This window comes from Lytechinus pictus, chromosome 3 (genome assembly GCF_037042905.1).
Source record: "Lytechinus pictus isolate F3 Inbred chromosome 3, Lp3.0, whole genome shotgun sequence".
In the NCBI taxonomy this organism is placed as follows: Eukaryota; Metazoa; Echinodermata; class Echinoidea; order Temnopleuroida; family Toxopneustidae; genus Lytechinus; species Lytechinus pictus.
In genome coordinates this window covers 8,353,838-8,492,543 of record NC_087247.1, presented here as the reverse complement: position 1 = coordinate 8,492,543, position 138,706 = coordinate 8,353,838, and the positions used below count along the sequence as shown (strand labels likewise).

The 138,706-nt window shown below is 37.1% G+C and overlaps 6 protein-coding genes across 9 annotated transcripts; 3 read left to right on the top strand and 3 right to left on the bottom strand.

Annotated features, from left to right (window-relative positions):
* Positions 1-12,644: 12,644 nt before the first annotated feature.
* Positions 12,645-25,044, top strand: LOC129255944 (transmembrane protein 115-like). Of its 2 annotated transcripts, XR_010292893.1 has the most exons (6): positions 12,645-13,299; positions 15,804-15,944; positions 20,464-20,587; positions 21,018-22,926; positions 23,055-23,394; positions 23,881-25,044. XR_010292893.1 is itself a non-coding variant. In XM_054894261.2 (4 exons), exons 1-4 carry the CDS (start codon positions 12,687-12,689, stop codon positions 21,214-21,216), a joined length of 1,077 nt encoding a protein of 358 aa, XP_054750236.2. In that variant the 5' UTR covers positions 12,645-12,686; the 3' UTR covers positions 21,217-25,044. The 2 variants fall into 2 exon arrangements, 1 of the variants encoding a protein (XP_054750236.2); XM_054894261.2 differs by having other exon boundaries at positions 21,018-25,044.
* On the bottom strand, positions 25,028-42,502 carry LOC129255943 (uncharacterized). Its single transcript, XM_064096292.1, has 8 exons — positions 42,385-42,502; positions 40,951-41,002; positions 40,482-40,534; positions 38,100-38,228; positions 30,813-31,009; positions 29,864-29,941; positions 29,072-29,276; positions 25,028-27,139 (listed from the first exon to the last, which is right to left on the bottom strand). The coding sequence occupies exons 2-8, from the start codon at positions 40,959-40,961 to the stop codon at positions 27,090-27,092; spliced, it is 723 nt and encodes a 240-aa protein (XP_063952362.1). The 5' UTR covers positions 40,962-41,002; positions 42,385-42,502; the 3' UTR covers positions 25,028-27,089.
* Positions 42,503-59,517: 17,015 nt separating this feature from the next.
* Positions 59,518-76,783, bottom strand: LOC129257884 (uncharacterized). Its single transcript, XM_064096291.1, has 14 exons — positions 76,644-76,783; positions 73,696-73,848; positions 72,765-72,833; positions 72,317-72,462; positions 71,069-71,237; positions 69,776-69,918; positions 68,959-69,202; positions 68,293-68,328; positions 67,371-67,461; positions 66,483-66,711; positions 64,977-65,173; positions 64,488-64,585; positions 63,438-63,515; positions 59,518-61,235 (listed from the first exon to the last, which is right to left on the bottom strand). The coding sequence occupies exons 1-14, from the start codon at positions 76,674-76,676 to the stop codon at positions 60,249-60,251; spliced, it is 2,673 nt and encodes an 890-aa protein (XP_063952361.1). The 5' UTR covers positions 76,677-76,783; the 3' UTR covers positions 59,518-60,248.
* Positions 76,784-80,946: 4,163 nt separating this feature from the next.
* LOC129257886 (E3 ubiquitin-protein ligase Hakai-like) lies at positions 80,947-92,313 on the top strand. Of its 3 annotated transcripts, none has more exons than XM_064096288.1 (5): positions 80,947-80,993; positions 85,236-85,447; positions 86,877-86,963; positions 88,210-88,271; positions 88,602-92,313. In XM_064096288.1, the coding sequence occupies exons 2-5, from the start codon at positions 85,373-85,375 to the stop codon at positions 89,707-89,709; spliced, it is 1,332 nt and encodes a 443-aa protein (XP_063952358.1). In that variant the 5' UTR covers positions 80,947-80,993; positions 85,236-85,372; the 3' UTR covers positions 89,710-92,313. The 3 variants fall into 3 exon arrangements, with proteins under 3 accessions (XP_063952358.1, XP_063952360.1, XP_063952359.1); XM_064096290.1 differs by having other exon boundaries at positions 80,957-80,993; positions 85,273-85,447; XM_064096289.1 differs by having other exon boundaries at positions 80,967-82,013.
* Positions 92,314-95,725: 3,412 nt separating this feature from the next.
* On the bottom strand, positions 95,726-100,183 carry LOC129256555 (testis-expressed protein 264 homolog). Its single transcript, XM_054894729.2, has 3 exons — positions 99,731-100,183; positions 98,715-98,936; positions 95,726-98,359 (listed from the first exon to the last, which is right to left on the bottom strand). The coding sequence occupies exons 1-3, from the start codon at positions 99,980-99,982 to the stop codon at positions 98,048-98,050; spliced, it is 786 nt and encodes a 261-aa protein (XP_054750704.2). The 5' UTR covers positions 99,983-100,183; the 3' UTR covers positions 95,726-98,047.
* Positions 100,184-108,671: 8,488 nt separating this feature from the next.
* Positions 108,672-128,913, top strand: LOC129257887 (nicotinamide phosphoribosyltransferase-like). Its single transcript, XM_064097933.1, has 9 exons — positions 108,672-108,731; positions 119,422-119,652; positions 121,134-121,262; positions 121,716-121,874; positions 122,584-122,714; positions 123,338-123,566; positions 124,495-124,755; positions 125,825-125,947; positions 127,522-128,913. The coding sequence occupies exons 1-9, from the start codon at positions 108,672-108,674 to the stop codon at positions 127,639-127,641; spliced, it is 1,443 nt and encodes a 480-aa protein (XP_063954003.1). The 3' UTR covers positions 127,642-128,913.
* Positions 128,914-138,706: the final 9,793 nt, after the last annotated feature.

The window sequence follows — 138,706 nt, the reverse complement described above, 5'->3', positions numbered from 1 at the left end:
GTACGCTTGGTTAATCCTTCTTCGATGCCTTTAGAGTTACAGTCAGATACACACTTAGGCCAATTTCATTCTTTGATAGGCGACCAGGAAGAGGAGTACAATGTTGTTAGTGCAATACAACCAGGGACTTGTAAAACTCCTCCAGCTTCTTCCTCTCTTCATAACGTCAGTGATACAGTTAAAAGTCACACCAACTTTATTGATGCTGAATCTGATTTGACAGAGAGTGAACGACGCCAAGCTTTAGAGTTGCTTGAGTCTTACAGTGATATTTTCAGCTCTGGTCCAGAAGATGTTGGAGAAACAGACTTCCTCCATCACAGAATCCATACAACTACAGAGACGCCTACCAGACAAAGAGCCTATCGAACATCGCCATCTATGAGAGTAGAGATACAACGACAAGTTGATGATCTTCTCGAGCGCAATATCATTGAGGAAAGCCATAGCCCATGGGCTAGTCCAATTGTCATGGTACGCAAGAAGGATAATACTTATAGATTTTGCGTGGATTATCGTGCTTTGAATGCCATTACCATTAGGGATTCACATCCTATCCCTCGACAGGATGACTCCATAGATGCGTTATCTGCGTCTTCCTTCTTCAGTGTAATTGATTTGTCCAGTGGATACTGGCAAGTCAAAATGCACCCTGCTGACAAAGAGAAGACCGCATTTACCACGGGCAGTGGACTCTACCATTTTAACGTGATGCCATTTGGGTTAGTGAACGCTCCCATGACATTTCAACGTTTAATGGAGATTGTTCTTCACCGCTTACATTGGTCTACATGTCTTGTATATCTTGATGACTGCATTGTTGTGGGAAGAGATTTTAATCATCACCTACACAATCTACAAGAAGTGTTTAATCGCTTTCGTGATGCTGGACTAACACTCAAACCGTCAAAATGTCACTTCTTCAAGAGGAAAGTTACATATCTTGGATATGTAATCAGCTCAGAAGGTGTACTCCCTGATCCTAGTAATACAGAGAAAGTGACTAGATGGCCACAACCAAAGACTGCCACTGATGTTAGATCATTCTTGGGTTTAGCCTCTTTCTACAGACGCTTTATACCTGGATTTTCACAGATTGCAGCTCCAATGACTAGGCTTACTCACAAGGGCACACCCTTCATCTGGACCGCAGAGTGTGACGCTGCTTTCTGTCACTTAAAAACTGCTTTGACTAGTCCCCCTCTTCTAGCATATCCTGATTTTAGTCATGGTTTCACCCTATCTACAGATGCTTCACTTGATGCAGTTGGGGCTGTCCTCTCACAAGTACAGCAAGGAAAGGAGAGAGTCATAGCCTACTTCAGTCAGATGCTGACAAGAGCCCAGCAGAAGTGGTCTACGTATGACCGTGAATTGTGGGCGATGGTATGTGCTATTAGACATTTTAGGCACTATCTTCGAGGTCAACACTTCGATATTGTGACAGACCACCAACCTCTTTTGGGTTATAGGAAAGCCCCCATTCAGGATGATGCAACGGGAAGAAGAGCGCGTTGGATTGTTGAGATGAATGCCTACTTATTTGACATACAACATAGACGTGGTCGTTCTCATCAGAATGCAGATGCTATGTCAAGACGCTTGGATGGTCAAAGAAACGGTACGAAACAGGAATCTGTTGAGTGCGATGCGGTGAGGAAAACATCCAAGGAGAAGGTTGATCTAAATATTCATCCTCCCTCTACATCCAAGACTACTGGTACTCAGACGGTTCACCAGCCTCTTTCATTACCGTCATCTACTACTGGTACTCGAACTACATACATTCAACCTACATCAGTTAAATGTGATGAAACTCGGGCAAACAATCTTCCTGACATCGAGAAGAGACCACATGGTGATTTGATTTCTGACCTCGACCTACTTCAACACCAACGGTTAGATGAAGACATCTCTAAGGTTATGGAGTATGTCAAAGATGGGTATCACCCTACTTGGAAAGAACGTCGCCAACAATCTGCTTGTATGCGACGACTACTTTGGCAGCTCCCTCGTCTTGTGATTAAGCAAGGCATCTTATGTAGGAAGACCTATGACAAGCCTAGAGAGATATACACTTACCAAACTGTAATCCCAAAATCATTATTACAGAGAGTTCTACATAATTTGCATGGTCATCCTTCGTCTGGACATTTTGCTGCACAACGTACATTGCAGAGAGCTCATGCATCATTTTACTGGCCTTATATGCATAAGGATATAGTGGATTATGTTAACACCTGTAAGGCATGTGAATCTTTTCGCCTTCCAAATCCACAATACAGAGCAAAGCTGATGACCATTACCACTACACGTCCTCTAGAGAAGGTGTTTGCTGATATAGCACAACTCCCAAGATCTAGGAACGGATATCAATATCTGCTGGTGGTAGTGGATCACTTCAGCAAATACTTGAACGTGTACGCTATGAAAGACCAGACAGCACAGACAGTGGCAAGGCACATTTTTGAAGATTACATCCAAGAACATGGAGTGCCTGAAAGCCTGCACACAGACCAAGGAAGGCAGTTTGAATCCAAACTTGTGCAAGAATTATGTAAAAATCTGGGAATAGAGAAAACAAGGTCCCTCCCCATACCACCCTCAGGGTGCAGGTCTTGTGGAGAGAGCCAATAGAGTCCTGAAAGATCAACTAGCCAAGTACATTGCAGACCAAGGTGGAGACTGGGATAGCCATTTACACCAACTTCAATTGGCATATAACTCTAGTGTGCATTCTACCACTGGGTTATCACCCTACTTCATAATGCATGGACGAGAGGCTAGGACTCCAGCCAACGTCAACTTCCCAACGCCAGCAGCTACCTCACATCCTACTTCTACTCCAGAAGGTTATACAGATTCACTGAATAAACGTCTGTCTAAAGCCTTTAGATTTGTGAAGGAGCATACTAGGAGAGCACAGGTAGCCCAACAGGAATATTATGACAAGAGAAATAGGACTATCAATTATTCCGCAGGTGACCTGGTTTGGTTACACGATCCGGTGAACGTGCGGAACAAGCTAGAGCCGAATTGGAAGGGACCATATAAAGTTCTATCATCATGTACTGAGGGACTGAACTACAAGATTTCTAGGAACGGAGATGTAAAGATTGTACACCACAATCGTTTGAAGCCGTTCAGGTCGAGGATGGGAACTCCTACTTCCTCCTTCGGTAAAGCTACTTCCTCCTTCGGTAAAGCTACTTCCTCCTTCGGTACACTTTCTCCCCCCTTTAATATACCATTTTCCTCCCTTAACAGGTCTACATCCTCCAATAGGCCTGCAGACTCTTTTGATATTTGGTGGCAACCACAAATACCACCAATTCCACCCCGCCGGGTAGACGAGGGTCAACTACCAATTCCACCCCGCCGGGCAGACGAGGGTCAACTACCAATTCCACCCCGCCAGCCGGACGAGGGTCGACTACCAATTCCACCCCGCCGGGCATATGAGGGTCAACTACCAATTCCACCCAACCAGGCGGACCAGGGGCACTTACCAATGCCAGCCCCCCAGGTAAACCAGGGGCAATTACCAATGCCAGCCCCCCAAGCAGACGAAAGGTACCTGATACCCATCCCCTTCCCCCAAGAGGATGGAGAACAACTACCAATGCCAGCCCCCCAAGCGGACGAGAGGTACCTAATACCCATCCCCTTCCCCCAAGAGGATGGAGAGCAATTACCAATGCCTGCCCCCCAGGCAGACCAGAGAAACCTGATACCCATCCCCTTCCCCCAAGAGGATGGAGAACAACTACCAATGCCTGCCCCCCAGGCAGACGAGGGAAACCGGATACCCATCCCCTTCCCCCAAGAGGATGGAGAACAACTACCGATACCGCCATGTCAGGCAAATGTTGAGCAACCGCCACGACGATCACGAAGTGGACGCTTATTAAAACCGCCTAAGAGATTCAAGGACTATGATACTTCGTGATGTCACCAAACCAAAAAGGAAAAGCGAATAACTTTGATTGGCTGAGAAGTCGTCGTTTTACTTTAGTAACTGTTTTTCTATTGCAATTTACAGAAACGGGTATACTTTTTCTTTTTTTGTAATCCCTGACATTGCCAACTTATAGTATTTGGATAAAAGCTTCTTTTTAATTTTGGTTAATCCCCCTAAAAGTGGTGGCCACTCTTCAAATTATTAACATTATAATTATGAACGTCCTCAACATATGATGTGATATAAAAACTTGATTGGATGTACCTGTTATTTTATACGAAAATGTCTTCGTGAATTTTTTCTCATCAAAATAAGGATGATGATTGTCAATCAAAGAATATGGATAGAAAGCGTGAAAACGGCTGTTGGATATGGAAAAATATCACTTCAGGATGAAGATTATTGAACATTACTTTAGAATACAATATAGCACAAACATTTTTTTTTAGATAAATACAAATGTTATCCCAAAATGATTACTTTTAGGATGGAGGGTAGAAGGAAGTAAACTTGCAACATAATAGTATGCTACCCAGCTTTAATTAGGCTTGATTCCGGTGGTACCTTTGTGTATCATGGCATGATGTCTATTGTCTACCATCACTACTGTAGTGCGTATACGATGACGTGAAGCAAGACAAAGTCTCAGTAGAGACTACGGTATATTTAGTGGTATATAATATACTATACATAGCAAATGTAGAGAAACTGTTTTTAGCACATTTGATCTCAAATCGAGCCATCATAGTTATAAATATAGATGGGAATTGCTCTATGTGTCTTTATGTGTACAATGCCAAAAGGAAAATTTCCATTAGACAGACCCTGTGAATTGGAATTCATAATTTTCCCCAAAGGGCAATTTTTTTTTAACGAAATATAATAACTCATACCTGTATAAAACCATTTCTAATACATGGAAAATAGAAAAAAGTTCTTGTCATGGTTTGTAGCTTTGTGAAAGGAAATCACTTCACATCTAGGACAAGTGTTCAGAAAGCCATTAAAAAAAAAAATCATTAGTAAGATACCAAAGAGACATATGGCTTGCTGAATAGGTCCTTTCACCTTTTTTTTTTTAGGCCAAATTTTATACCATTGCAATGTTGCACAAATTTAACTGTTTGTCATTTTGTTTTTGTTTTTTTGGTGAAAAATACAATAGAAGTTGGAATATTCACTATGGAAAAGTAAAGTTTTCTTTAGAAAATTATCAAGGATTTTGAAATGGGGAAACAGATATCTACACATTTTGAATTTACTTGTAATGCAGAATTTACTGTACATGACCTACCAGCGATTAGTACTTTGCCAGCTAACAGTGATTTTACAAAAGAAACATTTATCACTGGTGCAGTTAGCAAATGCAGAGTTGAATGTACAGTGCTTGTTTTAAGGTTTGTGGCCTTGCAATGGTGTAGTTTGGAGGGTAGCGTCAGAGTACAATGGTATGATGTTGCAAATTTCAATATCCATATGTTAGTATAAAGCAAGTTCTGAAGGCATTGAACAATAAGATTTTCATCATTAAGCTTGAATTGTACTAAAATATTTTTTTTCCAATTTGGAGCTGATGTTTGCAGAACTGACAATGGTCATTGACCTGTGTAGTATAGTAGAAAGCGAAAGCTACCTGGTCATAGCAAATTTGTTTGTGTTTTTGAAAACATGTTTATTAACTGCATTTTCGTGGTAAGTTCAAAATGATAAATATGGTGCCCTTGCACATAGTTTTTTTTGGAACATCAACTTTTTATCAGTACACAGTACATATGTTTGATTGCATTGAAGGGGATACTTGTTTAAGATGATTTCGTATCTCATTCCATGACAACTTTCATAGTGAATTGAGTTATTTCCCAACATTTGGAAAAAAAAAATTTCTTCTGACAATATTTGGAGAAAAAAAATTTCTTCTGACAATGAAATCTTAAATAGATTTCCCAATTTCTAAAAAAAAAAAAAAAAAATGAAAACATGAAAATGCAGTATTCTTTCAGGGATTCATTTCCATGCATTTTATTTTCATATTTTGGGAATGGCTGTTGTTTTCTATTCAGGAACTTGTTATCTTGAGGATTTGTGTATGCTAGGTCTCAAACATCTTAGTTTACTAGTATTTTTCATGATTTAAAAGAAAATACACAAATCAAATATTTTTGCAAAGTCGTTTTTTTTTTTTTTTTACAAGAACCTTTCCACAATATTTTTTTTAAATACATGAATGCTGTTAATATAAAAAAAGGTTAAAATTTGTCTGGTGTACACTGTATGATGATGTTTAATAATACATTACAAGACTGATTTTGGTTTAAAAGAAGGTTGGTTAAAAGAAAAAGAAATGGGGAAGATAGACCATTTAAAGAAAAATGAGGACATTTTTACTGTAAGAGAGAGTATTATGTAGAGCCTTATTTCCATAGTTCAGAGAACTTTATATTTTCATGTACAGGTTAGATGCAGTTCAGTATTCTATAGGTCAGAGAACTTTCTTTATAAACAAGTTGGAATGTTAGATGCATCTGCTCAGTCTTTGTGAATTTCACTTCTTTGTTAAGACATGGAGTTGACCTGGATTACCGGTACATGCTTCAATTCATTGATTCTCTGTATGTTCTGTTACACACACATTGACTATACAGTATAGGGCCTACACACTGATTGCTGATTGGTTAATTATTATGTTAATTCGATGTCTATGATTTTGGAGAGGAGACAGAAATAAAGTGAGCCACGTGCTCTTGGGCAGTTCCACCCTAGCCTTGAATAGAGAGACTTCTCTGTGTTTTATATAACATTAACACCTGTGTAGTGAACCCTAACTCTAACTCCAGTAGCCACCCTACATTTGTATAGGAGTAGGAAGTTCTCCTTGTGAAGATAAACAAATGTTCTCCTAATTAGATTCATTAGCCTATTGGCTTTATTTATCTTTGACTGAAAGTGCTGGTCAAAACTAAGCTTTGTGTCGACAATCACTCCTAAATCTTTACTAGTTTCAACTTGTGATAGATTATGTGAAGCATTATCATGTGTCATAGTATATTCATTGAATTCATCATTCTTTGTACCAATAGTAAGTACACAACATTTATCCGGGTGGAACTTTAATAGCCACTTGTCTGACCATGACACAAGACGATCTAAGTCCGCTTGTAATAACTCAGCATCTCTGTCATTATTAACATGCTTGTATAACTTGGTGTCATCTGCAAATAAATGAACAGTACTTGACGAAATCTGATCCGGTAAATCATTAATGTACATTACAAAAAGCAGGGGTCCGAGGACACTCCCTTGCGGTATTCCGCTGGTTACATCAGCCCAGTCAGAGAACACACCATTCACACAAACTCGGTGCTGTCGACCAACAAGAAAAGACCTGACCCACTTACATATGAGCTTAGATATGCCAAATCCCTCAATTTTGGCTAAAAGTCTCTGGTGTGGGACCTTATCAAAGGCTTTCATGAAATCTAGGTAGATGACATCAACTGCACCACCAACCTCCAACATATTCGTCCAATCATCTAACACATTGAGTAATTGTAACGTTGTTGATCGTCCTGATACAAATCCAAATTGTTTTGAACTGAGAAGGTTGGTGCTCCTCACATGTTCATATATTTCATCCCTCAAGATAGACTCCATGATTTTACATACAATACATGTAAGACTTATTGGTCTTTAGTTTGAAGGGAGTTTACGATCACCCTTGAATACGGCACTGACATTGGCCTTTTTCCACACATTTGGTACTACGCCTGATGTAAGAGAGTTTGAGTAAATAATACTCAGAGGTTTTGCAAGAACAGGTGCCAGTTCACGCAAGACACGGGGATGCAACCCATCTGGCCCTGGTGATTTTGATATATTCAAACTCTCTAATTTCTTTAATACACACTCTTCAGTAATAACAATTGTGTCTAGAATATGAACATCATGATGTTTAACAGATGGGAGAGGTCCATCAGGATCTTTAGTAAAGACACTAGAAAAATGCTTCAATAGTGCATTTGACTTCCCTACATCTGATTCTGTCAATGTTTTACTACTTCCAGTTCCATCCTGGTAGAGTGATGGTATTCCACTCTTTACTTTTGTCTTGTATTTTGCATACTGCCAGAATTTTTTAGGATTAGATTTTACTTCTTTGGCAATGTTTGACTCATATCGTTTTTGACAATGTCTTGTCGCAGTTTTCACTTTATTTCTGATTGTGTTATAAGTTTTCTTCTTTTCTACAGTTTTGTCTCTAATATATCTTTCCCAGGCTCTGTGCTTTTTCTTAATCAATTTCAAGGTGTCATAATCAACTGGGAAATCACTTCCTTTGCCCCATGCATGTTTACCACATGTTACTACAGAAGGAATAAATTTATCCTCAGCTTCATCAATTATACTCAAAACATGAGACCACTGCTGATTTACATCATTCAATGCCAATAGTTCTTCTTCCCAATTTATGGAGCTTAGTTTCTCTCTCATACCTCCAAAGTTACCTTTATCATACACAAACCGTTTTTTCTCATTTGAACTACAATCTGCATAACAAAGTAGGTCAAAAACCAAGACAGAATGATCACTGAGTCCTAAAGGACTACAATGTTCAAGATTGGCTAGCATGCCTTCTTCACTAGTAAAGATCAAATCGAGGACATTAGGTCTAGAATTGAATCTAAACCTTGTAGGATCAGAGACATGTTGAAACAGGAAGGCATCCCTTACACATTCAATAAATTTAAATTCTTCACTTGCTTCACTCTTTGAAGTTGTCCAAGAGTCCCAATCAATCTCTGGGTAATTAAAATCACCCAGTACAAGTAAATGGCTATAATTCAAATCTGAAACATGTGAGATCAATTGACGGAGATTCTCATTATTTCTACTAGCAGCACTATCACTTCTGTAAATACAACCGATTAACAGCTTATCAGAATGCTTCAAACACAGTTCGAGCCAAACTGCTTCCTCGAAATGAATACTCTCAAAACTCACTTGATTTACATTCAATGACTTATGAACATACAATACGATACCTCTACCAACAGCCTTGTCAATGTTTGTGTGATAAAATGTAAAACCTTCCAATATAAAGTCTTCATCGCTCAAATCTCTGAAATGTTTTGGTTTTGCCTCAGTGATCGCTATGATATGTGGTTTCTCTTTCTTCACGAGAGCTTTTAGTTCACACATTTTGTTGCGCAATGAATCTGCATTGGTGTAAACACATTTTAAGCTAGAACTAAAATTAGAAACTGGTGATGTATTTGAACTTTTCTTACTATTCACTTGTTTACGTAGTAAATTTGTTCTATCTAACCTAGGACTATTTACATTAAGACTTAAAATTAAGACTTAAAATTTCGCATGTCTGGTCGGAGCAGGTACAAATCTCCCTGCCGGGACCACTCCCTATATAGGGCCTATACTCCTCTCACGGTCCTCTCACTTTTATGTTCATTAGTAGACAACCACTTTTTTTCGCATAATTGCATATGTGCATAAGCAGGAATAAAAAGGAAGTATCCTCTTTCTTTTAAACTTAAGGCTTTTGGTACTCATAATTCGTATAGAAGGATAAAATATGTCTTCTCCCTGCACACCTGTCTCCACTGTTGCGCCCGTTGCCTTGGATGTTAATAATAAAAGTGTTTGTAAGAGTCCACCCAATGAAGCACTAATATGAGTTGAACATGACACTTTCTCTTTCCCTACATAATTATAAATCGCCGAAGTTTCACTTTCAGCGCTTTGCATGAGAAGAGAAAATCTTGTCCATATATGATTGCTCTCTTATCTATATAACTTATAAGACAAGTCCTTTGCACCCCAACAAAAAGTTGATTTGAACAAAACGAGAAAAATCCAACAAGCATATAACGCTGCAAAAATAATTCGGATGAAAAATAAGAAAGTTGTGACACTATAGTTTCGCTTAATTTCACAAAACAGTTATATGCACATCCTGGACGGTATGCCTGAGACTGATGATGATGTTATCCACTCATTTTATCATATGAAATATTCTAATTTTCTCCTCATTGTTAAAAACAACGATCCCCCTGAACATGTGGAATTAGCATTGTTTAATAATGGTTCAGTCAAATTGGTCCTTGTTGTCAAATCTGTAAAAATTATTGTATAAGGCCTAATAAAAAAAAAAGAAAGAGAGAGTGATCAGGGACATCATCGACTGTCTCATTTGCACTCGGATGTCACTGAGTTGTGCATCTCTCGTGCATATCACTGTTTTGTGAAAAATAAGCGAAACTTTAAAATGTCATTACTTTCTTATATTTTACATCCGATTTTGATGAAACTTTCAGCATTATTCTAGTTTTATATTATTTTTCTCTATTCAAATCAACATTTTTTTTTCTGGGGCGGACTTGACCTTTAACTACGTATGAGAGCAGGATATGTGAATGTACTCGATCGAGATCTCTGCATTAAAAATGATGAAACTTTAGCGTGAATTTTTATCATGTCATAGAGCTTCTATAGGCTAATTATCATTCACCCTTCTTACACCCCCCCCCCTTAGGGAGCGCCAGCACGCTCTGCGTGCACAGGGAGCCAAGGGAAAAGAGCGAGCCTGAACCGTGAGTTCTGTTGGTTCCCTGCATGGCTCAGGTTATTGAAGTTCTTTCCCTTGCACATAGACTTAAAGTCTACCCCAACAATCTGATTTCCATAAAAAGGGAAAAGTCGAACAAGCATAATACTGAAATTTCACCAAAATCGGGTGTAAAATAAGAAAATCCCTATATAGCTTCAGGAAATGTTGTTATAGACCATAATGGATTTAGCTCCTTTTTGGAATAAATCCTAATTAAAATTTGAATCAATGTTTGACAATCTTAAAAAAAAATGTTAATGTGATATGGTGCATTTGATGCCCTAGATACGCATAGGCCCCCTAGGCCTAATTATTTTAAAAGTGGATTTATTTAGCTGTTTTTGGAATTAAGCTCTCCGTATCAGTTTTCGATTTTATCCAAGCTAGGAAGACAACAAGATAGACCTGGAAACTTGACTGCAGGAACAACTGTATTTTCCCAGCGGTCTAAATGCCGGGGGGGGGGGGTACTTAGATTTGGTTTGGACGGGGTGTGCGGCTGATGGTTCGTTACAACGGGGGCAAAACCCATGCCCATTTTTACGGGTCATTTTGGCTAAAAAGGTACCCATTGTTAAGGATTTATTAAAATTTGACAAGCAAAAAAAAAAGAAAAGAAAAAAGTTATCACCCAAAATTGGAAAAGAATATGGACCCATGTTTAGGGTCAGTATCTAAAAATGTGGGCCATGGACCTATGTTTTAGGCCAGTAACTAAAAATTGGGGTCATGTTTAGAGATTTTCCAGCATAAAACCATAACCCATGTAGGCTTCCAAAAAAGCGACCCATTCCAGCGGCACATCCCCGTATGCCTATACCCCCCCCGGGCATGGGCGGAAATCCCAGGGGGGACAGGGGGTCGCGTCTCCCCTACCAAAATAGTAGGGGGGACATAATATCAAATGTCCCCCTACTATTTTTGGTCTTTTATGATGGAGCATAATACATCACTTCACAATCGAAATAATACGTGTATTTTGTATTTTGGACTAAATGACTTACATTTTGGGTTAAAGCCTTTTTTTTTTGCTTGTCAATTTTTTGTGATAAAAACCATTTTACAACTGATTTGGGTGATAATTTTGCTTGTCAAATTTTCCAGGCCCTGGTCCCCTCTACCTTTTGGGACAGATTTCCGCCCATGCCCTCGGGTATAAATGCAATAATGACATATCTCATGTGTGCATATCACTGTTTGTGAATGAAAGTAAGCGAAATTTTAAAATGTCACAACTTAATTATTTTCTATCCGATTTTTAGGAAATGTTGAGTGTCATTCATGTATGATTTTTCTTTATGAATGCTGGGGTAGATGACGGAATCCATGTAATTTCACAGATCTAAAACAAACTTCCCGAAACTGAATCCCTGATTTCCAGAAATTCATAGACATTTTCCTGGAATTTTCAAGTTTGATTTTAAACAAAAGGCTCAGACATGTTACAGCAAGCTTAAACTAATTGGTCCAAACGACTAAAATCAAGGAATTTAAACTTTTTTTTTCTTCATGTCCTTTTAAAAAATATATAGGAACAAAATGATGAAATGCGAGCGCGGAGCGAAGCGCGATCTGAGCTATCTATATGAGACAAATAATTCTTTAAAATAAAATATGAATAAAAAAAAAATTATTGAAATTTGTCAGTTTAATTGTTGTTTGATTGCAATTTTCGGATTTCCCGGAATTACCTGGAATTTTTTTATTACCCGAAAATTACCGGAAAATAATCCGGATTTCCCGGAATTTGGGTTATTTCCTTCAAAGTAGAAACACTCAAAGAATCCATATGGGTAGACTTGCCCTTTAATTTTTTTAGCCATGCTGTATAGTTTTGATTCCAGAAGTATACTCTATGACTATATTCTGATAATAATGCAAGAAGTTGTATATAGTTGAAATTATATCGTAGAAACAAAACAAACTTGGTCAAAAAATATATTTTTACCCGTCTCTTTAGGCGAATAATGCAATAAATTGATAGTATCTGAATTTGAATTGCACATCAATTTTTAAAATCCTTGTTTGATAACTGGACCAGCTTTGAAGCGAGACGACAAGCGAAAACGTCATTTTGGACGACTCTCGACTATCTGCTGTAAGATGGCTTCCACGGCCGTGATCGCTCCGACGGGAGTGCAGCATATTCAGGTTATTTTCATGAAAAGCAGCGTCGTCGTGAAATCTATTTGTGGTGTAATCATTTTCATGTATTTAATAACATTCCTGGCTAACAATGAGAAATATTTGGAAGCTCTTTCGGTGACTCCGGGCCTCATATTTCCACCAAGTTTTCGCGTCTGGACGTTGTTTACACACCCGTTCATTGAATTGCATCTGTGGCTTGTATTCCACGACGTGGCTCTCCTGTTGATATGCGGCAGACTCATTGAACCTCTTTGGAGTGCGCTTGAAATGCTGATTTTCTTCGCTATTGTATCAGTTGGTTCAGCGATCATCACTTCATTTCTTTATTTGTTCATGTACCTATCAACTGTAAATATTACATATCTTTTTGATACACACATATTTGGACTCGCTGGTTATGCAGGAGCAGTGACAATCGCCCTCAAACAGTCAATGGGAGATGCGGAATTACCGCCCAAAGCTGCAAGATTGAGAGTGCACCATCTCCCAGCTTTGCTCCTCGTATCATCATTATTGCTTCGATTTATAGGAATCGTACCACCTACACATCCATTTATGCTATTAACAGGTGCTTAACTTCATTCAACATCAAATTAATGTTTCTCATGTAAAACGGCTTAAGAAGTTAATATAATTATTGATGATCAATATTTTATATTAAGCTGTTTTACATGAGAAACTATTACTTATAGTCAGCAGTAACTCTGATAGTTTTCATGTCAAGTCTATAAGAGAGATAATGATGAGAATGAAGAAGAATGAACATTATCAGTTATTCAGTATTGTGCATTGATAAGTAATTCCCAATATTGGTTATTATAATGCATTAATCTTCTTTTGAGTTCAACTTCAAGAGACAAGACAAACTACATGTATCACTTCCTCAGCATGCTGGATGTAAGCTGTCTTTCCTCAGCTTTTGCTTCGGACAGGGAGCTACAGCCAGTTTGCCTTGTAGGAGATGAAGTTTGCCCCTTGCTTTCACCAACAGTGGTTATTTGCTTTCTAACATGTACCATGCTCTGTCCGTTGGACTGCCACTTTGCTCGGCCTGTAGGATCCACATAAAAACCCAGGGGCAGACAGAAGAGTTAAAATTGATTGTACCATTAACAGGAGAAATGCACTCATTTCGCATTTGTAATAGCATGCCATGGACTTGGATCTTAATCCATATCCTTGTGTGTTTGGGGCCAGACTGACTAACAAAATACTAAAAACTGTTCTTTGATCTTAGGGCAGATCCGGGGGGGGGGGGGGGGGGGAACTTCCATTGACGAGTGGATACCATGCGCGACCATGGGGTCTCGAAAAGCACCCTAAACACGTAATTTCCATATTCTGAAAATGCACCCCTTAACAAGTATTGGCGTGTGAAACCCTAACCTTAACTAAGTATTGGGAACAAAACGATACTCTTTGCAAATATTCCCTGAAATTAGCCCCTAAACAAGTACAGGAATATTTTATTGTTATGTCACGGGTCCTTTGGTCGTCGGTTTTCATTCCACACCTCGCGCAAATCGGACTCTAAACGTAGTGTTGGGGCAAAAAGGACATCCTTTATAAAACATTTTAATTTTGTTTTATCATCCCCGCAAATTTGACCCTAAACACGTAACTTTCCTAGCGAAATAGATACCCTTTTTTCATTATTTTTGTGTTTTTGACACCCTTATCACGTTACGTACGTAACGTGCCCTATTTTGAAAAAGACATCCTTTTTACGTGTTTTTTTGGTCGCGCATGGTATCCACTCGTCAATGTAAGTGGCCCCCCCTGGGGGGCAGATTAGGGGGGGGGCTGGTCTGACAGACAGGGGTTTTGCCTTTGACTTTTTGAATTGAATTTTTCTTCATTTGCTTCTTGTTTGGTAAGGGAATTTTATGGTGATGATCCTTGATCTCTCTTTTTTCCTATTTGCTTGTCAATTGAAGAGTAAAATTATCACCAATATCAATGCTTCATAAAATGCCTAAGAGTGTAATTTTCAAAAGATTTTTCAAATATGAGTCCAAAACTGTCTCAATTTTTTTTTCCAGACATGCAAACTTTTTTTTTCTGGAGATGTACACTAGCCTATGTACAACATCTGGGTAGGCCTATGATAGGCCTATAACATTTGTTTCTATGTTATTTTTTGACAGGTTGAAGGTTTTCAACTTAGTAGTATTACTTTTTATTTAACCACTCATTTTTTTTTAGAGATTCATGTATTTGAAATTTTTCCCCCAAAGGTGTGTGGACACCCAGGGGAAGGGGTAGGTGAAGTGGATGATCTGCAAATGTGCGCAGACTGCACCCCAATGTTTTTTTTTTTTTGGGGGGGAGGGAGGTACTCACAAATGTCATTGGCTTGTAAATAGACTTGGGTCTTGGTATTGATGAATTTCATCAATGAATAAGCTTAGTTACTTAGAAGATTGTAATTTAATGGAAGCTTGGGGTCAAATAGCTCCAGTCCTACAGACTTTGAATGTTAAAAGTGGCCATTCGTTCATTTTGAGTATACATAACAAAAGTCCGAAATATTGTAAGCTTGTCCAAAATTTCAAAGTAGATCAATAAATTTTAATATGATGAAAACATGCTAAATTTTTTTGCTTCAAAGTTAACAGATCCTACAGTGTAAAAACTAATTACCTCATCCATTATGCCTCACATAAGCAGGCCTACACAGTACACAGTATTAATACTTGTTCTTCTTGTGACCTTGTACACATATTGTACATATACTGTACATATATTTACTGTACATTTACTGTACATATACAAAATTGCTATGTCTATCCATCACCATCACCATTTCTGCACTTCATGATGCTCCTTCCAGTGGCTCACTTTATTCATCCCAGTATAGCTTCTGTATGAGCTGCCATAGGGATTACTACATCAAGTATCAAGTATGGCTGAAATCACAGTGTATGACATACACTTATCATCTTACTCTCTTGTAGTCAGATTGTTAGAAAGGACAAGTAAGTTATTATTAATGATTATATAGGCATTGGATTATTTGATATGCTGCGGTTAAATTATATATCTCAAAATGGTATTCTTTATTTTCATCAGGTATGCTGACAGGATGGGTGTATCTTCGGTTTTACCAGAAACAATCAGATGGGAGCAGAGGAGACATGACAGACACATTCTCATTTGCAAGTTTCTTCCCAGAAGTCATTCGACCACTTATTGCTATCTTAGCAAACACAGGTAATAAAAGACTTAATGAATTTTCATATCAAATTTATTTGTTAGCTGTAAACCACACCAAAAGTTAGGGTGAGGCTTCTGCACACACAAAAAAGATATCTTAAGAATCGGCCCCCCATGGACATAAATTTCATAAGATATTTACTGAACGCTGGATATTAAAGGCACAAAATAGATTTTGTAACTTGGAGATATTTTACCCAATTAACTAAAAGTGCACAATTTTCATACATGTTTCAATCGTATTTCACCCTCCAATGATTAAAGATGTAGGCCTAAACGTGATAAGAATATGTAAAATGAAGCACACTTCTTATAAAAATCCTGAAGTTTGTGATGCATGTTATACATGGGTGCTGCACTGCTGCTTCTACATACATGTAGTGATTTATGGAATGTAGTTTTATATTGCTGATGATCAAACCTCCACCTCACACCTAACATGTTTGTCCTAAGTATAAAAGAAACTAAAATAAATGTACAAAGAAGAGGAGGGTTTACACATTTTAATAGAACATAAAAGGTGGGTCTCCATTAGCCCAGGTTTACTACATAATTTTACTCTTGCTCAGGAGTCTAGTCTGATGAATCTAATGAAGGAAAGTCCGAAAATGTAAATACCCGTCAGTCCCATCTCTTTCGTCCAAGTGGGTGATCCCTCCAGCATCATGACTTGGGGCAAATATATGAAGTTTACTGCTTATGCTCTTATGGCCCGGTGTTTCAAACTGTGGGTGTTTGTTTGTTTGGTATCATGCATAGATTCACCTAAGTCAAAACCTGCATGCATCTTCATCTGCAAGTTTGCACAGGTAATTCACCAAGTACGTACAGTACATGGACCTGCCAACTGTCCCTCTTTAATTCTTGAGACAGTCCTGATTTTTGGTGAAAGAGAGCCAAGTACATTTGTGAAAATCTGTTTGTACTAATGTATTGGGAGCTCAGCAATGTCCATATTTTCAGTCTCTGTCTTTCCATTCCCCCCACTTTCTTGGGTTTGTGGTTGGCAATGGCAGGTATGCAAATAGCATTAGAGATCGCAAAGAAGCCATGCTGTTTTTGGCTTGTGATCTTTTGATAAAAACCTATGAAATACCCACTTTAATAGTGTCTTTATTTGCTATTGAACAGGTTTGAAGTTTTGATGGGGGCTAGCTTTTTCAGATCAGACTTGGTAGGCTGTTTTGAACACTCAAGCTGATGAGAACAGGCCCAAAGATCTTGATGATGCTACTGAATTACACTGGTACCCTCATAAAATATTGTATAATTTGACGGACATGGTTACATACATGTACATGTATCTGTGATGGGTCTTTTACTCAAAGATACCATGTCATCCTGATTTCAATGTCCCCATGAAGATATTTGCTCAGTCACTTCACGTTCTGTTTGCTGGTAGGAACCAATCTGAAGAACATAGTCCAAAAAACAATCAACAATGTTGACTGGCTTGAACACACTATACAGTGTGTCCCAGAAAAAAACGAAACCGAGATTAAGCGACGATTTATCATAACTTAATCACAAATACAATAGACAAATGACCTACCAATGTAAAGTTTAGAATCTCCTCTTTCATCTGATATTACTTAGATTTTTCTCCATTCACGCATGAGTGAGCAAAAACAATTTGAAGAAAGGATGCCAAAAACTCATTTGGTGGGGGGTATCTGAATTTCAAAAAGAAAATCACATGCCTAGAAAGTTCAATATCTGCTCTTTTATTTGATACCTTGATCACAAAAAAATGGTCAAGAAGTAAAAAAGTTCTGTTCCCTCGAAACAATGCTTGTATTTCCATAATTTCATTAAATAAACGTGTTTTCACCGGTTTCCCACAGAAGCAATCGCATGGTTAACAAAAGACTTAATGCATGGCTGATCGTCAACAAAACGGAGTGTCAAGTGAGTTTGAACGCTAGCCTGTAGAACCTCTTAATTTTATGAAATTATTGAAATTCAAGCCTTATTTAAAATAACCAGGGGCCTGTTGCAAAAAGAGTTGCGTTTAAACGCAAGCCAACAAATCAATCGCAAGTCCTAAATGCGCACTGTTGATTGGTTGAAAATCAAGTTGCGCATGATTTTTAGAGTTGCGATTGATTGCAACTCTTCCTGCAACAGGCCCCAGAACTTTTTTATTTCTTGACCATTTTGTGTAATTGAGGTATCAAATTAAAGAGTGGATATTGAACTATAAAAATGTGGTTTTCTTTTTGAAACCCAGATACAGCCCGCCAAATGACTTTTTGGTATCCCCTCTTCAAATTGTTTTTGCTCAGTCATGGGTGAATGAGAAATAATCTAAGTAATTTCAGATGAAAGAGGAGATTCTAAGCTTTACAATGGTAGGTCATTTGTCTATTGTATTTGTGATTAAAGGAGAATGAAACTCTTGGAGCAAGTTAGCTTTTGTGAAAGCAGAAAAATCAAAGAATAAGATCAACAAAAGTTTGAGTAAAATAGGACTAGCAATAGAAGAGTTATGAGCATTTGAACGTCGAGATCACTAATGCTATGGAGATCCTCTCATTGGCAATGTGACCAAGATCTATGATGTCACAGATGAACAACTCTCCCCTTTTGGACACTGAAAATATACCCCAAAACATCTCTTTTTGCTCATTCTAATCATATGACAAACGATTCATCATTGATATAATGTTGTGAAACCTCTGCACTTGTCCTCTCATAGAGAGAACACCTCACCTTGTGATAGACTCTATAAAAGTGAGAATATAAGTGAAATAAGTACTAAAGTAATGAGGGAGTTGTACGTGTGTGACATCACAGATCTTGGTCGCATTGCCAATGGGAGGAACTACATGGCATTAGTGATCTCAATATTCAAATGGTCATAACTTTCTTATTATTTATTCAATCTTCCTCAAACTTTCAACAATATGTTTCTTTGATTTTTCTCTTTGATATGGATTCAGCTGGTTTCAAGGGTTTCATTCTCCTTTAAGTTATGATAAATCTCGGTTTTTTGTGGGACGCACTGTATATACATGTCAGGGAATGTTTTTCCTGGTATCACATTACTAGGAGTAGGCCCTATAAATAATGCCATGTATTCTTTTAAAACTACTGTGCTGACAAAGTGTCCTTGAGGTACACGTACCTTGTTATTCATTTGTATGCACATTACAGTATATCAATGATTTTAATCATCATAATTTTCTTGTAAAAAATTATATTATATAAAGAATAATCCAAACAAGGCAATGCATGTAGATGGCTGAAAGATTTTAAGATTGTTTTTTCATCTTTGTGATTAATATTTATTTAAAGGCCTACATGCAAAATATTAGAGGATCAATTGATTTGCATCCTCTTCCTGAAGCTTAAAGTAAGTGGGGTTAAAGTCCATGTCCTCGTAGTGCATAATGTAACATAAGACACTGCAAATAATTCTCATTCGATCTCTGAAAACGATTTTCTGTTATAGTACATGTACTCATCGTGTTTTGCTGTAAATCACAAAAGTATTTTTTCTGATCCTTTTATAAATTCTAGTGTAGGGTTATTACAGTGATTTTACATTCATGAAGGCATTCCTTCTGTTTATTTCATGGGTACACCTGAGTGGGCTTAAAAGCACTCAGGAAGCCTTAGTAAACAATGTGAAAGCAGGTTTTGACCAAACATTGTTTAAGAAGTGAAAACAATTCTGGAATGGACAATAGAACCTCAACCATCTTGGTGCTTTGTATGTTATCTGTTGTACACACATGATTTGACCAAATGGGATAGTACAATGTACATGTACATGCTGTGGAATTATGAATTTCTTGAGTGCATTGAACTGTGAGTTGTTATTCACATGATAAAATCTAAACCTATGCATAGAATTTAAGGGTGCGCATTTTATGAGATTTTTTAGGACAGCAGGGAAAATTCACACCTGATCACGCGGCTAAACATTAGCCCTGAAATGCCCCCAAGAACCATGGAAAACTGAAAAACAAACAATAAATAGTCCCTGAAATCCCTGTAGGGTCCAAGGTAAACTTTACTGCAATGGAGCAAATTTTGGCTGGCTGGCTAAAAAAGTATCCTCGGAAAGTTTTTTTTTATTAATTTATTTTTTGCCCGATGGATGGTACAAGTATGTATGAATGTGTGTGATTTCAGATATAATTTCTTGTTGGAGGCTGGATATATCTAGTCTGCAGGCACAGACCCTGATTGAAACTTTGATCAGCAAGTGTGTCTCCACACAAAGACTAGCACATTTATACAAAACTTGCTGTGAGCGAGAGGGCCTTAAGTACACAAGGCATGAATAGGCTGCACATTAAGACCCTTAACTTGAGTGGAGGGTTTGCACAGCAGACTAGGATATATCTAGGGGCCAGGCATTGGAAATTCGATTTTATATGTCAAAAAGTTATTACAGAATGGTATGCAATACAGACATCTCACTTTATTTTGTATGCTATAATTTTTTTTTATTTATTAAATTCAAATTATCTCTAATAATGATATTTCCCCACTTTTCTCTTGGCAGTTCACAGTTTTCTTGTAAAGATCAAGGTGTGTAAAAAGCAAGTAAGGAAGTATGACGTCGGTGCACCTTCTCCAATCACAATTAGTCTACCTGGTACAGACCCTGCAGATGCTGAAAGGAGAAGGTAAACTAGGGGTTTAAATTACTGCTTGCTTATTAGAAAACAAATAGTTTGATTCTTAGTTTTGATTGATGGAGGTTTCAAGTATGTTCTCAATAATGGAGAAATTAAAAAATAGGATTTTATGCTATGAATCTGTAAATGTTATACTTGGATGCATATGGGTATTGTCTGTACTTAAAAAGGCTGCGGATAGAAACATTGACAACTTCATGATAAAAAGTTATTCTCTAAGTTAGAAATGGTGTTTGTATCAACTGGATAGATTGATTTGAAATGAAATTGAAAATCAACGATTTTTGTCATCATAAAAACCTTTGGGTGAAATGGGTCAAATTAAGTGATCAAATTTTTGGAAATTGTGAAAAAAAAATTTGCATTATTTTTCAAGCTTGTCATAAAATTTTCCCTCAAACTTTCCTCCATCTCACAGGCAAATAGCTTTAAAAGCCTTGAACGAACGGCTGAGTAAGGTTGAGGAACAGACGGCATGGCCTAGCATGGATGAACAGCTCTCATCTACAGATCCTGCCTCGCCAGCTCCTTCAAGTATTTCACTCATGAGTGATGCTAACCCCAAGGACAGTGTAGAGATCAATCTAGATGATCCTAGAACAAGTGTTAATGCTTAGCATTCAAGTGAGAAAAAGAATGGACTAAGGGATGTTTTTCATGAAGTTGTACCCTGCATAAAAAAGAGACTTTACAAGCGACTTCAATTATGGAAAGTCATGTTGGATCCCTCCAAAAATATTATCTTGTGGCCTTTTATTGAATATGTTGAGTTATGGGGATTATCTATCCTGTAATGCAAATTATACTATAGTTTTGGTTATATTGAAAAGCGATCCAAGTTTGGTTTTAGATTTAACACCCTTTTTAAAAACACAATTTTATATTATTTTTGTTTTAATTATTTCATTTTTTTTTTATTGGTGCAAAGAATTTTCATAGGCTTTCCATAATTCAACTCCTTTGTAATGGCAGCTGTATTAAACATATTCAGATGAGTTGCATTTTTCAAAGTGATTAATAGAACAGAATATATTATTTGCAAGCTGTCTATATCCCTACAGGAGAGCTTTATGACTTGGACAAATTTTAGTTGATAACTTCAACTACAGTCTGTGGTTCTACTGGAGAATGTCATTGAAAATATGAAAATTAAATTATGGAGTAGATTGAGAACATGGGACCGATAAAAGCAGTTTGATTCTAATCGAGATGTTGGCTCCATCAGGTAGTATTTGTATGATATTGGCTTTAAATGGATACATGTAGTGTTAGCAGAGTATTTTGCAATTTTTGTACGAAGGTAATAATTTGGGTTAAATGGTCTGTCAGCTTGAGTCCATGGTTTGAGCAAACACCTAACATGTATTATTTTGTGCTTTACATACGGCTATGCTGAATAAGTATGAATTTACATTGCGAATCTGTTATAATTTCTGCGCATTTATCTGCAAATGATTTAATGCATTTGCTTTATGTAACCAGAAACAAATGAAAAAGGATTCAGTTTCCTGTAAAGGAGCAAGAACATATTTTAAGAAATACTGGTAATGATGATTACCAATACCAATGCTGTATTATGCATTTAGGTGAAATATCCCATCTGTGTTTACAAATCAGCTTCCTAAATGAAAATTGATATAAAGCTGAGATGTGATGAGTTATCACCTTCTCATGTTACATCGGTGTTGTGATTTTGTAGTTTTTAAAAATTCACCTGTCTTTATATTTGTAAAAAAACAACACTTAATTTAGCATCACCGCTGTCTGGCACGACCATTTAATGTGGCTTTGGTGCAGTGATTGTTTTGCAAAACATTTTGGGTTATTTTTTTATTTTTCCCTCCAGAAAAATAATCCATATTGGAAATAGTATTAAGTTAAGCTTTTTTACGCTATTAAAGAACATGTTTAGATGTCATCACTAAAACTCTTATTTTCAGCAGTTTTCCTTATTTTCCTAATCAGATATACTTGAAGCTTTTAGTTTTTCTTTAATTTTATATGTTGCATACATTTTTCATAAATTGATTTCATTCTTGCTCTCATTTGCCCAGTCCATTATCCCAAAGAAATGCATTTCTATAAGTGCCATTTAACACTAGTGGTTTCTCTTGTTGTTTATACTTGATGACTTATTTATAATACATTCTTCAATTATGTATTCTCTTCTGTTTTAATGAACTGTAATCATAGACTACTAATACCTACCTTTCCGTGTGTACGTGTATGTTTATGTATTTACACAAAATGTAAATTTTATGTTATGTAAATTGTTGTTTCTGTATTTTTTAAGAAATCAACTCTACAGCTCATGCATATACATATACATGTACTTCAGTAGCGTACCGTGAACCGCAGGAGACAAAGCATTGGGGGGGCAGTGCATTGTTTGTGAACAATGCTTTGCCCCCCCAATGCTTTGTCTCCTCCGAGTCACGGTACGCTACTGATGTACTTGTAACTTGTTTTCTCCTCCCACACCTCTGGAGTAAAAATATACTTCAAGCAAGCCCCTATCTCTTCCCTTGTGGGGTGCTTTTGATTAAAAGTGCTTCCTCCACAATTTGTGGTATATAATTACCCATCCATGCAGATGTGTGATCTTTATGAAATAATACAAGTCAATATTTCTACACGTGTTAACATTGCAAACCCCCTTTTCTTGACTACTTTGTAACTGTATGTTGGTGTATGCAAACAAAATGATGAATTTGTCATTCGTGTAAGTGTGCTGTAGTCCTATAGAATGCATTATTTGGATGCTGTTGATTGGATTTACTTTGGGAAGAAATGAAGTATTTATAAGGATGAAGGAGTTTACTACTCTGTATCCCCCCAAAATAGAAAAAGCATGGAGGCATATCCATGATGGGTTCATTTGTTCATGTGATAACTTGAATGCATTTGGTGAGATAACATTTGAAAATGCCACCTGCTATACAAGAAACACATGCATAAAACAAAGTAGTATTTTGACACCAATGAATCATACTTTTAAATTAAAAGAGCATGTCACATTTGAAGTGTAAAATCTCCATACAATTTATTCATAAAATATACCTAGTTTATATATGAAGGAGATTTTGGGGTAATACTCCCAATTTTCTCATTACAGATAATTATTATCCATGAAGAGATATGCATTTCTTTGTATTTATTTTGTCATTACTCCTTTGGGACACGTTGTTCGTGAGACAATTTCTCATGAAACTGTGCCCAATTGAGTTGATATTATAAAGGGCATTAATAATTGTTTGGTTTATATGTCATTTTATAAAAAGAAAAAGTAACAGTTATTGAAAATGAAGGAATATAGTGTTACATTGGACTATCATACTATTTCATCTCCTCAAAAGAAATGAATGTATGAAGACCGCCAATGTGGCTTTATTGGTTATGCTTCACTTATCACAGAATGGTCTTTAAAAAAATTGCATGATTTACAACATATAGCAAATAAAAGGCCCTTCTCCTCTCTACAGTATGATATAAATATGTGTGATTTTTATGATAGATTATATCAAATGATATGTACTTCATATGTGAATCTTCTTTTCGGGGTGTCAAGTTGTTGGTTGCCCTGTATGATATGTAAGGCTTTGTAATATGATGTTTCTCCACACGGCTGAAATTCATGCACTTTGGTATTCTTTAATGCTTATGTGTATGTCTGCCCATCGGTACATTATGATACTATCGCTCCAACTTAAAGGACAAGTCCACCTCAACAAAAAGTTGATTTGAATAAAAAGAGAAAAATCCAACAAGCATAACACTGAAAATTTCATCAAAATCAGATGTAAAATAAGAAAGCATTAAATTAAAAGTTTTGCTTAAATTCACAAAACAGTTATATGCACATCCTGGTCGGTATGCAAATGAGGAGACTGATGATGTCATCACTCACTATTTCTTTTGTGAGAAATCTGAAATATTCTAATTTTCTCCTCATTGTCAAGTGAAACAATGATTAATTCCTCCCTGATCATGTGGAATTAGCATTGTTTAATACTATATGGTTCAGTCAAGTTGGTCCTTAATGTCACGTCTGTAACAAATGAAATATTGTATAATCCAAACAATAAAAACAAAAGAAAAAGTGAGCGAGGGACATCATTGACTGTCTCATTTGCATGTCACTGAGTTGTGCATATCACTGTTTTGTGAAAAATAAGTGAAACTTTAAAATATCATAACTTTACATCCAATTTCAATGAAATTTCAGCGTTTTTTATGCTAGTTTGATTTTTCTCTATTTATTCAAATCAACATTTTTCTGCGGTGGACTTGACCTTTAATTGGTAATGTAGAATTTCATTCTAGCAAAGTATTCTAAGAAATCGATCACTCAATTCTTCTTCATAGGTTGTAAATTTTTTCTAATGACTTGTACTCTTGATAATAATGAACATAAAGCATCAATAAATATGAAGATAAAAGCTGCATTTTATTGTACGAGATTATGTTTTACATATTTTTTCTTATGACATGATAGACTGAAAGTTACAGAATAGGCCTCTAAGACCCCGTTCTCATTACGCTTTTTAAAACTAGTTTACTGGAAACCGGTTCAGGAAACCAGTTTGGAAGATCGCTTTGCTAGCGTTCCCATTTGATCACACGGACGTGGTTTTCGAAATCACTTCACGTAAAGTGATCTTGTTGCTATGGAAATGCTCTCAGTGGGGCGACACGTTTCGGGCGAAATTTGAAACCGCAGCGTAGGAATTCTACACCTGTCATTTGGAGTAGCGCGCAAAAAGTTTGCAATGATCGCTTCCCGAAGAAAGGTGGTGTCCTCACTTATGCTAAAACCAGTTTAACGAGGCAAAGCGATCTTGAAAACTACATCGCTAGGTGGTTTTATGAACCAGCTTGGAAGATCGCTTCTACCATTCTCATGACACGTTAAACTAGTTTCCAGTAAACTACTTTTAGGAAGGTAGTGAGAACAGTGTCTAACATCATATAAGACACATACTTTTAGAAAGCAGTACAAGTTACAAAATAAGACAAGAAGACAATACCCTCCACCTTTAGTTCTCAACTATTCAGGTTAAAAAACTTACATAATACACATGTATGAGGTTTATTGTCTGTGTAGGCATGTTATTACAGGCAAGCACTTGCGACAATATGTTGCATACAACTAACTCCTTGCTCCTAAACAATTGATTGGTTAAGCGCAGTCATGTGTGGTTCAGGCTGTAAACCTTGGCAACAAAACTCAGCAAAATCACTTTTTTTATAAAATAGTCAAATACTAGTAGTAACTTATCATTCCAACATTTTCTCTGATTTTAGAAATTCAACAGCATAAAAAAAATTTCATGGAAATGTGATATTTTCCCTGGATAATTTAACTGTCTACAAAATGAATTTTCAGTGCCCTCTCTTCAAATAACTGTTATATTCACTCATGCATGCACTACTAGTATGTATCTTGTAAGTTTCATCAAATGACAAAGGAGTACGTAAACATACTTGTGGCATTTATCAATTGCAATTTCATTTTTTCAGGGACATGATGTTAATAGAAGAGAGATTTGGTTTATTAACATAGTTAAAATTTTATCCTACATTAATCAAATCCTGTATGCTGATTGGTCTAAATAGCATCATGTGACCAAACATCACTATTTTGCAATGTTGAAAATGAAACGCCCACTGAAGAAAATTTACTGTTCCGTGACGTCAATGATGGAATAGTGCACTATTCCATCATTGACGTCACAGATCATGATCTCTCTGGCGCACGGGTCAGCGAGGTGATTCTAACGGGCAAGCCCCGTGAAGGGACGGCGAAGGCACAAATCCGCGTTCCGCTGAGCGCCTGGCTTCAGGAAAAGTAGGTCAGTCAGCGCAGTGCGTTATCCATATTTTGGTTCAGATTTTAAAAAAGATGAACTACGTTTACAAGAACTAGATAATCAAGACCTATTGTTCTAATTTATTAAATGTAGGATATTAAACAAATATACCAGGCATTTATTTCAAAATATAGGGGGAATTATTCATCCTCGGTTGTACTGGCAAAATTACTATTTTCTATTTACTAAATAGTAATGCCAGTCCAACCTCGGACAAATTATTCCTCAGTGGTATACTTACTCAAAGCCTGGTATATTTGTACACTAAATGGCATTTCAGAAAACATAATTCTCAATATTTCAGATTTTCTAAAAGGTTTATTAACATATAAATCACAAAATAGCAGCCACTACACATTTCAACTTCTAAACTTATCATACACCAAACATATTTACCGTTTTTGAGAATAAATAAGTTTATGTTTATAATCGTAATAAGATTTGCCATAAAATATGACAAGCAAAAAAAATTATGGCTTGACAAAAAATTCACCTGAAAATACAGTAAGTACAAAATAATGCACATAGTAAGTTTGTAAAAGGCTCATAGAAGCACTTGACATAATTAAGGCTCTGAGTCTTGAGTACCTCATGGGAAAGATGAGTTAAGAAAAGGCACGTTATTTGTATGGCAGGCATATGTCCTTGCTGTTCAGGCCAGGAAATTTACCTGTAAAAAAGAGGGAGAAATCTAAAGAGTTAAAGGACAAGTCCACCCCAACAAAAAAATTATTTGAATAAAAAGAGAAAGTTTTAACAAGCATAACACTGAAAATTTCATCAAAATCGGATGTAAAATAAGAAAGTTATGACATTCTAAAGTTTCGCTTAATTTCACAAAACAGTTATATGCACATCCTGGTCGGTATGCAAATGAGGAGACTGATGACGTCATCCACTCACTTTTTCTTTTCTATTTTATTATATGAAATATGAAATATTTTAATTTTCTCATTGTCAAGTGAAACAGGGGGGGGGGGGCAAGGAAGAAAGTGAAAGAGAAGTCAACAGGATTTGAAGGGGTGTGATTGGGTGTTGGAGAGAGAGAGAGAAAGGGGAGGGGTGTGCTAAAAAAACAAGAGAATGAATGTGAAACAGAGGAAGACAAATAGATAAAAATAGGGACAAAGGGACAAAACAATAATAGAATATTGTTCTTGTATTGTTCAGGGCTCTGTAACACAAAGGTTTGCAATTGCTAAATACCAACGACCAATCAAGATCGACGTTGCACGCGCACTCTGTTTAAAATACTGACCGGGAACCAATCGGTGCGGTTCTTTCATACTTGCAATTCATCGCAATCCTTTGTGTTACAGAGCCCAGATTAGCAAAACCATTAATACAAAATGGGATATGTTTGATTTCACTTCAAATATACCGTAATTTAGTTGAATGTGTTGTAAATTTTTTAAAGGGTGTCTTTGTCCAAACCTTCATCCCAGATTATGAAGGGTGGTATTGCATAAAATTATTTCTTAAGATCTGTATGATGAACTGGAATATGCAGTTAAGTGCTTAGCACAGCCCCCGACCCCAAATCACTTTTCCACAGCAATGTACGGGAATAGGAGTGCGTTTTATAGATCCTCTCATTTAACAATAATACATTCAATTTAAAAAGTACCTTTTCATAAGACACAAAGCGCATTGAATAAAAAAATAGGGAAACCCAAATAGGGGGGGGGGTCTAAAAAATTAAAAACTTCAAAGTTAAAAGAGTTTTATATAGAAACATAAAAAAATAAGATAGGTAAGTCTTTAGGACACTTCTTAAATGAGGTTAATAGGATTGTGAAATATTCAGTGTAGAAGGAGGGTTCCACGTTTGGGGGCTATATGTTTAAAGAGACCCTTTCATTTATTTCTGTTTAAAAAAATCTTATCCCCCAGGCCCCGATCTCATCCTACCCCCTCCTCCCCCCCCCTTCCCCAAAGCAAAACCCCACTCACCATGCCTGAGTTCAAGTGTATTACACATTAGGTGGTAGGTGGTTCGGGGGCTATGGTTAAAGAGACCCTATCATTTATTTCTGTTAAAAAAAATCTTATTCCCCAGGCCCCGATCTCATCCTACCCCCTCCTCCCCCCCTTCCCCAAAGCAAAACCCCACTCACCATGCCTGAGTTCTAGTGTATTACACAGTAGGTGGTTTGGGGGCTATGGTTAAAGAGACCCTATCATTTATTTATGTTTAAAACAAATCTTATCCATCAGGCCCCAATCTCATCCTACCCCCTCCCACCGGCCCCCCTTCCCCAAAGCAAAAATCCCACTTACCATGCCTGAGTTCTAGTGTATTACACAGTAGGTGGTAGGTGGTTTGGGGGCTATGGTTAAAGAGACCCTATCATTTATTTCTGTTTGAAAAAATCTTATCCACCAGGCCCGATCTCATCCTACCCCCTCCTCCCCCCCCCTTCCCCAAAGCAAAACCCCACTCACCATGCCTGAGTTCTAGTGTATTACACAGTAGGTGGTTTGGGGGCTATGGTTAAAGAGACCCTATCATTTATTTCTGTTTGAAAAAATCTTATCCACCAGGCCCGATCTCATCCTACCCCCTCCCCCCCCCCCTTCCCCAAAGCAAAATCCCACTCACCATGCCTGAGTTCTAGTGTATTACACATTAGGTGGTAGGTGGTGCTACTGTAGATCTTCTCCCATGCAGGATTCCACCAATCCCTGAGGTGAGAGTCCTTCCGGGTCATGACCGAGTAACCTCCACTTGAACAATTGAAGCTCCGCCCTTCTACCATGGAAGACGATGGATAGCTGATGGTTTTGGAGCTGTATATTGCATCAATCTGTTAAACATGATTCGAGAGGTTTATAAAGCCATAAAGCACTAGATTGATTGTATCATAATAAGATATGAAAGTATTTTCATGAAACAAGTTATAGAATACAGTGGAACCAGGATGGACATGGCTAATATTGTTCTTGAATGTGAGCCCAAATTGTTGATTGATAGTGATAGTGTACAGTGTGATATGGGCATTAAAATTGCAAAGAATCAGAAAAAATAATATATTTCTGGATATTGAAACAAAAATACAAACAGAAAGATGTTATCTTACTGAGTTTGTCACATCTAGTTAGGGGTATCCTTTCCCCCAAGTTCTATAAAAAAAGTCTACCAAAGAGGGGGTGAATTAATGTGTGGGTGAGAGGGTTGATGTAGGTAAACGTTTGTACGTGAGGGGGTATGTGTCTTGTGCTATTGATATTTAGGCAGTAATCTCATGATCTAGCATGATTTCTTATTATCTCAATGTACTTAACATCAAGTTTGGAGAACATATAGAGCCATCTTTGAATATCAACATTCATGCATTGTCCATCACAAAGAGCTAATATAAATTATGAAATAACTAGTCCTTGCTTCACTTACCTCATTATTTTTCATTGCTGCCTCCGCATCACTGGCTGTCAGGTAATGGAATATCTGCTCTTTCTGCAGTGGTAGACCCTAATTGAAATCAGAAAATACAATGTACATGAAGAGAATTCTAGATAAGAATGCTTGCCAATACATTATAATAATATAATACCAAAATGCTTGTATAACTCATATCACTGCCATACACTGGCAGAAGCAGCTGGGGGGGGGGGCACATTCGGCCCGTGCCCCCCTTTTGAGAGGCATAATCGAAATTTGTAATGTAAATATGCCGTTCTAATAGAAGTGTGCCCCCCCCCCTTTGAAAGCGAGGACCTTTTTTTTTTTACTTGTAAACTTTTCCTCTGTGAAAATGTGCCCCTTCTTTTGGAAAATCCTGGATCTGCCCCTGCTGTCATATGTTTTCCTACACGCTAGGCGGTAGCAATACAAGAATACACTTCATTACATATTATGAACATGTGCCGATGCATGCCTTCCAATAAAAGGCAATGTTGATAATGAATGCATTTCAATACAATAAAATGTACTGGAGAATTAATGCATTCTAATACAAGAAAATGTATTCCATTAAACAAATGAATTTAGGAGAATGCATTCCAACACAAAAAGATGCATTACAATACAGCAAAAGGCATTAAGAGCATGGAATTCAGAGCGAAAGTAAGTTCTCGTCTCCAGCCTTATCAGGATTATATTCCTAAAAGAGGAGAACATAGTATGATATATAAGCAACTGCTTTTAAAAAAAGAGAGAAGCAAAAACCTGTGCTAGCTACCGCTTCTCTACAGCAGCCAACACTAAAACTGATCCCCAATAAGGCAGATTATTATTGTGTATAAGAAAATGTCTATAGCAGTCACCTGCATGTCTACTACAGGTTTCACCATATGTACTTGTTCCATTATTCTCACAAGTTCGTATCTATTCACTCTGTTACCTGAACACGTTGTTGTTTGTTTAGGCAATGCTCATCGTTTGAATAGCCGTCAAGAAATCCAATTTTCTTGCCTTCCAGGTTAGATGGGTCAAAGCTTCCTGATGAATCTGTTAGTCTATAGAAGACACTCTGGAATGCCTTGGTGTAAGGTTTGGTAAATGAAAAGGCCCTTTCTCTTTCTGGAGTCTGGGACCAACCTGGAAAAGATACAATATTCATATAAATCCTTTGATGAAGTATGTATCTATCATCACAATTATCAATATCATTTTTATTGTTATAATTGTTATTTATTATATTGTCATTATTATAATAGTTATTAGTATTGTTGGTATTGTTATCATTAGTAGTAGAAATATCATTATTTTTATTATCATTATCATTATTATCATCATCATTATTATTATTATTATCAGTAGTAGTAGCTAGTAGTAGTAGTAGTAGTAGTCAGGCGCGGATCCAAGATTTCGTGGGGAGGGGGGCCCAAATTTGACCTGATTTTTGGCGCCCATGTGTACTTTTCGAAAAATGGCGCCCCCTCCCTCCCGGCCAGGCTAACTTAAATGTAAATGTATTTTGAATTATCTTATTACACAATCACATTTTAAAAAAGGCAATTAAAGACCACTTTTTAATGTGTTCTTGAAAAAAAAATCCATGAATATATAATGTAATATCAATGGGAGCGCGAAGCGCGAGCGATTTTTGGGGGTCTCAATTTGGTTTAACTTCTCACCAGAGTAGGCCCTACTAGGATATTGTGTGAACGGGAGCAGTAGTTTCTTTACTAGTTGTTTAGAATAGCCTTCAATAATATCAATGATAACCTCTTGGGAATAATGCAATCTCGAAGCAATCGACTCAATCTCCTCATCAGTGGCAAAGCTGTGATTTATTCAGCAGGGTTGCACGGGGGGGGGGGGGGGGCTTGTTGAACTTTTGTAGAGGGCACCAAGAAAAAAAAATGGGGTGGGGGTAGAAGTTAAAGAAATTCCGAAATTTTATTCTTGAAAACATATTGAGGTATCTCACAAGGCCTAAATAAATAATGATAACGCGAAGCGCGATATATATATATATATTTTTTTTTTTTGGGGGGGGGGGGGCAAAACGCTCATGTCCTAACAATCATTTCCTAGCTTTACTTTATAAACAACATTAATGTGCAATAATCTCATAAGCCCTATGTGAGATAAAAAATAATTAAATTTCATGTATTTTGACCTGAAAATTGAACATTCTGGGCAATGTTTGTGAACCTGAACAAGATGCGTATGTAACTAGATAATTACTACGAGCGCGAAGCGCGAGCAGAAATTTTTAATGTGCGTTCTAGCCTGGTCGAAAAGGGACTTGTTAAGGAAATTTTGCAGTTAGCCATTAAGACGATACATATTTCAACGATTAAATAATGCGAGCGCGAAGCGCGAGCTGAACATTTTTGATATTCCAACCTTAAAAATTAGATTTCAAATCCCCAACGGGACACTCGATTCATGTTTTGTCACTCATGAAAAATGATGGGTAGTTTTTTGGTATCTTTCTACATTAATAATGCGAGCGCAAATTTATGATATTCTGATCTGAAACTGGATAATTTTAGCACGTTTTGAATAAGATCAAGATGCGTATCTCAATAATCATGCGTGCACGTGTTTTAGAGTTAGACAGAATCTGGGCATTCTGAATACATTTCATTTGTCATCATGAAAATCAATAATGCGAGCGCGGATCGCGAGCTGGAAATAATATTTGAAATTCCGATATGAAATGGGTCAAATTAAAGCACTGAGTGTATAGGGGAATTGTGAAGTGAATGTAGTAAGCACTTAATAAATGATGCGAGCGCGAAGCGCGAGCTGATATTTTATTATTGTTTAAACTAGGATCGAGACATTTTAGGCCTAAGGACATTTTGTCATTATATAACAATGATGCCTATCTTCTATTCCTCTTCCTAAAACTTGTCGATATTTTTTTCTGAAAAAGGGACAATTTAGTTATGAATTCATAAAAAAATCTATTTCATATTTATTAATCTAATAAGCCTAATGAGTGCGTGAAATTTGTTGACAGTGCATGAGGCCTGAAAAACTGGATATTTTATATTTTTTGTAATCATGAACAGGATTCATGGGTTGATACATTTATAAATAATGAGAGCGCAAATCGCGATACGAAATTTTTAAATGGGGGGAATTCAAGTAGTTTGTTATAGAATATATAGGTACAGTGGCGTACCATGGGAGTGCGCTCAGTTGCCAGGTATACTGACCTAATAGAGAAATTTTAAGGATATGCAATGCCATTAAACGGATAAGTATCTCACTGATTAAATAATGCGAGCGCGAAGCGCGAGCTGAAATTTTTTGATATTCAGACCTTAAAGGGACATTATAAGCAATTTTTTTGTAATCGTGATACGTACCTGTCTCGCTAAACAAACAATGCGAGCGCGAAGCGCGAGCTGAAATTTTTGTATATCGACCCCAAACAGGGACATTTTAAGGACTATATTTTAGGTTCCATTAAGAGTATAAATATCTCAGCATAGTCATCTAATGATAGTGCCATCCTTTGCTGATTTTGTTTGAATTACATCTAAACATATGAAGCACTTTTTGTAGTCATTGTAATCATGATTATCATACGCATCTCACTAATCAAATACTGCTAGCGCGAAGCGCGAGCTGAAAATTTATGAAATTCAGACCTGAAGAGGGGCATTCTAAGGCTTGTTTATAGGAATTTACTAAGGGGGGGGGGGGGGCAGCCGAATGGGGGGGGGGGGGGGGGCACGTGCCCCCCATGCCCCCCGTAGTTACGCCACTGTATAGGTATACAGAACTCACCAATCAAAATGCGAGCGCACAGCGCTAGCTCACAGGCCTTCATTTTTGACAATCGAGACACCTGAAAAGGAATATTTTGAGAATCTTATATGAAATACAAAAAGATATTAGGTAGGCCTACAACATTTTAAAGTTTCGCTTAATTTCACAAACCAGTTATATTCACATCCTTGTCGGTATGCAAATGAGGAGACTGATGACATCACTCACTCACTACTTCTTTTTGTATTTTAGTAATGAAATATGAAATATTCAATTTTTCTCCGTGGTCGTGTGAAACAACGATTAATTCCTCTCTGAACATGAGCAATTAGCATTGTTTAATACTAAATGGTTCAATCAAGTTGGTCCATATTGTAAAATCTGTAAAAAATGAAATAATGTATAATTTTAACAATACAAAACAAAGGAATTAGTGAGTGGGGGACATCATCGACTGTCTCATTTACATGTCACTGAGTTGTGCATATCACTGTTTTGTGAAAAATAAGCAAAGTTTTAAAATGTCATAATTTTTTTATTTTACATCCGATTTTGATGAAATTTTCAGCATAATGCTTGTTTGATTTTTCTCTATTTATTCAAATCAACATTTTTTGGGAGTGGACTTGTCCTTTAAGAAATAAATGCGAGCGCGAAGCGCTAGCTGAAAACTTTTTTAATGATGAAATGAAAAGGACATTTTGAGTTGTTAGATTAGAATATAAAATATTTTCAGCCTGTGCTTCTCGTTCGCATAAAAAAACCTGTGAGGTCGGGATGCGTATATAACTAAACAGTCTAGTGATGCGAGCGCGAAGCGCGAGCTCAATTTTTTTATACTGACTTAAGAAGGACTCTTTTAGGGTATAATTCCTATTCTTAAAGTTTTTCCTTTTTCTCTTCGTGTTTTTTTCTTTTTCTTTCCTTTTTTTTTGCGCCACCATGGGGGGGGGGGGGCAAAAATTTTGCCCCCTGGATCGGCCTATGTATATTGACTTGAAAAACACTAGTATTTTAAGGACTTATGTACGTGTGATCGATGGAGAGGATACACACCTCACTATTCAAATATTGCTAGCGCGTAGCGCCAGCTAAATTTGATATTAACCCCTTTTCTTACCCTGAACAGGATACCTATCTCGCCAAACAAACTTCAAACTCGAGCACATTAATTTTTGTCTATTATCGTAAAAACGGGATATTTTAATTCAGCCGCATTAATTTAGCCTTTTCGGGCAGGAAATAAATTTCACTATAAACAGGCAATACGAGCAATGTTGCGCCCCCGATCGAACATGAATTTGCAAGGAGCCCCCTAAGTCCAAGGTCAATTTGGCGCCCTCGGTTGAACATGAATTTGGCGCCATGTGAAACATCACTTTGCCCTCCCCCTTCTGAAATATGTATTTGTCGCCTTATGGTCAAACATCAAATTAGCGCTCCCCTAGTTCGAACATCAATTTGGCGCCCCGCTAGTTTGAACATCAATACGGCGCTCCCCTAGTTCGAACATCAATTTGGAGCCCCTCCCAGTTCGAACATCAATTTGGCGCCCCCATCTAGTTCGAAAATTAATTCACCACCTCCCCCTTGTTCAAACATCAATTCGGCGCCCCATAGTTCGAACATCATTTTGGCGCCGCCTAGTTCTAACATCAATTTGGCGCCCCCCTCGTTCGAACATCAATTCTGCGCCCCAAGTTCGAATAGCAATTCGGCGCCCCCTAGTTCGAACATCAAATTGGCGCCCCTAGTTCGAACATTCAATCGGCGCTCCCGATGTCGAACATAAATTTTGCGCCCCTACGTCGAACATCGATTCGGTGCAACCCCCCCCCCCCCTACGTCGAACATCTATTTGGCTTCCCTAGGTCGAACATCAATTTGGCGCCCCCAGTTGGAACATCAAATTGGCGCCCCTAGTTCGAACATCAATTCGTCGCCCCCCCCTAGTTCGAGTATCAATTCGGCGCCCCTACATGTAGGTCGATCATCAATTCGCCCCCCCCCCCGTTCGAACATCAATTCGACCCCCAGTTCGAACATCATTTTGGCATCCCTTCGAACTCAATTTGGCTTCCCTAGTTCGAATATCATTTCGCCCCCCTAGCTCGAGTATCAATTTGGCGCCCCCTAGTTCGAACATCAATTCTGCGCCCCCCTAGTTTGAGTATCAGTTTGGCGCCCCTAGCTCGAACATCGATTCGCCCCCCCCCCCTAGTTCGAGTATCAATTTGGCGCCTCCAGTTCGAACATCATTTTAACATCCCTTCGAACATCATTTTGGCGCCCTCCTAGATCGAACATCAATTTGGCGCCCCCAGTTGGAACATCAAATTGGCGCCCCTAGTTCGAACATCAATTCGTCGCCCCCCCCCCTAGTTCGAGTATCAATTCGGCGCCCCTACATGTAGGTCGATCATCAATTCGCCCCCCCCCCCCCATTCGAACATCAATTCGACCCCCAGTTCGAACATCATTTTGGCATCCCTTCGAACTCAATTTGGCTTCCCTAGTTCGAATATCATTTCGCCCCCCCCCCTAGCTCGAGTATCAATTTGGCGCCCCCTAGTTCGAACATCAATTCTGCGCCCCCCTAGTTTGAGTATCAGTTTGGCGCCCCTAGCTCGAACATCGATTCGCCCCCCCCCCCCTAGTTCGAGTATCAATTTGGCGCCTCCAGTTCGAACATCATTTTAACATCCCTTCGAACATCATTTTGGCGCCCTCCTAGATCGAATATCAATTCGGCGCCCCATAGTTTGAGTATCAGTTTGGCGCCCCTAGCTCGAACATCGATTCGCCCCCCCCCTAGTTCGAGTATCAATATGGCTCCCCCAATTCGAACATCATTTTAACATCCCTTCGAACATCATTTTGGCTCCCTCCTAGTTCGAATATCAATTCGGCGCCCCTACATGTAGGTCCAACATCAATTTGGCGCCCCTAGTTCAAATATCATTTCACCCCCCCCCCCTAGCTCGAGTATCAATTTGGCGCCCCCTAGTTCGAACATCAATTTGGCGCCCCTACGTCGAACATCAATTCGCCCCCCCCCCCCTGTTCGAACATCAATTTGGCCCCCAGTTCGAACATCATTTTGACATTCCTTCGAACATCATTTCGGCGCCCTTTTGGTTCGAACATAATTTTCTTTCCTCCTCTTCCTCTTTTTTTCTTTTCGTCCTTCCCCCTCTTCCTCTCCCCTTTTCTTTCCCCCCTTTCTATCTCTTTTTTCTTCTCTTCTTTCTTCCCTCTTCCTCTCTCTCCTTTTCCTTTTCCCCTTTTCCTCTCTCTTCCCCCCCTCTTCTTTCCCCGCTTCCTCTTTTTTCTTCCCCCTCCCCCTCCCTTTTTCTTCTCTTCCTTCCCCCTCTTCCTCTTTCTTTCCCCTCTTCTTCTCCTTTTTTTCTCTTTTTCTTTCCCCTCTTCTTTTTTTTCCCCTCTCTTTTTTCTTCTCTTCTTTCCTCCCTCTTCCTCTCTCTCCTTTTTCTCCTTTTCTTTTCCCCTCTTCCTCTTTTTTCTTCCCCCTCTCCCACCCCTCCCTTTTCTTCTCTTCCTCTTTTTTCTCCTTTTCTTTCCTCTTTTTCCTCTCTCTCTTTTTCTTCTCTTCCTTTCCCCTCTTCCCTCTTTTTTTCTCCTTTCCCTTTCCCTCTCTTTTTCCTTCTCTTTCTTTCCCCTCTTCCCCCCTCTCTCTTTTTTTCTCCTTCTCCTTTTCCTCTCTTTTTCCTTCTCTTTCTTTCTCCTTTTCCTCTCCATTTTTCTTCCCTTCCTTCCCCCTCTTCCCTTTTTCTTCTTTTCTTTCCCCCTTTCTCTCTCTTCTCTTTTTTCCTCCTTCTTCCTCTCTTTTTTTTCTCCTTTTCCTTCCCCCTCTCCCTCTCTCCTTTCCTCTTTTCTTTCCCCCCTTTTCTTCTCTCTTTTTTCTTCCCCTCTTCCCCCTCTTCCTTTCTTCTTTTCTTTCCCCTCTTCCCCTCTTTTCTTTTTCTTTCCCTCTCTTCTTTTTTTTTTAGCCGAAGGGGGGGGGGGGGGCCAAGGCCCCCTCGGCCCCCCCCCCCATGGATCCGCGCCTGGTAGTAGTAGTAGTAGTAGTAGTATAGTAGTAGTAGTAGTAGTAGTAGTAGTTGTTGTTGTTGTTGTTGTAGTAGTATAGAGTAGTAGTAGTAGTAGTAGTAGTAGTAGTAGTAGTAGTAGTAGTAGTAGCAGTAGTAGCAGCAGCGTAGTAGAAGTAGTAGCAGTAGTAGTATTTGTAGTAGCTAGTATCATCATTATCATCACTGTTACCATTATACCATCAATATTATAAGTATTATACTTACTACTTCAACAAAAACATCCCCCGAAATGAATATATATTCATTTGGGGGATGCATTTGTTGAAGTAGTAAAGTATCTATACATTTATATCATCTTTGGAATCACATCATAAAGCGAAATAATTACCAAATTTTCAACCTACCTGCGCACCCGTCATACCATCCCCCATACAGACCGTCCCCGCCTCTGGCAGGGGAGCCCTTCTGTGACTTCCAGCAATTAGTATAATCATCAGTCACTATCCTACATCTCTTACCCGCTGTGTTACAAACTGTGAAATGGAGGAAGGGGTTTAAAAATGTTGAGAAATAAGATTCAGATTCATCAGAGATTGGTTAGGGGAAGGGGATCACAAGAGCAATCAAATTAATAATGGCTTAAACCACTGGCGTAAATCCGTGTTGATGGGTGGGGGGATGACTGAAATATTTTGGCATTTTTTTTGCAATCATGTTTTTAGATATGCAAGGAATTGCCATTGATATGTCCACAGTGGCGTACCGTGGGTCACGGCATGGGGGGGGGGGGGGCACCAGCAAAAATTTTGTATCACTGAGTGAGTGCGCTAGTGAGCGCGCTCAGTTGCCAGTTATACTGACCTAATAGAGACATTTTAAGGACTACTACCGTGTTTACACTTAATCGGCATTTGGTTCTGAACCAAATGCCGATGCAGAATCGGCATTTGGATTGCGTTTACACGTTGTTACAGCTCGCGGTTCAGAACCGCGAGCCGATGCAAAAACCTGAAATGATACGCATACCAACAATATACGTCATAATAAAGACAACGCTGGATCAGTGCGCTTACAATTACGTCACAATGGTAAAGTAATTGAAATGCGCATAAATTGCCGGTGCAGAATCGGCTTTCTGTTTACACGTAGTAAAAAAGCCGATTCTGCATCGGCTCGCGGTTCAGAACCTACTACTTTGGTGGTGCAAATTGCCGGTTCTGAACCGCGAGCCGATTCAAGTTGCTCGCGTTTACACGCTATGAAAAAGCCGATGCTGAATCGGCTCGCGGTTCAGAACCGCGAGCCGATTCAAATGCCGATTAAGTGTAAACACGGTAAATGTCATTAAACTGATCGCGCTTAATTTTTTTTATATTCACACCTAAAAAGGGACATTATAATCAAATTTGTGTAATCATGATAGGTACCTGTCTCGCTAAACAATGCGAGCGCGAAGCGCGAGCTGAAAATTTAGATAATTCAGACCTGAAGTGGGGCATTCTAAGGTTTTTTTGTAAGAATTAACTAGGACCATACGTATTTCATTAACCAAATGATGCGAGCGCGAGGCGCGAGCTGAAAATTTTTGATATTCAGATCAGAAGGGACATTTTAAGGACTGATTTTAGGAATTTATGAAAAGCAGACATATCTCACCAATCCACTAATGCGAACGTAATCACGGACAGGAAATGTTTCATATATACGAAGACCTTAACATGGGGCAATCACTTTTTGAGTCGTGAAAAAGAAGCATATGTCACTACATCAAACAATGATAACTCAAGTGCTAGGAAATATATTTGGTTTATATTGACTTGAAAACGGGATGTTTTAGTACAACAGGAATATATATCACGTTAAACAGACAATGCGAGCACCAGGAACAATGAAGACGTAGGCCCTTGGCAAATTATGTTTCATAAAGTTATGATAAATATGTTTCTTATGTAATGTAACATAACATAATTATAATATAATATAACATTATAATGAATAATATTTTCTTCTTTCCCACTACGTTTCTCTTCCTTTCTCCCTCTTTTCTCCTTTTCCCCTTTCCCCGTTTTTTTTTTGGTCAGCCGATGGGGGGGGGGGGGGGGATGTGCCCCCCATGCCCCCCGTAGTTACGCCACTGTATGTCCATATGGCAAATACCCCTCCAATATTATTATCTTTTTTACCCCATGATGGTTTAATGGTTTTATTAGAGATTACATTAAAAAAAAATTGACATTCCATCTTAATCCCTTCCCAAAGACCCCAACATTGATGAATTGGAAGAAATGGGGGTTTCTCTTCAATGTTATAATAAGGACATAAGTATTTCGTTTGGAAATGGTGAACTGGCTCTTTATTTGCATTTTATGATTCAATAATATTGTTTTATTTGTTAAGCGGTATTTTAGGAAGAATTTCCACCAATAAAACAATTATCTCTTGTGATTTTTTTTTCATTTCTTTCGTAAAAAGTGGGGGGATGTTTGTACAGGCCACCCCCCACCCCCGGGATTTACGCCAGTGGCTTAAACTACTTTTTTAAGTATAGGTACTCATAAATCCATTGCGTCTTATTTTCATTTCTATGAAATATAAATCTTAATTTTTAAAATATTTAATCAAAATCCTTTTGTGTTCTTCATTGGAATTATTTTATTGCAAATTTGTGTGTCTCTTTTATTTCAAAGTATGGCAATAATTATGTGCGCTGTATAGAGGTTGATAATAACGTTGGGGACACTCAATCTTTTAGTCTAAATAAATCGGTATGAACAAAAATGACTTACTCGATGTTATAATCTCGACATCGAATCCGTCCATTTCTAGAGTTTGACCGTCTCTGAAAGGAAGACAAAATATAAAGGAAGAAGCACGACCTGGAATAACATAAAATGCATAGAAAGAGGGGGGGGGGGGGCGGGAAGGGTGTGATCTATTGGGCAGAATCTCTTGCCTGTCTCATTTTTAAGGAGACAATTTTTTTAAAGAATGTATTTGAAATTGAGCACAGCCAAAAATTATACAAGAGCAGATTAAAAAAAAAAAATGAGGTTAGCCATAATATGAGTCAGAGACACAGAGCGAAAGAACTATCGAGAGAGACTGATGTACATTTTCAGAATTGTGATTTATGTGTGTGTGTGGGGGGGGGGGGGAGGCTCAAAGTCCCTTTTCATTTTGTTTTAATCAGAAATCAACATCCTAGATCATATGTCACTATAAATGTAAACAAAATATACAGAGTGGATATCTTACATGTAGTGCATGTTCAGGTGCGTCTCTCCAAGCGCAAACGTCCATATTTTCTCTGCAATTTCAAAAATGAAAAAAAAAGAGAAATGTATTTCCACATATATATATATATCTTTTTTTTTACAAGATCGAATTTGTAACATCAACAGAATGGTAGCTTCATCATGGGGCCAACTTCCCAATAGAACGATACCATTAATGATGAAACAGATTTCTACAGTAATCCAATATAGTTTTAATAGTGATTAATATACAAGCAACGGAAAACTTGAACTAGGGTTCAATTACATTGTATGATATTTTATTTCCTCAGTCTTATTCAGAACCATACAGGCCTATAGGCGGATCCAGGGGGCAATATGCGGCAGCCCAATCCCCATATTGTGGTGCAAAACTGTGGAGAAGAAATTAAAAAAAATGAGAAGAAAAATGGGAAGGAGAAGAGAAAATAAAGAAGAAAATGAATAAAATAAAGGGAAGGGGAAATCTTTCACATCACTATATAAATTCTTCGGCCGCGCTTCGCGCTGTTATTGCCTGTTTGTACATCTACAGATATCCTGTTCAAGCTGGCGCTTAAAATATTACGTTTTGAAGTCGATTAAAAATAGTTCTGCTCGCATATCGACCTTTTATCATTTTATTTTAATTACAAGACCTCTAAACGCTATTCATGATCTAAAATTTATTAGGGGGCGCGGAATCGGGGGGGGGGGGGGTCCTTCACCCCTATTCGTTTTCAATAAATGTGTTAAAATCCGTAAAATTCACCATCTACAGTGATGTGTTTTTCGCATGGTCAGTCCCCTCCCCACACTTTTCACCCCGTCCGCGGTCCCTGCTTAATTCCATATTCATTAAAGTTTTCGGCTCGCACTTAACGCTTTTAATAAATGTGTGGTAAGATTGGTCTATACTCATGTTCAAGATTACAAAGAGCATTAGAATGTCCCATTTACAGGCCTATTTGATAAATGTGATAAACGTACCCCTTTTATGACTTAAAGCGGTCCTTAAATGTCCAATTTCAAGTCAGTTTATAAATAATTCCAGCAATAGAGACACACACGTGATTACAAAAAAATTCATACATAATACAATGTTCCGTTTTTTAGTGTAAGAAAAGAAAAAAAACTCATAACATTTTTCCTCCATGTCAAACAGTTCTTAAAACATTCCCTTTTTGGGTAAAAAAAATGTCAGTTCGCGCTTCACGCTTGCGCCATGGCGTTATGTTGTATGCCGCCCACTTGCGGCCTAGGTTTTACAGTTTGCTGTATTAGTTAATCGGGGTATTCGCCCCTTCCGGGCCGGCAGCTTGCGTTGCGTGAGTATGTTGAATAAATGCTTAAACATTATTCCATTGTGACTGGTTGTCCATCTTTGTAGTAGTCTCTTAATAATGGCGTGGTGGCAGCTACGGAATTTCGTACTCACCATTGATTTATTTTGCGATGGACTTTATGCGTTTTCTTGCAGCCAGTCGGTCGACAAATCCGTTGTCGTGATAGGTGGTTTAAACCGTTTGTTTGCTCGCACTGCCGTAGTCCCACTTATAGCCCATATCGATGGCTTTTCCCTGTCCCTTTCCGAGGCGGAGGTCACAACCTCGTCTCCAGCAGGCCCAAGATAGAGGGCGTTTTAATCAACAGTTACATTTTGATCATTCTTATATTGATGGTCCTTATTATAATCAAGAGTTAGAGTCAATTCAAATCAATGGAAATGAGAGAAATGAATATGTGACCGAGAGTAATTTGAGTGTCAGTCTTGATGATGATGATTTTGATGATGGTAGTTTAATGGGGGCTCCATACCAACCTCATCCCCAGAAGATAAGGGTAATGCATGCTACCATATCTAGTCATGTCAGTTCAAGTAGACCTAGAGCTTGCAGCCCTGATAAATCTGATATAGAGTTCAAGTCAATTCAAATTAATGGAAATGAGATGAATGGATATGTGACCGAGAGTGATTCAAGTATTGGTTATATTGATGATGATTTGTATGATGATTTTGATGATAATCCAATCGGGGATCCACACCAACCTCATCCCCAGACAATAAGGGCCATGCACACTACCATAACTAGCCATGTTAGTTCACACAGATCTTCTGGTAGTGCAATTACTTTTGGCTCTAGTAAACCTGATTGTAAATGTGATGATAGAATTAGCCATAGGTGTTGCCCTTTATGCCTTGCAGCTAGTCGTTCTGATTTCCAACATCATATTAGCGATTGTCCGTTTCTGCCGGAACATGAACAAAGAATGATTGCATGCGCTCGCCGGGCAATGTCGATACGCTATTGTTCAGACCAATCACGTAGCTCGAGTACTTATGATAGTCTTGATCATGATCTCAAGTATTCTGAGTTTGACACTGACAGTGACTTATCGGATGATGACATTGTTGAAGATTGTTACGATCTTGGTAGTGCTTTAGGTTCAAGTCCAAACTTGACTGCTAGGGTTTCTTTAGAACCCCTGCTTGGTACTTTTGGTTGCTTCGAGGACCTACATGAGTTAGGCAGGTCACCACAGATTCAGGGAGAAGATTTCTGCAGTGATGCGAGTGGCTCATCAGAGTTAGATGATGTCCACAACAGGGTTTGTGATCTTCCGCCACAGTCTCCTGTGGCCAGATTCTCTGAGTTACCTAGTAAGGCTACGTCTCCACACGTTGATGTTTTCCATGGCTCAAAGTGTGTCCGAGTATTCCTGGTTAGTGGTTCCTCAGTGAATCTTATCTGTTCCTCACTTGTTAGAAATCTTGGAGGTCTTATACTGGACACATCTTGTTCTGTTACACAAAAACCGTCCTTTCCTGGTAATATTGTTGGGACCACATCTCTCACTTTCACAAGAGAAGACCAGGTCTTTCTCTTTGAAGGCTTTGTTATAGACTCCTCATATGTAACAATACACGCTGGCATTCCGTTCATTGCACGTCACGATATCACTATCCGTCCTGCCAGACACTGTATCATACTCGGTGATGGACCCTCGTATACCTATGGTCCCGAGCGTACCGCATGCGCAGACAGTAAAAACTGTGTTGCACTCGTCTCCGCTAAGTTAGACAGATCGCCTCCGGTGCCGCTCAGCGTCCGCGCAAATGTCTCATCTTGCTCGTTTGACAGCGAAAGATCTGCACCAACTCAATCACTTGGTGCAGACAACTTGTCCGTGGACCAGCCCACCCGACATCTTGACCCTGATGCTACATGTCAGCCCAGGCAGCTTGGACTAGCCTCTACTTCTAGCCCACATGTATCCAGCACCATGCTTATTGACGTCAATGCCGACTGCAATAGTGCTGCTCATCTTGCTAACGAGCATTCACCAGACAGTTGCCAGCCTACCATAGACACTACTTACCAGCTCGCAGACAGCTCGCTTGAACTCTACGTCGTTAGCGTTGCCACTCCCCTCCAAATCGGTGGACCCTCCTCTCATCCCTACACCATCAAGGTTGAGGACCCTCCTGGTCGCCCTCCAGATTCTGCCAGTAGAGCGTTGTCCATCCCTCTCCAGCTGTCTGACCCACTTGTCCGTCTTCCTTCGTCTGATGTTAGCCGATGTCTTGATGAGAATTCTCCAGCTACCAGATTAATTGTTGATGAAGAGAATTTCAGAGCTGATGTTGAGGCCACAGTTTACTCCCTACTCAGTGGCCCTGATGACGTCCCGCATACAGTGCAGGTTGAGGATCCTCCTGGCCCCCCGCCAGGTGCTCCCGGTAGACGAAACAGAGTGCGTACTATCTCCCCAAGTGAGCCTCCTGGCCCCCCGCCAGGTGCTCCCGGTGGATTTGATGCTGTCTCCACTATGAACGTTTTTGACTTCTTTTCTGTCAAGTCTCCTGGTACATCTTGTCGTCATTTACATTTCTTGGCGTCACCCATCTCCGACAGGCCGCCTATCGCAACGCTTCGTCTGGGCCACTTCACTAGCTTATTCTTGGGACTCCATTCGGGCCGCCCGCCGGACATTAACTTTATGCCTCTGATGAGCTTGTGAGTCCTACCTTCACCTTTGGCCCTAACTGCTTTCCTTGACGACGTTGATACTATGAAAAACTGCATTACTGGCTTGACATTTTTATTGCAGATGTTGACGTTGGATGGACATCGATTGCATTACCTTATTTTGCCTTTTGTTAGTTGATGTTTTATTATGTAATAATTTTGTACTTTTCCATCATTAAAGTTTGTGTATGCTTATGATGCTAGTGAAGGACAATTGTACTTTTGCCATTTATTTTTTTCCCTACAGGTTGTGCGTTGATTTACTACTGGAGTGGTGAGTGTTGTGTATGTCCTGACTTTAATGTATGTGGAGATTGCGTCCCTAAATTTGTCATTTACATAACAAAGCAAGGAGAGTGATATCGGGAATCATGCTTGTTATTTTTGCTGTTTGGGTTTATATGCATTTGTGGTTGTGCATGTTGGTTTAGATGAGTGTGTATACAATCCTACATGAAACAGATCAGCCTTATTAAACACTTTATGTATTACACTTTGTTGTTATTTATATTACTTTTTGCAGGATGTGATGGTATTTAATGTATTATGTAATATATTTCTATGAACATGGGTATTGGAGTGTTAGTCATTGTTTTTTTATACATCTGTGCCCTACATTACTGGATTTGTTGAGTCCCCCTTTGTCATACTTTTTATTTACCTTTTTTTATATGCATAAATGAATTAAACTCATTTGTTTCTTTATCCATGTCCTGTTAGTGTTATATTATCAAGTTGCTAAAAGTTTATTGTTTTTATATTCATGTTGCAGGCTTGTACAGAACAGCAGATGGGTGTTATAAAAATATTTGCTTTTGTTGCTTTATATACATGTATTAAGTATTTTATTATACAGGCTTTTACGGGATAGGAGATGGATAATGTAAAAGTTACTTATTTGTTCAGATTTCGTTATATGACATGTTTATGTGTCTAATTTTACCTTTACATATAACTGGGATGTATTTTTTTTCGGAAAAAATTAGAGCCAATGATTTTAGTTCTTTATGCAGTATTTTATATTAAGATATTGTATTTTGATTGTTGATTTCCCTTTTATTGATATAAATATTTGGTCGTTGTATGTTACTTCCCATCACGTAGTGTTGGTTGCATTATTGCACACGAAGGCTAATGCCTTACACTGATTTTTGCTCAGCCAGGTTTTGGAATGTAGCATATTTTGTGCGTATTGATTTATTTTGATGGTTTTGCTATATTGCTTTCTACATTATTTTGTTTAGGATGACTATTAGTCATAGTACTTATGCAAAACATTTTAAAATGCCCACTAGTCACACAAGTATATTTGTGTAGTGTGGCACTGTCGGACGCTGTATTTATGTATGTGATGCTTATGCAGTACATGTATGTCCTTATACCCTCAAGTTTGCTTGTATAAAGTTGTTTTGGGTTTAGGGGAACAAATAAGACAGGCTGTGAGTTTGATATGGATACACAGGATTTCAGATAGATTTTGTAGTTTTAAGATTTTATGACTTTTTCCTTGTTATAGAGTGTTTTCTGTGTAATTGATTTTAGTGGTGACTTACTTCTATTAGCCTAGATCATATACTATGTATTAGGAGTTACATTTGTCACAAAGTATACTAAGGTGCCTTCCCCTTTTGAAAACTTTTATCGAGCATAGTTGTTGTTGACTAACATATTACTTACTGTCAGTTGCAACTTCCATAAACCAGTTTGCTTATATAGTTTAGGATAATGACTTAGCAGGTTGGATTGTTTTGCACCCCCTTTTTTTTTTATAAATGTGTATTGAATTAGATTCTGTTGCTTAGGGTTTTATCCTTATATGGAAAAAGAATGAAGGAAGAAAAAGTGGTTGCGCCATGGCGTTATGTTGTATGCCGCCCACTTGCGGCCTAGGTTTTACAGTTTGCTGTATTAGTTAATCGGGGTATTCGCCCCTTCCGGGCCGGCAGCTTGCGTTGCGTGAGTATGTTGAATAAATGCTTAAACATTATTCCATTGTGACTGGTTGTCCATCTTTGTAGTAGTCTCTTAATAATGGCGTTGCATTAAGCATGGATCCAACTCCATGCATATGAGATAAGCATCCAGTTTTTTTTTCTTCATAAAACGTGTTTAAAATGTCCCGTTTTCATGTATTTTAAATATCAAGAAGATTTCAGCTCTAATTAACTTCACGCTCGCATTATTTGCTAATTGCACGAAACCTTCATGTGTCCCTACAAATCAGACCTTAAAATATGGATCCTTTTCAGATCAGGATATATATAGAACGTTTTAACTCGCGCTATGCGCTTGCATTAATTGCTTTTATAATTAAATATTTATCAAAAATATATCCAACACAAAATTACAAATAAATCGAAAGAATTACGACCATACATAGTAATGGACATATTATACATTGCATAAATTAGAGTATCAAACCTCCATTTACGAAAATGAACAGAAAGTTACGTTTATAGATACGCGTTCTTTATCATGTTTTTATAGCGTTTCGTTTTTAGGCCAAAGTGCATGAAATATAACGAATCTAAGCTCATGCTTTGCTCCTTATTTATTCAGGACTCATAGATTTTATTTTGTTTGTAAAAAAAAAGTTATAGGTCAAGTCCACTGCAGAAAAATTTTGATTTAAATCAATAGAGAAAAATTAAACAAGCATACGCTGAAAATGTTGTCAAAATCGGATGTAAAATAAGAAAGTTATGCTATTTTAAAGTTTCGCTTATTTTTCACAAAACAGTTATATGCACAACTCAGTGACATGCAAATGAGAGAGTCGATGATGTCCCTCACTCACTATTTCTTTTGTTTTTTACTGTTTGAAATATATAATATTTCAATTTTTACAGATTGGACAATAAGGACCTACTTGACTGAACCATAAAATGTTAAAACAATGGTAATTCCACATGTTCAGGGAGGAATAAAACTTTGTTTTACATGGCAATGAGAAAATTTGAATATTTCGTATTTAATATAATGAAATACAAAAGAAATGGTGAATGGGTGATGCCATCAGCCCCCTCATTTGCATACAGACAAGGATGTGCATATAACTATTCTGTGAAATTCAGCCAAACTTTAAAATCCCATTATTTTCTGATTTTACATCCGATTTTGATGAAATTTTCAGTGTTATGCTTGTTAGATTTTTCTATTTTTATTCAAATAAACTCTTTGTTGGGGGTGGACTTGTCCTTCAAAATGTAATGACCCCCCCCCCTATTGGCAAAAGCTGGACCTTAATGAATTCAAATTGTGCTTAAAATGTCCCGTTTTCAGGTCACTATGTAAATAAAAAGATGGGAGAGGAGAAAAGAAAGAAAGGAAGAAAATAAAAGGAAGAAAAAATAATGAAAAGTAGAGAAAAAAGAAATACATCGGTCGTGTAACTTATACACTACTCAAAAAAAGTTAAGGACCACTTTTTAAAACGTACATAAAGATTTTATACAAGGTGTTTTATTTCTGGAAATACCTCAGTACAACTGTCCTAAATGTCCTTAAACACGCTGTAATCAATTTCACGCATGGGTGGTTTCAGTTGTTGCACAATGTCTCTCGCATCACTGCACATCCTGAAAAGTGGGCCCCGAGGGGTATCAGCTACCGACATGAAGTGGTAAAAACGAATGTCTGACTGTCTTTCAGGCAGTTCAGTAACGAGTGTGACCACCTCCTGCAGCAATAACGGCTTCACAGCGCTGTCTCATGGAGCTGATGAGGCGATTGATGTCTCTGACGTCCAGTGCATCCCATGCAGCCTCCAGAGCCACACCCAGCTGCTGCAGTCCAAGTGGATGGGCTTCGAGCTGCTCGAGACTCCTCCCCATCATGTCCCAGACGTGCTCTATCGGGTTTAAGTCCGGGGACCTCGCTGGCCACTCCATACGCTCAATCCCCTGGCCCTCAAGGAACTCGGTCACCACCCTAGCTCGGTGGGCACGGGCATTGTCATCCATGAAAATGATGTTTTGTCCCACATTTTCTGCAAATGGCACCACTATAGGTTCAAGGACCTCATCCCTGTACCTCACTCCTGTCATTGCTCCCCCTGGGACCACGTAGAGACGAGTACGGTTGGCGTAGGTGATGCCTCCCCACACCATGACGCTGCCTCCCCCATAACGGTCATGTTCTGCAATACAGGGGTCTGCAAATCTCTCTCCTGGTCGCCTCCAGACTCTCGAACGTCCATCATTGTGGTCAAGGGAAAATCTGCTCTCATCTGTGAACAGAACTCTACGCCATTGCTGTCTGGTCCATCTGACATGCTCCCGGGCCCAGTTGAGACGAATTCTTCTGTGAGCAGGGGTGAGTGGGACACACTGAGCTGGCCGTCTGGCATGCATATTGGCTCTGTGAAGTCGGTTACGGATTGTTTGAGTGGAAACAATCACTCCAGTTGCTGCAGCGAAGTCATTGTTGAGGCGGCGTGCACTGTGAAAGCGGTTGCGGAGGCTGAGATTCGTCAAGTAGCGATCATCTCTAGGGGTTGTCGAAACTGGTCGGCCACTGCGGGGTCTCTCGGAGTATAGCCCTGTCTCTCGGTGTCTTTGATTTGCTCTGCTAATGACACTGTGTGACACGCCCATCATTCCGTCTTTAGTCTGTACAATCAACAACTTGCCTACAACAGCAATGCCAAGACACCACCTAAGTGAAACAGATGTAGCCAGAGCCCTAGGGATGCTGGAAGCTGGCCTCAGTCAGCGAAGAGTAGCCAGAATGATGGGCGTGTCACACAGTGTCATTAGCAGAGCAAATCAAAGACACCGAGAGACAGGGCTATACTCCGAGAGACCCCGCAGTGGCCGACCAGTTTCGACAACCCCTAGAGATGATCGCTACTTGACGAATCTCAGCCTCCGCAACCGCTTTCACAGTGCACGCCGCCTCAACAATGACTTCGCTGCAGCAACTGGAGTGATTGTTTCCACTCAAACAATCCGTAACCGACTTCACAGAGCCAATATGCATGCCAGACGGCCAGCTCAGTGTGTCCCACTCACCCCTGCTCACAGAAGAATTCGTCTCAACTGGGCCCGGGAGCATGTCAGATGGACCAGACAGCAATGGCGTAGAGTTCTGTTCACAGATGAGAGCAGATTTTCCCTTGACCACAATGATGGACGTTCGAGAGTCTGGAGGCGACCAGGAGAGAGATTTGCAGACCCCTGTATTGCAGAACATGACCGTTATGGGGGAGGCAGCGTCATGGTGTGGGGAGGCATCACCTACGCCAACCGTACTCGTCTCTACGTGGTCCCAGGGGGAGCAATGACAGGAGTGAGGTACAGGGATGAGGTCCTTGAACCTATAGTGGTGCCATTTGCAGAAAATGTGGGACAAAACATCATTTTCATGGATGACAATGCCCGTGCCCACCGAGCTAGGGTGGTGACCGAGTTCCTTGAGGGCCAGGGGATTGAGCGTATGGAGTGGCCAGCGAGGTCCCCGGACTTAAACCCGATAGAGCACGTCTGGGACATGATGGGGAGGAGTCTCGAGCAGCTCGAAGCCCATCCACTTGGACTGCAGCAGCTGGGTGTGGCTCTGGAGGCTGCATGGGATGCACTGGACGTCAGAGACATCAATCGCCTCATCAGCTCCATGAGACAGCGCTGTGAAGCCGTTATTGCTGCAGGAGGTGGTCACACTCGTTACTGAACTGCCTGAAAGACACTCAGACATTCGTTTTTACCACTTCATGTCGGTAGCTGATACCCCTCGGGGCCCACTTTTCAGGATGTGCAGTGATGCGAGAGACATTGTGCAACAACTGAAACCACCCATGCGTGAAATTGATTACAGCGTGTTTAAGGACATTTAGGACAGTTGTACTGAGGTATTTCCAGAAATAAAACACCTTGTATAAAATCTTTATGTACGTTTTAAAAAGTGGTCCTTAACTTTTTTTGAGTAGTGTATAATAGGCCTATACCCCATATTAGGTATATATTCAAATGAGTAAAAATGTCTTTCACTCGACCAAATTTCACAACCCCTCAGTAGAAGTGAAAGAACGTGACTTCATACTTTAAGACATAAGCCTATATGACATAATAACTTGCTTCATATATTGGGCACAACACAGGCAGGGTGGCGTCATTTGGTGCGGGGGGGGGGGGTTAACCTACAAATTTGTTCTCAGTTTGCCCTTCATTAAATACTTTTCTTTCCTCCTTTTTTTGCCTTTTCTTCTTGTTTCATCTTCACATAGTTGTTTTTTCTGCTTTTAATTTGTTTTGTTCTGTTTTTCTATTGTTTTCGTTTTGTTTAATTTGTGACTATTTGTATCGTTAGAAATGTTAATTTGTCATTGTAACTTTTGTTCGATAATTTGGTTTGTAAAAAAAAATGTTTATTCTATTTTGATTGTAAACCTAAATTAATGTTTGGATTTGAAATCAATGAAATAAAACTTGAAACTCTTCTTTCGATCTCCCTGGTTTTTCCACTCCTACATGAAAATCACGATAGGGGTGATTGCTCCTTACCCCCTATTGTATTATTGGCAAACTATGTGGATCTATACCCGAATGACATTTTATTGGAACATTTTGTGTAACAAAAGCTTTTCACCTCAAGTTCATCTTTTCAACTGAACCCCAACTAAACCCGCGCGGGAATAGGGATTTATCCGACTTAAAATCGAGACGAATCCAATTAAGGGGAAGTTCGCCATGACAAAAAGTTGTTGTAAAAATTAATACCCCCAAAATTGAAAAAAAAAAAATGGTGAAGATTTGAGGAAAAGTCATCAAAGATTAAGAAAATAAAAAATGCATAAATTTCAAAATTTTAATGGTGCATGATGACTAAAAACTTGTTCCAAACTTTCAATCAGGAGAGGGAGAGAAGCGATTGTATGTTGATGAAGGCACAATGTAAACCATTTTCAATCTTTTGAGAAAATGAAATTTCATTGATTTTTTATACTACACGATATGGGAAGCTGACTCGCGTATGAAGTCACACAACACAATATTAAAAGTATAACAACTTTTTAATCTTGATGGATATTCCTCAAACCTTCGTCGTCAGCATGAACTTGTTCAAGCAAAACATAATTTACTCGGAAACGGATGACATAAATTATTAGGCCTATGGTATGTATTTATGATTTTCAGATATTTCGTTGAAAATGCACATGTATGTATATCATCCTTAAAGGTGCTCCGGGCTGAAGATATTTATATCTTAATAAAAAAAGTAAAATTCACAGAGCAAAATGCTGAAAATTTGATCAAAATCGGATAAAAATAACGAAGTTATTTAATTTTAAAGATTTGCATTATTCCGGTGAAACATGTCTTCATGAGTATTCATTAGGTGGACTGATGATGTCATATCCCCAATTGTTCTTTAGTATTTCATCATATGAAATTAGGTTTACCAAAAACTAAAACAAGTGGATTGACAAGTGATAAAGTACATTAGTTATTTCTTGCTGCAACTTATTTCATCATAATGGAGACACATCATTTACACATTTATGAAAAATGAAACATTATTATGATTTCATGTGATAACGTAAGAAAAAGTGACTGAGGATGTAACATCATCAGCCCACCTTATGAATATTCATGAAGACATGCCTAGAACTGTTTCACCGGAATAATGCAAAGCTTTAAAATTCAATAACTTTATTTGTTACAAGATTTTGATCAAATTTCATCATTTTGCTTTGTGAATTTACTCTATTTATTTAGATATAAACATCTTTACCCGTATAGCATCCCTTTAATATCCAACGACTGAGCTGATATTTATACATACCCTCACTTAACTTACTCAAATAATCATGATAATGTACAAATATATGAGTGACTCTTAATTAAAAAAAAAATTATAACCAGATATCGGGAAAAGTGTATCCATGCATGCATTCACATACCTGAAAGACATTATGTAACATATCAGACCACTCATATAGGATAATGCGCATTCAATCCTTTTGGCATGTTTGGGGCCTTCATATGTCATTGTCTTTGATCGGATAGCATTTATGAGATTTCCTTGTTGTTACTATATTTTCTATATTCATATTGATTTCAAGCAAGAAATGCCTTTGTAAAGTTAAATAAAAAGAAAAACAAAAAGGAATGAGTGGAAAAGGAAGTTCGCGAGATTCTATTAGATACTATTAGGAAGAGAGAGAGAGATAGATATATAGATAGATAAGTAGATAGATAGATATAGATCGCTAGATAGATCTGGAGATAGATAGATAAATAAATATATATAGTGTGTGTGAGAGGGAGAGCGAGAGAGAGAGAGAGAAGGGGCGGGGGATGTCGGGGATCATATATTGCATTGAAGATATATAGGGCCTGTTCTTAGCTTCCATCAGAACAGGGAATTACGAATATACCGATATGATGAAGATAAAAATACACTTACCTTCTGGCTCCAGAGACATCACACGTGACAGAGCGAGTCCAGACAAAACAACAGACAACAGACAGATGACTCCCACGAGCGCCATTAACAAGAGGGTCGTTCTCCTAACCGCTTTGGCCGATCCCATGGCACTGGACCCATTGCCCAACATCATCGTCGTCATCGCGTTCGATGAGGAATCCGCCGGTGGTACAAGTTCAGCCTCTTGACTCCCGTTTCCCTCTCCTCCCGCCCCGAGACGCGAGAATTTGAATCCAGGCTCTGTCATTCTTTCCCGCCAACACAACACGGCAAAAACTTTGCCGTCTGCTATAACTGCTTCAAAATCAATTGAATATTGTTATAACAGCTCAAATTGACATGCCACTGGAGCACGTACAGCGCCACAAGCATGTATTTTTCCCCTCTGGAATGAAATAGCCGGGGAAATAGCCCAGTTGGCGAGCATCATCACGTACCCATTCAGGCATCCAAACGAGCAGTGTTTGCTGTCACATACATACACATGCCTACAGGTCACAATAATACAACGCGCTATTCATAGTGCTTGTGATTTCATTTTTTTTCTATTATTCAGCAGGATGTATACCTATAGAAATTGTCGAACAATATTGGCAGGCAAGAGTGGATGTCGTGTAGAGTGAACTTGAATAGAGCAGAATTGCCTGTCCATTGCCGATGACTCATATCATCCCACTTTATATATAGCACTAAAAGTGCATTTTCATGTTTCTTGATACGATGCTCATTGATAATAGCATCTATTATACTATTACAATATATAATTATCATTATATTATATATTACATCATATTATATTATATGGTATTATATTGTATTAGTTAGAGGGATTTATATGCCTATATAGGCATGCATTGCACTGTCAAACTGATAACACCCCAACTAATCACAGCAGATGAAACCATGGACCTATGCTAGTCTGCTATGCAGACTCTGAATGGCTCGTGAAGTGGGATCTGCAGCTGGTTTGCGAAGCAAACCAGCCTGAAAGGGCGAGCGAAGCGAGCCATCTGCAGGCTCTAGTAGACCTAGTCTGCTATGCAGACTCCTTGAATCAGCTGTGATACACACACTGCAGATGTGGGTCTACAATTGTAGACTAGACCTATGCTGAGCGGAGATAGGTATTGATTCCATATACAAAAAGGAATATACAGAGTGAGGCGATATCACCCACAAAACTGATGAAGCTCCCCCCTCCCCAAAAAAAGAATAAAAAAGAATAGTTTCTCCCCAAGCTCCACCATCTCTCCCTCTCATTTACACTCTGCCTCTCCCTCTCCCTCCGATCTCGACCACCCCCCGGGATCACCCCCTTTTCTCAATGCTATACCACATATCCAGCTCCCTGGATCATTCATCCAACCGAGGCAAGGTCCATTGGTTGACTGAACTATATCCCAACTCATCATACGCTACATAATAGCCGCCATAGAATCTATATACCCGATTGACTGACCCAGAAGGAAATGTGTTTTCTTCTTTCATTTCCTTCTGGGGAAGTAGTTTTTATTTCCTATGAATACGGTCTCCCTGCGGTTTCCTTTTACATGGGAAAATCATTTCAACCTCCAAGGTGAGCTTCAGTGTGCATTTCTTAAAGGTATAGTGTATGATTGGTTGATCTCAGACAAGGTCAGTGAATCAATTGTAAAGATATTATTTTCATTAAATATCTATATCAATGCTCTACTTTATCACTCAAAAGAAATTGGTATAACTCTTCTTTTTTCATGATATTGAGGGGTGAAATATATATTATAATATCTCGTTTAACCGATATATTTTGTTTCCGCCCTCTCGAGTTAACAAATAAATTGATATTAGAACACCGTTCGAATCATGCATATTCATTACAACCTCATGCATATTGATGAAATACGTCATGGCGCATGCGCCGTATCAAGAAATCCCCGTATCAACAAAGTGCAGCGCTGTGTGCAGAAGTAGCTGAGTAGAAGCAAACACCGAACGTTGCGTGCAAGCTCAATGAGCCGATGCTAGCCGGCTAGCGATTAGTCCACGTCCTGGACGATTTTTATCGATTGGGCAAACCAGGGGCAAACCTTATACCTAGTGGTTGGCGTATTCTCCATAAATTATTTGATGGGAAAGAGAGTTTTGTCATATCATTTTTAATTTGAATCTATAAATGAATCTAAATATTCAGATTTTCTGTTTGATGAATAAAAAATGATTAAATAAGTGTATACGTTATTTCCCCCCCCCCCCCAGATTTGACCCAAGTACTGTTTAACACATAGGGTATTTGGGGGCAAGCCAATCTATTATTTTCTGCTGGCCAAAATAAAATCAAACAAAAACAATTAAAACAAAAGTACCAGACGTCTCATTCTTGTAGTTTTCCTTCTTCCCTTTCTTCTTGAAAGATGGCAGTTGCGAGTCTTAACCCTAAAAGGACTGGGCTATTTGAGATGTATTGAGGACTGGGGCCGCGGGGGGCATGATGGCCCCCCTTCTGATCTCGGCCGCCGTTCGCGCCGAAATTTGGCACGCACATTCTTTACCACATAAACTACAAGCAATTTTTATTTAAAATTTTTATTTAAAAAAATCTGAAAATAATTATTCTTTATCTATTATGAATAAAATATGCAAATTTATTCGTGAAAAACATTATTTGCATAGTTAATACCCAATTTCACTTCAAATTTTCTTCTTTTTTTCCAGATGTCATCTTTGTAATCTAATTTACAGGTTTCCACAAAGAAAAATTGCGAAAGTCAATTTTTCCTAATGTGTTTCTTTGTTTTTCATAGATTTTTTCAATGGAAATTATTACAGACCATTTAACAACTAAATCAAACCCTAAGTTTAAAGCAGACCAATTAGAACGAAAAATAATCACCCTTTTTCAAAGAAAAAGTCATAACATTTTGCTGCTTTGCGTTTCGGAAATATCGCGCGGAGCGTCGAGGGGGGGCATCATGGCCCGAAGAAGGAGAGGAGGAGGGGGAGAAGGAGGGGGAGGATGAAGATGAAAAGGAGAAGAAGAGAATGAGAAGAATAAAAGGAGAATACAAAGGAGATAAGATGAAGAAGTATAGAAGAAAAGGAGAATAAGAAGATGAAAAGGATAAAGTAGAAGATGAAGAAGAAGAAGAGGAAAAAGGGAAGAAAAAGACAATGAAGAAGAAAAAGATGAGGAAGACAAGATAATGAGGAAGAAGATAATGAAGAAAGTGAAGGAGAAGAAGTTGAAGAGGAGGAAGGAGAAGAGGAGGAAGAAGATGAGAAAAAGGAGATGCAGAGGAAGAGGAAAAAGTAGAAGAGAATGATGAAGAGTAGGAGGAAGAAGGAAAATTGAGAAGAGAAAGTACTTGAAGGTAAGAAGTAATGAACTACGATGGGGGTGACTGTAATGTATTTCAAATGAACATCTGGAAATTTAACTAAAATTGGATGTAAAATATGAAAGGTATTATAATAACAATTCATTTTTTATTTTGCCCTGTGTTGCAAATCAGTCATCCATAATGGTTGGTATGCAAATGAGGGAACCGATGACATCACCAATTGATGATTTCTTTTCTGAAATACAGTGAACAATTTGTTTAAAGTATAATAAAAAATAAAAGAAATATTTTTTTTTCTTTATTGAGAAACACGATTTCATTCCTCCCAGAATCTGAGGAATTGCCATTGTGGTAACCAATTGCGATCCAATCAAAGGCTACCTTATGCAATAAAATACAAAAGAAAAATAAGCATATGACTCTCCATTTTTATTTCAGTTGTGTCGTGCAGTCATTTTGTGAAACAGTGAAAGTAAGCGAAAATTTACAATGTCATAACTTTGTTATTTCAAAACCAATTGCTGTTGCTTCAGTTGATGTTGTATAGTGTAATTATATGTATTAATATATTTAAGGAAGAAAATCCTTTATTGTGTACAATATTTTATAATCATAAATGGTTGGTCTTCTCTCTCTCTAATTTAAACGTGTATTCTCTCACCTGAACAATAAAAAATTACATATGATATTTCTATTTCATATTCAATTGCATACTGCCTCTCTCTTCACATTCACCAATCCCATGTATTCTAATTTCTCTCTTCAAAATAACATATTAATGCAACTAAAAAAAAAAAAAAATCTTCAACAAAATCTAAACATTCTATTTTATCACTTAGACATTTATTTCACAAGATTATTTATTTTATCTTGTGAAATCGGCAAAAATGGCAAGAAAATTCAGGGCACATGATTAATATGGATCCATAGGTCAGACACAATCATATAGCAAAAGCCTTTCTACATGTTTCGTAAAGCTTTTAACCCCCATTCCACAGAGAACAAGACCGCTGAAAGACATTTGAAAGACCATGAATTCTGGTTGATCTTTCAGAGGTCTCTCAATGAAACTACAATGGTCTTTGAGGTCTTACACGAGTCCTGACCAATTTTTCAGTGATCTTCATGGGCTCCAATACTTTTTGAAACGGTTCAAAACAGTCTTACAACGGTCTTACAGGGAAAGTCTTTCAGTGGTCTTTCAGCAGTCTTTCGATGAACTTTCAAAGGTCTTAATAGTCTTTCAATGATCTTTCGGCAATCTCTCAAGATTTTTGCGGAGATCACTGTAAGGCCCCCATTTCACAGAACGGAGACCGTTGAAAGACCACTGAAAGACTTAAAATTGATGAGGTCTTACAGCGGTCTTCAAGATCACTGAAATTTGTCATCTCTGTGGAATGGCTCAGAAAGACCCCTCAAAGAACTCTGAAAGACTGATGGATATTTCTTGTCTTAGACTAGTCCTATAGAGATCTTTCAATGGTCTTTCAGAGATCTTTTATGCAACAAGTGATCTTTCAGAATTCTTTCCATGGACTTTGCCTCGTCTTTCAATGATCTCTCATGAGTCTTACAGTGATCTCCGCAAAAATCTTGAGAGACTGCCGAAAGATCATTGAAAGACTATGAAGACCTTTGAAAGTTCATCGAAAGACTGCTGAAAGACCGCTGAAAGACCACTGAAAGACCTTTTCTTGTAAGACCGTTGTAAGACTGTTTTGAACCGTTTCAAAAATTTTTGGAGCCCATGAAGACCACGAAGACCGCTGAAAGATTGGTCAGGACTCGTGTAAGACCTCAAAGACCATTGTAGGTTCATTGAGAGACCTCTGTAAGATCGACCAAAATTCATGGTCTTTGAAAGGTCTTTCAGCGGTCTTGCTCTCTGTGGAATGGCCCCTTAAGACTCATGAGAGATCATTGAAAGACCAGGCAAAGTCCATGGAAAGAATTCTGAAAGATTACTTGTTGCATAAAAGATCTCTGAAAGACCATTGAAAGATCTCTTTTGGACTAGTCTAAGACCAGTAAGACAAGAAATATCCATCAGTCTTTCAGAGTTCTTTGAGGGGTCTTTCTGAGCCATTCCACAGAGATGACAAATTTCAGTGATCTTGAAGACCGCTGTAAGACCCCACCAATTTTAAAGGGGAATCCAACCCAAATGAAAACTTGTTTTTATAAGGAAAAGAAAAATCGGACAAGTTGATAGGTGAAAGTTTGATCAATATTGGACAAACAACAAGAAAGTTATGAATTTTTAAAAGTTGTAAATATTGGTAATCACTATACCCATGGAGACTTCAAATTGGCCGCATTTGGGATTTCATAGTGATGTAAGGCAAGGACTACTCTTTCATGTACTCCAATACATATTATGGCTAAAATGCAATTTTTCCTGCAAGTTTTATTTCAAATTGTATTTTTCTTTCATGAGGACATAAACACAATATACTACCTGGGTTATATTTAGATTACTGCCCCAGGGGAATGGGTACTTAGGAGAAAACCACAAATCCCTGATAATAAAGTACATGGCCTATGGGAAAGTTGTCCTTGCCTCTTGTCATAATTCACTTCCCCAGTTGCCAATTTGAAATCTACATAATATTAGTGATCTCAATTTTTAAAAAGCTGTAACTTTCTTATTGTTTGTCCGATTTCTTTCAAACTTTCACCTTTCCGTTTAATTTATTTTTCTCCTTCCCAACACAACATTTTATGGCCAAGGCTGGATTCCCCTTTAAGTATGTCAGTGGTCTTTCAAAGGTCTCCGTTCTGTGGAATGGGGGCCTAATGGCTTGTTTTTTTATGTTTAATTCTTACAAAAATAGTGACCATTGTATCAATTATAGTTCATAATGTCAGGTTTAGAACACTCTCTCATTATGTCAATATTTTCTAAATAATAATTGAACATAAAACAATTGTCTAAAAATATCTAGTTAAAGGATATTTGATTTGTTTGTCCCATTTCATGACAGGAATTAAAATTTTGTCATTACAAGTAGTGAAATTCAAACAAGCGTAACACAGAAAATTTCATCAAAGTAAGATGAAGAATAATAAAGTTGTAGTATTTTCATTTTCATAATAATATTAAACAAATCCAGCAAAAATCATATCATGAAGCAGTATTCAAGTGAGGGAGCGTATGATGATATGCACTCAGTATAATATGTACATATATGTTTCATATTTTGTGATAATGTAAAACTTGGTTTAATTCCTCATCGAAAATTTTGTGATACATAAAAAGCCCATTTATCGACAAAAAAGTAAATATTTCATGTGTCGCTATCTTTGGCTCCCTCATTGAAATACTCAATAAGGTATGTATATCACTGTTATGTAAACCTAAATGCTACTCCTTATTTTATATGTTACTTTGATGAATTTTGGGTGCCCACTGCCCAGTTTATTTAATAACTCAAATATATTCATTGTTGGGGTTGAATTGACCTTTGATTGAAATATAAATATTGATGCTCATACATAATAATAATAACAAGATGGAAGTGCATTCAGTCTCCAAATGTATCTTCAGCCAATGATTGCCTTCCTCTTGATATCCTCACTGCTTCTGCTGCTAATCCCTGCATGAATGGGATAGCCATGGGCTGCGGTCTCCAAGGGCTCGCCCCTTCTCCATCCTCCATCTCCAAACCTTGTTCTTCACCCGAGTCCCGTTTCACATCCTCTTGAGGTGTACAAGCGCTTTCTTCGGCCCTTACGGGAGCCTGACCATTGTCAGAGGTAACCTGACATGCACCCGATGTAAGATGTGCTGTGTTTCCCTGAGTCAGAGGATTCAGTCTCTTGCCGATGTTTTTCCTCGGCTTTGGAACGGGTCTCCTGATCGATTTCTCTGTGCTTCTTCCAATACCAGAGGCATCGTACCCCTCTCCACCTCCAGACGTGCGGACATCCTGGACAACATTCTCTGGTATCTGGTGGCTAGGATCTGGGCTACTTATGTGGTCATAGCCATCACTGTCTCGACCGTCTCCAATGTCAGTGACTGGTAACAAGTTTGTTCCTGATATAGAGTCCCCAGAATTATGGTTAAGATTCCTACTGTCGTCCTCATTATCACCGACTTCCAGTACCTTTGCTATGGATACTGACTCCTCAGAATCACCTATCTCATTTGCTCCGAGTTTGGATTTGTCTTTACCCGTATGGATCTTACTGTCTTCCTGACGTTCATGTGATGACGTCCGCTTATTTTCCACATCCATTGAACCATCAAGTCTATTCCCACTCTCTAAATCATGTGATGGATCATCATCAGAAACTGGGTTATTCGTCCTTTCATCATCCTTCATACTATCTACCTCTCCTCCAATCACGTCTCCACGTGGTTTCCTTTCTTCGGCTGAATCATCTCCTTCCCTTATTCTTCTCTTCTCCCTCCTCATCTTCTCCTTCTCTTCCTCTCTTTTAGACAGCACCGAGTGGAGTTCCACCAACATGTGCTTGGCATCTTCGGAATCTTGTTTTCTCTTTCTCTGTCAAATATCAAGAACATCAAGATTAGATATTACACCTCTAAATCGTTGTGTCGGTGGAAGAACGCCCTTAGCAGAGCATTTTTGCACATCTCATCGGTGCAGAGAAACGGCCCTTTATAAGCAATGCGCGAAAGTGTGGTGTTAAGGGTGTTCTTCCGACGACATGATGAAATGTGGATTTGATACAATACACAATACCAAGCCTTAACCCTAAATAGACTGGGCTATTTCGATGCCTAAGAAGACTGGGGGGGGGGGGGCTGATTCAGCCCTCCCTATGATCTCGGCCGTCGACCGCGACGAAAATTGGCACGTGCATTACCCATGGCATAATCTCCAAGACTGTAGGATCAAATTTTCCGAAAAATCTCATAATTCATTAATTATGCTAATTTATGCGTAAAATCAAAGATTTGCTCTAATTAACTAAATGAGGCCTCTAAACTGCTATTTTTTTATTCACAGACTCTTTGAAGGATTCTGATCAAATGTACTTTAAAAAAAATTCAATATCAAAAATCTTTTCTTATGTATGTATTTTATTGTTTTTCAAATTTCTTATGTATTTCTTTGTTTTTTATTGTTTTTTCAATGAAAATCGTCCGCTACTTTATTTTGACCATAAACAAGATGAAATTAATTGAGTTTGATGAGTAAAAATAATGATACATTTATGAATTTTGGCTAAAAACACAATTTGCATTGGATTTGTACACAAATTCATGTTTTTGAGCAATTTCGGGTTGACATGCACTCACAAAATGTTGCGTAATTTCGCAACCACGTACCCGGGGGTCGCAAATTTGGTCTCAAAAGTTGCGCAAGACTTAAAAGAAAAAAGTCATGGAACGGCGCGGCGCCAGCTTTTCGCGTTTCAGATTTATCGCGAAAAATGTCGAGGGGGGGGGGCTGAATCAGCCCCCCCCCCAGTCTTTTTAGGGTTAAGAGAGGCATTCATTCAAGTGTACTAACTGTTGAATATTTTTATCTAAATTTCTGATGTCCCTTTAATTATTCAGGATCCAGTAACACAACACAAGGATTGACCAAAAGGCTAATTTTTCATAAAGGAATGCATTGATCACTGTGTGCAATATCAACTCTATGATCGATTGATAAGCTTTGTATTAAGATGCCCAGATCACCATACCAGCACCGGACTCCTCGGCTGCGCACAATATAAATTTATACCCCCAAAACCATTATCAGATCAAAAATATATCAAACATAATTTTTCAAGTTTTTGTGAGCTTTGACCTTTTGACCCTTAAATCTAATCAGATCTTCATCATAACAAATGACCTCTAACCTTGTGACCCCCGATCGTATCTGATCACTGTCCCTCCAGTATGCATATACTAACCAAATTTGAAGTTGATACCTCAAACTGTTCTTTAGGTGTTGCGAATGTATGACTGTGACCTTTGTTCTTTGTCCCTGATACTCCAAATACTATTAGTTACACCCTGCTTGTTCACGTAATACAGGAAATATCTACGTCCTGGTTCCATATTCCATGAGGCCAGAGGCCGAATGGAATATGGAACCAGAACTTAGAAATTTCCTTTATTTCGTAAGAACAAGCAGGGTGTAACGATTTTATCTCCTTAAGTGGATCCTTATATTATTGCAGAATAGGGGAAATCAATGACATAACTGAAAAATTGCAAAATCCTGCATTTTGAGAGTGATTTTTGAAAGGAAGTCATTCGTGACATCACAGTAAAAAAAATGCGCATTTGCCATTGAAATTGATGCGTAAATAATGTGCAGCGCAATGATTGAATACGCATGTAATACGGCCTCATTACGTGGTTGAAATCAGCACTGGGCATTCGCATAACAATGAAAACAACATTAAAACAACAACAGCTAAACATCAAACAGGTGATACGGGCTCATATTACCTGTTTGATCTTGGTGACCCAGTAAAATATTTTTGTCTCACAGATAAATCGACCAATCAGATTACAGAAATCATGAGAAATATGGCCCACTAAGAGATAATGAATAAGATCATTGTCTATTCTAAATGCATATTTGGATCCAGTTTTAAGTTGATCACAAATGGGACAGATCACCATCAGACAATCAAAACTGGCAACCATCTGTGGTGGGCAGAGGCATAACAATCAGTGGAGAATGTAGTTATTCATACATATTCATTAATTTCCCTTGAAATCAGAGACACTAGCTTACCCTTTCTTCAATCAAGCCATCCATACTGTAATCGGGTATCCCGTCATCTCTATCAGGATCAATGTAAGCCTCAAATATCTACAGGATAAAGACATGTGGGAGATGAGTAAAAGTGAATATCAAAATAACGAAAAGGCAGTATATTACAAACAGACAATTAGTGGAGAGTTGCACATAGGCCTGTGAAAGAAAAAGAGTGGAAATGTGGGAAATACATAATAGTAATAATAATAATAATAGGCATTTATATAGCGCCATCTATCTAGAAATATTCTATTCCAAGGCGCACAAGAAAAGAAAGAAAGTTTGGATGAGTGTCAAAGTGACAATAACTAATACTGTTAGAAAAGATAAGACTTCAGTTTAGATTTGAAGGTCTCCAGTGATGGTATCATTCTTAAATATAACGGCAAATTATTCCAGAGAGAAGGTGCTGAGGCAGAGAAAGCTCGCGCACCATATGCTACACGTGTCTTGGGAGTCTTAAGAAGTTGCTGGTGTGATGATCTTAGGCTACGAGTACAAAAACTTAGTACAAAAACTTTTGGAAAAAAACAAACATGGATAGCACTTGCCAGAGTCGATCAACAGATAAATGTTTCATAAAAAATGGTTTACTTTTAAGAACAAGGTCTTTGACTTTTATATTAGAGCAAGTTTGGCGCAATTGAGTTTGCTTTATAATAACAGTTGACTTTGAACAAGGTCTTTAACTATTATGTTAGGGTGAGTTTGGAGCAATTGAGTTTGCTTCATGATAACAGTTGACTTTTGACAGGTAGACTGGAATAAACTGTGGTAAATTATTATCATCATCATTATCATTGTATCATCATCCTCATCATCATCATTATCACTGTATTATCATCATCATCACCCTCATCATCATCATCATCATCATCATCATCCTCATCCTCATCCTCATTCTCATCCTCATCATTATCCTCATCATCATTATTATCATCATTGTTATTTTATTTATTTTTTATTGTTATTACTATCATTAGTTATTTCATTTTTGGAGGGAGGTGGAATGAAGGTCATGCTCACCTCTTCTTCAATGAAATCAATATCCTTGTCCTTGGGTGATATAAAGTCTAGATGTTGGGGTGTTGGTAGGTCAGCTTTGGTTTCTGTCTTGATCATCACTGCAGATATCAAATCAAGCAGAAAGACAAGGAGAAGATGGAAGATAAACGAGAGAGAAAGGAGGCGAGCGAGAAAGAGATAACGAGAGAGAGAAAGATGGCATAAAGGAAAAGAGGGTGAGGGGTAGATAGGGAAATATAAAATGAGAAGGGGAAGAGGGATAGAGATTATGAAGAGGAGAAAGAGAGAATAAGAGAAAGAAAACTTCATGTATATTTAAAAAAAGGGGGACAAAACAAAACAAAAACATATGCATCTTTTAAGCAAATCATATTTGTGAAGATACTGATAGTATATTGCAGATACACGAGCCATATCATATTTCATGACAATTCCTTTCATAATGACTGATTGTTCTATTTATTTCCAGAAGACAAGCAATAAATTCACCTGGTTCTTTCTGCTTTGCTGGCTCCATATGGCCTGCCAGTTTGGCAAGAGCAGTCTCGGCTTCATGCAGGCAAGTTTGGCAAGCCTCCAGATGACCTTTGACCTCTGACAGTAACTCGTCAAGCTCATGTATCTCAGAGTCCCTGAAGTCAGACGTTCCTTCCTCCGTACATGTTCTACTTTCAATCTGCATAGCACTGGAAAGAATAAAGAGGAAAAAAAGTTAAAAATAATCATATGGCAGGTTTCTCTAATATTTAGTGTAAAGTTTGTGCAATAACACTTCTCTTTCATCTGTGTTTGGGGTTTCAATCTAGGAAACTGTAGTCAATTATACTGAAAATAAACTACATGAATGTAGGCAGATAAACATTGTGATGCAATCAGTTAGAAAGGCCAGAAAGAGAGTTCACAAGATTACCAAAATATTATGTTTCATTTTAAAACAGCATGATGTCTAGCTTTATGTAATCATTATGAACTAAACTTTTCCATCATCACCGTCATCATCATCCTCCTCCTCCTCCTCCTCATCATCATCATTATAATCATCCTCATAACCATGAAGTCGTGATATCTAAGTACCCAAACCAACACCCAAAATCTTCACATTGAGTCTCACTAATACATTCTTCTGCAGAGGGAAAGCTTGGGAAACACAAAAATGTGCTTCAGTCTTACAAAGAGTTGCGATTGATCCGATCAATCACAACTATGGACAGCCAGCAATGTCGACATCTAAAATGCATGAATGTTCAAACTGTTTTCTAGATATGACGTAAATTACATAAATTCATTGTTTTCTTGACAGTTTGGTGTGTTCACCTTTGTTTACAAAAGACATTTTAAACATTTTATGTAGAAAAAATTATGACACTGATGGATTTCTATAGATTTACGATTGATTGGATCAATCGTAGCTCTTTGTAAAACGGGCCCTCCTCTTCTCTTAATTAGTTCAAGGGATGGGTTGGAGGTTTATGTATGTTTACCTAGGTGTTTCTGGTCCGGTGTTCAATTCAATACTTAAGCCTGAATTTACTCGGTATTTTGCTTAATCTAAGTCAGCCGCCTACCTGGCTTAAGTCTAGCTTGCGTGCAGCTTACAGACATGATCAGGGTTCCCAGCTTTTCAAGAGAACAAAATTCCCTGATTTTTCCCTGATAATTATTTAAACCCATTTCCAGTTTCGATATGCAAAAAAATATAACAGAGTCTGACTGACTACCGTGCTTTCGACTTTTGGGCTGATCAAAATTCCCTGATTTTAGGTATTTTTCATAAAATTCCCTGATTTTTCCCTGACTGGAAAAAAGTAAAATAATTTTCCCTGATTTCCCTGATGATACATGCAGTCATATATTCTGCGCACAGATGGAAACATACATCGCACAATGAATATTTGGCTCAAACGTTATGAAGTCACAAAGATTTTTAGCAAGTGTTTTGCTTATAATTGAATACCGGCCCAGGAGTACAAACAGAACTAGTATTGCAACCCCTACCTTTTCATAGTGACGTCCAGATGCAATCTGAGGGCACGGGCTGCAGAAGGGAGGATATTAGAGGGCCCCCAAATCTCTCCGGTCTCACAGGCTTTGTTCTGTGTATTGACATCTGACGGGAGTGGTGACATTGGTTGATGAAGCTTGTAAGAGTTCTTCAGGGTTGCAAGATCCCGACCTGCTAACATTGTGACATTGTCTAGTGTTGAATGTGAGCTAGATGTGACTCCTATGGGCAAATAATGATAAAAAAATGTTGTACTCATACCATACTACCTCTTCCGACAATAATTATCTCCACATGTTCCCTTGTTTCAGTCTAGCAACCCCAAATACTTCACTTTATCCCACTGGGACATATAAAAACCCAGCTTACTTCTTGACAACTTCTCTTCTGTAATATTTTCCTCAACACGATCAAGGAATTCAAACAAACAGTAAGTTGGTTGTAGATTATTGTTTCCTTCAAAGTCTCGCTGTACAGCTTTGTCTGAAAATGTTTAACTTTGGTATTAATTACTCTCTGATAGGATTCATAAAAGGGGGAAATATGGCTTACCAAAGGGCACCTGTGCTGTCATTGTCAGGTAGTCTCACAAATTTTTTCACCTCTGTCTGCTATAATACCATTTTGTAAGGGTATTTCACTTTGTACATTATTCTTGAAAACATACTTTTCAACAGAATTATTGATACAAACTGGGAGAAGTTGCTAGGCCATTTGTTATACAAAGTGTCTATCTCTGACTCGTACAATAAGTTACAAGATATGTCTAGATGACTGTTCTCATTCTACAAGGAGTTTATCGTTTCATAATTCGACAAAGGCACATGTAGCAAAAAGTCCCAGCCCCTTTCTAATGCATTTCATTAAATGTGTAAACGTACCTGAAGAATCAGCCAACAGATCAGGTTTGAGACACAGGAGATATCTTCTGATAAACTCAGACAACTGATCACTGTACAGATTAGAAATAGCCTAAAAGAACGAAATAAAAAAGAGGATTAAAAAAAAATATATATATACATTTATTCAAGCACAGAGCTCAATTCTGCTAACTTTGATAACTGGAAGTTTTAACTGGTTTCAGTCGGATCCATGGAGCCATACACACTGGTTTCACTGTACTTATCAAATGAAAATTTTTACAGCTAAAATGAATATCTCTAACGTGGAATAAAATATATCAACTTCAACAGAACTTTTGCTAAGAATAAACCAGAAAGTTTGCAATTGCTTTTGAGATGTGAAAATTGAAAGGCTTCAAGCATGTCTCTACTCTGCTGTATTTTTCAATAATGATATTGATAATAGATATGATTTATAATGTGCCAAGTCCACTCTGAGGGCTCCTTTTAGATAGGATAATGTTAAATTCGTCTTTATTACTCGGTATCAATAATTCAAAAGACAAGTCCACCCCAATCAAGTTGGTCCTCATTGTCAAATCTATAAAAAATGAAATATTGTATAATTCCAACAATAAAAAACAAAAGAAATAGTGAGTGATGGACATCATCGACTGACTCACCTAGTTGTGCATATAACTCTTTTGTGAAAAATAAGCGAAACTTTAAAATGTCATAACTTTCTTATTTTACATCCGATTTTGATGAAATTTCAGCACTATGCTAGTTTGATTTTTCTCTATTTATTCAAGTCAGCATTTTCCTGGGGTGGACTTGACCTTTAAATATCCTTCAACTATTTTGTTTCAAATAAATACTCTAAGTAAATGCATAAAAATCATATATATATATATGTACATTCACAGATATAATTAGAAGCACCCCAACAGTACATATTTACCTTTAAATATGAAGTCGGATACGGTCCTGTACCATCCTGAACAAGTAAAAAAAAGAAAGCAGATTTTAGGAAATGTTCCATATATCAATAAACATTTCTTTTCTTGTATTTCTTTAATATGAAGGTCGATTTTGACGTAGATACTAACTGAAATCCTAGAACATAACAATTTTTCGAAAAGTAAGTTTTTGAAAAATTTCATGACACAAAATGAACAAGAAAAAGTGAGTGTCTTCTGCTCTCTCATATATCATTTTTGTAAATAATCTACGACGGTCACTGTTAGCCATTGACTGCACATGCAGCCATCCCAGTTTAGCTTTCAAAACGAGCTGCAAAAGAATTCTTCAAGACTGTTTCGTGTAATTAAACTAAACTTTATCATGTCATAACTTTCTTATTTTTACAGTGGATTTTGAGGAAATTTCAGCGTTGTGCTTGTTTATTCTTCTTTTTCTCTCTTTATTAATTATTCAAATTTAACTTCATGTGAAGGCACGATTGAACTGAAAGCTTTTCATGGAGTATGATTTTTAGCAAGTTTTATTTGGTCAACTATCACAAATATATACTGCCTAATAAAGACTTTGGAACTCATTTTAGCCAGTCTGTCTTCAAATTGAGCTGCATTTTTTTTTAATTATGAGAAATATTTCCTTCACTTACATCAGTTAAAATTGACAAGTCTCCAGCTAGACGTTGCAAATCGGTGGTTGCCAGATAAAGATCTTCTAAATCTCTATGCTCTTCCTCTCTTAATCGAGCATCATCTATGGTTGACAGCATGGCTTGCCTCAAAGACATAAACTGGTTTCTTGCAGCTTGGAAGATGGCCTGTCTTAGAGCAGGACACTGGAGTTGTGTTTGGCTACCCCTCTCCAGATGAGATATGGGGGTGAATGGTGTCATCCTAAATGAAAAGACAAAGAAGATCCATTGTATCTCTTCTCACACTGCAGACGATAACATTCATGCCAGTTCTTTTAAACTGTAACATACATTCGAGTTGATTTTAAACACTCACTTAAAAAGACTTAACCTTTAATAACAAAGCAAGCAGCAATCCATAGTGTAAAATCCTAATTCAAAGTAAAAATATTTGTCCTTGCTAATGGCTATAGAAGGTTAACTGTCTCCACTGAGCATATTTTTTACAGTGATACACTGACTCCCCTCGATAAATGACAACTAGGGTGCGAACTCGAGCAAAGTGGTCTGAATGTGAAGCCTACAATGACTTGCGTACAGAAGGCCCTTTTGCTCAATTGAAACAGCAAGTTTTTTATATGCTAGTCTTGTGTGAAGACCCACTTGTTGATCAAAGTTTCAATAAGGGTCTGTATCATATGAATTAGACCAGATGACAGAAGTGACTCTATTCTTTACAGCATGTGATATAACTGTGATTGATTTATCATAAAGGATGAATAATTTTTTTTTTCTAGGATGTGCTGTATATCACTAGTATTAGTTTTAAACTCACATTGTATAGCCTCTTAAAATGACTTCCACCTCTTGGACATAGAGCACCGACTTTTTCAGGAAATGTCCGAATGACTTTTGGGAATACAAAAACTTATCAAAACTTTTATCCTGATGACGATGAGCCCTCCATAATCTGAAATACTATAAAAATAAAACAACATAGAAAGGCAATGATGAAATCAGGTTTAAAAATGAAAACTTTAGACCACATCCATTTCTATTGGATGCATAAAAACAGACATTATTCAATTAACAACCATATTTTGCTGTTAAACTGCTGTGCTGTATTTTACGGTTTTCATCTAACTTCCTTTTACATATCTCAATGATGAGACTTTTTACATGCCAAATTTATTGCAAAATTAAAATTGATTTAAAAAAACAGTAATATGGAACAGTGCAATGGTTTTAAGTACTCAAAATTGTCTTGATAATTATCAATTATTTTTGCTCACTCGCTTCTCTTGCTCATAAATTTTCAAAAAACAGTGCACCATATAAAAAAACTCAGCCCTGTCAAACCTTTGCCTCATTACATAACTCCATTTCTGTATACTTAACAATTTCTTAAAAGAGTAATTATGTTGTCTTTTTAATTCTATTTGTAAGTTTTTTTGTTTACATTTTGGTTATTATTATTTAAATGTCATGGTATTTTCATCTTCTATCCATGTGTTCACATTCAAATCAAATGCATTTCCTTTCTTGCTGTTTGTATTTCTAACTCATTCATACCATTGCTTTACACAGTCCCTACTAAAACCAGTCTTATAACCAAATTTGAATAAAGATTTAAAAAAATCTTAATGAATGTTGTTTTAGCAGTAAAATTCACTAACTTTTATTAAGAGTGTGGAAATACTTTCATGAATTTCATACACCATTTAATTGATAGTCTATATTGATGTCAGTAATGTCCTACATTTCATGATAAAAAAAATTCATAAAAATTGAAAATTTCATCAAGATTTATACCTGGAATTTATTCAGATGATATACATCATACCTTTAAAAAATGTCAACCCTCTTGATATGAAACATAAAAACCAGCTTTAATGACGTACACACATTACTTTGTATTTTTTACTACCTAATTTTATATGGAAAAATAACGACACAAGTTACAATTTATACTGATAAGTACTTATTCTTTAAACTACCAACTATTTCCAGTTTCTATTGTACAAACATGAAGGAGAAAAGAATTGTAGAAATTATTCTGTAAACATGCAATGATGTGAAAGAAGCGCAAGAAAGGTTTACCCAATGAAGGAGCAAAGAATATCCGTACCTGCCACAGAACACCAACTTGCCACATCAGACTGAGAAACAAAATCGTCATGACAACAGCGTACACAAGGATGTCCAGGGCATTGAAAGCTTCCACAGCATTCAGCAGCAACTTTGGATGACAGACCCCAGATAGGAACATGGTATGACTGAGCATCAGTAGACCAAGACTGAATAGGATAACAAAAAACATCCATACCATATCATGAGGATAACAACGATTTACTGCTGATGCACATGCCTTGCATAGACTGTGTAAATTTCTAATATGTGAAGAATCATATAGGCCCTAATTCACAAAGGTGGTTTTGAAAACCCACGGATGAGTCCATAGTTTATGCAGATTTTCTGTATAAATTACGCTTATTTTACCGCGAATATTAAAAAATGTCCAATGCTGATGCTGATGCGCGCTTTTGTCACAGTGCACCTAATTGACGCCTGTTGCCGTGGTTATCCACGCTATTTTATTCAGGAGTCCACTGTTTGAAGAGTGGACTCATTACTCAAATCCTTGGACTCATGAATAAAATAGCGTATCTAACCATGGTAACAGGCGTCAATTTGGCACACTGCGACAAAAGCGCGCATCAGCATTGGGCATTTTTTATACACGCGCCCGATACGCGCTAAATTAAGCGTAATTTATACAGGAAATCTACATAAACCATGGACTTAACCGTGGGTTTTCTAATCCACCTTTGTGAATTCGGGCCATAAAGTTTTCTTCCATAAGTAAAGAAAGGCCCGTGTTTTATTTAATCTCTATCCACAGGATGTTAGGAGTAAACTACGATAGCCATCACAATTAACATTAACAAAATTGAATACACACACACACAAAAACAAAAAACAACAAAATATTAATTTATCAAAATAAAATAAAAAGTACCTCAAAAAGTGATTATAAAATGGGCAAATATCAAATAAAGCACTGAATTTTGATAATTTGAAGGCAACTTATATAAAACTCATCATTGAGATTTTTTTCCTTAATTAATAGATCATTCATGTTTAGTGGGTAAGTTTTAATGGTCAAAACATCAGAAATATATAATTCGTGTTTTGACAGAATTACCTTAATAATCATGTTCTGAAGAAATCTTTCTTTAACCTAACATGTTCTGTCTTGCTAGAATTTATCACATATAACAGTGCATCTTATGACAAACTAAAAATCTTAGGGTCTCTTTTAATTTTTACAGCATTTCAGATGCAAAATAAGACTAAACCTTCCTTTGATACTTACATAATCAACCAGAAAATGATCTTTGCTCCACTTTGCTTAGGTTTATCAGAAACGCCAAGTAATGTCGACAATACAGCCGCATCATCTTCATTCAAACATCTGCTTCTCATTGCAAGAGTATAAAACTTCGGAACTTTATGGTTATTCTGCCAATAACAAGTGAAAGAGAATAAACATTGTGTAAGATTCACATGGATCTATAACTTTTTGGAAACATACCATGCAATGAAGTGCCAATAATTAGTTGAAAATTATTGTTTTTATAAGGGGGGGTCTTTTCAAATTTTTAAATGAGGTGAAAGTAGTGGCAAAAAAGTGAAGAGGTAAAATTATTTCCAGTAAAAAAAAACAGACAAAATAGATATGAAATTGAAAATAACAAAAACCATCATTACATTGAAATGTATATCATGAACTTAGTTCAAACTTAGAATTTAGAGAAACTTACTAAATATGCTAAAAATTCTTGCCTGTCCACAGGCAACACAATTCCATGTGTAATTTTGGTTATCCCCACCTGTAAAGGAAATGGAAATTAAAAAGCATTTTGAATGATAAGTACCATGTATAGGGCAAGAGAACATTGTGAAGAAATTGTGAAGAAAGAAGAGATAAAAAAGTACAAGCTGTCCAATGGATATATTTGTACAAATACGTAATTCAACTTGAAATTTATAGCTATTTACATCCTTTATTTATTTCAGTATATTATGCTGCATGGACAGGGTCACATACATCTACATTCATTTTGTATCACAGACGATAATCATATGAGCATAAATTTTCATACTGTGAAATGGCATTGTATCCACATGTATATAGTTTAAAACTCTATCTATAAAATCATTTATCATTCTATCCATCAATCGGTAAGTCATTCTTTTATTACCATCTATCCAGTCAACCAATAAACTAAGCATCAATCATGGACACACTCACTCTACTTATTTATTTTTAGGGGTCCACAAACTATGAGCATTTGCTTGTTAGCAAATCCCTGTTTCCATAGATATTGACCATACGTAGGTGATTTGCTCTTCTTTATATTATTCATACATACGATGTCACTGAAATACTTTTTTTTCAGTTGGAAATATAGTAAACAATCAATCAATCAATCAATCAATAATTTTCATTCATTCATTCATTCATCCAGTCTCTCAGCCATTCATTCATCCATTCGTCCATCCATCCATCCATTCATCCAGTCACTCAGCCATTCATTCAGTCATTCAGCCATTCATTCAGTCATTCATTCATTCAGCCATTCATTCATTTACTCACTCACTCACTCACTCACTCATTCATCCATCCATCCATCCATCCATCCATCCATCCATCCAGTCACTCAGCCATTCATTCATTGTTTCAGTAATTACCTGGATGACTTTACAAACATCACGAAGGCGCTTTGTGAGACCTCTTCTCTGTTTTCCTGGTGATATTGCACCCTCAACCCCAGCTGTTCTTTGGAAACACTGGAAACCATCATCTGGACAAGCTTCTTTTAAATACTGATAGAGAGGAGAACCCTGTACAACAGAATACATTAATTTCACAAGTTATTTGTACATCCTGATTAGTATGCAAATGAGGGAATCGATGACATCACATAACTCACTAATTCTTTTGTTATTTATTATACGATTCAATAGCGCATTTTTTTCTTCATATTAATGAGAAACAAGATCGGGTTTACAAGTTTCCTTGCTTCAAATTGCAAGCGAATTTGCGTCATTTTCTTTGATCTACACTTAAACACACACACAAAGTGTCAGCATACATGCATGTAACTGATGGCCAGGCCTGCTACACCAGAGCTGATAGTATACAAATAATGCATGCAGCCGAGTGCGTTAGTGGAAATGCAGAGCACGCAAGGTTTCTTTAGATAGGTGCCGCACTGTGCACGAGCCGCTGGCGGCGAGTGCCCAGCGTGCACCATCTGAAGAAACCGAGCTTTCTCTGCATTTACTTTTACGCACGACAGAGCAAGTGCATTATTTGTTTTATAAAATAGCAACACAGAAACAAATTCTTGAAAAGTTACAGTACAGTTTTGTTGGACTTCTCCCGGGACTTCTACCGCACTGGTTTGCTTGAGCGTGCAATGTCAATTTTCGTTGCGCACCTTTTGCACTGCCGTGCAGTGCACCAAAAAAGTTGGGTGTCATGTGACGCGTATTGGCCAATCGCGATGCTTGAAATAATACACCTATTTTATAAATAGGGATTTCAACTGCATGCTGCACCAGCACCTCCCGATCAAACTCTGAATCAGAGTGAACAATCTCGCATGAAAAATAGTTTTCCCACAAAAATAATCACAAAATTGTGAAATTGTTATAATTATATGGATTCTCAAATTACTGATTTGGAGACATGATCAAAGGATCGAGTTTCATAACTGTTTCATTCTTTGTTTTGAGTCCTCTTGTGATCGATTGGTCCAGACGTAGTGGGGAAAAAAGTGCATGTGGACGTGAGTGCCACAATGATTCATCTAATTTTCTACTTTGACAATGTTTCACTTTGAAATTTCTAAAATATATTTCTAATGATTTTTTAAACATATTTTCAGAATATGTCATTGAAATTTAATATAAATGTATGTAGAATTTCAGACGATTGGTTTTTTTTTGTGTTCTAAGTTTGAGCTTTCTTCCTTTTTCGAAGTTCTATTCCTTTCTTTCTTTGTTTTCTTTCCTCTTTTTTTCTTAATCCCTTCTTCTATCCTTCCTTCATGCCCTATTCCGTTCCATCTATCTTTCTTTTCAATCTTTCCTAGTTTTCTTTCTGTGTCCATTTATTTTTTTAATTCTTTCCTTCTTTATGTCATTCAATCTTTTTTCTAGTTCTTTCCTTCTTTAAAAAAAATAATTTCTTCATTCCTTTCTATCCTTTAATTTTTCTTTCCTTTTTTTCCCTTGCTTTCTTTATTTCTTTCTTTCATTCCTTCCTTAATTCTTTCCTTATTTCTTTCTGATTGTTCTTCTCTGTTATTTTTCTTTCTTTTGTTGTATTTCCTTCCCTCCTCCTTTTCTCATCTTTTCTTTTCTTCTGTTTCTTTCTTTCAAAGAGAGAAGGGAAACTTTTATCTATCCTTCATTCTTTTTCTTACTTTATTTTTATTTCTTTTTCTAATCATTTTACTTTAATTCATTTTTTCCCCTTTTCTTTCTTCTCCCTTCATCTCATTTTTCTTATCTATTTTTCTTTCTTTCCTTCCCTTTTCATCCTTTCTTCCTTTCCTTTTTTCTTTCCTTCCTTTTTTTTTCATTTTATTACTTAGATCTACTTATGAATTCTTCTGAATGCAGTCCTAAGACTGTATTCAGCTCCAAATTCTTTCTACTCTTTTTAGGTTGGCCGGATCATGTCCTGATCCTGGTGGGTCAGCATCAAACTATAAAATCACTGGTTCACATTTCCAAAACTTATCCAGTCTATTCTCAAAGTTGTGTGTGGTTAGGTATACAATACTAAACTTGCAATACGTGTGAGTGTGTGTGGACATGAGTCACATGACACTGTCTGGCCTGGGACTGGGTGCATACTAATAATTCTCCCTTAATTCCTCTCTTTTTTCTTTCCTTTTTTGTGCTAAAAGTAGATTCATTATTCATATTGATATTGATTCATATTGATGAGATGGTATTGAAAGATGACATAATGAAAATCGATTTAAGTGCAAACTTAAGTATTTTAAAGTGATTTGTTAACATTGGTTTGACTTTAAAAAAATCTGAGCTAGAACTTAGGTCACACTTGTCACCTGTGTCTGTGATATGTTACAAAAATGAAGCCCAGAAAAAATTGCGTTCGAAAATAATTATTTAGTGCTTCAAAATTGAAATATAAAGTGACCGAAAACACCATCTTAATTTCATCCCATACACTTATGTGTACTATTTAGGCGTCTATAAGACGCCTATTTACAAAATCGGGGTTTGCCTTGTTATTTTTTTTGTAATTCAAATTGTAGTTTTAGCTTTTCATTCTCAATAATGGTTGTTTTCAGGGTTTATTAGTTCTAATACATGCACTTGTACACATGTTTCATCTTGGTTTGAGATTTTTTTAAATCGGCTGCTGACAAAGTCAAAGTTAAACAATACCTTTAAGCCTATTTATATGTATCGACGGTTTTTCCGTCCTGCGATTCTTGACCGCATCCAGGGCCCGAGCTTCGCCGCTCCGGCGGCGGAGGCCAGAGCGGAGCTCCCCAAGGCTGAGGGCAGATATCTCTTGCGGACATTTGTACATTTGTCATATTGATATCTTAGTTTCATTATTATATTGAAGGAAATAAATATTGCATCCTCACCTTAAGGACTACCTCTTCATCATCTGTATCCATTTTCAGCAACAGAAATTAAAAATCTCTCGCGTCTTTTGCCTTAGTTTTGGGTAACTGTCTTCGACTTCGGCCGCGCCTGAGCGAGTAATGTGTATGGTATGCCGATTGTCCACTATTATTATTGTAGTTTCGGACATTATTATACCATTCTCAGCGCTATTTAATCCGTTATTTGGGGATTATATTCTTCTGATTATATTTATACATATGAAAAAATCATTGTCTATTCATTTCATTTGAATTATAAAAATATAAATACATATTCAAATTTTCACTGAACTGCATAGTAATCGGAGTTCCATACTCCCAAACCGAAGGGGGGGGGGGCACTGATCTCTCCTCTAGAGGAGAGATCAGGGGGGGGGGTCGAGCATGAAGAACAAGCCATGTAGGAGGGTAAGTGAGAGGAATATATAGTCCGGGGTAATAACAGGAATAGCAGAAGTAGAACAGAAAGAAACTGTACCCCGTCCACAAAAATCGTTCCCCGGCTCGATCCCCCACATGAATTCTATCTAGAATTTATGGGGGGGGGGGGGGGTCAGGTTCTGAAAAAAATATGGACCAGAGGGATTGATCAAGCACGGGTAGGATCGAGGTTCACATTTATGTATAATTTATATTTTAATAGGTTGTTTCTCAAAAAAGGAGTTTATTTAGGTCTTCGATCATTACTCCAGATAGAAAAATAACGCGAGCTGATTTTTTTTAATACCAGCCAGGCCCCTGAAAAGAAGAAATTCAAAAATCCTATAAAAGAATTTATGGGTAGCATAACTAATTAGTATTACACTAAGCAAGGGTTTTGAAAATGGGGTGGGTTAGGGGGCCGGGGGTGGCCATGCAAAAAAAAAAAACAGAATGAGAAAGGCATTTTTTAACGTTTTTGTACACATTTGCTGAAAAAATGGGGGACTTAAACCCCCTTCGTTCCAAGCGCCCGGTTCCGAGCCCCTGCTAACATAAGTTTTCCAGGTTGAATGTCCACTGATTGGAACCAATCGTCCATCATATAGATGATATAAGTACAGTAGTTCAAATGTCCGCATATATATGATTTACTGGATGAATCGCTAGCAACAGATATAGACATCCTCTGAATGCCCGAAACCCTAGAATGCAGGTATTTATAATGTATTTACCCGAGTAACAAATTATGTTAATTTATATCAATAAAGATACAAAAAAGAGTAACAAATAGGCAAAAAGACATGAGCAGAATTATGTCACCAAAGTACCACACTATCTTCCCCTCTAGCTTTTAACTAACTTTTTTTCTCTCCGGGGACGGGGAAAGGTTAGCTAACCACCTAAACCCTCTTCCCAACTATACCAGACCCATTAGTAACATGGGGGGGGGGGTAAACTTAGGATAATTGTCGCTATATATATAAGCCTAATTTCGTTATCTTATATAGAAAATGAAATGATAACAATGATATTGTTATCTTTTCAATTTCTTAGACCGGGGAATTTATTTAATTGCACTTGAAGCATAGGAAAGAACACTTTTTTTATTGCTGGCAGGGGAGGGGGGGGGGGGGTATATTCTTTCAGTACCAGTTGGTACCACTAGCGTTATTAGTATATATCTCTATGGTTGGTACACATTGAATTTACTTTTACAGTTCGTGGAATGCAATTGCAGATAATAATGTTTTGTTTTACCGTCGACTGATTTATAGGCAAATATTCAAATACATCACCTGCATGTGCAGATCCCTTATATATTTACTGATCTTTGAGAGAGGGCGAAGCGAGTGGTGAACAGGACAGTTTCAGTTTTCGCCAGCTTTTTTGGCAGGCCTATATACACAGTCGGCACAGTCTCTTAAAGGAGAATGAAACATTTGGAACAAGATAGCTTGTGTGAAAACAGAAAAATCAAAGAAACAGATCAACGAAAGTTTGAGAAAAATCGGACAAATAATGAGAAAGTTATGAGCATTTGAATATTATGATCACTAATGCTATGGAGATCCTCAAATTGGCAATGCGACAAAGATGTGTGATGTCACTTGTGAACAACTCTCCCCATTATTTTAGTATATATTTCTTTTAAACTGCCTCTTTTATCACATCCATCAGTAGATCATGTGTTCTTTCTATAGGAGGGCATGTAATACAGATTTTTAAAGAATACATCATGGATAAAGAGTTTGTATCATCATCAGAAAAGGCAAAAAGATACATTTTTGGGGTATTTTATAGTCCATCAAAGGGAAAGTTGTTCACATGTGACATCACACATCCTTGTCGCATTGCCAATAGGAGGATCTCTATGGCATTATTGATTGCAATATTCAAATGCTCATAACTTTCTCATTATTTGTCCGATTTTTCTCAAATTTTCTTTGTTTTTATTTTTTTATTTTTCTGTTTAGACACAAACCTATCTGTTCCAAAGGTTTCATTCCCCTTTAAGGCCACCGCACACCTTACGACTGTTCGCGATCCGATTTTGAACAAATCGCATTTTGCTCATTTTCTGAAAATGTAAATGGAACATATCATTTTATTCAAGGTTAAAATTAATTGAAAGAATACTAATATAACCATTTTGAAAGATTGCAAGCCTTTATTTTGGAGTAAAGGCCAAATTAGTTTCGAATCGTAGCCAATCGTACGACTGATATGACGTCATTACGACCAGTGGCGTACCTAGGATTTTCCACAGGGGGGCAAAACCGTCCGCCCAAAAATTTGACAAGCAAAAAAAAAAAAAAAAAAAAAAAAAAAAAAAAAAAAAAAAAGGTCTTCAAGCTCGTCAGGGGGGCATTGAAGGTCTTAAAGCTCGTCAGGGGGGGGGGGGGGCAAAAAAGGTTTTTCAAGCCCGTCAGGGGGGGTAAAGATACGTTTTTGCATGGGTTGTCACTCGTCAGGGGGGCAGAGTGCCCCCCTGCCCCCCCCCCGTAGGTACGCTAGTGATTACGACTAGATATTGAAATTGCTTTTATTCTAAGAAGGATGATAGCATAGTCACAGATTTGAACATAGGTATTCGTACGATGAATTTGAGCATTACACATGCAGTAAGAAATTCCAAGTCTCAAATTCTACTACGTTGTATTCCAAAACTTGAGTCGCAGACCAATCGTAAGGTGTGCGGTCGCCTTTTCTCCCCTTTTCATTTTTCTCCCCTTCACTGATCACCTATTTCCATTTTCATTATTTTTCTTTTCTACTTATTTCTATTTTTGATCGGCCCACTCCCGGCATCCGCCCTTGATTAGGTTTCGGTCTAAACATATGGGCATATGGCAGAGAAAAAAAATGCAGTGGCAAAAATTAAAAATAGCGCGGCAGATGCAGACGCAATTAATGGCAGAGGTAAAAAAAAATGACAGAGGTAAAAATAACAAATAAAAAAAATCAGTAGGCCTAGCAAGAAAAATTACATTCAACACTAATAACAACAGCAACAACAAAAAGGGGAAAAACCCCTAAACAATCGTTCTTATGATAAATATAAACTGTTAGAAAATTTCCCACTTAGAAAACCCCCAAATATTCCTGCAGCAGAGTTTCGGAACTCCTATAACCTTATTGCACTGTGTAATCTTTTGTGTAAAATTACAGAAAATTGTAATAAAACTGTTTTCCCTTTTTTATAACAGACTTGTTCTGTAAACTTATAGAATATTGCAAAAAATCTTTCCTGTTATAACAATTCACAGGATGATTTGATTTTTTTTTTTTTGTAAAATCTGTTAATTTTTTTTTCTTCTGTGAAATCTTATGTTTTTTCTAACAGTGTAGGTCAAGCTCCACCTCAGAGAAAAAGTTGATTTGAATCAATCAAGCAAGCATAACTTTGAAAATATCATCAAAATCGGATGTGAAATAAAAAAAAAGTTGTGATCATTTGAAGATACGCTTGTAAAGCAGTTGTATACACAATTCAGTGATATAAAAATGAGAGATTCGATTATTTCATACTTTATATAATAAACTACAAAATAAATAGTAAATGGGTGATGTCATAATCAGGCCCCACATTGCAATACCAACCAGGATGTGCATATTAATGTTTTGTGAAATTAAGCGAATCTTTAAAATGTCATAACTTTCTTATTTCTTATTTTGTATTCGATTTTGATGAACATTTTCAGTGTTATGGTTAGACTTTTTATTCAAATCAACTTCTTGCCGGGGTGTAGCCCTTGATTATTATAGGGTCTACACCAAGAAAAAAGTCAGGGCTGTTCAACAAAGACTATCTATTCAATAAGAAACCGGTATCCGGTACGTAGGTGTGCCGGTTCACAGCTCCGCGATCCGATAACCGTGGACAACAAGCGTGGGAGTCACGATTAGGTGAGATCATATCGATCGTTTGAGTTAATTTTTGAGAAATTCATTTTCATTGATAACAAATTTTGAAGTTCATAAACTGTAGAGGTTATATGGATGTGATCATGGCCATGATTTAAATTAATTTTACAATAGTTTGGTACAAATTAACAGTGAAGAAAACGGTATCGGACCCGTCATAAAATAAGAACTTAAAAAAAAAGAAGATCATGTGCCCACATGTTGAATTTCGTGTTGGCTAAATTTGAATTCGGGTAGTAATTTATTTAGGCTTTTTCAGTTTTTGCCTTTACTGTTTACAATTAAACATGTTTATCTGAAAATGTATAATAAATACTTATCAATGCTTGCCTGCCGGATGATCCAGTACTTCATGATGTATCTGGTACATTTGTAATTGTCTCTTGTAATGTTGTAAATCGGATCAAAAATCAGATCGAAAATCGGATCGGCAGTTAAGCTTCTAAAATCGAAATCGAATCGAAAATCGAATCGGTGATGTTTAAAAACAAAGGAATACATCAAAATGTTGTTCGCGGTCGCGCGCATCTTCCTGACAAAGTCACAAAGACGAATGCTTTGGAATGGAAGTCGCCAACATGCGCGATCGTTTGGAACATGTTTTAAAGCCAGGGGTTTTGAGGTGTTATTGCTTTAAAATAAACCGAGTGATTTTTATTAGAAAGATAAACGAAAGACGCACCTTCCGAGCAAAGGCGCAAAGGAAAATAAAATGAAAATATTTCTCATAGATCACAGGTTAATGAACGATCGGCGGGACATCTTTTAGAAGTATTTTTAGGTGCTAGCGATTTAGAATTATTGGAATGATCTCTTACGACGCATCATCTTAAAGTCGCAAGTGCAATTAAAATGAAGTAGACGACGCAAGCACGCACGATGATTTGAAATATGTTATTAAAATGCTTTGGGTAGCTAGCGTTTTCAAATCAATTTGAAGTTCACGGCGGGGTCCGCTATCACCACGAGGTTGAAGAGAAGATGTCTATCATCATAAAGGAGGTAAGAGAGTAGTGCAGTGAGCTCCGTCGGTAATACGACCTTTCAAAGTTCACGGCGGCATCCGCTATCACCACGAGGTTGAAAATAAAATGTATATCATCATAAACGATGTAAGAGAGTAACGCAGAGAGCTCCGTCGGTAATACGACCTTTCAAAGTTCACGGCGGCATCCGCTATCACCACGAGATTGAAAATAAAATGTATATCATCATAAACGATGTAAGAGAGTAACGCAATAAGCTCCGTCAGTAGCACGATCTTTAAAAGATCACGGCGGGGTCCGCTATCACCACGAGGTTGAAAATAAAATGTAAATCATCATAAACGATGTAAGAGAGTAACGCAATGAGCTCCGTCAATAGTACGACCTTTCAAAGTTCACGGCGGCATCCGCTATCACCACGAGGTTGAAAATAAAATGTATATCATCATAAACGATGTAAGGGAGTAACGCAATAAGCTCCGTCAGTAGCACGATCTTTAAAAGTTCACGGCGGGGTCCGCTATCACCACGAGGTTGAAAATAAAATGTATATCATCATAAACGATGTAAGAGAGTAACGCAATAAGCTCCGTCAGTAGCACGATCTTTAAAAGATCACGGCGGGGTCCGCTATCACCACGAGGTTGAAAATAAAATGTAAATCATCATAAACGATGTAAGAGAGTAACGCAATGAGCTCCGTCAATAGTACGACCTTTCAAAGTTCACGGCGGCATCCGCTATCACCACGAGGTTGAAAATAAAATGTATATCATCATAAACGATGTAAGAGAGTAACGCAGAGAGCTCCGTCGGTAATACGACCTTTCAAAGTTCACGGCGGCATCCGCTATCACCACGAGATTGAAAATAAAATGTATATCATCATAAACGATGTAAGAGAGTAACGCAATAAGCTCCGTCAGTAGCACGATCTTTAAAAGATCACGGCGGGGTCCGCTATCACCACGAGGTTGAAAATAAAATGTAAATCATCATAAACGATGTAAGAGAGTAACGCAATGAGCTCCGTCAATAGTACGACCTTTCAAAGTTCACGGCGGCATCCGCTATCACCACGAGGTTGAAAATAAAATGTATATCATCATAAACGATGTAAGGGAGTAACGCAATAAGCTCCGTCAGTAGCACGATCTTTAAAAGTTCACGGCGGGGTCCGCTATCACCACGAGGTTGAAAATAAAATGTAAATCATCATAAACGATGTAAGAGAGTAACGCAATGAGCTCCGTCAATAGTACGACCTTTCAAAGTTCACGGCGGCATCCGCTATCACCACGAGGTTGAAAATAAAATGAATATCATCATAAATGATGTAAGAGAGTAACGCAATAAGCTCCGTCAATAGTACAGTCTTTAAAAGTTTCTGGCGGGGTCCGCTATCACCACGAGGTTGAAGAGAAGATTTATATCATTATAAACGATGTAAGAGAGTAGCGCAGTGAGCTCCGTCGGTAATACGACCTTTCAAAGTTCACTGCGGCTTCCGCTATCACCACGAGGTTGAAAATAAAATGAATATCATCATAAATGATGTAAGAGAGTAACGCAATAAGTTCCGTCAATAGTACAGTCTTTAAAAGTTTCTGGCGGGGTCCGCTATCACCACGAGGTTGAAAATAAAATGAATATCATCATAAACGATGTAAGAGAGTAACGCAATAAGCTCCGTCAGTAGCACGATCTTTAAAAGATCACGGCGGGGTCCGCTATCACCACGAGGTTGAAAATAAAATGTAAATCATCATAAACGATGTAAGAGAGTAACGCAATGAGCTCCGTCAATAGTACGACCTTTCAAAGTTCACGGCGGCATCCGCTATCACCACGAGGTTGAAAATAAAATGTATATCATCATAAACGATGTAAGGGAGTAACGCAATAAGCTCCGTCAGTAGCACGATCTTTAAAAGTTCACGGCGGGGTCCGCTATCACCACGAGGTTGAAAATAAAATGTAAATCATCATAAACGATGTAAGAGAGTAACGCAATGAGCTCCGTCAATAGTACGACCTTTCAAAGTTCACGGCGGCATCCGCTATCACCACGAGGTTGAAGAGAAGATATATATCATTATAAACGATGTAAGAGAGTAGCGCAGTGAGCTCCGTCGGTAATACGACCTTTCAAAGTTCACGGCGGCTTCCGCTATCACCACGAGGTTGAAAATAAAATGAATATCATCATAAATGATGTAAGAGAGTAACGCAATAAGCTCCGTCAATAGTACAGTCTTTAAAAGTTTCTGGCGGGGTCCGCTATCACCACGAGGTTGAAGAGAAGATTTATATCATTATAAACGATGTAAGAGAGTAGCGCAGTGAGCTCCGTCGGTAATACGACCTTTCAAAGTTCACGGCGGCTTCCGCTATCACCACGAGGTTGAAAATAAAATGAATATCATCATAAACGATGTAAGAGAGCAACGCAATAAGCTCCGTCAATAGTACAGTCTTTAAAAGTTAATGGCGGGGTCCGCTATCACCACGAGGTTGAAAATAAAATGTATATAATCATAAACGATGTAAGAGAGTAACGCAGTGAGCTCCGTCGGTAATACGACCTTTCAAAGTTCACGGCGGCATCCGCTATCACCATGAGTTGGAAGAGAAGATATCTATCCCCTTAAACATTGCCATAGATAATACCGCGACTTTCTCCCTGAATAATGCGACCTCTAAATAGCTAGCACCTCAAAAACAATCTTGAAATATGTTCTGAGCGATCACGCACTGTAACCAGATCTACGCCGATTTTTTTTCCCGATTTTTTCCTTCAAGGGGCATGATCGAAGATCGGCAAGTGATTGCCGATTGTGGTGAAATCGAATGGAATCGGTTGCCGATTGCAAAATCGGTTACAAGCTTAGTCTCTTGCCTGGCCCTTTCCCACAAATGCAAATAAAGAAAATAAATATGCAAATTACAATGCAATTTTGGAATGGATGTTAATTTTGAATTATTTAAATGTAAATCAACACAAATTGCATATTCATGATGACATGCATAGATCTACATCTTTTCCATCAAGATAATGATGATGATGATGACGATGATAATGAATAATATAGGCCTAATCATAATAATGATATTTAAATAATAATATTTAAGCCTAACGTCGGTTAGATTTCTTAAGATGATGCAAAGCTTTTATCCTATAACTCTACTATTTGTATCTGAATTCTGATGTATTCATGTATTTTATCAATATTTTCAGATTAATTTTAGTCTGATCACTGATGTCTGTTTTAAAGAGGAATGCTGCACCATTAGTTGAGAGGACTAGATCTGTAATAGAGCTTGAGCTTGACCAATTTCAAGAAGCGTTGAACAGGAGTTGTTGCACTTGCAGTCATGGACTCGCATAGTGAGATGTACCCTCAGCGGTTTGCCATGCATCGCAACAATGTACTAAAGTGGGATTACAAGGTATGTACTAGTCTATGATACTTTTCAATTTATAGATGTAGACTAGAACTTAGAAGGTGGTATAGTGTACCAAAGCCAAATTCCATTTTAATTTTTGGCATTACTTTGGAGTGTGACAATTTTCGGTGTGCAATGGGAAATATTGATTGTTGTGTTTGGTACAAGTATTCATCTCGCCAAAGTATCTTGGAGCTCAGTGGCAATGACAATCGCATTATATGACTACCCTGTGGCTGTATCATTCATAACTATTAACTTTCCTTTTTGATCCCCTGCTTAGAATTTCTTGTTATATTTGAAGAAAAAAAACTACCTGAATATACCTGATCATCATTGGTTTTATTCTCATCTTAGTTTAAGGTGTTGTGTGTTATAAAATGTCAAATATATAAATGCAACTTCTATACAAATATTTAATACAGTTTCTATTTATGTTATGGAGCCAGATCTACAGGGCCCGGCATACAATTTACATTTGCAGCATGTCCCAGACAAATGTCCCTCTTAAAGACCATGTAAAAAATTACAAATTCAAATATTATAGAAATAAAGTTTAAATATTGAAAGCTCATTTTGTAGTTCCTGTAAAGTGTGATAGTTCTCAAGATGGTGTTTGGAATTATTCATGAGAAGTCACAGAGAGGCAAATAAGTTTATTAACTTTTAGATAAATGCCTACATCCAAGGTATTATCCAAACCAAGGTATTGTTGAAAAAAAAACCACCAAAACATGATCTTGCTTCAATGTTTTTGAATTTACAAGCCCTTATGTATCAACAGTGGTTTGCAGTCAATTCCCCGTCAGGCCATGCCTGATTCTTGTCTGATTCAAAGTTTCATTCTTCTTTACTGCTTTGTTACTAAGTTACTGGGGTCATTTTTTTTTTTTTACTATTTGAACAAAAATTAAAAAAGTCCAGCTCCATTGGTAATTTTTTTTTTAAATTGTGATATACATGTACTTGAAGTTCGTGCCTCATTTTTCAGCTTATTTTCCTTCAGGTTTGGTGAACTGATTCCCTCTATCAGTCATAAAAAAATTCAATGCTAGATATTTATTGCCCCTTTGAACTTGCTGATTTGATGAGCCTGGTCAGATCCATTATCTGCTAGAAACGATGCAGAAAATACAGCAGAGCTGCAAACTTGGGATTAGATTTGAAAACATCACTTTTAAACAATAGATTGTGTATTCAAACCTGCTATAAAGTGAGACCAATTGATAAAATGTTGAAAATGAAATAAGCTTTCTAGTTCTGTTTATTTTTATTGAGAAGAATAATTCACTTTTGAAAATATAATTCAGCTGTAGCATATGGACAATTTCTGTTAGGTTAGTGGCTTTGGTAAAAAAATCTTTTATCCTTCAATGTTTGCAACTTTTTTGACTGCATTTTACTTCTATTTCTCTATTGACTAATTCCTCAGCTGAATCTGGTAGGAAGGAAGGATCCTGATCCCAAAATTCACAACTGTGAGAAATGTAGCTTTCCTATCATGTCATACGGAAGAATGGTAAGTACTTTTATATTTCAAAAGCAGGATAAAATAATAATTTCATACCAAGTATGATACATGGATGTACCATCTTGAGAAAAGTGAAACCATGATTAGGGTAATTCCAGCATTTCAAACATTACATTGTTTTGCTCACCTTGGGCTTGTTTCTCTAAAATTTTTTTATGCCCCCGCAGACAAAGTCTAGAGGGGGCATTAAGCGTTGCCCCTGTCCTTCCGTCTGTCCGTCTTTCTGTCCATCCGTCCCCCCACTTGGATTCCGCGCATTAACTCGAAAAATATTTAATGGATTTCAAAAAATGTTGGTGTGTAGGTAGATGACACCAAAATACAGGCTAATTTTTAATTCGAAGTCCGCAGGTTAAAGGTCACAGCTAATTAAATATGCGAATTGGTTTCCGCATGATAACTTATGAAATATTCAACAGATTCAAATTTTTTTGGTGTGTAGGTAGATGACACCAAAATACAGGCTAAGTTCGAATTCGGAGTCTGCAGGTCAAAGGTCACAGCTAATTAAATATGCGAATTGGTTTCCGCATGATAACTTATGAAATATTCAACAGATTAAAAAAAAATTTGGTGTGTAGGTAGATGACACCAAAATACAGGCTAAGTTTGAATTCGGAGTCTGCAGGTCAAAGGTTACAGCTCATTGAATATGCAAGTTGGTTTCTGCATGATAACCTATGAAATATTCAATGGATTTAAAAAAATTTGGTGTGTAGGTAGATAACACCAAAATACAGAATAAGTTAGAGTTTGGAGTCCGCAGGTCAAAGGTCACAGCTCATTATATATCTGAGTTGGTTTCTGCATGATAACTTTGAAAATATTCACCAGATGTTAAATATGTTTGGTGTCTGGCTAGATGACACCAAAATACAGTCAGGTCACATCAAATGACCTGACTGTCATATCATCTGTCAGAGATTATTATGGAAAGGCTGAGCCTTTAGGTCAAAGGACTAAATTTGTTCATTATATATATATGCATATTGGTTTCTGCACGATATTAAGTTCAATCGTATTGAATGAATTTCTGATCGCTTTTAAGCGGAGGCATCTGTGTCCTTTGGACACATCAAATTTCTAGTTTATTCATGTTATCTCCTATCAATGTATGTCTCAATCCATTCAAATATTTGATAGCAAAATGAGTTACTTGTTGTTATGACCATGGATGTCTCACTCTTTTGAATGAAGCCGTAAGCAACAAATTTATCCGTCTTCTCTCTTCTAGATTCCATGCAAACATGTGTTTTGCTTTGACTGTGCCAAGGCCACAGACAAAAGTTGTTTAAGGTGAGTACTTTGTCAATTGATCCTAGTTGCATCTTATGATTGCATAAATGATGTCATATAATCAACATTGTTGGCAAAGTACGGTATACTGTTTTGCTTTCTCTGTCGAAATCATTTTATACTTATGCATAAGCTGTATTATTTTGTGAAGCCTTTTCGTTTGAATTAGAAGTTACATGGTCCTGAATTAAGCATGGATTACTTGTCACTACTTTGAGATCAAACCTTGTAAAATCTGCCCACTCCTCATATGGAATGTTTATTTTGTGTCATGCCTACAGTGTTACAGCCCTGGAAATAAAAGTGTATCTCTTTTTATTGAAACCACAGATGTGAAGATCCTGTACAGCGAATAGAGCAGTCTCCGCTGGGTAGCATATACCTCTGTGCTTATGGAGCTCCAAAGCATTGTCATTCTGGATGCCGCAGAACTTACCTGTCACAAAGAGATCTCTTGGCCCACATCCACCATCGTCATTTGCCAAAACCTATGACTCAGGTAGCATCATCAACTGCTTCAGCTGTAAAGGATCAAGGTCACAGTACAATGTCCAGAGTGACTGATCCAAGATCCGAATCCAAGGGTGACCCTCGAAATCATCAGCCGTATGTTTCTTCCCACTCGGAACTGTACCCTGGTCCAACTCCTGCACAGGCTTCCCATATCATGCCAGAGCAAATGCCGTATGAGCCACGTCCATCAGAGCCAACAAGTAGCCAAAGTGGACCCGAGGATTACCACGTCAGCGTGCCAGTGCGGAAGTCCAACCTCATCACGGTCCCACTGCACGACAGTAGCAAAGACTACCAGCAGTCCTCTCAGGTCCATGGTGCAGTTTCATCCTACCCATCACAAGCTCCTATAGTTCCTGTCCAGCAGCAGCAGCAGCATCAAGGTCCACCCCCACCTCCTCCACCACAACATGTGGCCTACCCTCCGCATCTGCCTCCGTCTACTGCTGTACCTCACGTGCCCATCTCTCATCCACCCCCTGTGTCTGGTTCGTACACGGGGCCACCAATCAGTGGACACCAAGTGATGCACATCATGCATCCCCAGCAAGCTCCAGTATACAGTCAGGGAGGTGTCCCACTACCCCCAATGAACCCCCACTATGACAGTACCCCACGACCTTCTTTCCAATCAAACACTCCCATCCCAGTGGGCAATGCACCATTCCCAGCCCCTGGGGTACCAATACCCAGGCCGGGTTGGCCAGTCGGTCCTCCCCCTACTTCTAGTATGCCCCCTCCCCCACAAACAAACATGCCACCCCCACCACCCCCTTCGCAAGTACAAACAATGGTGAATCAGGTACCCTCCATGCCACCTCCACAAGCTCCGCCAGGTGCTCGGCCTGAAATGGGACCGCCGCCGCCTCCTATGGGACCCCCAATGACTGAAGCACCTCGTTATCATGGCCAGTACTTCTCATGAGCCAACAATGATGCAAAAGACACAATACAACTAATTTGTGAAATATGTGTTATAGCTGTGTAAATATATGTAGTTTGGATAACTATCTGTCAGCTGAAAATTAATACGTATTTGGAAAGCTTGACTCTAAAGTCCTTGTTTCATATTCAGAATATCTTCTGAATGACAATGTCTGCAATGAATCTTAATTTTATTTGTGGGTGAAGTGATAGATTTGGATAAAGATTACCCATTTAAATTAAACTTTATCTACTGAATAATCTTTTATATGAAGTTAAGAATACCAGTATTGTGGGAACAAAAGATCCTGCATCTTATCTTATAATGAAAGGTTACATTAAATCAATCTTTGATAAGCTATCCCAATAATTGTCCATGTGTAAGACATGCAATGTCTACAATACTCCCTCAAGATCTCCATCTTATTTTCTTTGTTATGGTTATGTTATTCTAGCAACACACAATGTTTGCAATTTTTATAAATGTTTGTTTAAAACAAGTTGAATTGTATTTTGGTCCTTTTACATTTTTATATGTATGTGTAGTGTGCAAATAGTGAGGAATTGGAACATCAAATGGAGATATTGATAGTTTGTATGTAAAGTTTTGGAAACTTGCGTTATTCCTTAAGAAAATATTGTATCTCAAGACTCAAGCTATGGTATGATGATAGTTATTCATTTTTATACCCACATCAGTACGCCATATGTTTTCAGGTTGTCCATCTGTCTATCACGTTTTATCGTGATAACTAAAGAAGTATTGGCCAGATCAACTTCAAACTTGGTATAGGAATGACAATGATCTGAAATTTTGTTGAGCATGAACCTCACATAATGTATTTAATGCGAGAAATAGTGGGGGAGGGGGATGGGCATAATGCCCCCCCTTACTTAAGACGGATTAGATTCGTAAAATGCATTTGTTATCAATAAGGAGTATTTGTGTAGTGTACAAGTTGTTTGGTAACAATAACACATTATATTGGAATATGAAATCTTACAATGTAAGGATCTCCTTGACAAAATGATATTGTGTATGTATCTCTTTTTTATACTGTAAGTTTATTGTTGTTCACTCGGTAACTGATGAGTCAGAATGCTCATTTTCATATCTTTAACAAGTGTTATTCCAAATTAAAGGGGACAAACCAGTTGAAAAATAAAAGATTTCTGTTCTTATTTTCTTTTTGATTGAGGAATCCAGACTTCTCTGAACAAAAAATGTATTTGAGATAATAAAACATTTCATATTTTATGCAATGATTAGCAATTCATTGGGACATTTTAGCCTGCCTAGTTCAAGATTGACAATGATATTGGATACTGCTTTATTTTCACGCAAAATGCAAAAGATGTTTATGTTAGCAGTTTAGCCAATCTCTGCAGAAGGATGGCTCTGTAGATTTAATTTACATAGTCTATTTTTCCTTAGGTGACTGCGCAAGTCCTCTCCAGGGTAGAGGAAAGGATTGGGCATTGAGATTGGGTTTTGGATTAACTCGGTAAAAAACAATAAAGTGTATTGATTCTGATTTAAAGGAATCTCTTGCTTATAAGTTTTAGCATTAAGGTATGACGTCTGAATGAGCATCTTCATTTTTGTATGTATGTGATGTTCATGTTGATTAATATTACTTGAGATCCAAATATAATGAAGAAACATTAAAGTGAATGTGTAACATTTTAAGATTAATTAACATTCAATTTCATTGTCATACCTGAAAATGGCACAAACATATTAGTTTTAAAATTATGATCTGAAAGTCACAATATCCACTGGACTTTTATTTAGTGAAAAGGTTCAGCCATTTTTTGAAAAATTATGTCACAAATCGCTAGAGCTTTGTTACTTCCAGTCCTTGTAATGTCTGCTTAATTTTCTTGATTCATTTGAAAAAAAAATACTACTCCAGAATGGTGTAAACAATGAAGTTATAATTAAAAAATTGAATTTGAAAATTGTAGTTTATCCATGGGAAGTATCTTTAGAAAGTAATCTGAGCTAATAATTGAAAATCACACTACTTATATCAATGATCAATCATTTTAACCATGTGGAATTTTTTTCCCTCACTTCTAGGAAATATTAAACATTGCTCATTGTAACCTATCTAATGCATTTTTATTCAAAAATTTTGTGTTGCAGAGTTTTTGAGAAATCATTCTACCTATATACATATTTTATATTTACTTGGATATTTTGTATACATGTATGCACAATGTTTATATAATATTGCCCCCTTTTGTAAATCTGGTTGAAAGATATTCAGTGATAGTCAATGCCTCCTAATAAGAAACGAAGAAATTACATGCATATGTGAGCCAAACTGTCTGTACTTGCTTTACTTGTTTTATGTTCAAATGTGAACTGATATATATGAATTTTGTTTTCATCATAAAATAAATAGTGAAATAAAAATGACTATGGTACACCTTTTTTTAAACAACTGAAAAATGATAATTCAAGGCTGACATCAATATAAATGTTACTAGTACTAAAAAAAGTTTTCTAATATTTAGAACTGCCTTTAGATGTTGAACAGTCCACTTCAGTTAGAATCTTTTAAAAGGATAATAAAAGTAAAAGACTGGCCCCTTGCTATATTGAAGTCTGTGCTGTGTATTTGAGCGAGAAAGTGGTCGATGAGACATAATTATGTTGGAATGCTTTTGAATGTAATAAATGACCAATACTTAATGTTTTCTGGTTGAATATTGGCCTGTTAAGGGACTGCCACACGTGAACATTTTAGCCAGTGTATGATGATGCATTTATGGCAAGCCATTTTATATACAATATTTCTTGAATTAACACAGATGATTTTCTCGTTTCAAGAAAGTAATTCTGAATTTTCTTTAATAGCCTTTTGTTAAAAACACAAACTGATTTTGTAATAGGTCTTGAAAGATTTTTATTTCTTCTTAATCTTTATATCTAAAATGGAATGCTTGATATCAAGGATTGAAGGACGTCGGTTGCATAAAACGTTTGCCACAAAAAACTCTTGGCAATTTTTTTTGCCAGTTTTAATGTGTATTTTTTTCAATGGCACGATTTTGTTTGCCAGAGTTTTTTTATGGCAAAAGTTTAATGCAACAAGTCCCGGGCTCCATTTCATAAAAAAAGTTGCCATGATAGCAACTATTGCTGGATTGTCAACTTTCATTGGAAGAGCCAATCACGAAGTGGAATTTTCACTGTTGTTGTGGTTTGGGCCCGGGACGTTTCAGGCAGTAGGTTGGACGTATGTATGGCTGGATCCATTTGCCATTTAATCCTACTTTATATTTATATAAAGAAATCATTCTGTTTTGTTAACAGCTGACAATCCTAGCTACCTAGCTATCAAGAAGTTTCAAGAACCAGATCCATGAACTCAAAGTTACAAATACCCCCAACATGGCCAAAGTTCATTGACCCTAAAAATGACCTTAGACCTTGGTCATGTGACCTGAAACTTAGGCAAAATGTTCAGTAATACTTGATTATCCTTATGTCCAAGTTTCATTAACTAGGTCCATATACTTTCTAAGTTATGACATTTCAATGTTGATGCCGCTGCCGTTGTTGGAAAAGTGGCGCTTACAGTCTTGCTCTGCTATGCAGGCAAGACAAAACATCACAATTGTGATTCTCTCAAAGAATTTTATTGTTTTTGTTAGCTCTATATGTGGTAATAATAGATCTTAGAGTATAGCTGTCAAAGGAACGAGGAAATTATACAACAAATTGTGATGATTAAAGTGAAAAGTCACACGTTATGATTAATGCCCCCCCCCCCCCCCAACAAAAAAACAGGAATAAATTGGTTTCTATCTTGCCTCATCTGCCTTTAATACACAATCAACATTTGAATTTAGAAATATTCAATGTACAACATAAAGTTCTGCAGAAGATATATTCAAACTTCATCACTATTGAAATCAAATAAGCCATACACAAACCAAATAAGCCACAAACCACTTCCAAACAATATTAGCTTAAACTGATTTTTGTACTCCATGTACAAAATGTAATGTTAAACATGCTACGATACATACAAACTCAATCATACCTTCACAAATTTCAAAGTACTGTTTCATTCCATCAGCAGCACTTGAGTTTACACTCTATAGCCCAAATTCCCAAAAGGTTTATTTGAACATGTGGTCTGTTCATGCAGATACCATGCACTGATTATGCCTGATTTATGTATTTTAATGCATGTTTGATTACCGAGGTTACAGCGTTAATGAGCCTAATATTATGTATATTAATTTACATAACTATTGGACCCATAAATGTTGTAAAACAAGTGTGACAAAAGTGCACATTTATTATTGGAATATTGCTCAACATATCAACAACATTAGTTTTAATTGGTACGTGGCATCTTAATTAATAATGGTTCCAGTCTTTTAGTCAATCAATTCAGAACCACCTTTCTAAATTAAGTCCTATATTTTTTATTAAAATAATGAAACACATGTGCTATTCAAACAATTATAATACTTCCTCTTACCTAGGAGTCACCCTTTTCTAACTTGAGTATACAGTATGCTGATAGACAAAGTTTCAATGAAGCTATAATACAAAGTCATTGATCCTTTAAATCTTTAAGTTTTGTCTGAAAAAGTATTTGATGCTAAGTAAAAAATATGTAGATTTTTTCTGATAGAACAGCAAATTTATGGAATAGATACTGCACAGCACATACGTATATAGGCCTATCCTTATGAGAGCAGCCTGCACACGACCCTCACGGGTCCTGTGGTCCAGTGGTTAGTGGTTAATCGCAAGGTTGTGAGTTCAAATCCCCACTCTGCCGTTGTCTCCACTTTGATAAAAAGGCCCGAGAGTAATATCTGTCATCTATAAGGTCAGCCACTATGACTGATAAACCTAGACGTAAAATGTTTCTTTGGCAATTGGTTTATACTGTATACCAGCTTGGCATTTACCAGCATAACGCTGTCCTGCCGAGTTCCTACGGGAGTTACCATAAACAGAAAACAGAAGTGATGTAAAATAAACTTTTAAATTTCAAATTGATGTAAAATAAATAGAAAATGGATACATTTATCCTGTTAAAACCGTTATACCTGTATGACTACTTTGGCAAAGCTCATAGATTTATTTCTGTTTCATCATTGCACTTTCTTCATTTCAAAACAAAGCATTTTCTGAGCAAATGATTTCAATAGACCTGTTTATCAAAAACACTATTCCAATTTCCAAGTTTTCCTGAAAAACAAGCAATCAAGTATCAATTACTAATGAAATGAACTATTCTTGAGTCCAGTCTGTATATATATATATATATATATATATATATATAGTGTACATGACTTGTTGCTATGTCTGACAGGCCTCTCAAAGCTTTCAAGTGGTCTAAACAGACATAGTTTCTAAGCATGGATATGAATATGTATGAAGCAGGTCTATTAAAGCAATGACCAAGTGTTATTCAAGCATCTTTGAATAGTAGTGACCTATAAATGATTCCCCCCTCAAAATAATAAATCAAACGATCAAAACGGCGGATAGCAAGCACACATATATTAAACTTTGTCACTTATGCAACCTGAACACGTTGGGAAGTCTCTTGAAATACACAGGAAGTGATATTGTTGAAGTAGGAATTTGGAAGCACATAATCTTTCAAACATCCATTGAAAGAGTGTATCATGTTCAGGGCGCTACATAACTGTTTAGAAGCACTTGCCTGGTTGGGCAAGTAAATTTTTAAATAGTTGGAATATACTTGCCCAAATATCTATTTCACTTGCCCGTAAAAATAATTGAAAAAAGTTTTACCTCTCCAAAAGAAAATTTTGCGGTTTTATAAACCATTGACCCTTTTCTCTCTTTTGACATCGACATGAACTGATCTACTTTATTATTGCATTTCTTTATCCAAAGTGATTTTATCTTGCCTGCCATGACCAAAATTAGGGTCAATATATCATATCGACCCTAATTTTGGTCATTCTACTGTGAAAATTTTGCTTGCCCAATTCGGGCAAGTATTTTTGGTCTTTACTTCAAAACACTTGCCCGACTCTAACTTTAACTTGCCCTGGGCAATCGGGCAAGTGCTTATGTAGCACCCTGATGTTCATCCAACTTTGGCATTTGTCTGTAATTGATCCAATACAGTTTGCAAAAAGAAGAGATGCTCTGCCAAGAGAAAACAAAGGAAATTTAGACATCGTTTCCAATCAAAACTAAACAGTTTTCAGCTTTCTTGTTCACGAATCTTGCAAACACCTATTTCTTTTTTCTTTCAAAGTTTTCACAATCTGCTTGTTCAGCCTTCTTTACCTTCAAAATAAAATATTTCATACTATTTCATTTTGGTTTTAATTGTAAGTATTAGAACTACATAATTATTTTAATCTTCAACATCTTGTTTTCTATCTTCTCAAAAAAGTAAATATACTTGAAAATAGATTTGAAAAAAAATAGATCTATACGTTTAGATAATCAACTTTTCACATCTTACTGCACTTTATACCTGAAGTTTGATGCAATTCCAAACAAACTTATGAAGCATACAATACGATTTTGATAGAACATATGAACATGGCAACTTATGTTGTGAGGCAATCAAAAAATAAATTCTTGCTACAATTAAATGTCACCAAAGTAAATAGACCTTTTGAAAATCATTATAAAAGTGCTGTACAGGTACAGTGCTTTCTTGAAAAAAGTAAAATGTGCACAATTAACCATACTGAATCTCACTGAAAATTGTAGAAAATGCCCCCAATCCACAAAAGCCAAAACAAAATGTATGGAGGTAGATGTAAACAATAAATAAATCAACAAATAAAAATGTCATACACTGTTTTGAAACTAATACAAAACTACTGGATGTAAAAGCGTGAACGGTAAGTACATTTTTTAAATATTAGACTTTCCAGTTCATATAACATTATGGCCCGTATTCTGACGTCCAGTTCAACTTGGACCATGGTCTTTGTGCTAAAATTATGGGAAGCAAAACATGTTAAAATTTAGTTGATATTGTATTTCTTAATTCTTATGTTTACTATTTCATTTTTCTCATACTGTTATGATTAAGAAATCTACTTAAAGGTCAAGTCCACCCCAGAAAGATGTGGATTTGAATAAATAGAGAAAAATCAAACTAGCATAACGCTGACATTTTCATCAAAATTGGATGTAAAATAAGAAAGTTATGATGACATTTTTTAAAGTTTTACTTATTTCTCACAAAACAATGATATGCACAACTCAGTGACATCATGCAAATTAGACAGTCGATGATGTCCCTCACTATTTTTTTTTTTATTGTTTGAATTATACTGTACAATGTTTAATTTTTTACAGATTTGACAATGAGGACCAACTTGACTGAACCATATAGTATTAGTATAATTCCACATGTTCAGGGAGGAATTAGTCGTTGCTTCACTTGACAATGAGGAGAAAATTAGAATATTCTATATTTCATATACTAAAATACAAAAGAAATAGTGAGCGGATGATGTCATCAGTCTCCTCTTGCATACCATCCAGGGTGTGCATATAACTGATTTGTGAAATTTATCGAAACTTTAAAATGGCATAATTTTTTTACATTTATATCCAATTTTGATTAGAATTTCAGTGTTATGCTTGTTGGAATTTTTTTTTACTTAATTCAAATCAACTTTTTGTTGGGCTGGATTTGTCCTTCAGTAAGGATTTTAGATAGTTATGAATAATTCAAGTGTCAAATCATGTCAATAATGAGAAAAATGATGTTTTTGTATGGCTTTTAATAATGGTAGTCCAATGACTTTCATAGCATATTTAAGGCCTTATTGTGCACATTAGATCTTCATCATATTGCATTGTTACATGTTCGTATAATTCAGACTTTTCTGTCTGAACTGCATCCTCTTGTGCCACATGCATCTAGTACTTTAAATTGTGAAGCATTTCATATATATTCCATCGGTTCGATGAACGAGCATTACATGTAGTCCTATAAGCATTGTTTGTTAAAGCATGGGGATACATGTATCTCCACAATTAAAGTAAAGAAAAGTATGAATACAAAATAGGCTTTTCTATCCTTCAGATACCACATGTTCAGAACAGAGTGATACTGATATTGAATTCTTGTATCCACACCCTTTCACAATAATTGCTAACTGATATGTATGACATGCAATGCAGTACTCACTGCATCATAGCTTATTAATTTGTAAAATGCATTCTGATTCCACACATTCTTGGTCTCGCAAAACTTTATTCAATTTTTCTGTTACTTTACCCACATAACATAAATTTGCAACCACACTCAAGTCACGAAGCAAGTATTGGTTGTACTTATCGTAGAAAATTACGTTTCATTGGCAGCAGCGTTTGGCTCTTCTTCCATTTCACCTTCTTTCAGAGATAATTCTTCAAAGGAACTTTCGCTGCCACTGCTTGCATCACTTGCATCGCTTCCTTCCGATATCATTGTACTATCTTCCGGCAGAGCAGACTCATTATCCGTTCCATCACTTTCCTGCAAGCTCTTAGCAATCTCCTCTTTGGCCTTTCTTGCTTCTTCTACATAAAAATCTTCCTGTTTGGACAATGGTAGCATGTATTGGATCTCGTCTTCTGAATAGACTTCAATGGCTGGATGGGCACATAGCTTACGTTCCTTGAAGAAATAAAACAAGACAAATGAAAGAGGGGAAAATGGAATTAAGATGCTAAGTGACCAAGTATGTATACTAAGATTGAAATCACTATTAATTTTTGCATTTAAGGTCCTTTAAAATGTTTGGAAATAATGAAAATACAGGCAAATTAATCTACATTTCAGAAGTCTAGTCCCTTCTAAGGGTCTCACGCCCTTTAAATCTGTTTGAATTTAATATGAGAAGTAAATGATATATGTCTTGCATTTAAATAATAGGATCAATTTTTGTTTTCTTAAACTGTTGTAATTTCATTCTTTTAATGAAAGAACCCCTCCCATTCACAGATCTTTAGTAACTTTAATAAGGGATTACCTCTATATATTCTCCTAATCTGGGCCATACTTTAGCAGTTGCAATATAACTTGACAAGGTCCAGATAAATGGAAATGAACTGATAACTGCATGGTCTACAGCTGGGAAGTCTGTTAGTTTAAAACCTTTCTCAACAAATAGAGTTTCTACTTCTTTCTCTACTTCATTGGTCCCCTCGCTCAGAATAGAGCCAACTATGTAACGCTGGTTGTGAGATTCCACCTGTGGAAAGAGTGGAGAGAAACAATAAGCATTTATAAGTTTTGCACGCCAAACAAAAGTAATAATACAATAATACAGTAGAAGTAATTTAATACTTTCACTGTATTTCCTATTGATAGATTAAATAGAAAAAGGCTACAAGTACTAGTATTTAGCCAGGAGGCTCCTACTGAGTCCTAGAGAGTAAAAATAATTCGCTAACATGTTTCGAGTATAAGCACGTTAGTGATTTTTACTCTCTAGGAGCCTCTTGGTGACTAGTATCAACAAACTTAACACATCATGAACACTCAATTTATTTTGAAATGCTGCAATGGTTGTTCAAAACAAGAATCAAATACAAGGTGCAGTGGTAAATTTTTGTTCTATCAATCTAAGAAATTCATTACAGTAATCCTTGACTTCAGATTTTGACTTTACTTTAGACCCCTCTAACTAAAGAGATTCATTTTCACCCAATCCATGACCATGGATATAATTGTTATTTTTTGCATCATTTCCATCATAAAGAAAATAGACTTTTCAGTTATCATATTTAGAAGGCTTAGACTATCATTCAAACTAGTTTAATAATTTTTACATAAATAACCAGCTTGACTCAATGAGGCATCATTTTAAATTTTTAAACCATTATGATCGTAACTGTTTTGATTGAAGTTCGACTTCAACTTCAAGTTTTATAGTTCATTATGATTATAAATAAAATCAAATCAATGTCGAATCATCATTCCCCAGGCCAGAATAATTTTTAATATTTTGTAGAATTGTAATCCTGGGTATAGTTCTATCAATACCTTTTGAGGATCATCAAAGTACACGCCAATGCATCGCAGATCTGGAGCAAGGCTGGCAACCTCCGAAAACATTGGTCCACATTCACTGTATGGTCCCTGTGCAAATTTGTATGCGACACGCACATTTGCAATTGGAGGTCGGCCAGTGTTTACATCAACTCCCCGGAAGATGCCCGTGTACACAAGAAGCAAACCAATGGTCAAGATCAACGCTACAAAAAGTGCTAAAATGACAAGAAGTAGAGGATCCATGGCTTCCTCCTTGTGTGATCCGATCAGTTTTCTCTTTTCTTATTCTTTAAACCACAATTAAACAGTTCAGTTTCAGGGATAATACAAATTTCTAGACCGTCTCTATTCTCTCTCTCTGCATCTGTTATTATTGTTACCGAATAATGAAAATGTCTTTGTGAAAACGCTCACTATATTGCTAGCTTAGCTGGATTTGGTATCCGTACCTTGTAGTTGTACCGGTCCTAGTTTAATTTTTCAGACCCTGTAAAAAAGAGCAGCTTTACCTATTAAAAGATTAATATTTTTAGATTGGAAAAGCATTTTGACAAAGACAGGAGGAAATGAGGATGAGAGAGAAAAAGATTGAAAAAATATGTTGTAAATAAATGCCAAAGCCTGTCAACCAAATTACATGAATACAGATAAATCAATTCCTAACTTGTTTACAAATATTAATAAAAAAGAACAAATAAAAAATACAATAAATAACGTCCTAATAAACGAGTTGATGGTGGGGGTAAGTTGGAAAAAAAAGAAATAGCGGCATCCAGTGGCGTAACAGGCGGGGGGGGGGGCAGGGGGGCAAGCTGCCCCCTGGCGGATTTCACCGGGAAAATATTAAAAAACGGGAAAAAGAAAAAAAGGGAGGGAGAAAGAAAGGGAAAGGGGGAGGAAAGGGGAAAAGGAAAGGAGGAAAAGGAAAGGGAAAGGGAAAAAGAAAACGAAGATCTTTTTTTTTTAATGGAAAAGGAAAAAAAGCGGGAAAATGTACGAAAGAAGAACATTTGACAAAGAACAAATCATTCCGTCATAGGCTTATGTAATGCAATTTAGCTTGATGGGAAATAAATTAAAATATGACAAAATTACAAACAATAGCGGGAAACGAAGGTAGAATGGAATTAGTCAAAAGCTAAATTAGAAAACAAACAAAAGGGACAAGAAAAAAAATAATAACACGACCGGGCTGCCGAGGATTGAAAATAAAGAGCGGGAAGAAAGATGAACTGCACGCAACATTGTGCTATAAGCTTGCTAACCATCAAATGGCTCTATAACACCCCCGTTCAATCACGTTCAATCACTGGCGTACAGGCGCGGGGAGGGGGGGGGGGGTCTTGGTTCCACACCCAAGAGGAAATAAAATAAATTATACAGGAGACAACGTATAATAAAATGAATGGAAACTATGAAATGTGTTATTTGCTGTCAGCATTGCTGAATATAATGGAAAAATCTATCACATAATTAGAATTTAATTTCAATAGGCAATTTTCCAGCTCGCTTTGCACGCTGGCGACTTTTAACAAATTCAATTCAATTCACTTTACTCACATCCATTAAAAAGGTACAATATACAATATTATATGAACAATAAAAAACAATACATAAAATATCAATCTAATGACAAATAGAAAGAGCAGAACCAACATGCAGTGGATGTAAGATGTAACTTTTCCCACAATGCTATGTTTTGCCACCTCAAATATTTGGTTCATTACGCAACTGGGTTGAATAAATGTGTTGTGTAAAAGCTATATTCTGTATATACCCGCGATTTGATTAAAATAGCGGCAATCTGCGAGGTTTAAGTGGCTTTGATATCAAGAAGTTCCGGGGGGCTCCGCCCCGTACCCCAACCGCACAGCACTGCCATATGAGTATGGAAGGGTTAAGCCATTGGCCCCCAAAAGTTCTACAAACAAGAACAAAAAAGAAGGAGGAAAGAAAAGCAAAGGAAAAGTGTAGAGGATATCATTTTATTTACTGAATATAATTTCAAAAATATCTCAAAGGTAGATTCTCATGAAAAAGGTTATTTTTTTCTCGCTCGCTTCGCTCGCTCGCTCGGGACTTATATTAAGCAGCTTTTTAGCACATGTGTCATACTGCACCCCTCGTTTTTTTTACTCTTCATGCTACTGCCGCAAAGAATCCTGTTCACAGTGGCGTTCAGACCACAAAAAAAAAGGAGTGGAAGAGAGAAGAGTGAAATATATTATTTTCTGGATATCGATCATTTCAAAATCTATCACAAAAATTGGATTTTTATGTATTAAAAAGGTCAAAATTTTTGCTCGCTCGCAACTTTTTTTAAAAAGATAAATTCTGCCTGATACGCAATATCTGGCCCTCTCAAAATAGTCGCCTCATTACACCATTACGCCTGTTCATACCATGATATGACCGGGAAATTTTTGGCTCTTGCCCCCCCTGGCCACCGACCCCTGTTACGCCGCTGGCGGCATCAACACTAAAGCAGGGAGGGGGCGAATAGAGGGCATGCACAAGTACCCCCGCCCGCCCCTATAGCTCCCCCAATGAAAGCTTGACCCACTACCTATCAGGCGCGTAGCCAGGGGGGCGGTCACCCCCCCCCCCCCAAAAAAAAAAAAAAAAAAAAAAAAAAAAAAAAACGCTCCCAAAAATAAAAAAAAAGGAGAAAAAGCGAAAGGAGAAAATGGAAGAAAGGTATAGCTTTGGTGTCTTTTCCCTTCTTTTTTGGTTAAAAGAATAAAAACTTAAACGAGACCTTCTTCTCTCTTCATACCAAAATTTTGCTTCCGCGCTCCGCGCGGGAAAATATCAAAATTGCCATTCCATTTTGTTTCCCACACCTTTTTTCTCTTTCCGTTTTTCTCCTTCCCGGCTGTGGGAATTGTATATTCTTGCCAGAAATTATAATGTATACATGGGTGTAAAGAGAATGACAAGTATTTTTTTCAAATATTGCATTGACACAAAACTTTGGCTCTTCTTTTCGGAGCGGGTAAACATTACCGTCACACCCCGAGTCCCCAAATGCTATTTCTTCCGCTTTTCAGTAAGTAATTTTTGTCAAAGTATCTGCTCAAAGGGGAGGCATTAAATTCGCGCCGTGCTATATGCAAAATTATGTACGATATTAAACTTTATGCTATATCGTTGCACATCTATGTCTTGCTTTGCGTCATTGATTTGAAATTTTGAACATCACTGAAGTTTCTTAATCAAAACGAAGCGCTTAATATGAGCGAAATTACACAAGTTTTTCCCAAAATAAATCACAAAGGTTTCCTTGCTTCGCGAGCATGGGAAAGGAAAAGTCTCTCTTCTAGCTTGCATCATCCCTTTCACATTTGAGCTCGTTTTTCTTCTCAATCGAGTTATAATAATCTAAGAAATATCAAAATTGGAACAGGTTAAAGTTTCATAGATTTTTTTTAATATTTAGAGCTTCAACGCCATTCGCGGGAAGGAATATAGCGCCTATTTTCTTCCTGTATATATACCCGTCTTCTACTCTGTTTTGCGACTTGAGTTAACGAAAGATAATGTGGAATACACTATTTTTACAATCAAATCTGATGTGACCAAGGTATATAGCATAATAATTTCTGTTCTCTATTTTCATAAAACTTTTTAAAGGACAAGTCCACCTCAACAAAAAGTTGATTTGAATGAAAAGAGAAAAATCCAACAAGCATAACACTGAAAATTTCATCAAAATCGGATGTAAAATAAGAAAGTTATGACATCTTAAAGTTTCGCTTAATTTCACAAAACAGTGTTATATGCACATCCTGGCTGGTATGCAAATGAGGAGACTGGTGACGTCATCCACTCACTATTTCTTTTGTATTTTATTATAGGAAATATGAAATATTCAAATTTTCTCCTCATTGTCAAGTGATACAACGATTAATTCCTCCCTGAACATGTGGAATTAGCTTTGTTTAATACTATATGGTTCAGTCAAGTTGGTCCTTATTGTCAAATCTATACAAATGAAATATTGTATAATTCAAACAATAAAAAAACAAAAGAATTAGTGAGTGATGGTCATCATCGACTGACTCACCTAGTTGTGCATATCACTGTTTTGTGAAAAATAAGCGAAATTTTAAAATGTCATAACTTTCTTATTTTACATCCGATTTTGATGAAATTTTCAGCTTTATGCTAGTTTGATTTTTCTCTATTTATTCAAGTCAGCATTTTCCTGGGGTGGGCTTGACTTTTAAGCTTCGCGCGGTAAGAGGAATTATTTCAAATTCTTCGATCTTTTCCCATTTTTGGGGTGCTCATAATTTCTTTCGAAAACAATTTTGTTTTAATCAAAGCAAGTCAATATTCGAGTTGATAAGGGTACTAGAGACGCAAGAGACGCCTTCTTTTGATTTGAATGTGATGAGATATCGAAAACTTCGCGCTCCGCGCGGGAGGGGGGAAACTCCCCCCTCCCTGCACCAGTGGCGTACCTAGGATTTTCCACAGGGGGGGGGGCAAAACCGTCCGCCAAAAAATTTGACAAGCAAAAAAAAAAAAAAAAAAAAAAAAAGGTCTTCAATCACAAATAAAGGATTTCATACCAGAAAAAAATTGACAAGCAAAAAAAAAAAATATATAAAAAGGGTCTTCAGGCTCGTCGGGGGGGGGGGCAATAAAGGTCTTCAAGCTCGTCAGGGGGGGCAAAGAAGGTCTTTCAAGCTCGTCAGGGGGGGGGGGCAGGGATACGTCCTTTGCATGGGTTGTGGCTCGTCAGGGGGGGGGGCAGACTGCCCCCCTGCCCCCCCCCCCGTAGGTACGCTAGTGCCCTGCACCCTCCCCCTAGGGAGCGCGCTCTTCAAGTGTTTTTTTGTTTTGAATAATATTTTATTTTCTTCCTCTTTCAAATCAATAAGTTTACAATCACAATTCATATAAGTAAAGATTCTTTGCATGTATACAATCAATAAACAATCAAACAAATAAATATATCAATATCAATGATATTACAAATATTTTTTAAATGATTACAAATGAAATTAAACTGCCAAATTTCTCTTCTATAACAATGTGAAAGCGGAGGGAAAAAACCCATATCAATCGACAAAATTCCAAATATCGCAAAACAAGTTATTCACAAACTAAGTATCTCATATGAAAAAAAAAAAAATAAGAGCATATAAATTCATATCAAAATTATCTCAAATCAATATAACTGTACAATTTTTTCAAAACGTAAATTTTTAACCCGAAAATATATATATATTTATTTTTTTTATATATGAAAACTCTTATAATTTTTCCCCCAAAAAAGTACAAAATATAGAATAAAATTACCTCAATATTTATATCATGTTAATATCAAAATTATGTCAAATCAAATAAAATACTTTTTTTCATGAAACTCTATGATCCTTAAGAGGAAGGTTACATATATATAATCTTTCACTCACCCACGCACCCCACACTCTCTACCACACAAACATACAACCCCCCCCAAAAAAAAAAAAAAAAAAAAAAAAAACCACGCACACAAAAACCCTCACGCACACACATCATACAACAGGTAGCACATCCGTTCCGGTCTGTCGATCTGTAACTTTGTATCATTGAAAAAAAAGAATAAAATAAAATAAAATAGAATACGATAAATGAAAAGTCAAAGAAATTGACCAATTTGTTCCCATTTTCTTAAGTGTACTCCCAAATTCCCTGTTTTCTTGGCTATATTATATTCTTCGTTTCTGTAACCTTTAATCATATCTGTTGTTCTTTGTATGGATGGTAGCTCGCCCTTTCCTCTAGAAATAAAAATTATATGTTTTAGCAGAAAGATTATACTGTTTATTGCATGTATTCTCACACATTTACCAGATAGACCGATGAAAATTGTTTTCCAATTGATGACCTCCTTCCATAACTGTTTAACCTTTAAACAATCTAAAAATAAATGTTGGTATGTTTCGACCTGTTGTTTACAAAAAGAACAAAAATTGTCTGACTCAAAACCAAATTGGAAGAGCTTCTCTTTTGTATACACTGCCCCATGTAATAGTTTGTACTGAAAAGCATTTTTCAATCTTGAAAAGGTTTCTTTCAACTCTCCTATTCCAAGATCATATTCACAATGTCCATCATAAACCTTTAATGTGTACTCTTTTTGAAATTGCTCAATAAGGTAATTATATACATATCTGGCTTTTAAATCCATAAATTTATGTAGGTAAGTGTTGGCACGCTTGGCGTGCACTTACCGCCCCCTCCAAAATTAAATCCTGGCTACGCGGTTGCTACCTATACGGGCGGAACTTCTAAATCAGAAAGCAAAATAAAATATATACCCTTTTAAATTGACATTTTAATTTCGTGGCAGAAGAGTTAACAATTAACGACCAATTAATATAGTTCGAAAATGTCAGTGTTTTAGAGAGTTTAAATTGTATTTTATAGGTACTTAATTATTTACAACTGATGGAATCGGGAAAAAATATCGAACGGAACAATATCATGTAGACAGAGGCGGATCCAGGATTTACCAAAAGGGGGGCACATTTTCCCGAGGAAAAATTTGACAAGCAAAAAAATAAAGGTTCATGCCCCCGGCCTGGATCCGCCAGTGCGTGTAGAATACAAAAAGAGATGTATTTAGTTTTCTTAGTTCATTGTACCAATATACCTATAGGTGACAGTGGCGTAATATGAGCCAAAAGTTTTAAGGCCGCCAGGTGTGGTGGATAGGGCAAACAAAAATCAACATTTCTGTTACAAAAATCTGATTTTGTGATAGATTTTGACACAATATTCAGGAGATGATATCATATTTACCCTTCTCTCTTTCTTTTCCCCCTTTTTCTCTTTTGTTTTCTTGGTTGTGACAATTTTGAGGGGCAAGTGCCCCCAAGCCCCATCCCCATCTATACGCCACTGCTTGGATATCGCAAAAATTTCCCCCTCCCCTCTGTTTTGGAAAAAATGAGAGATTTTTATAACTGGGCCCCGTGTGTCTGTCACAAAAAAAGTTTACAATCACAAAAGTATGGCCAATAAACATCTTTGTGGGTACATATTGATAAAAAAATGTCCCGGGATAATGTCCTATCCAAAGTAAATAATAATAATAAATCCTCCTTCTCCCTCCTTTTTTCTCTTTTCCTTTATTTGTGCCGCCAATAGGGGGGGGGGGCGGCCCCTTCGGCCCCCACCTGGGCCGAAGTAAGTACGTATGCATATAGGATTTCCAAAAGGGGAGGTGCGTTTTCTGAAGGGAATTCAACAAGCAAAAAAAAAAAGAAAAGAAGTACACTAAAAAAAACCCATAGAAAATGAAGGTCATTTTGCCCCACGTAAAATTTGACAAGCAAAAAAAAATAGTTCCTCATTTGTGTTGTATAAAATAAGAACGACATATTAAATTTACATTGAAAATATTGACTATGACTCTAAAGGAGGGGGGGGGGGGCGGAAATGCCCCCTGGATCTGCCACTATTCAGAGCACCAATCTTATTTGCTACATTTTATTTATTACTGGGAAATGGACCAATATTTTGCAGTTATTTTGTTAATTTCGTTTTCCTAGAGATATAGGTACGTCTGTATGATACTGCACTTGGGATCATCTATTTGAATGGATGATAGTACGTGTATTAAGGGGATAGCAAAATTGGAACATTATAGCCTTTATACATATATATATATATATATATTCAATATCTTGTCACTGTGAGCTTTATAGTATCACTGAAGAAGATGTGGGTTTATGTCGAAAACAAAAGGTTTAGTAAATGCCGTAGAAATAAAATCGTAGATTTTAAAAGGAGCTTCCTCCATCTTCAGCGCATTGATTTCTTTGAAAGGTGAGTTTCACAATCCGTTTGCCCATTGCAGACGTGTTTTTCACGACTGTTTCAGAAACGGATTTTGAATTCTCTTTTTTGTCACATCATGGGCACTGACGAAGAGTGTGACTTTACCTTTCATTTTTGAGAGCTTTGCTCCTTTTAAAAGCTACTTTTTATTTCTACGGCATTTACTAAACCTTTTGTGATTATTTTATTCCTTATGCCGAAGCAGACTATTTCTATTTTATATATATATATATATATATATTTATATATATATATATATATATATATATATATGTATAGATATATATAGATAGATAAATAGATAGATATATAGATATATATATGCCCTATATACACCATACATATATATATATATCCATTTTCATTTTTATTGTTTTTTTAGTGTTTGTACCTTTTTTTTTTGCTTGTCGAATTTCCCTTGGGCAAATGTGCACCCCCTTTTGGAAAATCCTGGATCCACCCCTGGCTCTTGAGGAGATATATCATTATGTGCGAGGTAGCAAAGCGACTGACCAGTAAAGTAAAGTGAGAACTGAAATCTATTGCGTTAGTCTAGACATGTCTGAGCGGATCGCAAACTGAAATAATGAGTCATTGCGAATCTGCATGCATTTACATGCACAGCTAGCTCGCTATATTGGCGCTGCCTTTAAGCTCTCCATGCATTTTAGCGTGTGATAACGAAGCCGACGTGCCTGGTCGTTAACCGTTCTGAGTTGTGATAACGGTATCCCGTCTGCTTCAATTGTTAGTTTGAGGCTGAGGCTTGAGTCAAATCAAACTCGAAACTGAGACAATTGACACTTGAGACTTAACAGTGTAGGAGCGAGCTAACGAGCTAAACATTAAACACGGCACTGTACTCAATCTTAGTTCCAGCTTATTTCAGATCAGCCGACTCTTGTTGGATTAGGAAGGCGTACCGGTACGGTAGTTTCGCTGCTGCTGTACGGGGGAGTGTGGGGTGGCTATACGCTTGGCGGTGCGGTAGACCTTTTGGAAGACAGACCTGGGAAACAGACCAGCAAAGCCAAGGCAGTGCTCAAGGTTATAACTTATATTCACGTCTGCATTAGACTTCGTCAAACTCAGAATGGCTGAAGTAACAGATTCATGTTTCAACAACATACTCCTGCTGACTGATTCTTACAAGGTAAGTTAGTTGGCCTTAAAATCGTGAAATTTAGTTTAGGCCTAGTCTAGATCTAAAAAGTTAGACCCTAAAGTTGAAGCTAAACTTTAATAAGGCTAAACTAAATTTCACGATCTTAACTTTAAGATCTCTCTAGATCTACTCTTTCCTGACCTAAGTACTAAGACTAAGAGTTAACTTAGATCTAGATGTCTAGATCTAACGTTGTGTTCATGTATTACTGATATTGCCAAGGCAATAAGTATATTGGTAGTAGAGTTACCAAAAGGTCGGCCGATCCACCGAGCAAAATTGCTATGGGCAAATGAAAAGCCAATTGCAAGTGCGTAAACAGTGTGCATTGCCACCATCGTCTGTTCTCGACGGCAAAAATGAGCATTGAAATGCTTTTCCTCAGCAAATTAGTTCATCTTAGTGAAAAAAATTAGGCCCTGTCTTTTCTACATTTAAATTGACTTATGTGGGATGAAGTGTCTTACCTTCATGTGGTATCGAAAGTGACGTTTGGAGGTTAAATCCACGAGAAATCCACAGAGTTTCGTCGCGTGTATTCGCTATGGAGAAAAATGCGTGCGATCGCATGCGTTATTGCAAGCTCGAGACGGCGCTGTTGAACTTGGTCTGGAAATTCATAAAAATAAACAAAAATCCTTTGAGTAGGCTCACAATAAAATCATAAAAAATATGCTTTATGGCTAAAACGGTAGTTCTCTTGCCCACACATATCATACTTGTTGTTGCGTAAGAAATCCTTTTTTCATGATAAAAATATAGCAATAAATGTTTAAAAAATTATGTTTTCCACATGGAATATGTTTGAAACATCTATATTAGAAGAAAAATGTTTTTTTTTAATGAATTCAAACTAAAATGATGTTTATACATGCCTGTACTTTTTCATACTACTCAAAAAACTAAATGGGCCGTCAATCAACGTTGGTTACCTCGGCAAGTAGGCGTGGTCTATCGTGAAGTTCGTTGGTGACTTGTCTCTCTCGCTAGACTTTACTCAGCCGCCGAATTTAATTCATTCTCCGCGCACGTGCAACTGCAACTTGTGCACTTATCATCACTTCTGGTGTTTGCCGCATTGAGGACAGATGAAACAATTCTGATATAGTCGCGCGTGTCCAATGAGTGGAAAAGCGCGATCGTTTCATGATCGAATGAAACGGTGTGCCTGTCGAGATAAAATTCATCTGCCATGTTTTTTCTATCATGTTTTATGCAACTGCAAGTTGATTTTTTATTTTATTTTCTTTGATATTTTTCTGTATGAATTTTATTTGAAGTGAATGAATTATGCTGGTGTCCTTGCCATTGAGGACAGATGAAGATGAAACAATACTGATAGAGTTGTGCGTGTACAAGGAGTGAAACAGCGCGATTGTTTTATGATCGAATGAACAGTGTGCCTATCGACATAAAATTTATCTGTCATGTTATTTTCTATGATGTTTTATACAACTGCAATTAATTTGTTACATTATTTTCTGTGATATTTTCCTGTTTATGTATGAATTTTATTTGAAGTGAATTAATAATATTACAAAGATTAATCCAAAACAAAGCAAATAATTGTCGGCTTCATTGTATTCGTGATGAACAAGTTAAGGTATCAAAAAATGATGCTTATTTTTTTATTTGAATGACTGAGTAAATTTGGAATTGAAAAGAACATTTAGTGTTTCCTGTTCAGTGCATTTTTTTTCATTTCACATTCTCGGGATGCGAACCTCCACTATATAATTAATGAATACCATTATAAACAAAAATATTAAAAAAATAAAGACTCGCAAAATGTTTAGTACTAGTGCAACGGTGATTTGTTGATTTTGTTGTTTCATTTACTGGGAGGCATAGGCGGCGGAAGTGGGGGGACAGGTCCCCCCTAAATTTGCGGTGGGGGGGGGACGGCCCCCCCCCCCTAAAATTGAGGTTGATAACCTTTTTTTTTTTTTTGCTTGTCAAATTATTTTTTACCTGTGTCCATCACAAAATTTCAGGTAGACCCCCCCCCCCTTGGCTTCCGCCGCCAATGCTGGGTGGTACGACAGACAAATACCCGGTGTAGATCAATTTTTTTTCCAATGGGGGGGGGGGGGGACAACAATTTTTTCCCCCGATCGGCGCCGTTAAAAGCCGATTTTTTTTTCTTTAACAAAACGGCACGATCTAACTTTTCTTTTTAATTTTCGCACCGCCAGTAAGAGGGGGTGCCGCCGCCCATAATTGGGTCCGGCACCTGGATCTGCCTATGGAATGGATGAGGAATAAGGAAAGGGGAGAAAGATAAAGGTGTCCCCTCCCGTAATATATCAAATATTTGTTAGTGGATTTTGTCGTTCATTCTCAGATGAGGACTTATTTTTCAACTTTTCCCAGGAATTTTGTGTATGGAATGATTTTTTTCCTAGCAAAATTTCTAGTATACTAGGTCTTGTTTATTTTTTGTATTGAATGCCCCACTTTGGAAAATCCTGGATCAGCCCCTGTCGAAGGTGTATATAGATTAAACTAAACTAAACTTGAATAGGGCTCCACATTGATGATTTTCAAAATTTAGCCATTTCCTATTTTCCCAGTTTAACACTGTGAGGTGAATAATTCAAATGCTTTCACCATCGCTACCATAGAAGGATCCAGAGGGGCCGGTCACCCCCCCCCCCCCCTCTGTTGGCGGATTAAAGACAAAAAAATGGAGAAGGAAGAAGAAACAGAAGGAGAGGGGAAAAGGAAGAGGGGGGAAGGGAGGGAGAAAAGTGAATAAAACTAGGGAGGGGAGACTTTGATGATTAAAAAAAAAACATCACATTGCTCATTTTCGATGAGCTATACATATTGCTCAATAGGCTGATATATATGAGCTTGACATTTCAAGCTTTGCAGTCAAAATACAAAACATATACTGTACGGTCAGCTAGGATATTTCATTATTCTTTTTTATTAATACCTCGGTCACATTTGCTCTACGGCGGCCGTACGGAGAGTCGAAAACAGCCGTTTTATTCATTTTTATTCAAACCACCTATATTAAGCTGGTACAAAAAAAATGTTAAAACGACTGTTTTCGACTCGCCGTACGGCCGCCGTAGAAAAAATGTGACTGAGGTATAACGAATCAATAAAAAAGTGCTTTGTAAAATATTTGTTTTATGATCCGAGTATCAACATTTTTAGCTCACGCTGTGCCCTATAGCATTATTTGATTTGTGGAGTACCTCCTCTTCGTGTAGGCCCTATTCCATAAATTTCTCAAAATATAACTTTTAAGGTCTGATTGTCATATCTTATCAGCTATATTGCGCGCACGTGCTAGAATTGGTGAGTCATGTATACCTAATATATATAAATCAAAGTACTCACATTCCCCTTTTCATTACAGTTTTTTTAGTTAATAATAAGTTTATTAAATTAAAAATTTGCTCGCAATTGCCGTTCGCATTAATTTCGTTAAGTACGTTAATTAATGCATCCTATTCATAATGACAAAAGTGCTTATAATCTCCGAGGTTAACACTTTAAAATCAACAAATTTAGCGCTCTCATTAGGCTTATTAGATTAGTAAATAAGATATTGATAACATTTCATTAATTCCTAATACCGTAATTAAGTTGTCACTTTTTTCAGAATGGAAGATCGACATGTTTCTTTTTGCGCTTGGGAAGAGGAATCGGAAGACAGTCATTCATAATGATGAAAAAATGTCCTTAGAATGTCCCGGTCCTACGGTCCAGAATAACTTCAGCTCGACATGCTTTGCATTCGCCTCATTTTTAAGAGCAATCCATGTCCACTTCATGATTATTTTCCTACACAGTGCAGTGCTTAATTTGACCTTTTCACATCGGAATATCCAATATTTTCAGTTCGCGCTTCGCGCTCGCATTATTGATTTCCGTGATAAAAAGTGTATTAAGAATGCGCAAATTCTAGAACATGCATGTTTATTGAGACGGGCTGCTTATCCTGCATTGAAAACAGCATGCTTAAATTATCTCGCTTCAGATTAGAATATCAAAAATTTTCTTCTCGCGCTTGCATTATACAAGTAAAGGTGTAACCAAGTACCCATCCTTTTCACGATTTAGAAAACATGAATATAAAATAGTGTTCCTTTTTTAGGTCTATATATCTCAATTTTTATCCGCTCACGCTTCGTGCTCCCACTTTGTACCTAAAATATTACTTAGGCCCTATTCTGTTCTGTTCATACACAAAGTGCTTGGAATGTCCATTTTTATGGTCAGAATTTCAAACATTTTTAGCTCGCTTTGCGCTCGCATTATTTTGATTGAACTGTAAACCGCCATTAGCAAGTCCCTTTTCGATCAGACCAGAATGTATATTTCTCCCTTTTCTTTCTTTTTTTGCTCCTCCTTCGCGCTCGCAGAAATTTTATTAAAATACGCATATTGTTCAAGTTCACAAACATTGCCCAGAATGTTCAATTTTGAGGATAAAAAACATGAAATTTCAAAGATATTTTAGCTCGCGCTTCTCACTCGCACTATAGGGGCTATGAGATTATTATATATTGTGTTTTTTGTATGCTGTTTAATGAGAATAAAGAAGTGACTGTTAGGACTACCCCTATTAACTTTGAGCAGAGCAAATATTTTTCGGCCCCTTCCCCGGTTTATTTCTAATTTGTTTAATTGCCAACTCGTCTACTATCGTTTGGTCCATCAGTTCGTCAACTCACCACATAGTCTTTTTTTTTCATTTAGTATAATGCCATTTCGTCTAATGACCAGTGGACCCAAAAGCCATTTGGTCCATATACCATTTCATCTAATTGGACTATAAATGTTATGAAAATAAAATGGCTATTAGACCAACCGGTTATGTGACTAAATGGTCATAGACGAGATGGTTATTAGAAGAAGTGATGATTGGACCAAATGGTTAATGGACCAATGGCTGTTAGACGAAATGTTGATGGACAGATTGGCATTAGACTTAATGAAAATAGACCATGTAGTGAGTGGACGAGTTTGCCGTAGACGAATTGGCACCCCCCCCCCCTATTGGCGATACCGCCCATGCACTACTACTTCTTTCTTATCTCATCCTTTTCATGATATATAAAACATGAATAGAGTGTCCCATTTTTAGGTCTAAATCTCGATTTTTTTTTCCGCTCGCTCTTCGCGCTCGCATTAATTGTTTTATAGCGACGATCCTGTTCATGGTTACAATTGATTTAAATTTTCCATTCTTTATGTAGAAGTGTCCCCCCAAAAAAATCGGCTCGCGCTTGCATGATTTTATTGTTGAAATATGTAACGTCTCCCCATGGCTAAGTGAAATAAGCAGTCCTTAACAGGTACCTTTTTGATCAGTTGAAAACGTAAACAAAAATCTTATGCTCGCGCTTTAACAAAGATCGGAAATTTGATATCCTTTCCATGCATGATTTAAAATACATGAATAGACATGTCTTGTTTTTAGGTCTAAATCTTCCAATTTTGTGCTCGCGCTTCGCATCAATTGCTAAGTTATATACCTATCCTGTTTAAGTTACAAAAAGTGCCTATTATTTCAATTCTGCTCGCGCTTCGCGTTCTTAGTAATTATTTAGTTGCATACACATCTTTTTCATGATAAACATTGCCCAGAAATTTCAAACTTTGGGGAAAAAACACATATTTTTTAATGATAAATTAGCTCGCGCTTTGCGCTCGCATTATATAAAAAAGAGTTATGATATTATATATTTATGTTGATTTATAAGACAAAAGCTAAGAAGTGACATTTTATTCAAAGAAACAAACATAAATCATCTTCGCGCGGCCGATTGGGGAAAAATATGGGTGAAAGAAACCCCCCCCCCCCTTGGCGAAAGCTGGATCCACCCTTCATCCTATTTATTTCTCTCCTTCCATCCATCTCTCCATTCTTCCAGGAACCGAGGAATAGTTTTGAAAGTGGGGTTAAACATGAAAAATTGATTTTTTTTTTTTTTTTTTTTTTTTTTGGGGGGGGGGGGGTATTTTTACCAATAAAATCATTAATGAAAATAATTCGGTACAAAAATCTATGTAATTCTTCTTCCTGTTTTAAACTACTTGAAAAAAAAAAACTGGGAGGGGGGGGGTTGGCCATACCGCCACTGCTAGTAATATGATTATACCATCCGTCACTATAAAGATGCTTTGAAGAAAAAATGTTCAAATTTTTGAGATAATCATGAGGATTGCCCGAAAAGAAATCTTTTAAAGAGGGGTTGCTGGCTTTGAAAAAAAAGCCAAAAGAAAGAGATTATCTCTCTAAAGATAAGTTGATTTTGGTCGAATATCATACTAAACTGATTTCCAGGGGGTGCTGCCTCTGGTGCAGGGGCGGCGATCCAGGGGATAGGCGAGGGCTCAATGCCCCACTTCTAAAAGCACTAAAAAGTGCCCCTTTTCTGTTCCCCCAACTTCGCTCCACTCCCCCTGCCGTACGTGTACAAAAAACGCACCACCAGCAAAAAAAATAAAAAATCTTGGGGGTAACAACCCGAGCACCCCACTTCTCAGGGCCATATACAAGGATTCTAATTTATTAATTTTAAAGAAAGCATGAGACATCATATGTTGAAAAAAAAATTAAAGAGACCTATTAATGACTGCATGTGGTCCCACCGTTACGCTAGATCTGCGCACAAAATTGCTTTTATATGACACGCAAAAGGGATAGATCTTAGTGGAAAAGTGGGATAAAGCAAACAAGTTTTAGAAACTGCCTTTATTGGCGTTCAATAATATGGGTGATATGATACAAATTCTGCTAGTTTATTCGTACTATTATTTCTGGCCATTGTACTTAGATCTATATTTTATTGTGGAAACATTAAAAAAAAAATTATGATACAAATCGAGCGAGGCAAGTACAATGATATGGGGCAGAGTTCCAAGTCTTCATGCCCCAGACTGAATATATTTTGACATCAACTTTCTCTAAAAACAAGTGTTATGTTTTATTTTGTATTATTCATTTTTAAGTATAAGGTTAAATTATAAGTCTCGGAGTGTCAGTTAATGCTGCAAAAGATGTATAAGGCCTACTCTTTTGCAGCACTATCCAGCTACCGCGGCGAGGACGCCCTCCGAGAAGGTAGCCATATCAAAACTAAAAACAAAAAATTCCCCTTAGATTACTGGTGGATCCATGGGGCATAATTATCGAGAGCCAAAATTGTAATTTGTAACATTAGCATGCCCTTTTTACCCAAGCATGCCCCCTTGAAAGTGAGGATATATATATATATATATAGGCCCAATTTTTTTGCTTGTAAATTTTTAGGGACGAAATGACTTTGAATTTTTTGTAAAAACATTTTGTAATGCTTATCAAATTTGCATCGGGAAAATATGCCCTCCATAGGCCCCCCACCAAAAAAAAAGTTTATCAACCCACATTTTAGGGGAGACCACATGAAATTTTTAGGGGGGGGGTCCACTGGAATTTAGGGGGCACACAGGAAAAAAAATTGTCAAGCAAAAAAAAAAGGTTATCAACAAAAAAATTAGGGGGGGGGGGCGATTGTCCCCCCACCTCAAATTTAGGGGGGACACGACCCCCCCCCCCCCGCTGCCTATGGGGGGACGTTGTTACCCTTTTTTTGCTAATTTTTTTTCGGTCCCCCCCCCCTTTGATAACCTTTTTTTGTCAAAGATTTTGGTGCCCCCCTAAATTTTTTGACTGCCGCCGCTAATAGTGCCCCCCACCCCCTTTGGAAAATCCTGGACCCTCCCTTGCCTAGATATAGATGTTTAAAGAATTAATTATTTTGAAAGTCAGAGTGCCCCCACCCCCCATGATTTAGTTATCATGGCATAAAACTTGTCATATCTAATCCTTATATCAGCAAGAGGTCACAGCATACTATCCGTCACCAAACGACTGCATTTGAGCCATTTATTTTCTCTTTTCTCTTCTTTCTATTTTTTGTTGTTATTTAATCATTGTTTATTTGGATAAGCTCGGATCCGAGACTAACTGGGACGGTGAACGCACTTTCGTTCGAGTTGTGTATTTACGTAACAATACGCCGAGGCGAGAAAGGACACGCCCACAATCCCTCGTTCAGTGCCGAGCTCTGTGAATACGTGTCGACGAAATTTCAAAATTAAATTTGTACACAAATCTGTCACAATTCGGACCAACTTTAGCCTCAGATTAACAGATATTTAGATCTCTTTGGAACACTAAAAGTCATTCACTTGGGGTTTTTGAATATGCTGATTCAGGTGAGGTACTTTTCAATGCTTTTAAACATAGATTTAAAAAATTAGATTTTCGTTTTGGGATCCCTATTGGTAGCATGCACGCTGATGTTGCAATCTTGAACATTTGTACAATTAAATTAAATAATCGTAATAATTAGTTTTCTCCCCTACCTTCTTCTTCTTCAGGTTAAATCTGCCTCCTTCAGGGTTGAAGATTCTTGCAGATGTTTTATACATAGCAGATGTTTGATACATACATAGCAATGTTTTTCTTCAAATTATATAAGCTAATATTTGTAATAAAGGCAATAGTTCTTGGATAACTTCTATACTAGTCTTTTTATATATTAATAGACTCTATATTAATAAAAAGTATAAATGGTGCAATATGGAAATTTTGAATTAAAGAAAACTACATGGTCATGGAAACAATTTTTTAGCTGCACATAGAGTCCATTGTAGAAATTTTGTACTTGCACCATACACTCAGGTGACTCAGCACTTGACAAGCACAAGGTACATAAATACGCCAGTGGCGGACTGTACCAGACTGGATTATCATTATTATCCCCCAAAATTAATTCAGCGTGCAACAGAGGCGGCGGAACATCGGGCTCGGACAAAGAAAGTGGAGGGGCACCTTTTGTCTGCCAAACAATAGGTGCCCCTCCACTTTCATTGTACAAGCCCGACATTCCGCCGCCTCTGGCATGCAAAGAGTTGATGGTAAGTTAGAGGGGCACCATGTGGGAGATCATCTCCAGTTGCAATTCCAGAGACTTTTGTAAAGGATTTTGGAATCCAATTTCAGAGAGACAAATTTCCTTCGTTTACATAAATACATTTGCTGTAAAAGGATTTTGGCAGCAAACTGAAGTGTGATAAGCAAATCCCTCATGAAAAGTTACCCCTTTATACTGACTATCACCTCTACTTTAAAAAATCACCATCCACTTTTTTGTTTCATAAGGATTTTTGTTGTCATCCACACACAAAACAAATGGGCTTCTGAACTCAGTGAGACAAAATTTTGGGTGGAAAAAATGACGTTCCTGTAGGTCTAGGTGTTGTTTCTTTTGTCCTTTTGCAATGCAAGTCTCCAATATGGGAGGTTGTCTCCGTATTGGAGAGAGTCTCCCATATTGACCATGTGCCTCTACTGGTAGATCAAGATCTCAACCTAACTGTTAACTGTTATTGTTAATCTAACATTTCTAATTGAAACCATAACCTAAGGCCCAACCCGGGGCCCTAACTACCTTACAGTCTTGGATCAGGTTAACTCAAGGAGATCCAATCATCCAAAGTAGCTCATTTGTTGACTCAGTGAACTATAAAACCGAAAGTTTCACATTTTCAGACTCTGTTTCAATGTTTGTTCAGCAGGACTATGTCTTGCTTCACTACAAGTACAAGAGGAGAAAGTAAAAAAATAAAAAAATGTTGAAAACTCCTCCAAGGCCAAGCACTCCTATTTCATCAATCAATGAATTTTTCACATTGATAATTTTGACTTGCCTCAACTCCATCACCTTGATCTTGAAAAACATTCCATCAATTCTTGATTCCATTTTTTTTTTCATGTGAAAAGAAAAATTAGCATCCAGCCAATTGCTGAATGTTGATTTCTGTTACTTTGAAAATCTAGTGCAGATCACAAATTATAAATTCATCTTGTCTCTCTAATCCATCATGCACTGAGCTGTAAAAAGTGTCAAGAAATGTTTAGATGATTTCCCCAAATTTTTCATGATTATCTTTTTAGAATTACATGTAAGTATCAGGGGTGTGAGAGTTCAGATTTTTAGCTGATTTCAGATTCGTTTGTTTTTCATTTTCAGCTTTATTTCAGCTTATATTTGGCTTTCCTCTGTACAAAAAGTATTTCTATTTCAGACTTTTTCAACACTCTTCAGTCTTTTCAGATCTTTTTATTTGTGACCACTCACACCCCTGAAGTCTATATACTGGACTCCTCAATGTCCTGATAGGAACCAAACAAGGGATTTAGATTGATGCTTGATTTTTTTTTTTAAACACAATTTTTCCCTTAGTCCCTATCACTGCTATTCATCATATTTGGCCCAAGGTTATAAATTCATTTTACTGAAGTAATATTTGTTTATTATTTATAAAAGTTTTGTGATACGATTTCTGAATTTCTACCAATGAGAGCCTTACAACTTGACATGAATTTGCTAATACGTGTCATTACAAGATAATTTGTGTATTCTGGGTGAACAACAAAAATACAGTTGAGGTAATGATGAAATACGGATAGCATTGAATGTGATAAAGTGTATTTTGTTATGATATTGATATTTTGAAGACTTTTTGTAGTGTGTAGTGTGCTTTATACATGTACACGCAAGACAAGACAGTGGATTAGATGTACCTACATGATACATCAAGGTGTCAGAAGATGCATACAGTATATTGATCAGATGTTAACTTGTGATTTGATGATCCGTAGGTCACCCATCACAGACAGTATCCCGATGGCACCACCCTCGTTTCCTCCTACTTCGAAAGCCGTGGAGGAAAATTCCCAGAGGTGGTATTTTTCGGACTCCAGTACATCCTAAAGAGATGGCTCTGTGGTCAAGTCATCACGGCTGAGAAGATTGCTGAAGCCAAAGAACTGTACAAGCTACACTTTGGTGCGGACCACTTCAATGAAGCAGGATGGACACACATTCTAGAGGTATGGTCAGTTCCCCCATGTCTGCGCGGTCTCCCAAGTCTGCGCACCCGCGTTTCTGCGCGATTCTAGTAAAAGAAGATACGCAACGAGCACGAACTTTACACATGCAATACATAGACAGGTATTCATAAAAAAATCTGACTCAAAATGGTGGAAAAATAACGAATTCAGGGCATTTCATGTGACAGTCTCAAAATACAGCCTTTGTCATCAAAACCCCCGAATCTTGTGCAAAGTGAATGAGTGCGCAGACATGGGGTACCATTTTTTTTTTCAATCTGAAAATGACTGCCCGAGGTTTTTTCAAGAAAATTTTATATTTTCTTTCATTTTTTAATGAGAAATTTGGTACACTTACTCTTAATAATATAAGGAACACTATTAACCTAAAGATTTTGTGAAATAAGAAGAAATTCATGTTAAATCTTAACTCAAATTGTTAGGTGCGCAGACTTGGGGCCCACCATCATACATGTATGTTATCACTAAAAAGATATTGGATTTTAGCGGATGGGTGCTCAATGGCAGGTCAGGATTTCTGGTATTTTAATTATGATCAAATGTTCTCCAGCGTGGAGCGTTGTGGCCCAGTGGATTAGTCTCCGGACTTTAAAACAGAGGGTCGTGGGTTCGAATCCCAGCCATGGCGTAATTTCCTTCAGCAAGAAACTGATCCACAATGTGCTGCACTCAACCCAGGTGAGGTAAATGGGTACCGGTAGGAAGTAATTCCTCAAGAAGCTGTGTGCGCTGTGAACGCCTAGCTTAGCCGAGTAATATAGGAGCGCCTTGAGCACCTAACAAGGTGGATATGTGCGCAATATAAATACCCTATATTATCATTATTATTATAAATCTGTAACTGTAACTGTAATCAGTTTATTTGCTGGAGATGGGATATCCAAGAAAGCCTTTATCATATTCAAGGAAAGGGAAAGCTCATTTCATATTTTCCTGTGATTTTTTTTATTTTGAATTTTTTATGATGTAATAATAATACACCATCCCACATGTACTTATCTGTGTTGGCTTGGTGTTTCAGACTTTCTCAGGAACTACTATCACTTATCTTTAAATCCCGTATTGAACCATAGATTCATACGTGTTGTAAAAGTTGAAATGATCCAAGGCATTGGAAAATAAATTATACTTTCATTAATGCAATTTATTTCCATATTCAAATTCAAAGTTGGAAACAAACATTGAAATCAGCAAATCACAAACAAGAATGTATTTAACATCAAAATGCATGTGTGTTAGCAGAAAATATATAAAGAGAGAACTTTACTTTACAAAACTTTGCAATACATGTAATAAGAACAATTTACAATTGAATATGTAGGGAATATAAAAGCCACCTGTAGGGACTTTACATAATATATGTCATATATATTCAGGGTGTATCCATTTTACATGTTAATAGTGTTTGCCATTTATTTGGTGAGTGTTTTCAACTATTTGTTATTCAATTTTATGCTCAGAAACACGGTGGATACCTGCCGATGAGGATAAAGGCTGTACCGGAAGGATCTGTCATTCCTTACAAGAATGTCCTTTTCACTGTAGAAAATACAGACCCTCAGGTCCCATGGATTACAAATTGGTTTGAGGTAAATGTTCCTCTATCCTTATTTTTCTCTATGTCATATCACTTATGTTTTTAGATGATGTGTAGACCGTGTAAAGTTTGCAAGCACTGTATGTCCCCCTGTATGTCATGCACAAAATATTGAGGCATACATTGCTGAAGCTGCTGAACCATGCCATAACACTCTTATTCTTTGCTTGCCTATTTATGTATAGATGTCTCTATGATGTTTAGATGATTTAGCCGACACAAAAGTTGAATGTTTTATTGATAATCAGAGTACTCATAATTTAATGAACAAAAAAAAAAAACTTTCTGATGCTGTACATACATATGTATTGAGATTAACTACCAGCAGAAAAATATCTCTTCATCAAATGTTTACACCATATGCAGACATATTACAATAACATGATTGGCCAAATAAGAGTAAGAATACAAATTCAGATCATATATGTTGTTGTTATTTTGCCAGACCTTACTGGTGCAGGTGTGGTACCCAATGACGGTGGCAACAAACTCCAGAGTACAGAAGGAGTTGATAGCCAAGTACCTGAGTGAAACGGCTGATAATCTGACAGGACTTCCTTTCAAGCTCCATGACTTTGGATTTCGAGGGGTGTCGTCAGTAGAGGTACGTAATATAGTCCTTAAAATAATAACACATTGGGAGGTTGATATATTGCGCGCATCTAGATCTTGCATGATCGTCACTGCATGTGATGGAGAAAGATGGAACCAAAACAATTTGAGTGGCAATGACCTTGTATTTTGTGCATTCTCAAAATAATTCATTTATATGTTATGACCCATTGGGCCGAAGTGATCAGCGAAACACTAAAGTTTAATCTCTTCAGGTGATTATTGATGGCCAAACTATCCTGTACCATGTGACTGAATTTTGATCAATCCTCTAGCAAGATTCTAATTTCTTAGTAATTATAATATACTCTGTTATACTTGAAGATAGCCTCTCTTTATGAGGGCACAAGCTGATGGGAGTCTTATTGAAGTGAGCAGCACCAACATTGTTATATAACCACAAGAGCCCTTCATCAGGGCTTCCACTATAAAAAAAATTTAGCCAACAGAAAGGCCAGTTCATACCATGTATGAAAGGTCAAGATATCACTTATAATACAGGGTAGGTATAGTCTGCCACAACCAGACTTAGTCTGTAAAAATATTTTTTATGTCCATAGTCAACACCATCAAGAGCGTTGAAATTTTTATCTGTGATAGAACTGTTTTCAAAACACATTAAACTTTTTAAGACACATTAAAAACATTATTTTTGTATATACATGAACATGTATGTAATGAAGGTATATTTCTCTTGACAGACGGCTGGCATAGGCGATGCAGCTCATCTGGTTAACTTTCAAGGAACGGACACGATACCAGGAATCGTTGTTGCTAGGAAGTATTACTCTTGTCAAATGGCTGGATTCTCAATACCTGCTGCTGAGCATAGGTAAAGCTCTGAGATTTTATTTGAAAGTGTCTTTAACAAAAAAATGTTATTTCATAAGTTGATGTCAGAATAGGAGTGAATGTTTAGGCACAGTTCTTGCAGGTACATGTAAGTGCATTGTTCGCATAGGCCACTAAACTGGGAACAATCTTGTTTCAGAAACAGTTCACAAAGACGCATAAGCATGCAGGGAGATCCAAATTTTAGAGCCAAAATCTTTGTTAGTATAGTTCTCTAGTATTTGGCATACACCCAGTTTGCTGCAAGCCGACAATACACCATATGGTATGGACGTCATTATTACATTTAAATAGGTGTCTATTTTATCATCTAACCATCTGTAGATTCCAGGGTTCGCGTGTTTCATTATTCCAAAGTCAGAGGGACAGTCAGGACATTTATTGATTTCCTCTGGGAAATCATGGAAAATCATTTGTTCAAGAATTTTGTTTTACTTTTAGCGACTGTATGCATGTCATTCTGATCAGTTTTGGTAATATTTATGAATTAACGTGTCACATGATTGATGAGTCATGGAAATAAACATTCTGCACTGGAAATTCAGCAAAGTTTAAAAATATGCTAGTATTTGACCCATGATTTCTTGATCTCCATTCCCTTAGCACAATCACAACGTGGGGTAAGAATGGAGAGCGGGAAGCCTTCAAGAACATGCTGGACCAGTTCCCTACTGGCCTGGTTGCCGTGGTCTCGGACAGCTTTGATGTGTATAATGCCTGTGAGAAGGTGTGGGGCGAGCAGCTGAGGGAACAGGTTATAAGTAGAGGTGAGAGTGGATCAATACTCGTCATTAGACCCGATTCAGGAGAGCCTCGTGAGGTTGTACTCAAGGTGAGTCATCTACCCCCCTTCCCTCCTCCCTCCCCCTTCCCTCCTTCCTCCCCCTTCCCTCCTTCCTCCCCCTTCCCTCCTCCCTCTCCCTTCCCTCCTCCCTCCCCCTTCCCTCCTCCCTCCCCCTTCCCTCCCCTTAAAGAATAAAAACTAACAATGAATAAGAATTACAGTTTGGGATAATGTAAACTTTTGTAAAAAGCATGCAATTATGATAATAATAATATGTTCATTTATATAGCACTCTTACAATATATCGTTTCACAGCGCTTTACACAGTGATGGAGTAGAAAATTATAATAACTAATACATGTAAAGATTATTGATTAAAAAGCAGAGTTTTGAGATGTTTCTTAAATACTTCCAAAGAAAGAGAAAGTTGCTTATATCTTGGAAGGTCATGCCGGAGTCTTGAGGTGCATGTTTAAAAAGCGTTGTCACCAGCTTTGGTATTTGTCCGTGGAACATGGAGTAGAGTAATGTCTGTACTGGAGCAAAGCCCGGGACGTTCTGACTGATGTGGGCGGATGAGAGAGTCCATGTAGTGTGGAGCTTCATCGTGGATAATCTTGTAATTGGTGTGCATGTGAATGCAAAAGCCGTCTAGAAACCATTCTGAGAAAGATGTTTACCTCATAGGATTATAGGTGCTTCTGTCTTACTAGAGTGTCCTGTAGCTTTTGATCATTCTCAACAACAAGTTTGTATGATAAAAAACAAAGAATTCCAAAGTCAACAAGGATGCTTCTGTCTTAAATCAGGGTAAGAGTTAGACCAGGGAGATCGTAGAATTGCACCTAAAACCAGAAAAAGATATTCACCATCATAAGAGAAATGCAATTCTAATGGTTACAGAGATTGTAGATTAGTAGATGTACTGAAGATTGTAGATGTACTAAAGATTACATCAATTTCCCTGTACACGTAGATATTGAACATCCTGAGCAAGGTGTTTGGATGCTCCAAGAACTCTAAAGGCTACAAGATGCTGCCTCCTTACCTTCGAGTGATCCAAGGAGATGGTATCAGCTACGACACCATCGATCAGATTCTTAGCAAGATGAAGGAGGAAGGGTGGAGTGCGGATAACCTTACGTTTGGCAGTGGGGGCTCTCTTCTTCAGAAACACAACAGGGACACCCAGAAGTGTGCCTACAAGTGCAGCTACTGTATCATAGATGGGGAATCGGTAAGAGCATTCATCTTGTTGACCTCTCTACATCACCGCTTGACAAAGTGATTCAAATACCAAATTTGAATTTTTTTTATAGCTTCATCATTCTTTGACCATGGTCTTTTATTTCACAAAATTTTGGAACTTGATTCTTGTAAATGCAAAAAAATAATGCAATATTTCAAATTGTCACTTATTAGTCCATATTGTGAAGTGTACACAGAAATCTGAACTGCCTGCTTGTTGATATTTGGTTTATGATAATGGTAATGGCAGTTAGTAACTTTGTGCAGGATTCAAAGTGAAAATTACAGATTCAGCTGCAAATTCAACCATGATTACAATCTATAATGTGAAACAGGAATGACAAAAGAATTGAAAGTAGACAAATTATTTATCAAGATAAGTACAATTTTGCTGATGAGGGTACTACCTTACCATTCAAGTTCTTTCTGTAGGTCAGGCATGATATTCTCCCGACTAAAATCGTAATTCTGATTTTTTTCTAGTTCATTTTTTTTTCAGATTTATTTATTATTTTACATATTTATTTATTTATTTTGTTTATTTATTCATTTTATTTTCTTTTATTATTATTTGATTATTTTTTTACTTGAAATCCTTTGCCCAAGAACATTCTCAGGCTGTTTTTACAGCTTTTTAAAGTCAAATGATAAAACTGTCATGCAGACTCACCTTGAAAAATCACTTTCGATTTCTTTACTATGCAAGAGCCTTGTAACCCCAACCGGGGTACCTCAGACTTCGTCGGTGACTTAGCGGCCCTTGGCTATTTTTCAGAGGGGAATATCATGCCTGCTGTAGGCTGGACTGAGCACAGTGTATTCCTATTTTCTTGAGGCACACCCCTATCAGAATATAATTTGAGAACCCCCCCCCCCCCGGCTTCATATATGTAGATAGTTCATGACTTCCATTTCATCTAAAAAGTCCAGATATTGACGTTTATACACTAGTAAGAGACTCGGTATCAGAAGCAACATTGTCTACTTTCAACAAAGCTAATCCATCCCTTTAATGTAATGATGGAGGTATTTTCCTTTGTTCTTCTTGCAATTTTCAGAGGAACGTGTTCAAGCAGCCAATCACCGACCTAGGCAAGAAATCCAAGAAAGGACAGTTGTCGCTTCAGGAAGTCGATGGGAAAATTGTAACGATGGAAGAAGGAAAAGGGAACCCAAACAAAGTAAGTGACCTTTTTCTATCCATTATTCAATTCAATTTTTCAATTCAATTCATTTATTTCCTCTTTCAATCTTTTTATATTGACAATGATAGTTCAATATACATATTTACAAAATATAACATTTAAATCAATTTTTATTGTACAATAATACCATGAAATCGAAAGGGAAGGAGACTAACTAAAAAGCAGAGCTTGTAGGATGAAGGCCCTGCTTTTATAAGCACATTTTATGAATTAGAAATAACATAAAATAAAGAAATAAAACAAAAAAATATAATGAATAAAAATAAAATGAATAAAAATAGAAATGAAAATAGAATGAATAATATTATTGATTTTACATACAAGTAGATTCTAAACAAATTGTTCAATTGAAATAAAAATGAAACCAATTGCATTGCACAAGGAGATGAAATTCATCAGCACAGTTTGAGAAATGTACTTACAAGCTAAACACACGACATGTCTATTCATTTGAAAGTTTCCATGGTGGAAAAATATATAATTTGTATTTACTGATGAAGATCACACTCATTTCAAATAAATTTTATGATGAAATCAAAAGGACAAGTCCACCCCAACAAAAAATTGATTTGAATAAAAAGAGAAAAATCCAACAAGCATGACACTGAAATTTTAAACAAAAAAATTTATGCCATTTTAATGTTTCGCTGAATTTCACAAAACAGTTATATGCACATCCTGGTGGGTATGCAAATGAGGAGACTGATGACGTCATCCACTCACTATTTCTTTTGTATTTTATTATATGAAATAGGGAATATTCTATTTTTCCCCTCACTGTCAAGTGAAACGACTAGTGATTACTCCCTGAACATGTGGAATGACCATTGTTTAATACTATATGGATCAGTCAAGTTGGTCCTAATTGTCAAATATAAAAAAAATGAAATATTGTATAATTCAAACAATAAAAAACAAAAGAAATAGTGAGTGAGGGACATCATCGACTGTCTCATTTGAGTTGTGTATATCACTGTTTTGTGAATAATAAGCAAAACTTTAAATTGTCATAACTTTCTTATTTTACATCAGATTTTGATGAAATTTTCAGCATTTTGCTAGTTTGATTTTTCACTATTTATTCAAATCAACATTTTTGTGGGGTGGACTTAACATTAAGCCTGCTTAAATGAAATTTTCATAATTCTTTTCATAATTTAAAGGATCACCTAATTTATTAGCAAGACTAAAAAAATTGTAAACATTTAAAAAAAAATTCAGGGATTAATTTTAGTTATTTTGTGTATATAATGATAAAGTATCTTCAAAATAAAAAAGAAAAAGATTGTAACAATTACACTACTCTACCCTGTTCATGTTCACTATTACTTATTACCCATTCAAAAAGATATAGCAATTGTTTAGGAGGAATAAAAAAAGGTGCTTGTACCTAATGATATAAAATAACTAACTTCTTTGTAGAGGATTTTGTAAATGATGATACTGCTATTGAGTAAGCTCCAATGGCCCAAATGCTATGTATTATGTATTATCTTATAATGTTAATAAATGTGTTAGTGAGATATTGTAATAAATTCAATTCATTTCAGGATCTTCTGGAGTTAGTGTACGAGAATGGCCAGCTTCTAAAGGACCATACTATGGACGAGATCAGGGAGAGGGCGGAGATAGACATTGTCAAACAAGGATCTAAGAACAGGATCAAGTAAGATGGTTCTCAATCAAGTGCTATTATAAACCACAGGGAGGATAGGTAGTCTCTAGACCTTTCATTGTCTCTGCCATGCTCTCATTTGGTCGCTCATTCAGTGTAATGGTTGCTAAGATGATGTATAACATGTGTTCAGAATGGCATCTGCAATTTAGCTTAGCAAATATAAAACTGATTCAATGGGTATAACATTCTGATCAGATCTCTTTTCATACAGATTTGGCCAATTTGCTTTATACATGTATGTTGGAATCTGTTTATCATTCAGGGGAATTTGTACTGAGCTTGTAGTCTTTTCATAGTGTGATCAGTGCAAATGATTAGTAAGTCATCTATGTTTTTTTATATTTTTTTATATTGAATTATTTTGGTCAAGTAAAACATTTCCTGTTTGATATCATATCAAAGTTTTTTTTTAAATCTAAATGCACCCCTTTGCTGTTGACTAGCTTTAGTTATTTCATAAAATGGAAAGTTGTTTAGGATGGAACAAATACAGTTGATATGAATGTTAGAATAAGGCACTGTTGAGTTGGAGTTGTTTTAGTTTAGGTAATGCTTTTGCTTTTGGTAATCTAATTTAAAATGCGAAGCAAAGTGTTCTTTATTTTGATATTAATGAAAAAACTGTATTTATATAAAGGCATGGTTTGTATTAGTGGCAAGTTTGTACAAATATAATATTAATGGTATTCATAATTATGGTTGCACCTTGACATTAATATTTCTTATTTTGAAAATGAATAAGAGGCTGTTCTCACTCAGTTCCTTAAACTAGTTTAGTGGAAACTAGTTTAGTGGAAACTAGTTTAACGCTAAGTGAGAACGGCCGAAGCGCTCTTGGAAGCGCTCTTCCAAACCAGTTTGGAAGACCACCTCGCGATGTAGTTTTCAAGATCGCTTCGCATCGGAAAAGTGGTTTTAGCGTAAGTGAGGACACAACCGTTCTTCGGGAAGCGATCTTCGCACATTTTGAGCGCGCTACTCCACACGACAGGTGTAGAATGCCTATGCTGCGGTTTCGAATTTCGCGTGAAACGTGTCTCCCCACTGAGAGCGTTTCCATAGCAACAAGAGCGCTATACGTGAAGTGATTTTGAAAACCACTTTCGTGTGATCAAGTGAGAACGCTAGCAAAGCGATCTTCCAAACTGGCTTTCTGAACCGGTTCCCAGTAAACTAGTTTTAGGAACGTAGTGAGAACAGCCTCTAACATACCTAGTTAAATCATGAATGTTTCATTTTCTAATGTGCACCATATTTAGGTTTGAAAATATAAAAATATATTTATATGTGAGAATATATCTAATCAGTTTATATTAAATTGATATAATAGTAATGATAATAATAATGATAATAATAATAATAATGATAATGATAATATACAGCATTTATATAACTCTTTATACAACTGATTCTAAGCGCTACATATTATTAGCACGGCTTTAGCACGGCTACCCTGATCCGGCGCTTGAGCATTCAAGGAATTACTTCCTACTGGGTACCCATTTACTACATCTGGGTGAAGAGTGGCAAATGTAGATAAACGCCTTGCCAAAGGATGCAAGTGCTGCGGTGGGATTTGAACCCCAGACCTTCAAAGTCCAGACTTATCCACCGAGTCACAACACCCCTACATAATATAGGTTAAGCTAGTAATCCATTTGATCTAATGTGAACTCAGTCAGTTTTAAAAAAGAATATCCCATTCCTGGAAGATGGGTGTATTTGATTTAAAAAAAAATTTTCATTCCGTGAAAATGGGTGTATTTCATTTTGCTGCATTCCACTATGGTTCAGATATAAAGATGTTAATTTATGTGATTGAATATGCCATGGTCTAGTTGTATGCAATTCTCAAATGATTGCAAATTCAAGCAAGTTTCCAGCTTTCAGCCAAGATTATAGAAAAGATTGGGTTATTTTAGACTATCCATGTTTTAACCAAACTTCACTCAAGAAAATAATGATATTAATAAGGCAGGAACCAGCTAGGCAGAATTCTTGTACATGCATTTTGAAATTGAAAATTTTATACAAGAACTGTAGTGAAAGATTAGTATGGAATTGATTTTATCTGGAAACTTTTATCAATGAGAGAATGAAATGTAGTTTATTATTTTACATAGAAGAAAATTTATATGTATATATTTGTTTCTTTTATTTTGCTTATTTGAAAGCTCCAAGTGGGGAGGTCATATGTGTTGTTTCGTGTTGTTTTGTATAAGAACAAAATTCTGTACTGATGATTTGGTCAAATGTCAAGAGCTCAATGGTAGTATCTTGACATAAAATGTATGGACTATCTGTTATATTATGTTAAATTTTGAATGTTTGCTTTCATTTAATACTCTGTTTGTGTTTATTTAAGGTGTGCTGTGTTGTAGATATAGAAGTAGGTATACCAATAGTTAGTACTCAAAGAGTTCTTGAAATGAAATATAGGGTATCAAGTTTTTGTCAATTTTGGAAAATCTTAACTACTGCAATTGCTTGCGCTGGGGGATGTTTCATATGAAATTGAAAAACACACAAATTTGATTTAAACGCTAGAGATATTCATATGTGGCAATATAAATTGATATATGATAAGAAAATTAGATGTTGATGATGAAGTGTTGAAAATCACATATTAGAAACAATGAAATTGGAAAAAGACAAAATGTTTTAGCTCTATTGCTTCACTTGTGTTTGTCTCAATTTTTGTAAAGTTAACAAAAACGTGTCATGCCATATGTTTCTCTGTCTTGTGTGCTGTGTGAATGTAAACAAAATATAACATAGTCATGTATTTTTTATTATTAGTTTCTAGGTAGAATGTATTTTTTACTTCCATAATATTCATTTGAATAAAAAGATGTGTATCCTTGGACCTTTCAGATTGCAGATCATGTTTACATGGAGCGCAATATGGTTGGTAAATTTGTTTTTTCTTCAAAATTATCTCAAAATTATCTCTTGGTTTTTTTCATGTGCTCCTCTTGGGGCTAGGTAGGGCCTTTACACACAAATATATGGGTTTTTTTTTTTTACATATTTTTATGAAAGAAGAAGTTATTGGTGTGGAAATCATGCTGTTCAAATATTTGGTGAGTTCTGAAATATAATCATTCTTTGAAATGATTTATTCATGTAACACAACCTTTCAACATAAAGAAATAGTAATGTTTCTTGTATCTTATCATTTTACAGAAATTTGCCTGAACATCCTGAATTCTTTCTTTGCATTTGTCTTTGTTTATGTTGCTATGGCTGTATTAGAAACAAAATCAATGAAATATAGATAATTTTTTTATAGTATGGTGAATAAAATGTAAGTAGCCAGTCTCAACTCTTTAAAATGATAGATGATATTGCGCATCACCTTTAATATATTTTTTTCTTAATGACCGTCCAATTATGTTCTTATTTTTGTGTATTTTTTGTTAATCAGTGTGTAAGCCTGGCAGATTCGCATTTTGATATTAAAAAAAAACAACAGGGTAATCTTTTTTATGATTGAACTTCTTTTATATAAAGGTCTGTGCATATGATGTTGTTGCTATTTGATCCTTTTTTGATAATTTCTTTACCTTGATGTTAGGCAGTTGAGGCAGTTATGGTGTTGTTTTTTGTCATTATTATTAATTCAAAGTCATGAACATAGTAATTTAAGAACTGATTGATGGATCTTGTAAAAACTGAAGAGCTGGGCCTGTGATCACAAAGATGTGAGAGCAATTACACATTTCAAACCATTTTGATTCATTACTGCCTTTTTTACTGGTAAGTTTTGTGAACTAAATGTGCATGCAACATTTGTATTGATTAGTCATGACCAGTCTTAATATTGATTGCTACCTTTTTCTTACAGATACTTTCAGCTTGGTTTAAAGATAAAACATGGCATCATTTTTTTTTCCATTGAAAGTTAAGGATCCACCTAATTTATTTTCCTATCTGTTTGTATTTGTCAGTGCCTTTTGTTAATGTCAATAGTCCAAGTAATTCTGTTGAATGAGAGAAAACAAGAAACTCTCGAGCATCAAATGTTTGAAGAATCAATATTTGCATTTCTTACATGTACATAAGAGTTTGCGCTAATATCAAAGTGAAAATCACAAAAAAGCAGAAAGTATAGAAATATACTCAAACACAAAACAGTTAAAATTGAAAACATCCTTTGTTACAGCTAACCCTTTAAACATATTTATTTCACTGAATCTTTCATAGAAAACTTAACCGATTTTGGACATATTGACTTTTGAAGAATTTCTGTACTTTTATTGAGTTGAATGTATTTTATAATTTATGTAGCATTCATATGTAATGACTCCCTTTATATTGCTGCTCTTATCATCTTGTGTATAACCCTTTTAACATGAAATATAAACCTAGTATTCCTTTTCAAAGAGCAGTGAAGTTATTCATTTTTGATATTTTTCTTCTGTATGTATTTATTTCATTGAAATTCTAAGTAATCAGTAATCATTGCCCCTCAAAATAACTTTATTCTGATAAAAAAATGGATTAATTTTCATAGTAAATTAAAGTAAACACTTAATGTTACCCTCCCCCCACCCCCCCCCCATAAAGAGGCTGAGTTTTCTATCAAATTGACCATATCAAATTCTACTGCGTGAAGTACGATATTTATAATGGCGATTGTATTTTACCTGATTATATAGAGTGGAAATTTAATGCAAATATTGTCAAACGATAGTTCACAATATTGCTTGTAAAAATGGCAAAAGTTGTCCTTTGTTTTACTCATCTGTTTATGAAATAAACTTAATGTATAAATGATGGTGACTGCTATTGGAAGCCATTTTCCATGTGAATTTGGTTTATGATCACTTTGTTCAACCAATTTGGCTAATCGCCATTTGTCACCTGTATAATCTTAAGCAGTGATCATTTGCTTCTGATCATTTATATTTGCTATTTTGTCTAACAATCATTTAGGTTATTTTACCAGTTCAAATTTTTGGTTTATGGTTTTATGATAATCCACATGTCGAAGCCAATTAGGTTGAATTGCATTGGATTGACAAAATATAATAATTTGATGATTAGATAAATCTGTGTGATGTTACACCTACACTGTAAAAAACGCTGTTTAAAATTCTAAGCATGTTGTTTCAGCCCGTCACTCTAACAGCTTCTGTTTCAACTTTATAAACTTTAAAAAAATTTTAAACAAGTTGTTTAAAAGTTTAAAAAACAATTATAAAAAAGTTTTAAACAACTTGTTAGAGTGACAGGCTTAAATAATGTGCATTTTATATTTTAATGTGTAGTGGATGTAAAAAGCACAATTGGAATCTGACAAAATGGTACATGGGCTAAGAAATTGGCAAAGGGAATGATTGGTTATAAAACAATCTTGGATTAGACCAAAAGGGGGATTGGACAATCTGAAATTAGACCAAATGGCAATTCATCATGAAAGTGATTGTGCTTGCATGATCATCAAGTGAGATGCAGTATCTTACTGTATTTATTAATCATTGAACCTGTGGTCTTAGTGAAAATTCAAATGAAGAAATGCCTGATGCAACTAATTGTAATTCTTACGGGTAAATAGATGAAGGGAAATGATACACAATCAGAATGGTATTGTGTCAAGCTGCACATGTATTTATGTAATTCAGTTTTTACTGTCATGATTATCTGAAATGTAACCTTGAATTTAATAAATGATGAATTGTGTCAAATTATGCAATAAGGTACTCCAATGTGTACATTCTGTGTGTTCAAGTGTTGCCATATGTTAGATGTTTACCTGACATATATACAAATTTAAAAAAATGAATTGGTTTTATTTTATGTTGTGGCTTTGCAAGAAACTTGCAAATTAAAAGTATCAATTGAGAGTACCGGGTATTTTGAGTGCCCAAATCAATACAATGTCTTGCAAGTAATTACAAATTTACAATTAATTGCTGCTCTGTTTCTTACAAAGGAATATAAATTGATATGTTACAGCTAACATCAATCTATCAGTTGTAAAATTGCAACAGAATTTCCAATTGATTGCAAATATTTTCTTGAAACACTCCCTTAGATACTTACATAGCACATGCTTATCTGTATCAATATCATGCTCATAGCCTTAAAAAACCTCAATAGAAGTAAAAGGAAGGCATCCTTGCCAACATAGAAGACTGCAAAAGCGGCAGACTTTGCGAGGGAGCGGGGGAGGGGGCCCTCCCAAGCCAGAGACATTGGAAATTTTGAAATCTATAAGATGCATCTTTAAGTGATTTCAATTCTTAATTGAAGGGCTTAATACACTACTCAAAAAAAGTTAAGGACCACTTTTTAAAACGTACATAAAGATTTTATACAAGGTGTTTTATTTCTGGAAATACCTCAGTACAACTGTCCTAAATGTCCTTAAACACGCTGTAATCAATTTCACGCATGGGTGGTTTCAGTTGTTGCACAATGTCTCTCGCATCACTGCACATCCTGAAAAGTGGGCCCCGAGGGGTATCAGCTACCGACATGAAGTGGTAAAAACGAATGTCTGAGTGTCTGTCAGGCAGTTCAGTAACGAGTGTGACCACCTCCTGCAGCAATAACGGCTTCACAGCGCTGTCTCATGGAGCTGATGAGGCGATTGATGTCTCTGACGTCCAGTGCATCCCATGCAGCCTCCAGAGCCACACCCAGCTGCTGCAGTCCAAGTGGATGGGCTTCGAGCTGCTCGAGACTCCTCCCCATCATGTCCCAGACGTGCTCTATCGGGTTTAAGTCCGGGGACCTCGCGGGCCACTCCATACGCTCAATCCCCTGGCCCTCAATGAACTCGGTCACCACCCTAGCTCGGTGGGCACGGGCATTGTCATCCATGAAAATGATGTTTTGTCCCACATTTTCTGCAAATGGCACCACTATAGGTTCAAGGACCTCATCCCTGTACCTCACTCCTGTCATTGCTCCCCCTGGGACCACGTAGAGACGAGTACGGTTGGCGTAGGTGATGCCTCCCCACACCATGACGCTGCCTCCCCCATAACGGTCATGTTCTGCAATACAGGGGTCTGCAAATCTCTCTCCTGGTCGCCTCCAGACTCTCGAACGTCCATCATTGTGGTCAAGGGAAAATCTGTTCTCATCTGTGAACAGAACTCTACGCCATTGCTGTCTGGTCCATCTGACATGCTCCCGGGCCCAGTTGAGACGAATTCTTCTCTGAGCAGGGGTGAGTGGGACACACTGAGCTGGCCGTCTGGCATGCATATTGGCTCTGTGAAGTCGGTTACGGATTGTTTGAGTGGAAACAATCACTCCAGTTGCTGCAGCGAAGTCATTGTTGAGGCGGCGTGCACTGTGAAAGCGGTTGCGGAGGCTGAGATTCGTCAAGTAGCGATCATCTCTAGGGGTTGTCGAAACTGGTCGGCCACTGCGGGGTCTCTCGGAGTATAGCCCTGTTTCTCGGTGTCTTTGATTTGCTCTGCTAATGACACTGTGTGACACGCCCATCATTCTGGCTACTCTTCGCTGACTGAGGCCAGCTTCCAGCATCCCTAGGGCTCTGGCTACATCTGTCACACAGTGTCATTAGCAGAGCAAATCAAAGACACCGAGAGACAGGGCTATACTCCGAGAGACCCCGCAGTGGCCGACCAGTTTCGACAACCCCTAGAGATGATCGCTACTTGACGAATCTCAGCCTCCGCAACCGCTTTCACAGTGCACGCCGCCTCAACAATGACTTCGCTGCAGCAACTGGAGTGATTGTTTCCACTCAAACAATCCGTAACCGACTTCACAGAGCCAATATGCATGCCAGACGGCCAGCTCAGTGTGTCCCACTCACCCCTGCTCACAGAAGAATTCGTCTCAACTGGGCCCGGGAGCATGTCAGATGGACCAGACAGCAATGGCGTAGAGTTCTGTTCACAGATGAGAGCAGATTTTCCCTTGACCACAATGATGGACGTTCGAGAGTCTGGAGGCGACCAGGAGAGAGATTTGCAGACCCCTGTATTGCAGAACATGACCGTTATGGGGGAGGCAGCGTCATGGTGTGGGGAGGCATCACCTACGCCAACCGTACTCGTCTCTACGTGGTCCCAGGGGGAGCAATGACAGGAGTGAGGTACAGGGATGAGGTCCTTGAACCTATAGTGGTGCCATTTGCAGAAAATGTGGGACAAAACATCATTTTCATGGATGACAATGCCCGTGCCCACCGAGCTAGGGTGGTGACCGAGTTCATTGAGGGCCAGGGGATTGAGCGTATGGAGTGGCCAGCGAGGTCCCCGGACTTAAACCCGATAGAGCACGTCTGGGACATGATGGGGAGGAGTCTCGAGCAGCTCGAAGCCCATCCACTTGGACTGCAGCAGCTGGGTGTGGCTCTGGAGGCTGCATGGGATGCACTGGACGTCAGAGACATCAATCGCCTCATCAGCTCCATGAGACAGCGCTGTGAAGCCGTTATTGCTGCAGGAGGTGGTCACACTCGTTACTGAACTGCCTGAAAGACACTCAGACATTCGTTTTTACCACTTCATGTCGGTAGCTGATACCCCTCGGGGCCCACTTTTCAGGATGTGCAGTGATGCGAGAGACATTGTGCAACAACTGAAACCACCCATGCGTGAAATTGATTACAGCGTGTTTAAGGACATTTAGGACAGTTGTACTGAGGTATTTCCAGAAATAAAACACCTTGTATAAAATCTTTATGTACGTTTTAAAAAGTGGTCCTTAACTTTTTTTGAGTAGTGTATTTATGCCCGGTTTTTATGTCACATATCAAATTAAGTTTCATCTCGTGGTTGCTTATTGTTAAATTCTTTCAAGAAAATTGCCAGCTCGCGCTATGCGCCGTCTGTGTGATATGCCTCCGAATATATACAATTTAATTGCAATTACACATTTCGCTGAAAATGTTTGTGTTTTTTTTTTGGTTCTATTTACTTAAACATGGTTTTACCAAACAGTTATATGCACATCCTGTTCAATGTGAAAAGAGGGGAATGATTACATCACCCACTTACTATTTCTTTTCTATTTCATATGTGAGTTAGATTGATTTTATCCTCATTGTCATGTGAAACAATGTTTTATTCTTCTTGAAATTAAATCAAATTCAATTAAATTGGTCATTATTGTCAAATCTATAACAATTGAAATATTGTATACTTCATACAAAGAAAAAACAAGAAATAGTGAGTGAGGGACATCATCAACTCTCTCATTTGCATATCACTGAGTGTGTACATAACTGTTTTGTGAAAAATAAGCGAAACTTTGAAATGTCAAAACTTTTTTATTTTATTTTATCAGATTTTTTATGAAACTTTTAGCGTTATGCTTGTTTGATTTTTTATTCAAATCAACATTTTTCTGGGGTGGACTTGACCTTTAACCATTTCTTACTGACAACTCTATTGAGTCCCTGTTCACTACATCTAACAAGTATAGTGTTTAAATTGATGTAAATTAATATTTGTTACTCAATATTCAAGATTGCACGGTTACCAACTTTTTCTGACCCAGTTTATGATCTAACCACTTCCCTAGGCTAGTATGATTTATTCTCTGTTTTCTCTATTCAGAAATGATGCTTATAATATCAAATTTGGCAGTCAGTTTAATATTATGCATGTGTATATGGCGACAATGCTGCGTTAATTATTTTGTCACATAAAGTGGTTTCATTAGTTCACAAAGAGCTTCAATGTGGAATAAAAGTTTGTATAATGGATTTGACAGAAAGAAACCTTTGCTGATTAACTGATTGTAACTCGTCCAAAACTGAAGAATGGAACAATGAACATGAATCAATCAAACAAACTAATTAGTTTCAATATATTGGTTTGATAGTTGCCAACGTTGAAAATTTTAATTCTAATTTTTTTTGTAATAAATTGTAAAACCCAAGCAAGATTTATTAATGATGCACAATAATCATCTTTTACCGAACATTATCAGATTGTAAGTTTTTGTAACGTAATATGAGGGCAAAGTGCAATATGGAATGTCATAAGATTAAAGATTACAAAACCGGTATGCAAAAATAATTCTTATTGCAGATTTATAAAGGCCTATCTATGTTTTCTGAGTTTTACTGGCAAACAGTCAAACATAGAATTATTTATCAAATCCCAAAACTATCGAAAGCCTTCATATTTGGAAAATGTAACCATTTCGAGAAAAGTTAAGTTTCTGTTCGTTTCGCTTATTCTGCAGTAACTCCCCACTATTCTTGACAGCACCAGAATCCCACTTTCTGCTTTTAACGGTTGTGCTGCGAACTCCCCACTATGTTTTAACAATTGTTGTTTCTGTTTCTACCCGTTATGCTACTACCTTATGCAACTAGCATAGTGCTGAAAATTTCATCAAAATCGGATGTAGAATAAGAGAGTAATGACATTTTACAGTTTCGCTTATTTTTCACAAAACAGTGATGTGCACAACAAGGTGAGTCAGTCGATGATGTCTATCACTCACTATTTCTTTTGTTTTTTATTGTTTGAATTATACAATATTTCATTTTTTATAGATTGGACAATAAGGACCAACTTGACTGAACCATATAGTATTAAACAATACTAATTCAGCATGTTCAGGGAGGAATTAATCGTTGTATCACTTGACAATGAGAAAATTAGAATATTTCATATGATTTAAAAAAAAAGAAATAGTAAGTGGATGACGTCATAGTCTCCTCATTTGCATACCAGCCAGGATGTGCATACAACTGTTTTGTGAAATTAAGCAAAATTTTAAAATGTCATAACTTTCTTATTTTACATCCGATATTGATGTACATTTCAGTGTTATGCTTGTTGGATTTTTCTTTTTATTCAAATCAACATTTTGTTGGGTGGACTTGTCCTTTAAATCTAGTTTTATCCCCATTGAACAGGAGTAGACGGATTCACATCACACTCGCAGCAATCATTCTTACCCCCCTGCACTTTACCTCGGTCATTCCTCTGTCCTTGAACACGCCTCCTTAAAGCCCTTTTTAAACAGTGTCCGTCATCCCTCCTCAGCTCGTGCCCATACCAATATGCCCCATTTACTTTTGTTAACCTGTCTTGCAAACCCAATAT

Coding starts and splice junctions, on each gene's coding strand:
- LOC129255944 (XM_054894261.2), top strand. CDS start 12,687: ATGGCTTCCACGGCCGTGATCGCTCCGACGGGAGTGCAGCATATTCAG. Junction 13,300..15,803: donor TCCATTTATGCTATTAACAG/GTGCTTAACTTC, acceptor TATTTTCATCAG/GTATGCTGACAGGATGGGTG. Junction 20,588..21,017: donor GCAGATGCTGAAAGGAGAAG/GTAAACTAGGGG, acceptor TCCATCTCACAG/GCAAATAGCTTTAAAAGCCT.
- LOC129255943 (XM_064096292.1), bottom strand. Junction 29,942..30,812: donor ACAAACAACAACGTGTTCAG/GTAACAGAGTGA, acceptor GATTTCAATTAG/GGTCTACCACTGCAGAAAGA. Junction 27,140..29,071: donor TACACTAGAACTCAGGCATG/GTGAGTGGGATT, acceptor TCTTTTTTACAG/GTAAATTTCCTGGCCTGAAC.
- LOC129257884 (XM_064096291.1), bottom strand. CDS start 76,676: ATGGATACAGATGATGAAGAGGTAGTCCTTAAG. Junction 71,238..72,316: donor ATCATTTTCTGGTTGATTAT/GTAAGTATCAAA, acceptor TATCCTATTCAG/TCTTGGTCTACTGATGCTCA. Junction 67,462..68,292: donor ATCCGACTTCATATTTAAAG/GTAAATATGTAC, acceptor TCGTTCTTTTAG/GCTATTTCTAATCTGTACAG.
- LOC129257886 (XM_064096288.1), top strand. CDS start 85,373: ATGGACTCGCATAGTGAGATGTACCCTCAGCGGTTTGCCATGCATCGC. Junction 86,964..88,209: donor TCATGTCATACGGAAGAATG/GTAAGTACTTTT, acceptor TCTCTCTTCTAG/ATTCCATGCAAACATGTGTT. Junction 88,272..88,601: donor ACAGACAAAAGTTGTTTAAG/GTGAGTACTTTG, acceptor TTGAAACCACAG/ATGTGAAGATCCTGTACAGC.
- LOC129256555 (XM_054894729.2), bottom strand. CDS start 99,982: ATGGATCCTCTACTTCTTGTCATTTTAGCACTTTTTGTAGCGTTGATC. Junction 98,937..99,730: donor ACTTTGATGATCCTCAAAAG/GTATTGATAGAA, acceptor CTCTTTCCACAG/GTGGAATCTCACAACCAGCG. Junction 98,360..98,714: donor GATTAGGAGAATATATAGAG/GTAATCCCTTAT, acceptor TATTTCTTCAAG/GAACGTAAGCTATGTGCCCA.
- LOC129257887 (XM_064097933.1), top strand. CDS start 108,672: ATGGCTGAAGTAACAGATTCATGTTTCAACAACATACTCCTGCTGACT. Junction 121,263..121,715: donor GGATTACAAATTGGTTTGAG/GTAAATGTTCCT, acceptor TTATTTTGCCAG/ACCTTACTGGTGCAGGTGTG. Junction 124,756..125,824: donor GTATCATAGATGGGGAATCG/GTAAGAGCATTC, acceptor TGCAATTTTCAG/AGGAACGTGTTCAAGCAGCC.